This window comes from Scophthalmus maximus, chromosome 17 (assembly GCF_022379125.1).
Source record: "Scophthalmus maximus strain ysfricsl-2021 chromosome 17, ASM2237912v1, whole genome shotgun sequence".
NCBI classification, from domain to species: domain Eukaryota; kingdom Metazoa; phylum Chordata; class Actinopteri; order Pleuronectiformes; family Scophthalmidae; genus Scophthalmus; species Scophthalmus maximus.
In genome coordinates, this window is record NC_061531.1 from 17402488 (window position 1) to 17544024 (window position 141537).

The window sequence follows — 141537 nt, forward strand, 5'->3', positions numbered from 1 at the left end:
GTCCTGCCTCATCTGGCGCCCTGTATAGCACCTCACTATACCTCTCTGGCTGACAGACGACGCTTTGTTAACCACATTTGTTGTAAAAGCTCCCGTGAACTGGCTTTTTTTCTTTCTTTTAATCACAGAATTTATATTTTCTTGGGTGATGCAATCACAAGAGGACCCTCTGAGATCCAATCGCTCAGACCACATGCTTATATTTTAGCATGCTTTATGTATTGTAGGTTGTGTTCTGGGCTTCCCCTGGCTGCAAGGCCAATTTCTTTTTCACAAGGACAATAAAGTTTATGCTGAACTTATATTATCCATTACCTCTTACTACACCGTGCCAGAAAGTAGAATTAGGATGAACAAAACTCCAACTCCGGTCATTGCAAGTGAAAAGGTTGGTCATTTTTAGACGAGGTCAAACAGACATGACGGGTAAAGAGTCAGGTTTCTAATCCGAATGACATTTGCCTCAGTTCTGTGACATATTTCAAGATATATTACCAATTTCTTTCGTAAAAGAAGCTCCGTCGACGGATCAAACTGTAACGGCGATATAGGCGACGCGATCGCGCCCTCGTTGGCGGCGGTGAATATTAAGCACTGCTCTTCCCTTCCTCGGCTGGCCGACAGTGACATGCCCTTTATTAAGGCTCTCGTCCCCGTCGAGCTGCTCGCCGGTGAATCGGTGACCGACGGAAAGGGCATCTCACTGGTGTGTCACCGTGCGTATAGTGGCTGCAACAAAGATGAGAATTTGAACCCCCGAGTGTTCGAGTGAACCACCCATCTACATTGCACTCATAATTATCCGGCTGATATGGAACAGCGGGCAAGTTTTAGAACAGCTGTTTCTTTTTCCGGCTCGAACGTATGAGCAAAAAACAACTGACACGTCCGCTTCAGCCTGGTTTCGTGAGGATGCGGCTGATGAGAGAGACTAGCGAGACTAATGGCCCTATGGTTCACGTCTTTGCCAATTGCAAACCAACGCAGGTTTCTATTCTCCGTGTTGTTGGAGTGGCACTCGTGCCCGTCACTGTGTTGGTCTTTACACGAGCTGCGGTCAGGTGGCGCTGGAAAGTGGACCAGTAGAAACCCGGAACGCACGTACAATCATCTCTACCCACACAGACGTTTGTGAAGCTGTTTCCTCTAGACGTGTTCATTCTGTTTTAGAATGACCAGGTCCGTCCTTCTGGTTCGCAATCTGCCCAGGTACAAGCGCACCTGGCCTCAAAAGGGAGAAGGAGTTTTGCCCAAAACACATCTACGATTGAATAATAACAATAATAATAATAATACATTTTATTTCTGTAGCGCTTTTTAAGATACTCAAAGACACTTTACAGTTAAAGCAACACACTAAAAAGAGATTTTTTTAAAAAATTAAGTAACAGACATACACTAAAATCACACAGTTTTAAAGAGGTGTTTTCTGATGTCGGATTTAAACGGTGAGTTCAAAGATTCAACGGTTTTTATTTGTCACGTACTCATACAGGATGCGCAGTGAAATATTTTTGTGACATGTGCTGTACTTCTGTGCTCAAATTCAAAAAATACCATATAAAATATAAAATGCAGTGCAATGGAATAGAATAAAATAGAATATAACACAAATAACAAAATACAATGAAGTTTTAGCAGAAGTTATAGTTAGGTTATGGTTAATTTACATTATGGCTAATTTACATGTGCAATAGTTATGAAATGAAAAATATTATAAATAGATATAAGGTTAAAACTATGTCGACAGGCAGATATGGTTATGGTTCAAGTGTTCAGAGTGCAGAGTTCAGGGCTGTTCCTCATCCTCTCTGTGCGTGTCTTGTGGCAGCGCAGGCGCCTGCCTGACCTGAGGGTCACAAAAAGTTTGTTGCCGGGGTGATGGGGATCCTTAATAATCCTTCTGGCTCTGTTGGTACAGCGTGTGGTGTATGTATGTGGTGTTAGGAGGGGGCCGGGTTGCGGAGGGCTTTGTATGTGAGCAGAAGGACATTGAAGTGAGTTCCTTCCTGGGACAGGGAGCCAGTGGAGTTTCTGGAGGACAGTCGTGACGACTGCGTCGAAACCCATTTTGACGCTACACAAGCAAGAGGGGACGTGGCATTTGCGTCGGGGGCTTTAGACCCACGCGTGCTCAGCGCATATTGTTGAAACACAAGCCCGAGGATCAAACTAACGTCCTTCCAAAGAAAAAAAAAGTCTCGCGGGAACGTGCAGCGCTGCTCGCTCCCTTTGCACGGCAGGACGTCGAGCTTAATGCCAACATTAGGTTCAACCTGCTCCCAGTGACAACGCTGACATGAGCAGGTATGTTTGACTGTGAGTAGCAATGTTTTAAGACCACGTGTTTTAGTGCATCTCGTCCAGACACGGCCACGTCTCTGCAACCCACGATAAACTCTCCGAATTTTTCTCCTCCACCGTCCACAGATAGAAGGCGGCATATTTTTCCGTGGCAAATCGCCTCCCGAGATATCGATCAGTCTGCGGACTCCAATTTTAAAAGTCATATATATATTTTTGGGCCAAAACTCTCCATCTTTTTTTTATTTTATTTTTTTAATCTTATCACCAGGCCTCCTCCTCTTATCGCACAGCTCGTTGGCAAACCTCGTGTGTGTGTGTGTGTGTGTGTGTGTGTGTGTGTGTGTAGGCAGCATCCATCTGAAAAGCACACGTAGGAAAAACACACCTTCTAAAATATCAATAACTTCTCCCATTAGTCAATCTCTCCCTGTTCCGCTTCTCAGACACAGGTCCCAGATGTAAACTCGGTCACACAGACAAATACAGATGAAGATGCACACACACACACACACACACACAGACAAACTATCCGAAACACACACACACACACACACACACACACACACACACACACACAGACAAACTATCCGAAACACACACAAACATTTTAATTAGCGGCACTTTAGTGCAGAGAGCACTAAACCGTGGGCTAATTAATCTCCGCAGTCTGTGTTTTCACTGTCGAACCACCTCGGGGACGCGGCCCGGGCCGGACTCCACTTTGTCGAGTTTATCTGCTGGGGAAACAGGAAACAATAAAGTTGACCGTCTTAAAGAGGTCACGGGGGAAAGGTCGTCAGACTAATTTGCTGTTGGAGGCATTTTTTTTGGGTTGCATATGACGGTCAATGCCAACAGTCTTTGTCAGCTTCCTGTGTGTGTGTGTGTGTGTGTGTGTGTGTGTGTGTGTGTGTGTGTGTGTGTGTGTGTGTGTGTGTGTGTGTTAATACATCTCGGTCACATCCTGCTTCTCATTACGAATCCTCTCATGACTGTATTTAATTTGTGGCTCTGCTCTCTGGCCGTTTGTCAGCAGCTGGGCCAAGTACTTGCTCTCCATCACTCCTCCAGTGTGTCTCATGTCTATCACTCTCTCTCTCTCTCTCGCTCTCTCTCGCTCGCCATTTCACAAACCCCCCATCTGCAAATTGCAGTAATTTGCCGAAGATGCCCCCTGTGGCATCTGACGTCATCCTCTGGCCGTTCGAGGGATGAGATGACTGGGCCTCTCCACTCGGAGCGGCAGAGAAGAGAAGAGGAGAGAAGAGAAGGGGAGAAAGTCAAGAAGGCAGAGACGTGAGCGTGAACCCTCGAAGGTTCTTCAAATCCCGCCGGACGTCTTGGCGGCAAAAGGGCAAACGGCTGATCAGACGCCCTGAAATGGAGGCTGGACACCCTGCAGTAATAAACCTGCCTCGGAGTGGGAGTCGTGTTCGGCGAGATGTACACGTGTGTGTGTGTGTGTGTGTGTGTGTGTGTGTGTGTGTGTGTGTGTGTGTGTGTGTGTGTGTGTGTGTGTCAGCAGCGTGTGGTTGCCTGCTTTAATTTGACGGACGTGCCGGCTGATTGGGGGGTTGGGAGGGGGGCATGCTGGGGCAGTGCAATGGAGATGATGCCATCACACACACACACACACACACACATTAGCACCACAACACTAATCCTCTGTAGAGTCGGTCTGAGCTGTGGGGGCACGGCCGGCCTGGTGCTCCCGCTGTGGGCGCTGACCTCATTTCAACTGCTCATTTCCTGCCCTGGGCAACATCTTCTGGGACTCCTGTGTCCAACCCCCCCCCCCCCCCCCAGCCCCAAAAATAAAATGTTGATATCTTTATTTCCTGCTTTAAGAAATAGACAACTGAAAATATTCCTTTTGACTATCAAATACTCACTTCCTCGTGGGCTTAAGAGCTGGCTATGAAAGTGTTCATCTCTGCAGAGGTGGACTAGTAGCTGGGATCCACAGTTACAAACTATTCCTGCAACAACAAAACGCAAGCTCAGTTTGTTTCGACCACCCGCCGTCACGTGTTTGCTTCCGAAACATACAGAGACCTGGTGATTCGGGGATTTATTAGCAAAGCAGTGACTGTCAACGTCACTGGTTCCCAATCCTTTTCGCCTCGCCGCCCTTTGTAGCCGCAGACGCCGTCCACCCATGACCCCTAGGTCACCGGCTGCATGAGCCGTGAGGAGTTTAAGCACAGTGATGTTTGCTCAGGTATTTCTTTTTTTTGAAGCGTGATGAAGAAAAGAGCAAAGATTTGATAAAAGGCCAGACTAATATTTTTTTTTATTTTTTTTGCCATTTCTTTCCATGGACATGTAAACGTCCTTTGCCCCGACCTCATTGTGAACCCAGTCCACATCTACTGTACAACTCCCTTCCTCCAAAACAAGCCGCAGGGCGTTTTTGAAACTGGAAATACATATTTTTGTATGATTATTAATCCGCCAATTCTTCGCCCCAACACACCCTCCGTTGCTCCGTTTCGTGCCTCGGCTTGTTCTCCTCTCCTCATCTGTCGCGGTTGTCTGGCGAGGGATGCAACCGCAGTCAAGTCGTCAGGCAACACTTGGCAGTTTGCGCAGGTATGAAGCTTTTAGCTGCTGCCCCGAGCGGGGTTTGTTTTTTGGGGACTTACAGTCAGACGGCGGGGGCCTGTCCGCTCTCACCTGCAGCTCCTGACAGGGAGGCCTGCCGCGTCAAGAGAAACTGCCGACTTTGAGTTTTTTTTGCAGCAGCAGCTCCAGAGGACCGGGGACCAAGTGGACAGCGAAATTGCTCTCCTGTCAATGAAAGAGCTCGCACGACGCCTCATCTGTCGCACTGAGTCGCCCCCAAGTTCCCTGAAATGGTCTGGAGTGAAACAGCAGGAAAAAAAGAGAACACCTACATCGGTACCCGGGGCTCTGCTGCATTGCAGTTCCAATTTTGTTGTTCAGCAGCGAGGTCTGCGAGCGGTGCACATCACCCTGACAGACGGACTCGTTCCTCAGGGCCGCGGTGCCGTCTGACCTGCAGGGGGCGACGCCGCAGCACAGAGACGACGTTAACGCGGGAGATTGGGCGCCATTATTTACGGACGTGTGTGGTAAAAAGGGAAAAGCACACGGGTGGGAAGTTGAAGGAAACTAGAAAAAAACGGTCAAGCTGCTGTTTTTTTTATTTATTTTAGACTTCTCAGTGAAAGTACAACAAAATAGCCCTAACATTTCATCACTTTAAACTCCTCCCACAAAAGGAGCATCTTTAAAACGGTGGCACGGCCGTTGAACTCCAGTGGATCAAACGGACGACGGCGGGGAGCAGATGAGGAAGAGAGCACTGTTCAAATGAGCAAAGCAACATCGGGGAGGCCTTTTGCTTCTTCTTCAAATGCACTTGTGGTTGTAACGCTCGCACGCAACCTTCACAGCATCTCCGCGTCACCAAAGTCTCATTTCCCGGCTGCTCGTGTTTGGTCGGACTCCTCGGTCACCCAATCCCTTTGCAGCGCGGCTGTACAAACAAGTCTTCCCGTGGCAACAGGAAGCGGCTTCCGTCGGTGCAGCTCGGACAATTTAGTCCTCGTGTCCGCTCGGCGAATAAAAGCATCGGGCTCCGTCCGTCGACGTCCCGCTGCAGCGCCGCTCTCCCCTCCGCCGCCTCGCCGCCGTCCCGTCCTCTCGTTCCGTCCGAGCCGTTTCAGGAAACCAATTCCTCCGTCAACAGACGGCCACTTTTCCACTATCACAGCTTCCTTCCTCGCGTCCGGGGGAGTTAGTCCAATTTGCAATCTCTTTTTTTTTTTTTTTTTTTTAAACAACACAAATATGTAAACAGCTCAGAAAATATGCACACGGGCAACGAAAGAAGACAAAATCCCAAAGCATTTTGTTTTCACGGCGCAGTGTTTCTTTTTTTCCCCCCTCACTCCTCTGCAGTGCAAATATTAAAATATGAGGGGAAGAAAACAACAACAAAAAACAACAATAAATAGACTTCCTCTGGTATATATTTCTGTGTTTATATATATATATATATATACACACATATATATATATACATATGTATAAATATATATATATACATATGTATATACACATATATATATATACGTGTATACATACATATATATATATATATGTATACATGTATATATTCATAGTTGTGGGTCCTCTACATCAGCACACAGCTCTTGGCCCGGTCCTTCCTTGTGGCCGGGGCCTGGTCCATTTGCTCAGTCCGACCGGGCAGCGGCGGCAGCGGCAGCTGCGAGACGCGCTTCAGGCCCCTACGGGAGCTGCTGCGCTTGAGCTGCGGCTTGTGCGTCCGCCGCACCGACGCCAGCGTGGTGATGTGGAACACGTCGCGGACGCTGTTCTCCGATACCTTGGAGGTGCACTCCACGTAGGCCACCGCGCCCATCTGTCGAGCTATCGTGCTTCCCTGCAACACAGAGACGGACAAATGGAGAGTTTAGTACGGCGAGCGGGTAATAACGTTTCCTCGTGTTTTCTCTTCTTTGTGTGATTTTTGTATACGCTGCTTATTCTCCCGTAGAACTTCTGACCGTGTCTTTTCCCTATCATCCTCAGACTGTTGGCGGTTGTGTTGGACACGAGCAGCCCGGCGTAGTGGGACTTAATACTCTAATGCGTATTAACCATGGGACCTCGCGGTTCATCTTCAATTTCCAAGAGGCGTTACCACCGGACCGCAGACCAAAAATGCCCCCGGACGCAATTGGATAAACCCACAACCACCGAGAGCAACAAATCATGTGACGTCTGTCGATGATGCACAAAGTCTGTGAACGAGTGTTTCTGTTTGTATGGCAGAAATTTAAAAATATCGGGAACAGCGGCAGCCATCTTGGTCGTTTACGAAGAGTCGCTTCTCCGCCCGTCGTGGTATAAAACTCCGCCCATTATCAGATAATCTGTTGTGATTGGACCGGCTAGATTTCTGCCAGAGGGAAATCACTTTCCAACGGAGGGGATCCAGACGTAGTCTGGCGGAGCAAAATGAAATGAGCTCCCAGATCCTGTCTGGGTCCCGCAGGGCTACGACACCAGCGGCTCCTCACGAAAGAAACAGAAATGTCAAAATATGCAACCCCCATCCTTCACGCCACTACCGAAATATATCTCGACAGTGGTGAGACTAAAAATGTCGCCCCCGAAAAAGAGGAGGCACCGGTCCCACGGGGATAAAAAAAAAAAATGCTGATCTGAACCGCAGGCCTGAATGTCAATGATCCGAACATGTCCGGAGACAAATGAGGCGCCCGTCCAAATCCGAGGGAATGAATAATTCAGACGCTTGCGACGACGGTCTGTGGAAACAGAGTGGGAGCGGAGCCGCCCGGAGCCCCGTGGGTCAGTGTTGACGCGGTCTGGGCGGCCATTTCGAGAGAAGGGGCTAAAGCGGAGATCCTCCGGCATTAGAGCGCACCCCTGAGTGACAGTTACAATATCCACGCTTTAATTGAGACCGTGAGATCAGATCAGAAACAGAATGTAATATTTGAATCCCTCAGTGCGGCCTCACTCACAAGAGCACATTCAACGCACGAACAGTCAGATCTTTTCATCCACAAGTGCATGAGGTTTGACTTGGCGTCACGGCTGTGCACCGAGGCCCCCGCGTGCACGGGAAGCGACGACGTCCTCATTAGCTGGAACGCTCGGCCGAGGCGGAAGATCCGCCGCGATAAAGCAGAAAAAGGCTCGATCGGATCTCGGGGCGGATTAGAGCGATGGGAAGCGTCGGGGAGTTCACCCAGTGGTCACTTCTCTCTCTCTCTCTCTCTCTCTCTCTCTCTCTCTCTCTCGCCCGGCAACTCCTGGAATTCAATTTGAAGATCGACAACAGGGACAACGACACACGCTATTGGAATCGGAGCACCAGAGGGTTGATTGTGCACGACTAGTGTGTTGCACACATTTCTCCTGCAGGGCGTGTTAAAGAGGAAGGAGCCAAATTCAATGGCGTAACCTGACGGCTGTTTTACATCAGCGCTGTGCTCTGCCACCTCATCTTTTGTGTACGTCTCTTATTTACATGTTATTCGGCTGCTGATCTTGCGGAGGCCTGCGTGCGCTGGGCCTCCGGCGAGCTTCTCAGACTGCAGCGGGGGAATAAAGGGCTCCTTTGTTCCGGGGGGCTTTTGTTTTGCGGCGTTGGAAAAAAAGCCCCAGCACTTTTTTTTTTGTATGTCCAACACGGGAGAGCACAGAATGAACACGCTTGGAAAGCTGATTAAAAATTCACAGATTTACAGAGCAGTTTATCATCCCCTCCCTCTTCTCTCCCCCCCCCTTGGCTTAGAGGTCACGGCGGCATGCGATAAAAGGGCTCACCCATTCATCAATGTCCGCTCTGTCCTATTCTGCCCTGCATTCTGAAAACCCCCTTAAATCTGCATGAATATTTCATTTCAGGGGATAAAAATGTGTCCCTAAACTCCCCTAACCACACCGTGCCTCCTCCTCCGCGGCCCCTGGCCATAAGAAGGCGTGCAGCCCCTTGTCAGCAACTTCCAGTCAAAATGCAGACCCCAGCAACGTGTCCCCCCCGGGGGGGTTTCACACAGCTCTTATTCTGCGGCGGTTTGATTGCGTTGCATGAGCCTTCTCTCGCACTTCCTCCCATTGTGGGAGAAGAAAAAAAAAAATCACATATTATCGCTGGATTGCAATTTCATTTCTGCATGTCTTGTTGTTTTCCAATCCGTCTCTCTTGCCAGGGAACCTTCCAAGTCCCTCTATCATAATCATAATCTGTCCACACTCCCTCCCTCCCCCTCCTCAGATATCCATCACGAGCTGATGCTGGTCACCTGTTCGTGTGTGACGGGGATGAGCCGCTGCTTGGAGAGTTCCCTCAGCGTGTTGACGTCCGTCCTCATGTCCAGCTTGCAGCCCACCAGCACCACTTTGGCATTGGGACAGAACTCTTGCGTCTCGCCCTGCCACTGTGGAGACACGGATGGAGCGAGGAAGACACAGAAATACGTCACTGGTTTTGCCAAATGTGAAAACTGGAGGCAGATTAAAGCTCGGATGTTTGATAAAAGACATTTTTTCCCGCTAATGGGTAAAAAGGTAAATTAAACTTTTGAATGTAAACAGCTTCTTATTAGAGCTGCAACAGTTGGTCGGTTAATCGATTAGTAATCGACCAATAAATGAGTTGCCCACTATTTCGCTAATCGATTAATCAAGTATTTTTAATGGAAAAAACCAAAAGTCAACAAAAAATCATCTTGTGATTGGGGAAGCACGGCCGACATTTTTCACCATTTTATGACATTTTATGGACAAAACAACTAATCGATTAATCGAGAAATTAATCGACAGATTAACGATAATTAAAATAATAGTTTGTTGCAGCCCTCCTTCTTAGTCTATACTCTTCTACACTATATTTTGGAAAAATACAGAATAATATTTGTATTGTTCCACGGTAAATTGAATATGTTTTGACTTTTGATCGGAAAAAACGTTCAACTTAAAGATGTCACCTCCAGCAATAAAATACAATGAATAATTACAGAATAAAATCCCTTATTCAGAAAGAAAATGTTGAGACTAATCAAAAGAAATGGAAACTTTCGAGTATATTTACAGTAGAAAAATAATTTTCATACATTTTTATAACAATTACAAACATTATTGTGTCTATATATTGTCAGAAAGTAGTGAAACATGCACTGATGCAAATGACGAATCAAAAGTAAAAGCATTCCTAATAAACGTGTTCTCTTCATAATGCACAGTGCACCGTTTTGTTGTAGAAAAATTGAAGCCTAGGGATCATGACAGATTTATTCACGCAGGCTCGGTTCAGGGTTTCTTCACCAACCAAACAATGTGTGATATTTCCCCTCAAACAAACAAATCTATTTCGAAGTTCTGCACAGTTGCGGTTGAGCCGCCTGCCTTCTGAAATCACCCCGAGATTAAATGTCACTTCTGAAACTCGGCTGAACCAACAACGCAGGAAGTCTCTTCTTCTTCATCTCGCCCGCGACGCAAATACACGACGGCCCTGACATACTCCACATGCCGTGTGCAGGATGTCACGGCGTCCATTCATCTTTGACCTTTCGGGGGCCGACCCCTATTCTGCCTATAACACCCAATCAAAGGCTTTGATTGTTTAACCCTCACTCCTCCCGCAGCTGTCGTCCAGAGACCCGCGGCGACCCGCTCGTCTCTGGAGGTCAAGAGTCTAATTTGGGACGGCGATTGTGCAACAGGTTTTCCGTGCGCCCCTGGGTTTCAGAGATTACCAGGGCGACAGCTAGGGGTCAGAGGTCATGGCAACGGGATTCATGGGAAAACCAAAAGCTTGACGGCGGCTCTGCTTCCCCCTGTTGACAGAGTGCACTGGGGCTTGTGAGATATTTGTGGGCTGGGAGAAAAGAAAAGAAAAAAGAAAAAGGTGGCTGGGGGTTAGATCTACAAAGTCTGCACGGGCATTTTAGCAGCTCCCCTCAGACCACTAAACACGTCAACGGGCCAGACGTGGGAACCGAGCGAGCGCGGTTCAAAAGCGAGCGCGTAAACACATGGCCGCAGGATGAGGGAGCTAGGCAAAGGCGCAGGCCTGTTTTACATGACACACATGCCAGTTAAGTGGGGTGTCTCTACATGTGCAGTCGGTATTTCACAGTGTGTGTGTGTGTGTGTGTGTGTGTGTGGCACAAAACGTCCTGCCACTGGCTGTAAAAAAGAGACAACACGTCCCGCCCAGCCAGCGCTGCACTTAGCCGCCACTCAATCGCAATTCTTGGAATTGCAGCATCTGAACCGTACAAATTTCAACCGTCACCATCTGGGGAACGGCTCTGCAGAATACTCAAGATTTACATATTTACATAGCTCTTTAAAAGGCTGTGCAACAGCTCTTTTGATACGACTAGTGGGGCTAATTTGCGTGTCCGATATCCCCCTCTCGCACCCGCCCCCGGCTCCAGAGCCTCTCTTCTCGTTCTTCAAGTCTGACCCCTCCATTCCGTCGGGGGGGGGGGGGGGGGGGGGGGGGGGGGGGGGGGGGGGGGGGGGGGGGGGGGGGGGCGCGCGGGTCAAGTATCCACGGATATTTTTGATGAGATAAAGGAACGGGAGGCTCCAACCTTCCGTGTTGATTCGCTTCACGGTTAAGAGCCATGAAACCACGCAATCTAGCCGGCAAAGGGAAATCTGAGCGGATACAAGATGCTGATCGGGGGGAAAATTGACTTTTGCTTGGGTCTCCAGTGTCCCCGCACGGATATTAAATGCTGAGACAAGGTGTTGAGATGAAAAAAAAAAAAAAGTTTTTTTTTTGAGAGAAAAAAAACCCCACTGACCTTCTTTATGACACTGTCCAAAGTCTCTGGGCGGCTGATGTCGAAACAGACGAGAACCGCGTCGGAGTCGGGATACGCCAGCGGCCTCACGTTGTCGTAATAAGAGGAACCTGAGGACACACAAACAAAACATACGGCATGAGGTCATCAGGCAGTGTTTTTTATCCTGATTTAACCCCCCTCCTTCATCTCGAGCACGTGGCAATTAGAAAGATACTGAAGGGATCAAAACGCCGGACAAACCCCACATTAACGCAGGAGCTGCGACATACACGACATGCTGCAGACCTGAATGGGCCTCGATTCCAACACTCGTCTTTAAGTATCTTTGTCTCATGACCTTCCAGACCACCACGACCTCCCTTTAATCGCAGTGCTTCGCGAGGAATGTCGAGGGGGTAACTCGCACAAGTAGACACACACACAACACACAACACACAACACACACACACACACACACACACACACACACACACACACACACACACACACACACACACACACACACACACACACACACACACACTCAGGAGTGAATGAAGGAGGGTCGAGGACCCGGGCGACTTGGCCACACAATCCGTAATCATCTCAAGACGACACAATAGGTCTTCTCGTTCTTCAAGTCTGACCCCTCCATTCCGACTCGAGAGGCAGAGTGGCGCCTCTGCACTTTCACAAGCCGCTCGCCATGACACGACTCCTGCTCTCTCACAGCTCTCATTAGGAGGCTTGTAAAACTATCGGGGCTCTCCGGGAAATGTGGCTGTGGCTGTGGGACGTCCTCCCTCCCTGCCACCTCTCCTGGCAAGTGCCGCTGACCTGAACTCTTTTTTTTTCTTTCTTTTTTTTGATAGCAACAGGAACCTGAGTGCATATAAATGATGTTATGATGATTACAGATTATGGTTGTACAAGCTGTTGCCGTGCCTCATACCTGACCTGACACACAACAGGCAGTCGGCCCGTTGAAGCTCCGCGTGCCTTTGTCTGGCAGGGTAAATGGAGTCTGCACAATGGTGCTACAGCCTGTTCTTGGCACCGCTACGTTCTCTTTGTTAACGGTGGAACGAGGCTACGACAATAGCTGCATGCGGCCCGCAGCCGCCCGACATTCGGCTGGCTGTCCTGCAGTGACCTGCCCTCCCTCTCATGTCACAGCGTCACTTTTTTGTGACGCCGCATGAGCCCAGACTGTGTTGCTTATATTTAGTTTCTCAGCGAAGTGACTGGATGTCAAGTTTTTTTTATGTTTTTGAAATATGCATTGTTTGTACGCCATCTTCGTTCCTACTTTTATTGGGGCACTGATGCATAGACTATATGAAATAGACATGGTAACCGGGTGCGGAGAGTAGTCTCTGGAATAAAAGACGGCGACTTCACTGGTTGCAAAAAGAAATCCATTTTTGTAGAAGTCTATGAGAAAATGACTCTACTTCTCATTTGATTCCTAAACAGCATTAAACATTTTCCAGATGAGTTTATGGTTCAATCTCTAGCTTCAAGTCTTCGTCAATACAGCATGATGTTCATTTAGTAAACGATGGTCTTATTTAGAGTAAAATAGACGATAAAGTATGGTCTGCATTGCAGCGTGACTGACGGCTGGTAATGTCCAATCGGTGCGTGGTTGCAGGTGTAGGTGGGCGCGCTGTGGACGGGCTCCCAGCCAGACCCGCCCCGCGGTCCTACATCTGGTTCCATAAAGACCAAGATGGCGCTGGTCCAAATGCTAAACTCCAGGCTTCAAAACGGCGGCTCGGTGACCTCACGGTGGGTTGACACCTGCATTTTGGCGCCTCGTGTTTTTTTGAAATAGGATCACAAATCTAATGTTTTAGATCCTTCCAATTTTTTTTGCGGCCCCGTGTGCATCACACGACCTGAGAGTTCGACTGTGACAAAATACAAGTAAAACAGGAGCTGACTGATCAAATGTTTGCTCTCCAGCAGCTCTAGCAGTCAGAAACCCCAATAGCTGAAACCTTTAAACTTTGAAAAAGCCTAAAGGTCGATAGAAAATGATTTGACAATATTGTTCCTCCACCTTAAAGTCCCCCTCTTCATCTTATTAACACGAGATTGCTCCAATTTTGTACCGGTGCGAAAAGAAGGACGCGCACACACACAAACACACACACACACACACACACACACACACACACACACACACACACACACACACACACACACACACACACACACACACACACACTTGAACACCCCCGTGCACACACTCATATACCGACGCACTTCCAAAAAAGGCCCAATCTCACGGATGCCAAGTCCAACCGTCCGCAGAGCACTCCACTGTACGACGGCGGGCTCTGATTGGTAGCGGTCACACATGAGGAGCTGTGACTGCTGAAGTTGGGTCTTTAGTATGTATCACAGTGCGGCAGGCCTGTACCGAGGTGAGAGCTGCAGAAGAAAAGAGACCGAGCATGTGGGGGCGGAGAGGGGACGGTAGGAGAAGAAAAAAAAGAGAAGATTTAATGACTTTGACGCCGGAGCGAGGGCAAGGTGCAGGAGCATGTGAGGATGAGAGTGGCAAGCGGGGGAATGAACACAGAATCCAGATGAAGGGCGAGACAGAGAGACGATGAGGGGAAAAGTTGAGACTATGGCGCTTGTTTGACTTAAGAAGTAATTAGTGGCTCGAAACGAGGCCGTCGGGATTAGTTTGTCAATCCCGAAGATCACAATGATTGGCGGGTCACGGGCACGACAGACCTCGTCACAGCGCGGCGACGCGGAGCTCCTCCGGCGCCGCGGAGGCCTCCTCAGCACTTTTTTGCAAAGTCAGGACAAAAGTCCTCTGAGGGAAAGGAGAGGAGGAAAACGTGCCGCTGTGTTTAAAACAAGCCGGGCAGGAACAAATAAAAGCCAATCACCATAACAATCAAAAACATGAGGAGGAGGAGGAGGAGGAGGAGGAGGAGGAAGAGGAGGAAGAGGAAGAGGAGGACAAGAAAAGATAAAAGCCAATGTAGCTGTGGGGGAGTGGAGGGTGCGCAGTGGATGTTTAGGAAGGTAACGAAAGCGCTGGACTCGGCAGGACAGATCAAATAAAGAGGTATGAGAGCTTTGGCTCGGCTATCGGTCGGGCTGGCCTGCGCCCATTCACCGTGAGGTGGAACAAAAGGTCAATTGAATTTCAGACAGAGGCAGGATGAGATGGATGGCGCAGGAGGGGTGAGGGTGAGGGGGTGCGGGAGGGGGGCTCAACCTGGCAGGAACCACGAAGTAAAACCATCGCGCCTGGCAAAGAGCGGGGGACCCTGCCGCGACCCCGCGCCAAGGACGGCCATAAAACACCCCCCTGCACAAATCCTCCGGTGGTAGGCACTACTGGCAATCTCTCACGGTGAAAAGTGGATTTCCGTCTTTTTTATTTTCCACGGGGCTACTTAGCGCTTTAAGCCGCCGCAGCGCCACACAGGAGGCTCCGCCAAAGGCAGAGGTGACAGAGGGGGGGGGGACTACTGCCAGACACGTCCCAGAGGACGTCGAGGGCGGACGGAGACGTAGCGGAAACGCTAATGTGCAGTAATAAGGCTCCAGGGTTTGTGTGATTTCTGCCTCCTGTCCCCCGACACCCCCCCCCCCCCCCCGTAGGGACGAACTGTCAGCTCTCTATCTGCTCAGCCAAACCCTCCTCTGAGTGTTTCCACTGTCCGAGGTAACAGTGGAATTAACTGAAACAATACAACGCAAATGGAAAGCCTGGAACTGGTGTTTCCTAAGTAATTAGTGTCATAACAGAAATTAAAAAATTGGCTGAATACATCGGTAGAGAGGCTGAACTATGTCTTTCAAAAAAATAGTGGAGGTTCTCGGAGGGGCCCTCTCACCCCATCAATTTCTTTCAAAAGAAAGATGAGCCAGGAGCTTTTCAAAAAGAAAAGACAGGGCCCAGGATTCGGTGCTCCACCCCGGGGTGCAAGTTCCACAGAGGAGCTTCTTCAGGAAGTCTGTGAAAAGCGAGTGTGCATCAGCATCTATAACAAAGCCTCCCAGTTAGTTCAGTGCATTAATCTGTGCCATCACATCGGGAGTCGTCCGTTTCGCCCTGTGTTTCTTTTGCGAAGGAAACCATTACGAGCGAGAGGAAAAGAATTGGTCTTCTTGCCCCGAGGCTCTCTGAAGTCTTCATGCACATATGGCAAAGAATCAGTAGCAACTAACAGCCTCATTAGGTCGCGTACAGACACTGAGAAACAGCAACGCACACAAACAACGGCAGGGTTTGAGGGAGGGGGGGGGAATTTGTTTCCTGAAATTTCACAAAAACACCAAGTAAGTAAAAGCGATCAGTGACATTGCCTCAACTTTAGTAACATGACACATTCAGCGCCGCACACGCCGTCTTTTTAGTCTTTTCTTCTCCTGTTTTTTCCCTTGCGATCCACTTTCAAAGGGAAAAGGCAAAACATTTCAAGTGACGGTGGTCGAGTATCGTAGCAACCTGCGGGGATGCAAATGGCTTCATTGTGAGGCCCTGAAAGGAAAGTGAGGAGGGAAGCGGGCAGGCGAGCAGGGGAGATCGCGGAGGCTAATGGCCCAGGGTGCTCCGGCGATTAGAGGCGTTTGAAAGGAGAGAACGGGAGGGTTGGCCGGCCCCTCCATCTTTTTCAGAGGGTTCAGCAGACGTGCAGTTGTTGTTGTTGAAGTTCATGTCTGTGTCTGTCCGGACTTTTTTTTATCGTTCCTCGTCAAGTCAGGGTTCGAGTCAAGGTAATCAAAGACTGCTGCCAAGACACCCTGTGACGCAGGGCGCCTCTCTGCTGCTGCTGCACAAGGCCGCGCATGTTTGGTTATGTGACTGTCATGGTGCGTTCACAACAAATATGTTAGGGTTAGGGTGAGGGAACATAGGGTTGAGGGAACACAGGGGTTAGGGAACACAGGGTTGAAGGAACTTAGGGCTGAGGGAACGTAGGGTTGAGGGAACACAGGGTTGAAGGAACTTAGGGCTGAGGGAACACAGGGTTGAGGGAACACAGGGTTGAGGGAACACAGGGTTGAAGGAACATAGGGTTGAGGGAACACAGGGGTTAGGGAACATAGGGTTGAAGGAACTTAGGGTTGAGGGAACACAGGGTTGAGGGAACATAGGGTTGAGGGAACACAGGGGTTAGGGAACATAGGGTTGAAGGAACTTAGGGTTGAGGGAACACAGGGTTGAGGGAACATAGGGTTGAAGGAACATAGGGTTGAGGGAACATAGGGTTGAAGGAACTTAGGGCTGAGGGAACACAGGGTTGAGGGAACATAGGGTTGAGGGAACACAGGGGTTAGGGAACATAGGGTTGAAGGAACTTAGGGTTGAGGGAACACAGGGTTGAGGGAACATAGGGTTGAAGGAACTTAGGGTTGAGGGAACTTAGGGTTGAGGGAACATAGGGTTGAAGGAACTTAGGGTTGAGGGAACTTAGGGTTGAGGGAACATAGGGTTGAGGGAACTTAGGGTTGAGGGACAGAGGGCTGAGGGAACATAGGGTTGAAGGAACTTAGGGTTGAGGGAACATAGGGTTGAGGGAACACAGGGTTGAGGGAACATAGGGTTGAGGGAACACAGGGTTGAAGGAACTTAGAGTTGAGGGAACACAGGGTTGAGGGAACATAGGGTTGAGGGAACATAGGGTTGAAGGAACTTAGGGTTGAGGGAACACCGAGTATAGGGAATGTAGGGTTGAGGGAACACAGGGCTGAGGGAACACAGGGTTGAGGGAACATAGACACAAATTTTGCATCACTCGCACCCTGCAACGTGAATGAAGACACAAAATTAGCATCAGTGTAAGTATTTGAACTCAAATATGATATTCGCTTGAAGCGATCTTGCGATAGCACATTGGCGTTGGGATCCTCCCGACGCCAGCGACCGATAGAGAACGGGAGAATATTCTCGAGTTGTGTTTACTGGCGTAAAACCGTTAAACTCACGAGACTAACACAACGCAGCAGTCCCGCGTGAAGAATCCAGAAGAGTCCACCACAGAGTTTGTCCCACAAAAAATGGAGATTGTCATAAAATTAGAGTTGCAACTTCAACTAAAACTAATAATTAATCATAACAAACTTTCCTTCTGTTCTAGGAGAACACTGGTTTCCATTTATTCATGCGTGGTGTGAAAATCAATTAGCAGACCCCTTGAAGCTTCGTGTAATCCATCACAGCGATGAATAAGTGTGCATTCGTTTTGCACCGGCATTACACCGTCGCCGCCTGATAATGCGGTGCAAGTGCATATTGATTTGCAATACCTCATTACAATAATGTGACAAATATTCATGCAGACTTTAATTTCCACTGCGATGGAACGCACGACTCGACGGGAAACCAACTTGACGCGTGTCAGGCGGATTAAAAAAACAAACTGGATATGTCGGGATGGCTGAACAGCTGCTTCAACTTCTAACGTTTTCAATTTTTAATCTGCTTTGTGCGAATGCTCCTACTTAATGGGACCTCTGCATAAAAAAATGAATACAAAACCATATGATACGGAATTTTTTCTCACTTGATGGGGAGTTAGAAATCGTACATCTCCATTAGGTCTGGGTCCGCTTCCTATTTAATCCGGCATAATTTACCAGGCATATGTTCCAACATACAGATGGACTGAGAGGAACTGAGAACTTCTCAAACACAAATATGTTTATCCAGATTTGTGGAACTCATCAAAGGTCAATAAGGAGTATATTTCACTTGGGGTTTTTTTCTACCAAGACAGTGAAAACCCTCAGGGACCAGAGGCAGTGCAGAAGATATCACTGCCTCATAACACAAAGATGACATTCTTGGCCTCACAGGATCAATATTGATTCCCACATCAATACTAATGTAAAACTACAGTTCCTTTTTCAGATTGGCAATTTTTTTTATGACTTTATTTTTTCTTCCGAGAGAAAATCGGCGAATAAAGTAATATCTCATCTAATCCTAAATGTGTCCCGTTAAAACGTTTCCAATGCTTCTTTCGGTTCTTCCAAATTCACCACCGACGATATGGGGTCTGAACCGGCGAGGTAGATATTGCACTGTTGGCTGGATTTTGTGCAATTTGCAGCAGCTGAGGTCACACAGAGAGACACTTTACAGCTTGATGGAATGAATTTGAGAGAGAAGAAATCTGCAAAAAGGCATAAAAAGGCTGTAATGAAGAACCACAGCTGCAATCAAGACTGGACCTTATATGACGAGTGTATACACACAGGTGCACTTGCCCAGATAAGGCCGTTGATCTGTAGTAGAGATGGCTGTGTCAACTTTTCAAAGGCATTAGAGCTCAGTTGGGGACAGTGGAGGCGACACCGGGTTAAATGGCCATTAACCCTCCACGTCTGCAGCCTCCACACAAGGGATATCGATCAAAGCCCCCTGCACCTTCCCCCCTCCAGAGGATGTGCAGCCTTTTGAAAAGGCGCGTTCGAGCACCGTCCGCGGATTCCGCTCGGAGCCCCGCCGCCGGCGAGCTGATGCCCCGCGTCGGTCGTCCAAATCGGAAGGGTTGAGAAGCAAAGGGGGGGGGGGGGGGGGGGGGGGCGCCGGCGGCGCATATACAGGGGACAGAGAGCGGCGGCGTTGCTGTGCGTCCCCTGCAGGCCCCCGGGGGGGGGGGGACGCAGATGAAGGTTCTCCTCCTATTATAATCACACACTCCCATTCCACTGGAGAATCAGCTATGCATTTCATCTCCCGTCGTTTGATCTCTCTGCGCGTCTGAGGCTCGGGCGTCGCGCTGTGCTCTGCCTTTAAAGATCACTCGCGCTCCTTTTGTCGTGCACTTCCTCTCGTCGATTCACATTTCCCCCCGCCCCGTCTTGTGATGTTCCCCCTTCACGCACCGTTGACGAACGACTTCAGATTTTTGGCGCGGCAGTCGGCATTTGGCGGTGACACCCAATGTCGATTCCTCGGAAATTTGTCCATGTGTCAGATGTTGTGTAACACAAACACTCCCTCGGGAAGTTTTTGGTTTGTGTGAGGAAGCCGGGGGGAGCTGTGAACGACACAGGGAGAACATGCGGAACCTGTTTTTATTTTAATCAGCGCCTGTGTTTCCTCAAGCCCAGAGCCGCCGAGTCTACACTCGAAGCGGCGGCAGCACCAGCGGCAGACTGTTTGGACAAGATCCACCAAGTAACACGGTTAAAGAAAAGCAGACGGGAGCTGGTTAAAGGACACCAGATGCCGGGCCGAGGATTATTTGTTCTTTGCGCAACCTCTTTCACCTCTCAGACCAATCAGTGTCGGACCCCCGGCTGGTTTCCGATACTCCGCAGCGCAGTCTGCAAGTCTTTCCTCCGCTCTATTTGTTTATGTCTGGTTGCTCAACTTGAACATGTTAAAACATAAAAGATCTCGCAGGGGGGGAAGAAAGGAGGCAAGTTGGAATATCCGGTGTCTCTCCTTGAAAAGCTGGAGTGTTGGACAAAGGCCTTCCGGACGCCGTGTGCGTCATAAAAGGGGTTTACCCGGGATAAAATCAAATTACACGGTCAAACCCAAGTAAGGCATCGCACTTGGTTTTTATAGCTGCTGTCAGCACAAACATTTTATTATGTGTAATCGTTTGTGTATCTACGTGACCATACGTAATCAAACACTGCAAACAATTGCAGCATCATCCAACAATTGAAAATAAGAAGAACAACCAGATACATGGAATTTGAAAATAAGAATTTTGGGAAAATGTAAACGTGGACGCATATCTTTTCTGCAATGTTTATCTTGCAAGATCAAAGTTTTCACATCAGCGTCAGGATAAAGTCTGTGAAAGGCACATAGTGGCCGATTTTAATCGCCCTACAGATAAATCGATCGAAGTCATTAAAAAACAGCGTTCATCTCTGATATTCAGCGAGGAAACATTTTGAAATATGAAGAATTCCATGCCGAGATTGACATGTTTGTTAAAGCAACAGCACGTCCTGATTGAGAAGTCGGGGCTCATGAGAAATATTCAGTAAAACTGCTATTAAAACCGTAGCCGTACCACCGCAATTCCGCTTGACGAAGGATGCCAATTCTTCTTTATTTGTTTAAAGTGCCATTTGAACTGACTTGGAGAACTCGCCAAACTGTTTGAAATGTACTGCCAACGTTTCACACCCACTCTCACTCGCAGACCAAGAAGTCCACAGTCAATTCTGCTCCGAAAAACCTCCAACAGCTGGAAGACTGTCATCGCCTCGCACGCAGACAATATCAAAATGTTACCTCTCTGTATTCCCTTTCACGTCTACGACAGCAGAGATCACATCATTTCTACTCCTGCAACATAATTCAATCTTTTTCTTCCTCCTTTTCGAAAAGCTCGCAGTGCATCTCCTCCATCCGACGCTGAGGCACATGAAATAAAAACTTGTGAGTGGAAAGGGACAGCCTCCGTCTTCTTCGGCAACCTCCACTTCCTCCAGTGCATAGCCATCCAAACGTATCCGTATCACGATGCCATCAATCCCCCCCAGTCAACTCTGCGACCCCCCGGGGAGCCGCCGGGGAGTCGGGGCACCGCCTCAAGTGCAATTTCACTTCCACAAAAGCGGCAGCGGCGAAAGAAATAGAGCGCAAGTGGATCTTGTTTATAAATAAAGTCATCCATAAATGATGAGATCTGTCGAGTGTGTGTGTGTGTGTGTGTGTGTGTGTGTGTGTGTGTGTGTGTGTGTGTGTGTGTGTGTGTGTGTGTGTGAGGTGCAGGTGGGGGGGGCGGGGGGGGGGGGGTGAAAGATGGAGGTGAAAGTCGGCCTCTCTGCCCGGATCCCCTTACGCTCGGTTGGGTTGCAGACGGATGCAGGGAGCGGGGGCTTTTGCTCCCGTGGAGGTGGGGGGCCGCAAAGGGACCTTTTGCGACGCAGCTTTGGGAGCCGCAGAACCAAAGTCAGCGCGGCTGGTTTGAAGCGGGCCGATCAAAGCCGGCACCGCGTCGGATTCCGTTGCACTCATCCATACTAACACACCTGAAAACACGCGACCATTCCCGTAAACAGGAAGCAGATTGTCTACTCTAGTCGATTGCTCGGTTACAGAAGATACTAGGAACGAGGAACAACAATGGCGGAATGTAAGACAAAGGGAAATCTTCGAAACTGTAACTGACACTGAGTGTTTACAACGCTTTGCCCTCACCACCAATAAGGACCAATCAGGAAGTGACCTGCGTCGCCGCGTCCAGAACGTCTCCGTATTCGCCCGTCCACATACTACAATGCAGACCCGCAGTTTTTCAAGCTTCAACAGGGTCGGCAGCGTTTCCAAACTTCTCTTTGAAAAAAACTCGTGTGGACGGCAGGCGCCAACATCGCAGCGGTGAAACATTACATTACTTCCCCTAGTAATGCAATAATACGTTTTCTTTTTAGCAACTACATTACAGTTTGTGGCTTGGCTGAAAATTGGGTCCCTTCTGTCGGATATTAGACTTTAATTCAAATTGGATTTCAACCAGCATGAATATCTAACTGTCAGGTCAGCTAGAGGTCCCTTCTACAGACACGCTTTTATCGGAGAGCCTTTCCTGATTTTAACTTGATTTTACATTTATAACAAGGACTCCTTTGATTTAATTGCTGCCTTGTTGAAGTTCTTGACTATCTGGATTTTGAACGTGATCCATAATTTAAACATAAAAGGGGCTGGATGCTCTGATTTAAAAAAAAAAGAATTTATCTTGTGAGTTTAAATTAAATTGAATAAACTGTAAAATATAAACTGTATATGTATATAATATGCCAGTATCAAACTGGTGTTTGTTAGCCTTTGCCATTCATTTATTATAAAAGCTTATATTTCAAGTTACAACCCTCCCGCCCCGGTTCACGGTGTCAAGTCCATGTGCCCTTGAAGAAACTCCATTCACGATCAATAACTTCCTGTTTTGTCAAAGGATTCTTTAAGCATCGTGCCACAGATCGCGTTACTTCAGGTCAACGGAGACAAAGGTTGAATAATTAAAGGCGGCTCCCTCCGTCCTCCCCGGAACACAATGGACCAAAAAGGGCACCGCATTAAATCCCTCGCAGGACTGTGTCACATCGCCGTGTGTATATGTAGATGAGTGTTTTGTGCGCGTCCGCTTCCCCCGAGGACCGGAGTGGGTCAGGTCCCGAGGGTGCCCCCGACAAACACAAAGCCTTGGAGGGTTGTGTGTTGTGGTGGTGGTGGTGGGCGGGGGGTCGGGAAAGACACAGATGCACACTTCTCCTTCTGTCGGCTCCTTCTGTCCCACTTTTCAATCCACCGGACACTTGCTGCTCTTCTAACATGTCCCACATGCTTCAACCCGCCCCCCCCCCAATCTCTTTGCCCATTGGTGGAGGCAGCTGCTGAGCTTTCCTGCCTCATTGTGCCAGGGCCCCCACCCTCGTCACCCCCCCCCCCCCCATTAGGCCTCTGGTCAGCTGGGAAACAATAGGTAGGGGTCACGGGGTCATAACTGTTGGAATTCCCATACACGAAACCCATTCAATCACACACATGCCCACACACGTATATATCCACGCACTCTTGCATATTAATCACCTGACGAGCTTTTATATCACTACAGGGTATATTTTAGTTTAAAACATAAATGAAATATGATTATAATAAAAATGTGTGTACGTGTAATTGTGTTGCAGCGATATCTACTGAGGTTAGCATGCTAACCCGTGTGGCCCCGACCCCTCCTGTCTCTCACTTTGTAGCTCAAGAGGAGACGGTAAAATCACATTTAACCTAGTGCTGCAACTCACGATTATTTTCATTATGGATTAATCTGTCGATTATGTTCTCGATCGATCGATTAGTTGTTTGGTCCATAAAATGTCACAAAATGGTGCAAAAAAATGCCAATCGTGTTTCCCCAAACCCCAAGATGATGTTTCGTTTTGTCCACACACCAAATGATATTTAGTTTACTGTCACAGAGGAGCAAAGAAACCAGAACATATTCACAATTAAGAAGCTGAAATCAGAGAATTTTTTTTTTTTTTTTGGAAGTTGAAACAATTAAGCGATTATCAAAATAGTTGGCGACTAAATTAATAAACTGTTGCAGGTCTACTTTAATCTATTTATATGTGTTGATACAAAAAATTATAACAGGTACAGTTTAGAAGATTAAACACTGAAAGGAAATAATTGGTGTCATTGTCATCAAGTGAATATTGGTAACAATTTCAGTATTTTGTGCATCCGTGCTATTCATTTTGCCCCTTTTGTATTTCTGCCGTCGCTAATGCTCGCAAACAAAACAGTTCAAATCTTCACCTTATCTTTTTTATTCTCCATCAGTCGTCACAACGGTTCAACTCTCCCGTTAGCAGAGCGACGCGGCGAAGGCTTAAGAGACTCGGCTTGTAATCTGAGCGAGAGCGAGCTCATCAAAAGGCTCACGTCCTCTTTTCTTTTACCAAGTGCCACAAAGTGGGCTTTTAATTCTGCCCGTCGGACGCTCAGTCCCCTAATATTCCGATGGTACATCAACTAAGTTAAAAGCCACACAGAGCCCTATCGGCAGCGTGCAGCGCTGTCGGCAGCGGACGGGCCGTTTAAGCAGATTATACACTTTTGCCTGGTACTCAGCGTTAAGCCGACAGTACAGTTACTGTGCACGTGGCGAAGGAATGTGCGGCGGCTCTCCCTCAGCTCATAGCCCCGTATCCATGGTTTCGCTTGAGGGCTCTCTCCTGGTAGAGACAAGAGGTCGCGAGCACTCGGGGAGCGGTGTCCTCCGAGGCCTCCCGGAGTCGCTCGTTTCACTGTTCACAGGCGGGGCGGACGTTTGGGTCCACTCGCCTGGGCTCGGGACGTTTAGTTTCCATGTAAAAACAGGCAGAACGAGGGGGTCTAGGGGAATAGGTGTGTGTTCTTCTAGTGTGTGTGTGTGTGTGTGTGTGTGTGTGTGTGTGTGTGTGTGTGTGTGTGTGTGTGTGTGTTTCCCCGTGTCACCGAGGAAAGCGGATACTCCGCGGTAATTACAGCCTGTGTGTTCCTGTCACTGTGGCTGGCTGTGGCATTCAGGCGGCTCCTCTGCCCACCCTCCTGCTTAGCCCCTGAATGCCAGTGACCTTAACGCGGCGCTCCAGCAGCCTCCTCGACTAATGGCTTATCAGAGATGGGAAAAGAAAGGAGGGGAGAATAAAGAGATTGCACAAAGAAAACTGGCAAGTTATGTTGTGTTATGCCCTCGTGTTTTCCTTCGCTTCTCCATCCTCGGCGTCATGCGGAGCAGCCGCTTCCCTCCTCAGCCTTGCTGTTGACCCCTCGGTGTGATAGTCTGAGAACAGGATTCACAGAGTGCCGCGCTCCGGGGACGGGAGGTGGAGCACAGCTGCTCCCCTGCTCGAGAAGCTGCTCCCCTGCTTCCAGCCCGGCGGCCGCAGTGCGACCGCGGGCTCGCCCTCCAGAGTCTCCGTGGTGTCGCGCGAGCCCTCTCCGAGAGTCGGGGCGCGGTCGAGTGCGGCGCCGCGCGTGACAACATCACCATTCGGAGAGTTTGGAGCCCGGAGAACGTTTGCGACGAGGGATTTGTTCATGTAATGTAATAAAAAGAGGTATGCATGCATCTGTATTTATGCAGGTATCATTTCAGTTATGTGCATTCGCGTGTTACAATGAAGCAATAATGTTCGCAATGCTGTAAAATACATTTTCAGCTATTGTTTCATGGAAAACATGGACGTTAAAGGCTCTGAACGGCCCCAATGGTCATTACATTCACACCTACAATATTAATTTCTGTATTTTTGCTTTTTTATTTAACCTAATTTCATCGTGAACAGCTCAGAAGTCTCTAAAAATCCTGACTGGGTGCAATTTACAACCCGGTGACACGCAAACCCTCAACTTAACTAACACAGCGTTTGCTGTTTAATTTTCTAGTATGCAAAACATCTTTGCGGGGCTAACGGATGTCTGTAATCTCTGGGATTATCAGGTTTCGGGGGCAGAGAGGCCACAGGCTCGTCTAAAATCTGACGCCAAACGGTGAGAGGAGGCCGGGTGATATGTTTTTTGTGATTCTGCTGCCAAAGAATAGAGACCTGGCACAAAGACCTGGCACAGAAGTTCATTTCCACCGCTCGCAAAAATCCAACATGGGAGCCACAAGTCGATGAGTATTACTGCTGCTCTTCTCCCCAGTGCAGCCACCAACAGTGAAAGGGGAAACATCCATTATTAGTTTTTTTTAAAACACAAAGACACACAAATACAAAATGTTAGTCCTGATTTGCCTTTTAATGCGTCTGTATGACTACATCTTCTTACATCAGACTACGTCTGCAGTCAAGTGACTCTGTGATGCTGCATTTAGCTCACAGCAGTGCTGTGAGCTAAATGCCAGCGTCGGCATGGTAACGTGCTGGGTTGTCTTTGGGGTTTTTTGTTCGACTGTTGCTCGGACGAAAAACAATTAATCTGAGACGACGTCACTTTGGGTTCTGGGAAATTGTAATTGGCAGTCCACAATTTTCGAACATCTCCTCGACAAATATATAAATTGGATGGACTGGTAGGTCCAGTAAGAGAGGACTTTCATCATTTCTTCAGAGGATGTTTGTCTGATTACTGGGGCAGTAAAATACGCTCTGCAAACTGTGCTTGCCAAGATGTCTTGTTGCAAGATAATTTCCCTTGCATTAAGTCCTTCTCTCCTCAAATCCAGTGTTTATTTCTTCTATTTTAGCTTTCCTTTTTCTTTCCTTCTGCGGTGTGTTATACGTTTGCTCATTACCCGAAGCCGGCATACAGGCCTCCCCCCTCCCAGCGAAGCGGAGGGGCGCCTTCCAGCCTGCTGTGCATCATCAAAACAGGTTTAGGTTTAGTCAGTTATTGCCCCGGGGCAGGAAAGGCAAAGAGCAAGAGCTCGACTCGGCGCAGACTTTCAGGCTTGCGAACAGCAGGTGCGAGCATGTCGTCATGGATGCCTCCAGGAGGCCGACGAGGATAAACAAACTTTACATTTACAGTCTGCGGAATCGGACTCTGCAGCTCTGCCTCTCCGGCGGGTTTTGAAGCCACCTGAGCAGCATGTACTTCTCGAAATTGGAAACTGTTCAGAGGAAGGGGAAGCGAAGGAAGGAGAGGAGAACGCACGTTTTGTTTTGTTCTGTTTTGGTTTGACCGCTGAGCATTACAGCAGCGGCCCAGAGACATCATCTCGGAGAACAAACAGCGAGGGCCGAGAGCAGCCGACGCCATCTCCCGTGGTCAACGTGCTCACCACCCGGATCAAATCAGGTCTCCCCGAGCATCCTCCCCCTGGCTCTCTGGCTCCGGCGAGCAGTGTAGGGTTTGAGGGGCAGAGAAGGGAGGCGCTGGTCTGTTGATTTTATTTCTGCCCTGTGCAGCAGTTGTAGTTCACTCACTCTCTATTAAAGATTAATCAAGCGGAACGCGTTGAGTAACGGAAAAGCCCAGGGAGCTCGGCGTGTTGTCACAGGCCTCTGGATGCCCTACCGGTCCAGCGCGCCGAGAATGCGGCGTTTACAGAGCACACGGACGGCAGGAATGTCGGAAAGTGTGTGCGAGTGTGTGAGAGAGCAGGGAAAGCGGCGGGCACCGCGTGAGTGCTGGCGCTGGGGGCGGTGTTACACACTCGTTGCCATCCCTCGCGTCAAAAACCATCTGACAGTGGAAACGCGAGACGTCTTTGTCGCGGGGGAATGTGTCACGAAAAACACGGAGGGCGTCTGGAACAGGGGACGAGTAGAAAGAGGAAGAGGCTCTGCAATTCATGCGAGTGGTAATGGTGTTTGGGAATCTCTTAAGAGTGATAACCCGTGACATCTTTCTCTAACTGGTTGTGCACCAAAAAGGAATTGGGCCTCAAACTCTCGAGTTCACGAAAGAGCTTCTACGTTTATTGTTTCCAGCAGCCGGTGTAAGTCTGGTTAGTCTGTTTGCCGGAAAAGATTCCCGCGGATTGCCCCTTGACAGCGCGCTCCGCAGCGTGAAAGAGATCCCCCCATTTGCGTCTGACAAACAGGCCGGGAGGCGTTAGAGAGGCAGCAGAGAAGAGCAACAGACAGACGAGTGAAAGTAGGAACTTTGGGGAAACCCCGGTTTGGACTTGACTCGGATTTGAAAGAAACAGCACTCGCGCCTCATGGTGGGTCCGAGGCCGGGGGTTTCCCAGGCACCGCTGCCGAATTGGGAAGAGGGCTCGGGAGCATCCAGTGCCTCAGACTGGCCGACTACCAGTGGGCCCCTTGAGCGACTGACCCTATGGCCCGGCTCTCAGACAGGTTTTCACTGAGCCATTGGTCAACGTCAGCAACTGACATTTTGAGTTGAGACACGGTGGTTCTCGATTTGTGGACCTCCGTACTTCCGCAGTAATGGCAACGTGCACCCCGCAAAAGTACCCGGGGAGTTTCCTGGACGGCCGTCATCTCGTCTACGGAAAGGGGAGGGACCACCCTCGGATTTGGAGAGTGGCGGCCGAGGCAGAAAGGTGCCATCAACTCCACATCTCATAAAACAGAGGGTGAGAATGGCAATAACATCATGCGGCCGTCATTTCTGATGCGCGCACAGCGACCATTTTGATTTGGGACAATACTACCCTGTCCAAACTCTGTGCACACAGTGTACAACGTTAAGTTTGATGAGATTAGAGACGCAGCAACAGATAAATGCAAAAACAGGCCGTACCATCAATCACTGCGCGGTGTCTCATTTGTATTTGTACGACATCTATGCTGATGCATACAGTGGTTCCGCTCATTAGAATTCTATTCTATCACTTTCTAATTGGCTTAATTCTCCAGATGGCGTGTGGACTGAACGCGGGGGCAGAATACAAAGTGTGGCCCTAAGTTGCCCTCTGAGTTCCCTGAAGCCATAACAACTCGGCGCCCCTGTTTGATTTAATGCCTCTTGAAAATGCTCATGCGTTCAATGAAGGCAAACGCAAAGATGCACAATTCAATTTCGGCGATGAGCTCGAGTACACGAACACCTCACCCCTGCTCTCACCCCTTTCTGCCCCGCAAGGAGAAAGAAAGAACCTTCCGGAAGAACTTGGAACTCTACAGTGAACGCTGGGAGCATTTTTTTTTTTTTTTTGAATGGCAGTGTTCACATCTCTCACCACGCCAGAGATGTGAACGTGAACCAGGCGAGACGCCAGCAGTTTAAATAGCCTCGCCTCGGACATAAGCGATCAATAACGCTTTGTGAACGGAGCCCGACCGCAGCAGGAAGACTTTCAGCAGCAATTAAAAAAGGGAGAGAATTCTATGTGTGAGGATGCTGGAAAAAAACAACTGCCGTATATACATCTGGGGTGGAATGGCTCGTAAGCTTGGGAAGAGCCAGGGGAAGGATGGACCGATGCAAATGAAACTCGGAGACGACCTGTAATCCGAGCCACCGGGAAGTGGCACATTGAACGTCATTCGCACGTCGTCTTGAAAAATAGCAAGAGGCCGCCGGCAGCTCGGTGTCGCACTTGCGGCAGGTCACGCAGGGGCTTCACAGTCGGCTTTGTCGAGGGGCACAACGAGGAGATACGAAGAGAGGGAAAGCTCGGTTCTGGCATCACTTCTCATTTGGCACGCAGCGACTATTCCGGCTCTCTTTCGTCGACCCCCCCCCAACCTCAAAAGGTCAGCGCTGTCAAGACGGTGCACGAGCGGCCGGCAGAGGAAATTCACTGGCCAAAATTTCACCGAGGCTTTGAACACACGTCCACTTTCCCATCTGCGAGTAACCCCCCCCCCCCCCCCTCGACTGCAGTGATTCCACAGAAACGCACTGATTTCATTCTAAAAACGTCTCTGAACTGGTGCTGCTGCTACCAGGGTACATGAGAGAAAGAAAAAAATAAAAAATAACAAGGGCTGAAAAATGAGAGGGGATAAAAAAAAAAAAAGGAATCTGATTCCAAAAAGAGGAACGTGCTGATTTCTTCAGATGAAAGCTGAGAGTGCGAGCCAATTATTTCTCTTGTTGAGAGGAAACATGAACATCTGTGAATCAGTGGATAACGCCACACACACCACACAAGGACCTCTGAACACACACACAGTAGCACACACACGCTTACCAAACACACACACACACACACACACACACACACACACACACACACACTTGCCCTGCGGGTTGGGTGACGTCATGTTTGTTTGTGGGGTGGGGTGGGCGGCTCCTGGGCTGGAGATTAAAGGGCCAACACCGCCAAAGGTGGTTTAGGGGTTTTAAAGACGGACAGAAGCTCACAACGTTCCCACAGCGTCATTAGGGGCCGTTTGAGACGAGAGATAAGGAACGGCCCCCGAGGACCCCGACCCCCTGACTGACAGGCTGGAGCCGAAGGAAAAAACAACATTCTTTCACTGGCCAACATTAAAAAGAAGAAAAAAAAATACTCCCATCGTCTCATTTCCGGAAGATAGTTTTTTTTTAGCTTTGGGAATGTTTACGGCAAAAGGAGGAGTTTCCCACGGGAGGATCCCGTGTTCTCTGGCGCGCCCCGTGTCATCGGTCAGAGATCTGGAACGAGCCTCTGGGATGCAGAGTCTCTCAGAGAGAAGCACATCCATCCATCCATCCACGCCGACGAGACTGGGAGGAAAGAGGAGCGGGAATTCTCCCACTGGCGCGTCTCGCTGCGTGTTCGCCCATGACGCCAAAAGGTCATTGACCAAGTACGGATGATTTGTTTTTTCGGAGAAAGTCCTCGCCCGCTGGTGCAACACTCCGGACGTGGATTCTTCTCTGAGGATGTTTTCACACTGTGGTCACCAGTTGTTATTCAGAGGGTAGAAGCATAATTGAATTTGACGGGGGTTTTTTTCAAAGCATCAAGAATTTAATCGTTGGTGGGAAAAGCCCCCGCGGATCAACATTTTACAAAAGCACAAGTCGCTGAACAAAGCTCCCAAGTCGAAACCCTGACGAATGAATTTCTCTCTGGGTTCTGAGGTGTAGCGGTGCGGCGGGCCAGCTGTATATACGCTCTATATACATTAATAATGATTTAATGAAATTGTCAGAAGGAAACAACGTAATATCAGAACTGACGACGAAGCAGCGGAGGGTTGGAATCTGGAGGAAACGTGTCTCACATCTGGGCCCAGTGCATTTGTCCTCCTCGGATCAAAACACTTAAACAGTGATGGGGCAATTACTGTTCCCCTCGGGGACACATCCTGTCCGAACTATCCACCCATGCACGCCCCCCCCCCCCCCCCCACCCACAGTGGCCTGACCCTGTGGCCAGAGCATGGGAAGTGGAAGCAGCCACACACAGTGGACAGACGGCACAGGGTGGAATGCGAGCGCCGGAGACGGAGAGACGAGGCTGGCATCGAAGTTTTTTTGAAGCAAAGAACAATAATCGTAAAAGGGCAGATGCATATACATAAAAAAAAAAAACAGAGACATCCACTCGACCTGAAGCCGACTAGGTCAAAGAGAAGACTGCTGGGAAAGTTGGGCAAGAGGGGGAGTTGGAGTGGCGGGATTATGAATATGAAATGTGTCTTACCTGACGTGTCCCACATGTTCAGCTCGATCCGCTGCTTGTCTATCTCGAAGCTGGCGGTGTAGTTCTCGAACACGGTGGGGACGTAGTTCTGGGGGGGGGGGGGGGGGGGAAATGAGGGGACTTTACTTTTTCAGTTATCCAATTAGGAGAGGGTCAGGGAATAATCCTGTGTTTACCACAAACCCCACGACTGGAGCAGCTGTCAAACAGAATCTATACTGCCACACACGTCCTGCAAATGCATTCATGGTGGATGCTATGGAAATATACAGCACACAATACACCTAGAAGTTTTATGACGCAATACAAGGATTATTATTAATAGTAGTAGTATTATCATTGTGATTTCCTCTGGGCAGGTCAGGTGTATTTACAAGTAACCTGCTGAACAAGTGCTGAAGTTGACACTCACTCGTGCACAAAAAACTACATCTCCCCTAATAAAAACACCGAATACATCCAGACTTTCTCTTTCTTTTCTTTTCTTTTTTTGATTCGCCACCCACCTCTGGGTAGCAGTCCTTGGCGAAGACGTGCAGCAGCGCCGTCTTGCCACACTGCGTGTCGCCCACCACCACGATCTTGCAGCGGCTGCCCAGACTGTCCATGGCTCGTCCGTCGGAGGTGTGATGTTGCTGTCGTTGACGCGCGGACGGACTGCGCGCAGCATCCGACACGAGACGCGGCAGGAAACGAGGGAGAGGAGCGGAGGAGAGAGGAGAGGAGAGGAGGAGAGAGGAGAGGAGAGGAGGAGAGAGAGCGGGGTGCAGAAAAAGGAAAATGAAAAAAAGAATTGGGCCGAATACATGCGCCGGATTCCGCCGGTGCGCTTTGGTCCCGCTCCCTCCTCCTGTCCGACGCGCAGGCAGCGCAGAGTCCCGTGTGCCAGGACGCGTCGCGCGCACTGAGTCCTCCCTGGAAACTCCGCTACTTTCGTTACTGGCCACGCCTTCCCCTGATCACTCACCTCTGAGTCACATCATCCAGACAAGTTTAATATATGAGCTGCTCTTGTGAGAAATATATATAGATATATATATATATATAGATATATATATATATATATATCTATATATATAATTTATTTTTTTAATGGGTGTGGAGGAAAAATGTAGTGACCTCTGTTGTTTTTTGTTTCTCTCATATGGCATTATTGTAATATGACAATAATGTTAATGGAGGGGTTAAACAAGTCGAGCTCCTGTTCATGTCAGAATGTGGCTCGATTAAGATTTCTTGTCAGGTTTTATATTTGCCTTCTTCTCTATGATATCACTATAACACTTATTATCACAAGTCAAATTTTAAATATCAAGAAGCTGTTGACACGTGAGAGATACTGATCTCAAGGTATATGTGATTCTTAAGTCTTGCTTGTGCTTTCTCCCCCCCCCCCCCCCCCCCCCCCCCCCGCCTTAATATTTCTATTAATATTATTTCTATAGAGACGACAAAAACATACAGTTCAACATGGAGCAGTTTCAAATGAAGTGAGACGAGTTGCAGCAGTACAGAAGCTACTTGGTAAATTACTTGCAGCACACAAACCTTTTCACACTTTTTTTTTTTTTACTGTGAAATATCGGTTTTCAAATATCGGTTATCGGTCTCCCGGAGAAAGACATATCTGTCAACGCCTATGTCATATATTAGGAATCCTCTACATAGCTTACATTTCTATTCAGAGGCGTGAAAGTGAAAGATTTTCAGTGAAAATGTTGGTAGATTATATTTATTCATGGTTATTAATTTTGGTACAGTAGTTTGAGTGAGAATCACTTTAATCTTTCTTGTTTCTCTCCATCACTGTTTGGGAAGCGGCATAAACACTTAACGCCTCCTGATCTAGTGCCAACGTGACTTGTTAATGGAGACACAATAAATGCAACGAGCCCAGATAAAGACAGTCCATGAAATTATGTCGTCAGACTGTGTGTTTGTGTGTGTGTGTGTGTGTGTGTGTGTGTGTGTGTGTGTGTTTTTAATGGGTCTTGAATTTTGCTGATGCCACTGTGAAGAGCAGAACTAAGGCATAATGCTTTTGTGAATGAGATCATTTCCAGGAACAGGGCAACACTGTCGAGTCATGTTTATCCCCTGAAGACCGACACTGCCTCCTTCTGGACACACGCGGTACTACATCACATTAAATGCATTTATTCTTTTCAGGAACATGAAGGCGACGTTTTAATATTGAGAATAATGTAAGCTCATTTTGTGACAATGACATTCAAACTTATTGCGGTGTTGTACAATATAGTGCTGGCTTCACATTCACAAAACATCCCTTCATTTCCAGCTTCTATCTCAAGAGATAATATAACATTTGGTATAGGATCTGATGAAATGTGATCCTGTACTGGCAAAAATTATTCATTCACAAGAATGACATCCTGAAATCATCTCCCAAATAAGCCTTTTTCTTGAATGAGATTAAATCGTATTTCAAATGTTAAGGAGCAAAAGCCCATAAGTTATATAATATTATTAAATATATATATACATACAAACATATATAAATATATTACATATATATATATATATATATATATATATATATATATATACAAACATATATAAATATATTACATATATATATTATACACACATAGATAAGAAGAAGGATTCAGTGTGTATAAAACTGGTGGAGGTTTTAAAGGAAATAAAACAAAGTGACAAATCCTAATACCAGAAGCATCACACACATCATCATATGAATATGAATATGCATGATATCATTTGTCAGGATGTATATGTGTGCGTCAGTCCTCCTTTATTATTATTTTGTGTGCGTTGTTACTGTGTGGGAGCAACTTGTTGCTGCAGAGTTTAAAGTTGCACAAACAAAATCACATCCACCCCCACTGTACCGAGGTGGTGAAGCACAAGCTTCAGAGGCTGATGTCGTAAATAAAAAAAAAATTTGTCTGGATGTCAGTTGGGTGATTAAGGAAAAAATATAGTTTGAGATTCTGGGGGAACTAACCCTTCAGTCAGTAAATGCTTTGTCTTGGCGTCAGACGAACAGCAGGTGGCAGTATTTATTCATATTATACATTTTGAACTCAGGAGGAACTCCAGGTCTGCATAGGAAACCACTCAAGTTCCTCCTTTTTTTTCCTTTAATACATTTTGTTATAGTAAAAATTAATCTAATTGAATACCCATGAGACACCACTCTGCCTGCATCGTCTTCCTCTGGTGTTGAAGTTGTATATTGCACTTCACACGTCACCGAGACACACGAGCTGCACACACTCTCCGAATGTTTCACAAAAGCACTTTTTATATAAATGCACCAACACTTACGGTAGATGGTGGGCGGGTTACACTCACTCACTCCCATGCTGACTACTCAACACAGTCGGCTGCACCTGCCAGCAGGTGGGTGTAGTGCTCTGTGTTCCACCGCCTGCGGATCGGTTTGGTTGTTGCTGAGAGAGGGCTTTGCTGGATGTGCTGCTGCTCCTGCTGCTGCACCAGAAAACTCATTACACCCGATGCCTGAAGTAGAGCAGAGATGACAGCGCCAGATCACTCAACAGGAGGGCAAATGAAAATGGAATAAACAAAAACAAATGAAGAACAAGATTGAATTGGTTAAGAGCCAGTGTGCGGTGATTTCCAAGGTCTTGTGCAGGGCGGAAAGAGATGTCTCGTACAGGCATTAACAAACAAAAAACAACTGAACTATGTTTAACATTTCAAACTAAAGAGATTATTTCCAGTGCATTATATTTGTAGTAAAGTTGTCAAAGGAGCAACTGCAGACAACCCAGAGGCAAACCAGGGCCCAAGGGCGGGGTGGGGGGGGCCCCTGCAAAGACTCGATTTAGTATTTTCTAAGTAATTAGTGTCATAATATAAATTAAAACTGAAAGACTGAACTATGTATTTAAAAAAAATAGTGGAGGTTATTGGTCCCAGAAGATGAAAGAAAGAGAGGAAAAACAAACCATGGGAAAAATAATGGTGGTTAGCTATTAGCAAACTCCTACTACGACAGCTAGCTAGCAGCTACCTGGCTTAGAGCGACACAGCTGCGATTTGCTAGCTAGCTAACTGTAACTTTTACCACATGAATACAGCGGGAGTTAGCTAGCTAGTTACTATTATAACACACACAGTATCATAAATGAATATGAATCACAGCTGCGGGGGGGGGGGGGCCGCGGAGACTATTTATGTACAGGGGCCCAGAATTTGGTGCTACACCCCTGGTGTTCAGCGGGAAAACCGTGGCTGAACAGAGCAATAAAACATCCACAACTTGACACTCTCGGTAACAAACAGGTTACTCGGTCACTAGGCCACTAAACCTCAGGGGATACATAGTTCCTAAAACTGTGGTGACAATTCGTGATGGCATCATGTGTGTGTGGTGGGTTTTCGCACAATTTGTCAATTTCTTCCCCCTTTTTCTCAGGATCTGCCGGCTGGTTCTGCAAATGTGTGTGTATGTAGCTCGGACACACACACACACACACACACACACACACACACACACACACACACACACACACACACACACACACACACACACACACACACACACATTCTCAGAGAGACGAGCTGCGCACACACACAGTGTGTGACACAGAACAGGCTACTTTATCCAGGCCGAATTACAGCAAACCGAGCAACATCACGAGCTCAGCATAACCCAGTTAGACAGCAGAGGAGAGTCTCCAGACGATTTACCAGGTGTCCAAAGCTCTTTTTCTGCATCCTATAAACTCCCTGTCCTTTTAAACGCAGCCATTTGCCCCGTGATTGGATGTGTTTCTTCAATCCCCGAAACGTTCATCCCACTGGCCTCAGACTCCAACCTCGGGTCCCAGTCATTTTCCCGACTGCACATCAGCCTCGTCAGAGCTAATGACAAGAAGAGCCGCTCCACAGGCAGCCACAGCTCGCTGATGTACATCGAGAGTGGCTCAGGGCAGTCGATTGGTTGGTTGGTTGGGGGGGAGAGAACAGTTTGCCTTGTAACATTTTTGCCTCGTGTCCAAAGCGGCCGATCAATAACGCCTGCATCCTACATCATTAAGCCCCTGTGGCATATTGATTGGGACGTTCTGGCCTCGGAATTGCTGATGAGTGGCACTTTACGGCCACAAGGTGTCTCACCGCTCTGCCCGTTGTGGTCCCCATCGCTGAGTGGACACTGGGCTCGGTCTCTCCGCTTGGTCATTGTGTGACACACGTGAGACACTATGATCACAAAAAAAAAAAGGAAAAAGGTGTGCTTGGCTTGTGCTCCATGTCACACAAGCCTTCAAGGTGTCATGAGTGGCCCCTGCATCCCGCCCCGTGGCCCATGGTTGAAGGCCAGGTATTTTATTTCTTTTTAATCAAAAGCTGGCATGGCCTCAAAACGCACACAAGCTCATTTTTTTTCTGAGCTGTCTTTTTGCAGGGAAGTTACAAACAATGAACCGTGCGCAGGCCCAAGGTTCCTGCGGACCCTAATGTAGAATGGGGCAGCGTAAACAGACGTTTCCTCTGGCTTCTGCTGTTCCAACCCTCAGTGTCAAGCGTGCAGCAGTAAACAGCCCAAAGTGAGCAAACGCTTCCTGAAAGAACCGTCATTTATTGCCTCGGTACACTTTATAGTTCATTGCGGGCAGAGGTGCACTGTTCTCTGTTCATATTGGCATGTTTTGTCTCAGCTCTCAGGGTTGTAGCACCAAATTCTGGGGCCCTTAACATAAGCAGTCTCTGTGGGGCCCCCCGCAGCTATGATGCTTATTAATTCATAATACTGTGTGTGTGTGTGTTCTAATAGTAACTAGCTTGCTAACTCCTACTGTATTCAGGTAGTAAAAGTTACAGTTAGCTAGCTAGCTGGCTAGCAATAGCAGCTGTGTCGAGCTCAGCTAGGTAGCTGCTAGCTAGCTGTCGAAGTAGGAGTTTGCTAACAGCTAGCCACCTTTTTTTTTTTTGCCAAATAGCCAACAGTTTCTTTTTCTCCCCATGGTTTGTTTTTCCTTTTCTTTTCTCTTCCGGGACCCAGACTATACTTTCTTGAGGTCCCTGGGTTCGTCTGCCCCCCCCCCCCCCCCCCTTGCTACGCCCATGTCTCCTATAATGGTCTTTACCTATAGCTTTATTTGAACCCTTTTTACATTCTGCAAGTCATTTATTTCCTTTTCCGCGATGGTCACTAGCAGTAATCAACAAATTGTCCCTGACAAGAGCTGGTTTTTCAGCGTCATTCGCCTTTTTGTCCATAATGGACTTTTTTTTTTTTGCAAATCACCTCTCCATCTGCTCACATAACCTCATCTTGTAGCCCCACATATATATATATATACATAAAGACCCACAGGGCCAATAGCACCCACCCGCCCCCAATCCCTGAGTCCCCCCCCCGCCCTCGGCTCTCCGGGTTTTGCAGCGCGCCACTGTCTCGTCCCACTCACTCCCTGTCAGAGCGCGTTGACAGCCACCGACCGGAGCACTGATCAGCCGTGCAAGACTGCTGGAGAGAGAAGAAGGAGAAGAAGAAGAAGAAGAAGAAGCTCCTCCGACTCTCGCGCGCTGTTTCATTCGCGAAAGGCAAGTGAACCCAGACGACAGTCGCGACCTCCCCGGCCTCGGACGCGCAAGAAGCGGAAGATCCAAAAACGAAAAAAGTCGATTTTTTCCCCCTTCTTCTTCTAGACTCATCAGTGTCCCACCGCTGCCCGCACCATGTCTGGAGAGGACGCACCTGCCCAGGAGCAAAACGCCGTGGACCAGAAGCAGGAGACCAAGCCGGCGGAGGAGCCCAAACCCGAGCCGCCCAAGACGGAGTCCGCTCCGGACGCCGCCGAGGCAGCGGCGACCCCCGCGGCGGCGGCGGCCACCGCCGAGGGCAAGGCGGCCGAGGAGGAGGAGGAGGCGTTCGCCTACCGCGCGCTGGTGCTCACCGGCTACGGCGGCTACGACAAAGTCAAGCTGCAGGTGAAGAAGGGCAGGCCGGCGCTCAAGGCCGACGACGTGCTGGTGCGGGTCAAGGCGTGCGGGCTCAACTTCGCCGACCTGATGGCGCGACAGGGGCTGTACGACCGGCTGCCGTCCCCGCCGTTCACCCCGGGCATGGAGTGCTCCGGGCTGGTGGAGGCTGTCGGGGAGGAGGTGACGGACAGAAAGGTAAGCACTCGAAAGTCAGGTCGTTGCCTTTTTGTTTTAGTTTTATTCGGTGTTTAAAATGGAGATGAGAGTCGGTCTGGATGCTTCTTTTTCTGTTGGTCCTGAGCATCTGGACATGGGCGTGTCGGGCTCTGCTCGGCGCACATTGTCACAAAGTGTCTCGTGATTTAATAAAGTCAATGATACCAAGTCTGTATTTATATTTCAAAGAGCTTATAACAAAAGCCGTGTTGTAGTCAATGATGGGTGGTGGGCGGTGGCCGCTCATCCATGCATCCACTCGTGCGCAAAAAGGAGACAGCACTTGTTTTATCGAAATGTGAAGCAGTGGTGGTGCGTTTCTGTCTTCTGTGGGAGGCCAAAGTGTGGAGGAGAAGATGATGACACGAGTTGAGCACAATGGAAACCAGAAGCAGGCGTCGCCCCTCTGTCGTCCCCCGGTTTTCAATATGTGTGCTGCCCTGCATGTGCGCACGAATCAGCAACCTCGCGTCTATCTGCCACGACACAAAGTGGAATCTGTGGTTTGGGGGGGGGGGGGGGGATCCAAAGTCGAACTGATGATGATGATGATGATGAATGCATCATGCAAAATCTATGGGATGCTTTTTTCCACCCCGGCTGCACCCACACTGTGCGCTCCGATGTGCGCCACGGCGCGGAGAGCTGCGTCAAGCGAACCGGAGGCAGCAGCCACCCGACGACACCGGAAATCAGACGGGCTCGCTTTCAAAATGAAAGTCTAATTGTTTCCCCTTTTTTCCGAGACCAAATAGACCCAAATGAAAATAGGAACTCGCAGGATGCATACACAGCACATACAGACTACCCACCTCGCCCAGTCTAGACCTACGGCCCTATAAGGATGGCATCTCCGTTCCTATATCTCTATCCATTACTTCTTTGCTTTGCAAAAAAAATCTTTTCTTAGGATACTTTATTGTGGAGACTATGTCAGAGGTTGTGAGTGTAGTTGACTTCACACCGGTGGCGAGAACCGGTGTGTCACAGACGCCTTTTGTTAACCGGGAGCGACGGTGGCGCACAGACGCACCGCGTGAAAAGGGCGAGGCGCGACGCGACAGTCGGCGTGGTTTGAGAGAAAAAGGTGATCCCTCGCCCTCTTTGTCAACACTGTCACCTCTGATGTGTTCAGAAAAATCTTCACCGCCATACAATATATATATGTATGTCATAATAAAAAAGTTCAAACTCTGTCAGACACTGAAGCCAAGTCAACGAAATGGCGTTGAGAGGTGTGTGATTGCTGCTTTCTTCTTTACTCTGAGTGATGAGTCACAGGTCTATATGTCTGTCTGCTGGCTGCATGGCATCACCACGGCAACGCCTTTTGCCTGATAATGAAGCTGCAAAGCTGCCTCCATGTTACACACATCAGCCGGCGTTGACTCACTTGCAGCGGCACCACATTCTTCTTCTCACATCAGCCACTTGATATCTGTGGCTAACCACACACACACACACACTCACTCACACACACACACACACACACTCACACTCACACACTCACACTCTGATCACATGTGTGGTGCAAGTGCTCCGTCAGTGCCTCTGGCTGGGAGTGGCACATATGTCAGCCCGGTGGTGGTGTAGATCCATACAGAGGAATGGGGGAATCTATGCAGACTAATGGGAATGTGATTGGCGACGGGTCAGCCGGTTGGCGGCCAGACATCACAGAAGGTTAAGACCCCCATGTGTTTCTAAAAGACTTCACTGCGTCTTTCCACATAGTCGGTAACGTAGATTGGATTTAAAAGGTCATGCACAAGCACACACACACACACACACACACACACACACACACACACACACACACACACACACACACACACACACACACACACACACACACACACACACACACACACACACACACACACACACACACACACACACACACACACACACACACACAGCTTGTGTCATCAAGGCCCCACTTCCACATCCCCTCGCTCGCAGCACTTCTAGCTTATAAAATTAAGAGCCAATCTCCCTAATGGATGGCGATCTGTGAGATCTTTTGGCAGCAAACTCAGAGGGAATGTGCTGACCCTGGTGGCTCTGGACTTTTTTTTTTTTAGAAGGGGGGGGGGGCAAATCACAAATCACTTGCTGCAGCTTTCATCAGTCTGCCTGTCAATCTCTGTTTCCCTCACACTCACACACACACACACACACACAGAGACACACACACACACACACACATACGTTCACACTCAGAAAACGCAGACAAAGGCAAAAATGGGTGTGTCTGAATGTTTGCTCTCCGTACAGTGCAGACAAAGCTGTGGATTCATGCCACTTAATTAGATAACGCAAGCTAAACACCCGTGGCCGAGTATAAAGTGTGTTTGATTTACATTGTATCTTTCTGACATTTTGAGACAGTACTGACATGTACAAAAAAAAATATGAAAAGGCTCAATATGTCGGCAAAAGGGTCTGCGAAGTTAAAAGGCCCTAAGTCCGAGGTAAAGGGAGCTCACTGACAGAAAAGTCCGGAAACGCCTCGTCAGTCGTCCGGACGATGCTTCCGTACCATCATGACGATGGTACGGAAGTGCATAAGCCACGCCTATGGCGAGTGCAGACAGGGCTTCATTGGGAGGTAGAGGCCTTAAAGAGACAGGAGCTAAAACCAAGTGTTTCAGAGAGGAATGGACAGTTTGAGGAAACTGATGTGTTTTCTGAGAATTAGAAACATAAACCCGAATTAAAATAATGAATACGAGCATATGTCTCCTTTAAATGTCAGTGCCTGCTTCCTCACACTGATTTTAAGCTGTGTTTGAGAGGCTTTATTCAAATTAAGAGCAGTATTCAAGGAAAAAACTAATTTATGTCTTGTAAGATATGAAAAAATATCAGGGTTGAAACAATTACCAGCCCCAGCAATACGTTTTCTTTCCCTAGAACTAAAATGCCTTTCCATCTGGTGCTGTAATATTATAAAGATGCAAATTCTGCACACATTGTCGTTCCCTCGTCTCCCAGACTCGTCTATTGCTTTGATGCCTCGCTTGGCTCCAAATGTTTTTACATGGGATTTATTATCCATTGCCCCCGTGTTGTGTTTCAATTACTTGCTGCTGAACGAGCGTCCCCCCTTGGAAGGACAATAAAATGGAATGAAGTAACTAACTACAGTCGACTTACCCGAAGTGACCCGACGAGGGGAGCGCGGGTGAAAAGTCTAAGAGAGGAAATATCACAAAATCGCACTCGAGCTCCCGTTACAGCGAACATCAGCACTTTTCTCTCAAGACCTGCTTTTTTTCCCCTTTTTTTTTCTTCATTTTTCACTCACTTCCTCCAAGAGTTTTTTTTGGTAGGATCTGACCCATATGTTCTCAATTACCTTCCTTCTGGCCCACATTGTCAGTCTGGTATTTCCTCCATCCCTCCCCTCCATCCATCTCTCTCTCTCTCTTTCCTTCCTTCATTTAATCTCTTGATCCCCCCCCCATCCATTGTGCCGTCAGTGAATCCCTCTATCATTCTGTGCTTCTACCCTTTTAATACCGATCCATCCATCCTCCTCTTCCCTCCTTTTATACCAATCTATCCTTCAGGGAATGCAAAAAACCCTTTCCTCCCCGTCCCCGCTCGTCTCGTCCTGCTGACTCGCCATGATCTCATCATTTTGATTTTGCTTTCATTCTCTACATGGCGTTGACCGATGGGTTCAGGAAGAAGATCAGATGTTTCTACTTAGTTTTTCATCGGGGGGGTTTTCATAAATAGTGGAAATGTCTGTGATTGAAAGCGTAGCGTGGCATAAAGGCTTCGAATGCAAGATGGAGAATAATGGCATTTTGTCAGCAGGATATGATGATTTGCAAAAAAAAGCAGCATGCTGTCAGGGATGTTGCTGTTTGTGAGCAGGGCGTGGCTCTTTATCTCCCCCTCATGCAAACGCAAATAACACCTACACTATCTGATACCGGGGAAGATATCACGTTGCCTCTAAATTACATTCCCAGGAGCCACGAGGGTCGTGTGTGGGTGTATCATTTAACCGTCACCTCATGCCTCAACCTGACTCAGGACTCGCATTTTGCTCGTGCTTTCACTTTTTCCCATTAATGTCTTTTTTTTTTTGCTGAGATCATCAAAGCTCCGTGCCACAAAAGCGGCTGACTTGGAGGCTCGCATACTTTACCCCCCCCCCCGAAAAAAACTGAATCACCATCTGATTAACTCCATTATTATACAGTTAACTGGAAGTGTCTTTGTTCCTGCGCGCCCCCCCCCCCCTGCACCCGTGACCCCGACTGTGACTGCATTAGACCGAGTGGCATGAAGGCTGAACAAAAAAAAAAGGAAATGCAATAAAAGCCTGTTTGTGTGTGTGTGTGTGTGTGTGTCAAGTGTCACACTGTGAAGATGTTGCAACAATAAGTGTCGTTAGGCCTGAATGTTCCTCACCAGCTCTACGTGTGACTGACAGAAACTCGCATGCTTTTACGTGGGCACAAGAAGAATAGCTGCAGACGCATCTGAACGCGATGTGTGACTCACGGCCTGTGTTGTTTCCTGTAAAAACTCCCCCTCGCTTATCGATTTGGGCCACACTCTACCTCCCCCCAATTAAACCAGCGAGGCCGATGAGTTTGAAGAGTAAAAGTAAAAAAGGGGAAGACGGAGATGGGAGAGAGAGCGAGTCAGCGTGAATAACAAAAAGGGAGGGGCGACGCGAAGTAGCCCAACGGTGAAAAAGTGAAAGCATAGTTTGAAAATAACCCAAATGACTCGGCATCAGAGGGAAGAGATGCGGGTCTGAAAGAGAAAGAGAGAGAGAGAGGGAGATCTCTCTAATTGGAGTGGATAGACAGCTAGGCGCATGGCTCCCTCCAGACCATTAGAGAGGCCCCGGGTGGAGAGGGTTCGTTCCCAGGAGGAGAGCGAGCTTGTCTCATGCTCAGCCATGGGGAAGAATCTGGCAGGGGGCTCTGATGAGTGGAGAGAAGCCAAAGGGGAGAAGATGAGCCCCCATTGTCCTGTCGCGCTGATGAGGAAGAGGGGATGTACACGGCGACACTCCCGGCGACGAAAAAAAGAGGATGGTAAAGACGGACAGGGACGGCGCAGGGTGAAGACACGGGGATGAAAGGTGGTGGTGGGCGAGACGCAGACGCAGACAGGATGAGACGGCGGACTGGAGAAAGGGGGAAGGAAGACGCTCTTAAGTTGTGAGAGGAAAAGGAGTCAGGAAGTGAAAGAGAAAGAGGGGAAGAGAAAAAAGTGAGGAGAATGGAAACGGAGGTAGAGAGAGAGAGAGCTGCGTCGAGAGAGAGGTGGATAAGGAGGGGGGGGTTGAGAAAACAGGAAGAAAGTTATAAAGCTGCCGTCGTCGCCGTTTCCTGTGTCCCTCGAGCGGGCTCCTCCTTATTGGCTAGCGAAGAGAGAACCGGTCCTCCCGGACAGAGACGGTTGTGAATCGGAGGAACCTGCTTTTGATAATAAAAAGTGACAAGATGGCGATCGGGACACGCAGCAGGTTAAGTGACGCCCGTGATTCTGAATGAATGCAATGGCAAAATCTGAAATGACAATCACACATTTTGTCACGTAAAGAAAGATTCTGATAGTCCCACTATTTGGCCAAACTTCAGCTGAGGGAAAAATACCATGTATAGTTTAACAACAACACCGCTCTCCTTGTTCGAGTTCAATCTTTAAGAGCAACCTCTCGGAGGTTTTGTCGGACGAGGTGTTCTGCATGTTGGCCGCCGTGCTGAGAGCAAAACAATAAACCACGTCCTCACTATCCCTGCTACACTATTCCTGTGTCGTTTGGATACGTCGGTTCCACCGTATCCAAACGAAAGCGCGAGGCCGCAGACGACAGGGGATGCTCCAGATCTACAGTTCGTCAGGCTCTCGTGGTGGAAACCTCCCGGAGAGCTGAACTGTCAGTGGAGCCACTGGAGTCATTAATTGAGGATGTTTTAGAATGTCTTGGTTTGATAAAACCATGCTGTCACTGTTCTGTTTTGTGGAGTTTAGCCTCGGCTTGGTAATGACAGAACAGAACATCTCACTGCTTTGTGCATCGGAGCAGCGGTTCCCCTTTCGTATCCTCATTCAGACGAACTCATGCACGTCTTCATCGGCACCACTTCAATTATTTTCTTAAAATTAGAGCTGCGACACATTCATCGATTAGTCATCCACTACTAAATTAATCGCCAACTATATTGTGATAATCGATTGATCGGTTCAAGTCGTTTCTATGGGGAAAAAGACAAAATTCTCTGATTTCAGCTTCTTAAATGTGAATATTTTCAGGTTTCTTTGCTCCTCTATGACAGTACACTAAATATCTTTGGGTGTGTGGACAAAAACAAAACATCATGTTGGGAGTTTTGGGAAAAGACCATCGCCATTTTTCACCATTACATGGACCAAACAACGAATCGGTAGCATCAGCACACTGGTTTTAATGTGTAAATGTTTTTGCTGACTCGATTATTAAAAATTTCATCTAAATCAAAACTCAGATTTGATCAGATTATTTGAACTAAACGCGGCATTAATCGCACACTGTTCTCATTCACTGTAGAACAGGGAGCGGATCGAGAGCCCTCTGCTTCACCTTCCTTTGTTTTTCATCCTGTGTCTTTTCTGTTCCAGGTGGGCGATAAGGTGATGGTGCTGAACCGCTTCGGCCTCTGGCAGGAGGTGGCGGTGGTGCCGGCGAGCCACACCTTCCTCATCCCGGAGGGCATGGGCTTCGAGGAGGCCGCCGCCCTCCCCGTCAACTACATCACCGCCTACATGATGCTGTTCGACTTCGGCAACCTGCGGCCCAACCAGAGCGTCCTCGTCCACGCCGCTGCAGGTGCTGACACTCAGAGACTACTCATGCACAAAATAAACCCTCTTTATGTTGCGTCAGTCTCAGGTCGGGGAATCGATGGCTCGCTCTCCGTGAAAGGTCATTAATTTCAACGAGGGCTTAATTCAATATGAATTGATTAATAATTAATTTGCAATCTAAAAGAAGCTTTGTTTTCCTGTTTGCTTGAGTAGCTGTGAATAACTCAAGTGGTCAGATACTCAAAGTTCTAATATACAAGTAGGTTCGGGCCAACTGCTCTGCACTAAATAGTGCACAGTCGATCTGCTCAAGCAGTTCTATATTCGTGCTGGGCGATAAAACGATAAAGATAATTATCGCAAAATAGCTCTTCCTCGATAGAAATATAAGACACGGTCGATAGAACTTTGATAGAACTCATTCCATCCATGTTTTGACAGACAACTCGAACAGCCAATGAGAATGAGAACAGCGTTGTGCCGAACCAATCATGTGGCTGGAATAGAGTTATAGCTGGAATAGAGTTATAGCCACGTCAAGTTAGGTTGACACACATGGCAGGGAGCGTAGTAGAAGCAGCCAGCAGCAGCTCACGCGTTAATGTTTGGGCTTCTGCGGTCGTGCAAAGAGTAAATGAAGACAGGAAAAGTAAACTCGAGCGACGGTGTAACGGAAAAAGACCTACATTTGTCATGTTCAACTTCTGACACCTCACCACTTTTAAGCTTGACAGAAATAGTGATTTGATTTATATCGTGCGATATATATCGATATCTTGATAATATTTTTTTCCCATATCGCCCAGATCTATTCTATAGAGAACAATTTTGGGAGTCATCTGCAAAACCTCAGTAATAAGTGATGGCATCGAGGAAACACGCCGACATATTTACCACACGTCTTCCTTTCTCTACGCATCCTGTTTATAAACTTCATTTTTATGTTAAAAAAAAAGATTGCTGTTGGAAAAGGATGTTGACACTGTTTGTATGAGATATGGCTGTACAGTACTAACACTGTAGCACCTGCCACCTGGGCTGTGAGGTCAAAGTTCACAGTGAGTGGGTGGGGACTGAAGATGGGGACTGAGGGAGTTAAAGCACCTGTTTCGGGGCGGGATGCACGGAGGAGGCCGAGAGCATTTAGATTTCTCCGTGTTTACATAATGAGGCCAGCTGGAGTGAAAAATCAGTGAATTAGGCGAAGAAGGGAGAAAAAAAAACATTGGTCTCTCTCCGGGTTTCTCTCTCTCTCTGCAGCTCTCGCTTTTCCTCTGGTTCCCACTCTCTTTGTGCAGAGAGTCGGAAAAAGGAATCATTTGGGAGAGAGTGTGTGTGTGTGTGTGTGGGAGAAGATGGCGAAGGGACGAGAGCGTATAATGAAACCTGAGCCTGTTTTGTTCTTTGGGAGACAAAAAAAAAAAAGAGTAAAAAATGACTCTGGGAAACTGCAAACCCAGGTGGATGTATCGTTTTGGCATTAACACAATAACGCAGAAGAATCCATGAATTTGTGAGATTAAAATTATTTGTTTCCCCCGGAGCTGAATGACAGACTTAATTAGTCGGGGGAATTTTTTTTGGTCGCAGAGGAATCCCACATGTTTGCATATACACAATATCATTCAGATGATGTCACCCATCCTTGTGTGCACGTACACACACACACACAACACACACACACACACACACACACACACACACACACACACACACACACACACACACACACACACACACACACACACACACACACACACACACACACACACACACACACACACACACACACACACACACACACACACACACACACACACACACACACACACACACAAATCACCCGAGGTTTTCTGTGCAGCGCACGTTTTGCTATAGGAGAGGAATGCATGGTGAAGTGTGGTGTAAGAACACTATTCCCCCGCCTGGTTTTGGTTCGAGGCGGCGTCTCTGGTTTCGTCGGGCACAGTCTTGGCTCGCCAGCTGTCCGGACATCAGGATTGCAAAAAAGCACATTACACTGAGGCTGCGACAAAGAGCATTTGCTTAAAACAGTCTGCTCGCCTGCACACTCTGTCGTCCGTCGCATGTGTGAATGATTATCGTGCTGCCGCACAGCTCCGCTGAGACCTTAATGCTCTGTAATGGCAGCGTATATGATGATAGTGGCTTTTGTTCCAGCGAGTGAGATATACTCATTTTTTCTCTGCGCACTGTGTGTGTGTGTGTGTGTGTGTGTGTGGGTGTGGGTGGGTGTGTGTGTGTGTGTGTGTGTGTGCGTGTGTGTGTGTGCGTGTAGGGCAGGGGGGTGGGGGGTGGAGAGACCCACCCTGAGTCTGTCGGAAATAGTTCCTGATGTTCTGTGATTAGAGATATCAAAGGTATCCGCTGTGACAGATCCAGGGAGAGAAAGTGAGATTGTGATTGTGTGATTGTGTCATGTGAATGTGTGTGTGTGTGTGTCAGTCTGATATCTTTTAATATTTTGAAAGGAAATTTCAGCCAGGGTTTCATATCACACACTGGAGCTTTTCAGCAATATTGTAACAAGCCACGCAGTGTTGAATCTGTCAAGTCAACTATAGCTGATCAACTGAAAATTATCTTTAACAATTCTGATTATCCATTTTTTTTCCAGAATTGCAAATATGAGGTTTTAGTATTTCATTGAGCATATTTACTCTTTGGACTGCAGGTGAGACAAAGCAAACAATTTTAAGTCTTCGCCTGACACTTGATTGTAATAGACAGTGTCAATATCAGTATTTTAAGGTGCATTCATATTCATATATATATATATGAACTATTTAAGTAGGGATGATCCAGTATCGGGTATCTGGTCCGATACCGTGCCTGTGTACTTGTACAGTCACTTTAATCATAATACTACAGTACCAGATACCACTTTACAGCAACATAGCCTCTTTCAGTCCTGTTAGCAGAACTGTGGTGCGATAGGAGATCGCGACGTGATTGGCTGTACAGTAGCTTGGTATTTCCGTTTCCTGTGACGGCGGCAGATATTAAAACATGGCGGGAAAGCGAGAGAAGAGGTAGGTACCTGCGTTGACGTTATTAATATTTTAGTGATGAATTGTTTTTTTGTTTTTTAAGCCAACCGAGCTGTCGACGATGCTAACACACAACACAAGCTATACAGGAAATGAAAGCCGCGACTCCACCGGCATCTTTCTACGGTCAACCCGTCCGTCACTGAACCAGCAGACGAACAACAACAACAACAACAACAACAAAGTTCACTTCAAACAACGACACACATAAATCACGTCTTACCTTTGCGGTTTTATGACGATACGTTGTATTTTAGTCCAATAACTCCGCTAAAGTCGGCTACTCCAATGCCCCGGTGTCACATCGAAATCATTCCTGACAGTTTCCGTTCATTTTTACCTGCTTTCAGGTCCGGCCCCCCTTTTTTTTTCTTCTTCAAACCTTTATTGAACAAACAATTCTTATATATATATATATGTATATAAATGAATGACATGGTATATGATGTTAACTTATTACTTGTAACTTCCCAGGTCTTGAAATATTTTATTTATGTTGTGTTCCATCACGAGTGGAAGTGATATCTTTATATAGATACCACGATTATTCCTATATAGACCTTGTAGTTGCAAAGATATAGTCTATTCATATTAGGCATTTCATTTTCAACCAGGGGCAAGTATTCACATCAGTACTCTGTAGCATTCCTTTATCTAAGTAAATAATAAAAATTATGTTCCTAATTTCAGAGATTTATAGGCATGATTTAATCGTTGGCTTAAAATGATGCAAGTTAGTTGGTTGGTCCTGTCAATCATCTTGTGACTGGTCAGATTTCTCAGGGGATCTTATCATGAAAATTGAAAAAACAGTCTATATCGAAAGATATCATAATAAATGTCAAATTAATTATTTCTTTCAAGTTTAGAGACAGATTTTTGATCCCGAGTGAAAGTTTAGGAAACGGCTGAAGACAGTTAACTGGGGTTTTAAATTGATATAATCATTATATCAATGTGTATTGAACTTTTGTCGTATTGCTTCTCAAGAAAATTATATTGCCACTATTTTATCGTCCGGACTCTTTTCAAACATCGTTTATTCTGCAATAATGTTGCAGAATAACGATGTGGAACAACACCACTGTTGCCTCAGAACAAATTCCTTGATTCACTTGTTGTTGCTGTTTTGTAATATCTCAATGATGAAATTAGTAAATTAAAAGGTAGTGTGCTACTGCTCAACCCCGCCCGCAGCTCGGTGAACTCCACATTTCACCACGTAAACAGTACTAGTCTGCGGTTTAATGGCTTCATTTCCCAACTGGCAATTTCATAAGAGGACTTATATCCGTATACACACAGATGTAACTTTGTTTTTCCAGACGTGTCTGCGCAACACTGCATTCCTGCTGGACCAGTTTATGTCAGGCAAAGATAATGATAGTGAGCTTTATTTTCTTTACATGAGATTACCTGCATCAAAGATGCTGCACTGGTACAGAACACGAAGGCTCAACCAGTGCAATTTTTATTGTCGGCCCATATGAGATCAACAGCTTCTTAACGCTGCAGCCATTGACTGTGTGTTTGAGTAGCAATTTGTTGTCATCAGTAAAAATAACCAGCTGTCTTTTAGATCCTTCTATCACCATATATATCATGTAGATGCTGGCGTTTCTATGAAGATATGCTGAATAGTTCCTAATAATTCATTTTTCTATATAAAACTCAATAAAGCTCAATTCAATTTTATTCAAACAGCCCAACAACACAAATGTGTCGAAGGGTTTTCACTCTCCGTCCCTTAAAAAACCTTTAACTTTTAGAAACCTGGAAGAGCAACAGATATTCATAAGGTACAGTATGCACACAGCGCCTTTTGAATATTAAAAGAATATTGGGAAAGTTTGGGAAACACAAGCTCGATAGCATTCTTCTGTCTGAACGTAACTGTGGTGACATTGGCCCGTGATAGGTGCTTTGACTCTATGCTTGTGTGTGTGTGTGTGTGTGTGTGTGTGTGTGTGTGTGTGTGTGTGTGTGTGTGTGTGTGTGTGTGTGTGTGTGTGTGTGTGTGTGTGTGTGTGTGTGTGTGTGTGTGTGTGTGTGTGTGTGTGTGTGTGTGTGTGTGTGTGTGTATGTGTGAGTAAACCCTGGTGAATAGTCCTCAGCTGCCTTTCTCGTGGCTCTAAACAATAGCTTGTTGTACTTCCTCCCATCGTGCCTCTTCTCTTCTCCACCACACATCTGCATCCTCCGCTCTCCTCCCTCTCCTCCTCCTCCCCTCCGGCCCTCCGTAACCTCCGCTCGCTCTGCACGACCTCGCCACATCCGCGCTGGACTCCTCGTCGCTGGGGAACGTGCGCACGTTTCCCCTTGTGTTTTCCCCCGAGGGCCTGGGCCTGGGCGGGGGGAAGTTCAGCGACATTTGGATGTATCTCGTGGGTCTTTTGACCGTGCCCCCGGGCCAACAGCTTTTCCTCTGACCTCCCCCTGAACTGGCCCTAGTGTTTATGAACCCTGGCCGGCCACCTCGCCACCACGCCCACACTACGCATTCCTGCATACATATGGGGCCCAAGCGATGACGTCCACCGCTGTTTTATTTATGAGATCCCGAGCGACTGCAGGCCAACGCCAAGTGTCACGCATTGTGTTGCAGACACGGAATGCATAATATGAATTGTGGTGGTGCAGCAGGAGCCTGTGTCCTCCATCTGTCCTATGGCCCCAGTCACCTCCACCTGCTCGTCAAGACATTTTGGCACCGATGCCGAGTTGTGGTTTGGTTCCAAACTGGAGCTTCTCACACTGTAAGGTGCTTTTTGTCTACTGGATAACACATGTCATCAATCATCTCCCCTCGTAGAGTTCAGCAGCAGTGTGTTTGAGGTTTGTGTGTCAGATTCCACACGTCCTCCGTTATTAAACCTTTTATTTTCTCCAACCAGCCAATTCTGGAGGCTTCCATACTTTCTTTTTTGCAGCTGCTTCTTGTTTGAGCATCTGCGCATGGGACTGAGTTTCACCAGGTTGAACTCAGCCGCTGCACGTGGGCGCGATACGACCTTGAGGGTGATGGGTGACAGCAGCAGCCCCGTGCAGCGGAGGGGGGGTCAAGTCCTCGCTAATGCTAATCTGCGGTGTTGAGCCGCTGATTATGCAAAAAGAAAAAAAGGGAAGTTTTACTTTTCTTCTCTCCGATATCCTCTGTGTCCTTCAACTTCGGAACAAGCGACTCCCCCTGGATGATTACATTCTTTTAAAGATTTATTACACGGCACGCCAAACTAAGAATGCAACACAAAGTGCTTCACAGATTAAAAAGCAAAAAACACAATACACAGCCGCGCACAAAGCAAAGCAACGTGGAACCGAGGAAAAGCTATAGTGTTAAGTTGGAAATGAGGAAACACCAGAGGCAGGTAAACAAAGACGGATAAGAAGATGGAGATAAAATAATAAAATATTAAAAGATGTGAAAAAGAGAAAGACCAAATAAAAAAAAAAGCTTGGAGTAAATATAGAACCTAAAGTAGTCTAAGATGTATAAACAAATAGTATTCAATTGGAAGCCTCACTAAAAAGGTATAGGTCCTGACTTTACCTTAAAAAATATCCTCTTTGAAAGTCATAGTTGCCAAATTCATCCAAAGCAGACCACAGGTACTGGCGCCAAATATAGATTTTTTCAAGCTTTGCGATGTTGATTCTTGCTTAAATAATCATTGGTTATTTGACGTTTCTCCTTCTGTTTTTACACTAAGCTTGTGACTTTTATATATAACTGCTTATCTTCTGTAGCTACCTCTTTTTGTCACGCGGCATTGTCCACGGCGGGACGTGAACTTCCTGAACCTTGGAATGCTCGAAATTCCTCCTCCCGCTTTCTAACTCTGTCCGACAGTGAGGGTACATTACATTTCTGCCTTTCTGTCGTATCCGTTGAAGTATACTGTAAATGTTTAACGCGAGTGTGGAACAGGTGGCTGGTGATTCAGAATGTAGATCTTCATGACTGCTGTCAGACCTGTAGGCAGGGCCCCGGGCGTTACGAGCCTCCGGTGCACGGCTGATTGCAGATGGGCCTTAAAAAATTTGAAGCCCAAAAACTAAAATAAATGGTTATTGCCAAAAAAAGCTGTGAGAAAAGGAAGATTTCTATGTTTCTTATTTCTCCCAGGACTCGCTTTCTAGATTATTTTTCTCAGCTGACAGAACCCCCTTGATATCAAAGCAGGAGCTCAACTGCAGTTACATCTATCACTCCCCCCCCCCCCCCCCCCCCCCCCCCCCCCCCCCCCCCCCCCGCAGACTGTCTGCTCGGGAGGTCTTACCCTGGTTCAGAGAATGCTAATTCAGTTTGACCACCGAGCGGGAGTCTGGGGGGCCTGTGTGGTTGAACCGTCTCTGTGTTCCCGGGGCCTGGCATCGCCGGCGGCAGATCAGCTGCGCTGATACGAGAGGGAAACCAGGGCAACCTCCAACCCGACCCGCCAATCACGTTGCTCGCTCGCGCTCTCATCGAATGACCCCATCTGACCCCCCCACCAGCCTAACCACCGCACACAGTCACAGGTGTGCGTGTGTGTGTGTGTGTGTGTGTGTGTGTGTGTGTGTGTGTGTGTGTGTGTGTGTGTGTGTGTGTGTGTGTGTGTGTGTGTGTGTGTGTGTGTGTGTGTGTGTGTGGGGCACCAGCTCGTGTTTCCTTCTGTGGATTACTTTTTGTGCAGATGAATTTGACATGTTTCTCAGTTTGACATGTTTGACAGTTTGACATGACATGTTTCTCAGTTTGTGTGAGTTACGAGTGTGAGGATCCCAGCGACCCCCTTCACACACACACACACACACACACTCACAAAAGGATGTGTTTTTTTTCCATTGCACTCGCTCAGTACTTAACTATAAATGGGTTTCCTCCTCGCTGCACACAGACAGGGAGAAATTCACCGTCAGAGCGAGCACACAGTCACATACAACAGTCGTCCCCAGGAAAAACACCAAGGTTACATAATGCAGAGCAGCACCTCCCGAGTACACGTTCACAAACACCCAAACCCGCATCGCCTATCGCTGTCGGGAACTCATATTTGAACTCTGCCACAGAGCTTTGCCGAGAGAGCGGCAATAAAAACGTTCATTTATTCTGCTCAGCTTGTTGACTTTGTTTTACTGCCACAGCGAGTTTTGAGTAAAAAACTAAACAAAACAAGAGAGAGAGACGCTTTCATGGGTCCACATTTGTATTTCATACTTCTGTCAGCCGCAAAGGCTAATGATAGGGTTGAGGCAGAGACGAGAGTCCTTCAGGAAATGTGGAAACAAATGCAGAAAGGAAATCGCGCAAAACGAAAAACAAAACACTGAGCTCAGAGACTATACAGGGGGAGGGTGGTCGTCTCTTCGGTGACCCCCCCCCCCCCCGCTTACACCTGAGATCGCAGCTCGGCCCACGCAGTTGACAAAGGCTGTAATCTTTGTTTAGACCCAAAAAAAACATGCGTCATTTGAGGTCAAGGAGCATGTAGCCTGAGAGACGTGTGTGTTAAGGAAGACGACATTTAGGAATCTGACAAAAAAAACATGGCCGATGTGGCCCGTCCTCTCCTGCGTGAACCGCGGGCGTGGAGCACCAACAGGGGCCTCAGTGTCCGCCTGGATTCCACTGTGTTTTGAGGAGAATTCCTCCTCGCTGCTGCTGCTGCCGCCGCTCTCACAGTCACGGCGTGGAAGCCCAGTGCACGTTTGCGCCAGAATGTGAGTGCGTCGAGGATTCAGGGGGAAAAGGACACAACCACTGTGTGTCCTGTTTCTCCCGATAGAGGGAGAGAGAGGAAAAACAAAATAGATTGGACGGTGGCTGCCTTTTCTTTTTTTCTTCTCCTTTTGACCTATCCCAATTTACGAGTGTCAACAATTCAACTGAATGTCGAGGAGAACAAATGCAATTATGGCCGTGAGCGACTGCGGTTTAAGTGCTTGCCGGTGGTCTCGAGTCGGACGCTGCCTCCACCAGGACAGATGATTCTAAGAGAGGCAGATAAAGATGGAGAAAATACAATAATATTTTTAATCTCTGCCTGTGCATACTTGTGAAGATTAGCGGGACACCATGCCGCAGCCGTTCGGAACTGTTCGAGGCTCCTGTCTCTTTTGCACTTTTGCGATCTGTGTATGTATGTATAGACGGGGGTATGTGTGTGTGTGTGTGTGTGTGTGTGTGTGTGTTGGGGCGTGGTAAGGGGTTCTTGGTGCGGCTTAGCGGTCTCGTGATGGGAGATCAGGAGTTTGTTCTCAGGGGATTCAGAGACAGGTACCTTCCTGTCCTTCTTCCTCTCTGGGCTCAATTTCTCTTTGGAAAACACAAAAACCCCAAAGTATCCGATCACACACGGGGCATTCGTTCCGTTCCACACGAACAAATGAAGGTTTGAAATGAACAGTTTCTTTCAGGAAAAGAAAAGAGAGCAAGATGATAAGAATACAGGCTGATTCTGTTCTCCCGTCGCTCGCTGAGGCCGAGGAGTAAACACAGAAGACGACTCACTGTGTTTATGACAGCGGCGTTGGTTAAATATTAATATGCGAGCGCCTGGAGCGATGGATGCATCATCCTGTTTGGACATCATCTTCACACCTGAATCCGATGGGATGGTGACGGAGACGTTTACATCTTGTAAAATGGTGTGATGTACACAAAACTCTCTGATTTTTTTACTATAAATTATTCCTGAATATGCAAAAGACATGACACGTAGTCAGAGGTGGCAACGTTTGGTGGCTACTGAGACGGAGCGAAGACTAACGACGAGCTCGTGGTTGCCGTCAGCTGACTCTACATGTTGAAACAAAATGGCTCCCTCTGCTCAGTCATTGTTGGCAATTTTGCCGCGGTTTCCCTGGCAACACACAAACCCCGTCGTTTCTTCTCTCACTGAGGACGAGGAGAGGCGGTGATGATGTTGTAAACGCGGCCGCGGACGACGCTCACATCCGAGCGTCAACGGCCTCGATTCTGTGTTTTCCTCAGTTCTCCCGTCGGCGACGGTTCATCTCGCTCGGACTCTCAGGCGAAGGAACACAAATCAGGAAGTGATCGTTGGCCTTTTAGCGCTGAAATGGAGGAGGGTGAATTCAAAGCGTTTCTTACACTCAGCACTCAGAAAGGTCATTTTAAATGGATGTAAAAATCCTCTGCAAATTAACCTTTTCCCGCGAACGTTCACAGACACCGAGCGACTCCTGGTCAGAGATTAATAAAGAGGATGATGATTTTGAATCGGCCTTTATCTTATCATGAGATCTGGGCCCCTTGTGTCTTGGCACCGGGTCAGTGCCGGGCTTTGTGCGATAATGCAGCCTCAGAGAGAAAAACTGCCAGGGTGTCGCACAGAGGAAATTGTGCTATTCAGCTATTTCACTCGCTTCACATCATTTTTTACGATGGGGGAGATGGAACATGGGAGGGGAGCAGAGGTGCATCGCTGTCATCTAATGAACTGTTGTGTTCTGAACGTACAAGAAGATGAAAAGGGAAATGATGCCCCTGAAATTAGGATGTTCTGTACATGAGTCATAAAATGATTAAAGTAATCAAATCAATTACTGACCCAGTTACACAACACACGCTATAGAGGGAGTATAAGCAATTTGTAGCCCGCTGTAAAAACGTCATGTCTGATTTTGATAAATTCAGAACTGGATGCAGAAAAAAAACATATTCATCTTTGGTCTAATCAACAGTGCAACGGCCTTCTGTGTTCTGATGATCTTACTGGGCGTAGGCCTGGACGATATGGCCTATAAATAATATCAAGATATATTTTTGTAATACCGCGATACAAGATATATATCGCAGCATTTTTAAAACTCCTCTAAAGCACTTCATAAATGCACAATTGAACCCCCTTGATGCATAAAACCACACCACCAGTATGATGGTTCTATTAGTCCCTGCAACCTATGTCTGTATTAAAACATTCTTTAATCTTAATTATATTCATTAATGGTTTCTATTGGGAACATTTCAAGTCTTATGCCGGCGCCTTTACAACATTTTGCGTGACAATTTGTAGTCGAGGTGTTCGCGATGTAGTCATTTAATACATCCCGTGTGCAACAAGACGCGAAACATCGAATATGGAATCCTGGAATATAGCCCCAGTTATGCCGTTGAAATGGATGTTTTTCGAACGTGCTGCCGCGCACTGCTTTATTCTCATGGTATCGGTATCGGATGTGTTCTCAGCTCGATCGTGGCATAAAAATGACCTTTACCGACGCCGTTCACCTCAAGTCCTCGAGTCGGGCCTCCATTTCAAACAAGCCTCTGCTTATCAGTAACCAACATTACGTTCTTGCTCTGGCTGCCTTAGCAAACACTGGCCGAGGGCATTCGCCACAATGTGTGCACACACTTCCAGGACACAGCGGACACGGCCGCAGATACTTCTCGAAAGCACACAAGTCTCGCAGCGTTCCCGTCTTTAGAAGTTAAGTCGGACAACGTGGCAGGACATTCTTGTTTTCGACCGGCATTGTTACAAAGGAGCTAATGCTGTAAATGTGATTTGCAAAAGAATGAAGGCCAGTTCTCCTTTCCGGACAAAAACAGATACCTCAGCGACATTTCATTTGTCCTGTGGAATGTCAGGCAGGTTGTTTTGAACATTTGAGTCACAATGGCTGCTTTTCTCGAGAGTTGGATTAGTGTGTGTGTGTGTGTGCCTATTCTCCCCAAGGCCAGCTGGGGTAATACGATTGTGTCCAATGAACTCTTTGCATGCCCCTGAGCAAAACACATCCACGCTGTTATCAACTAAATCACATTTTACCCACCGTAGAAAATGTACGTGGGCCGGGAATTCTGGGAATGATTTTTTGTCCATGTGTCTTTGTAGTGTGATCGTAATTGACCCCACACCCTGTCTCCCCTTCAGGTGGTGTTGGTATCGCAGCCACCCAGCTCTGCAAGACGGTGAAGGACGTGACCGTGTTCGGCACCGCGTCGGCCAGCAAGCACGAGACCATCGGCGAGGGCGGAGTCACGCATCCCATCGACTACCGCACCAAGGACTACGTGGAGGAAGTCCGCAAGATCAGCCCGAAAGGTGGGACGCTCGACCACAGTGTGCTCCAAATGGAGAGTTTGGAAATAATGTTTACAACTTGGCACAACTGTGTTTTTTAGTGGGGATTTACAGTAATTCAGCGAGATTGTCTCACGAGACAAATAGTCCCAGATCGATATGTATACCCACTGGCACAAAGCAATACTTTGTGCCAGTGGCAGCATTTGTCGAACGGTGCTGACAGTGAGATGATGCGTTTTCATTCACTTTGTGTTTTTTTTTTCTTCCCTCCCCTCGTGACACAACTGGCCGCCGTGTACACGAGACGACATGATGTAGGGAGTCGTTTTCCCAAAGCCAAGCAAACTCATTGCACCAGGCAGTGAGGTCACCGTCGATAGTGCAGTGTTAATCTGCAGAATTTTTATCTAGATGTGGCCCTGGACTCGCTAAGAGGGAACAAATAAATGCTGCTTTTCAGCAAAATGGAAAAAACAAGAACCCGGCCAGTTCCTGTTTCTTCTTCTGCCTACTGCTGAGTTCCTTGCAGGACGGAGACTCTTGTTATGCTGCAGGCTCATTTCGCAGTGCGCTCTCCAGCCCCAACCCTGCTCTTTGTAGCACGGAGAGAGAGATGGACAGAGAGACGGATCGGAAGAGAGGCGAGAACTGACACTTTCGACAGAGTGTATCTAATTAGAGGCCTGCAGTCCTGTTCGCTCCACCTTTCTCCCTCCCCTCCCTCCTGTCTCCGGCTCACCCAGCAATTCATCTGTGCTCTTGGTCGAGGCAGGAGTCCCGCTGTGAGGGCCCCCCCCCCCCCCGGAAATCAATAGATCCAGGGTTTACCAGAGCAGGCAAGGGGGTAGCCCAATTTGAGGAGCCCCTCCTCTGGCACAAGGGAGCGTCATTAAAGGGCCGAACGCAGCCCAGACATGAATCAAAAAAGCTTAATAGTTTGGTCGCCATCTGCTCCGACTAGGTTGGTTTGTTATTCTGTCCACGACGACGGTGATGGGGAGACATTTTATCCTCCTTGTCTTATCAGCAACAAGAATGAAAAAGCTCTTGGCATACGTACGGGTTCCTCTTCATGTAAACATGGCACAAGTTGGCTACTCTCACTACTCCCAGTGAACTCCAGTGGCATGTGGAGGAGGAGGAGTGTGTGTGTTGGGGGGGGGGGGGGCTGCTGAAGAGACTTGGCACTTGGCTGCATCTCTCTGAATTCACACCATTAAAATAACTGTCCCCTCTCTTTCCTCTCTCTCTCTCTCTCTCTCTCTCTCCTGCTCCAGGCCTGGACATTATCCTGGACCCTCTCGGAGGATCGGACACCCATAAGGCCTACAACCTGCTGAAGCCCATGGGCAAACTTATTACCTATGGTAAGTCAAAAGAAAAACTGATGCAGGACGGCTCATCCATGGGCAAGAATTGCACACGGCACAACAAATTTGGTTAGAAGGTCCGGTCCTGGAAGAACGCTTCCATGTGTCACCGAACCCCCACAGTTTCCCAGAAGCATTTTTAATTCGCCAAAGTCAAATAATAATAAAAAAAAATAATCTATAGCCAACTTCCATGAGTAAACTTCTTCTCACTGTCCCCAGACTGATCCTCTCCAGGGTTTTAGATGTTTTTAAGTTATACCAGAATATCTTATGTAAAGGCCTAATGCCAAACATGCAGTTTATTAAGCTTGTTAGCGGGCGGCTGCGTGGCGTAAGCGAGAAGCACGGACGTTGCCGTTTAAGTTAGCCGGACACAAACGAGCATCTATTGACTAATATGCCCATAAACAGACGAGAGTTCTTTACTGGAACTGTCTGGCTAACGTGTTACGATCGCTACTATGTTCTTTACTCATTTCGGACTGAAACAATCACAAATGTTCTCTGCAGCTGGAGAACATTGAGCAGTATGCAGCGCTATAGAGCGTATAGTGGGTTTCCACAGCTGCTTCCTTGTGGGCAGCGTGACCTCTGTGGAGGTTCCGCGTCCCCAGTGTGCTGTGTGTGTGTCATCCCGTGGGAAGGCCCTTTTTACGCTCTCGCTCTGTTGCGGTGCCAATCTGTAGACCGGCGTGCATGCGACAGTGGGCAGGGTCGGCATCCGTGGAGAACAGGGCTCTGCCTTTGCATGTTGCACAAAAAAAAAAGAAGCCAATACCCGGCACGGTGCCCCCCTCGCCCATTCACCCTCTCTCACCCGGCGGCCGCATCCCCAGCCCGTCCAGTCCCCCCTTCCCCTCGCCATGCACTGGCTGCTTCTCATCCAGCTTACCAGAAGTATGCATGGCGGAACAATGGGCGATTCTATGCACACGGAACCTGGAATGTGTCTGAATGTGGCCGGCCCGGGTCCCTCTCCTCTCTCAGAGCGAGCTTTGTGCCCCCTTATTCCCCCGAGAGAGAGAGGGACAGGAAGGTGACGTGGTGACAGTCAGAGCTGGAGCACTGCAGAGGGTGAAAGGTGAAGCTGACAGTATGGGAACTGAGGTGCAACTAAAAAGACGGGGCACCTGACAGGAGTTCATTTTCATTTGACATGCATACTCAAAGGATTTATCAAATCTATTGCTTTCATCAAGAGGTGGGACATCACCTGCGCCCGAGCCGATATCTTCAAATTGGCTTTACTCCAAAAATGTAGACATAAGACTACAAATCTTCACATTTAAGATACGAGAACAAGGAAATGTTGTGCACATTTGTGCACTTGACAGGCAGCTGATTTTTTCCGACCCTAACCCTTTCCCCTTGACCCTTCCACCGTCCTTCTCCCCTGTCAGGCACCTCGAACATGCTGGCGGGCCAGAAGAAGAACCTGCTCGCCGTGGCCAAGAACTGGTACCACCAGTTCTCCATCCACACGCTCAGCCTGATCCAGGGCAACAAGTCGGTGTGCGGCTTCCACCTGGGCTACCTGGACGGCGAGATGGAGCTCATCACGCAGGTCATGAACACCGTGCTGGACCTCTACAAGCAGGGCAAGGTCAAGCCCCGCATCGACTCCACCTGGCACCTCGAGCAGGTCGGTCCACCCCCCCCATTTTGTACCATTGTGTCCGATTAACTGAAACTAATGCACGTCGCTTTATCTCATATACTATTTGAATTTTTCTTAGTTGAATTTGATGATATACCATCGAAGGAAGCAGCCCCTGTATTCGAATTTCAGATCCATTTATGCCTGATTGTTTGTGTAACTAAAAACATGCCTCAGTTTCGATCACCAGATGATTCATTGTGAGCTTTTTACGCCATGTGCTTCCAACCCGGTCAACCCCAGTGTACGTGTCCAGTGGGTCCGTGTGTGTGCGTGACAGTGGTGGTGGTCTAGGATCTGCAGGAAGAGCTGGGCGTGGCCCCCCGGCTTCAATGAGACTCACATTCAACCGGCGGACGCTCGACCACTGTGCCTCCCCTTTCTATCGTAACTCTCTCGGCCAGACAGAGTCAGATTTGTTGCTGTCTAAAAAAAAAAATGAACGCTCGCGAGCAGACATGAATAGAGAGAGTGTGAAAAAAGAAAAAGAGTGTCTGGGAGTTCTGACATCTTCTGTTGGTCAGTATTTTGGCCTTTGTGTGTGTGTGACTGCAGCCGGAGAGACACCACGCCGTCTTTCTCCGCCATCTGACGCTCATTCTCTGCCCCTCTCCCCATCTGCCCCTCTGCTCTCCACATCAGACTCTTTCTCTTCTCTCTCTCTCCGTCTTTAGGTTACTGACTCCCTGTCTGTCTCTCTGTGTTCTCTCCGCTTCTCCCGCCTCACAGTGCATCTTTTCTTTTTTCTCTTTTTTGCTTTTTCTCCTCTCTCTGTTGTTGCTATGGTGACGTCCTTTTAGTCTTTGTGTGTGTGTGTGTGTGTGTGTGTGTGTGTGTGTGTGCGTGCGTGTGTGTGCGTCTGTCTCAGGGAGGGGCCCTGATGTATGAAAAAAAAAAGAAGGAGTGTGGAAAAAACAGAGGAGAGAAGAACGTATACCTCGAGTCTGGCTTTTGTGAATGGCATCAAACAGTGATGCAAATACCACGAGCTGACGCCGTCCATCGCAGCCTCTCTTCCATTTTCACCTTTTGTTTTTGGCACAGTTAATAACAAATTTGCATCATCCCTCCCTCCTGTGGTTTCTCTCCTTATCTCGTACATCTGGTGACCTCGAGAGGATCAACAGTCGCGTCTGTGGCTTCAAACAAATATAGAACAACTCCAAGTCCGAGATGCCCGGGAGCCGGAGAGGCTGGCGGACGGATCTTAAGTGAGCGGAGAGGGTGGGGTGTGGGCGGAGTCGCCTAGAGGAACCTCGGTTTTCGCCGCTGTGACTTTCATTCACATTGAAGATGATTCTTATGATTCCCGGACTCGCCCCTCCCTCCCTCCCTCGGCGTGTTCCTCATCTGAAGGACACCAGTTGCTCCCTCGCTCTCCCCTTAAGCCCCCACCCCCTGCACTTTGAACACCACCCCCCTCCCCTCTCTCTTTCCCTTGTGTCGTCAGGGCCACGTTTTCAGCCAGGCTTTACGTTGCTAGGAGATTGGTCCCGTTGCCGTGGCACTGGTCGTTAGGTGGTCTGCCTTGCCTCGCACGAACAGGGGCGATCGGAGGGAGGGAGGGAGGGCGAAGTGATGGAGACAGGAACAGACAGCGGACAGAGCTCGGCGGTCAGGAGGAGGGTGGGGCCGATTGTCTGACTACGACTCTCCGACAGTCAGTGGGAATCAACCCTTCTTCTTCTTCTGGAGGATCTGACGCCACAAGTGAAACGATCCTGTTGAATTCAGCCAGTTCGGTGTCTAGACGAGTTTTCTGCTAGACAGTTACAACTGTAACTCGAAAAATAAAAGTGTGGCTGTGGTCAAAGATCTTCTGTGATAAACGCTTGATTAGCCACTTCCGATTGTTAACCCAGTGTGTGATGGGGATTCAGCTGTGATGGAGCACGGTCTTCCAGCGGCGGTTTATTGATTAACTCATCCGCAATAGTCTTCCTCCTCCTCCTCGTCCACCACCAGACAACGAGTTAATCCAAATGTGTAAATGTCATTTTATTGGGTTTATTAATGAGTTTGCCCAATGGGAAGAAAAAAATGTAATCAATAAGAATTGAGCACATAAATCGTGATGTAAGCAGGGAAATCAGAGTCATTCTTAAAAACCAAGCTCCTAACATTTACCCAGACACAAGACCAGGATTGAACCAGGGCCTCAGAACCAACATGGCTCCTGTCATCCATCCTCCTTCCCCTCTGTTTCTTGGCTTTGTGCTGCTGCAACAATCTAATTTCCTCTCAGAGATTATTAAAGTGTCGTCCGAACAGATGTGATCTCACACTGCCTTGGAAGATTTGTCTCTATGTTTGTTGGTATCAAAACAGAAGATACCGCAGCTCATGGTGCTGTGGAAATGTGTTGTTGGAGGAGAAACTGTGATTTTCCTCAATGACCGGTTCTATTTTTAAAAACATCCCTGCCCTCCTTTGACCTTTCCGCTCTTTCCTCCTTCCTCACTTATATAACCTGTCCCCCTCCCTCTCGTCTCTCCTCCAGGTGGGCGACGCCATGAGGAAGATGCAGGAGAGGAACAACATCGGCAAAGTGATCCTCACCACGGAGCCGATGCCCGAGGAGGAGAAGAAGGAGGAGCCCAAGAAGGAGGACAAGAAGGACGACAAGAAGAAGGACGACAAGAAGAAGGAGGACAAGAAGAAGGACGACGGCAAGAAGGAGGAGAAGAAGGACGACAAGAAGAAGGAGGAGCCCAAGAAGGAGGAGAAGAAGGAGGAGGAGAAGAAGGAGGAGGTCAAGAAGGAAGAGAAGTGAGAGGGAATGGGATGGATGGATAGTCAAGCAGACCAGCAGGGAGGGTGTGTCCTGGGAGCGAGGGGGTGTGGGTGGGGGGGCGGACGGAGATGGAGATGGGTGGGACGTCGGGGGTGGAGCAGCAGTGAGAAGGGGAAGGAGTCAGAGGCGTAGATTACAAAATTTTCACACCTTTCATCTCTTCTGCTCCACCCTCTCGAGTCCACAATGGCGGTGATTACTCAGGCCTGGCTCCGCCCACGCCCCCTCGCGCACACACACATTAAACAGAAGAAAAAAAGAAAGAAAAAATCTAACCACTCTCCCCAGCTCGTGAGCTCGGAAACGTTTGTCCCCACCTCGACCAGGTCGAGGAAAGAGCCGCGACGCTTCAAAGATTCTTATTTTTTCTCCCCTATTCGGAATGACAGGGACGAGGAAGCCGTGGAGGGACCGTGGGTAGGGTCCAGGCTTTGGGGGGCGGGGGGTGAATTACCGTTTCCTTGACAGCCGTTAATCCCCGCCTGCCCGCTCGCTTTCCGGCCCCACCCTCCATCCCCCCTCCCCCGTGCCTCCCCGCCACCTCAACTCCCACTGTGCTAAATTGTTCTGCTCTGACTTCCACCTGCCACCTCCTGTCCTCTCCTCTCCATCCCCCCGAACCCCACCCCACCCTCACTGTGCTGAGTCCCCCTCCTCCCTCCCCACTCCCACCTCACCCCCCGCACCACCAACCCACGGGCCGGACCCACAGACAGCCAGGCAAACACGAAAGAACCACGCCCACCCACTCGTCGATCCCTCCGGTGTCCGACGCCTCGAGTTATGTCACTGAGGATGAGTCAGAGATGATTGTGATTGGCTCCTCCTCCTCCTCCTCCTCCTCCTCCTCATGTAGACTTTAGCATCACGGTTTCGATCATGACTGCTCAGACGACCGTGTTAAAGCTGCAACAAGGCCTGAAATTGTGTTTTTTTTGTTTTTTTGTTTTTTTGTTTGTGGAAACAGCTCCTGCGGTCCCAGCAAATTCCCAGTGAAGTTAATATAGTGGCTGCAGCTTTTTTACACTCGCCTGAATATGAATTTCCCCACATAATGAGTCTTTCTGTGCAGCGTTGAATAGGGAGGCAGAAATCATCGCTCAGCTTCCTCCTCCTCCTCCTCCTCCTTAGTTACAGATTTCCTTTTTTTTCTCTAGCGGACCAAAAACTGTTGGCAAGAAGCGCCCGCTGCCAATTAAGAGAGAATTTGTTTCGTACGAGCCACAGACACACACACATTGATTGATTGCACACACACACACACACACACACTCTGAATGTTGATGAAAGGGCCACTGTCACGCAGTGAGACAGCGAAGCGTCTGAAAACGAGCAAAGTTAAAGAAGGTGAACACGGGTTTCCTCTTTCTTTCCGTGGCATTCCGCTCCTTTTCACGGCGGCCGCTCGCCCGTCGATCAGCCGGACCTGCGAGAGGGAGAATTCAATTGGAGCTGGCGTCCACGCTTCGCCTCCCCTCCTTCTCGACTCTGCTCTCTCCACCCTCCTCTCTCTCCATTTCCCCTCTCCATGGTCGGCATAGCAACAGGCGTCAGGCTCGTCAGAGACGGCACTGTGGTCTGTTTTCTCTGACTCCCTCTCTCCCTGCGTTCCCCCTCTCTTCTTTGTTTCTGCCTCCCTAACTCTACTCGCCATGTTTCAGGTGTGAAGCGTAGTAGCCATCCATGCGATGAAACGAGGAGGGGGTGGAGATAGTTAGTGTTGCCCCCCACCACCAAAAAAATGTAATCTACTCTTGACAGTGTGCAGGCTCAGACGGCACATCGCTCCCTCTGACGGCCAGCGTGAATATATTTGTGTCTGGCTGCGGTCGTGTTAGAAGTTGAGAGGTGTAATCCTCGAGCGTCTCATCACAAATCCCACTTGGGGTCGGACTCTAAATCTTTTCCCGTGGGCGGATGTCAGCTCTTAAAACCCCTTAGACACGTATCTCCCCGCCTGCCCGTCCGTCTGCCTGTCTGCCTGCGAGCCCGGCCTCGGCGTCGGTGAGACTCAGATGGTGACTATAGTGACTTTGTAAAAAAAAAAAAGGAAAAACAAAAGAAAAAAATTGTCGTGTTCGCATGAGGGGACTCCCTCACGTGCCGTGTGTGGCGTGCCATTGTGTGTGAAGGTGTGTGTGCGTGCGTGTGTGCGTGTGTGTCCTCAGGTCGTTTAAAAGCAGCCACCCTCCCCTCCCCTCCCCGCCCACCTTCGCCCCGCCCTTCTTCCTCCCCCTCCTCCTCTTGTCGCCCCCCCCTGTCTGATAAGAGGCCTGTGTTTTTACGAGGACAGTTGGTATTAGTATTTTTGTTTGCACTCTGCTCGCTGATCTTAATGCACTTACGGGGCATGGCGGTCCCACTCCAGCCCCACACTGTGGCTTTTGATTCTGCTCCACGTCCGCCGCTCCCGCCCCCCATCATCCACTCTTCCCCCACACACACACACACACACAGAAACACACACACACACATTTTCAGCTTGCCAGTCCCTGTCCAGGTCCAACTTCTCCTGGGTGGCAGCTAAAAAAAAAAAAAATCAAAAGCATTCATCCCATCCTGGACCTGTGGGAAGTAAAGTGTGGAGTGGACCCACCGGGGGGGGAGGGCTGGAGTGTGACCGTCCACGCTGGTGTCGTTGGGGGAGTGACCTGTGTCCCGTCGGCCTCCGGTTAGTGTTCTGTTCTAATCTGCTGGGCGTGAACCTGTGGACGGTGCTTCTGTTTCCGAGTGCCATGTGAGAAACAAACGCTTCAAAAAAAAGAGGATGTTTTACCTAATATGTGATTTTAATTTACCTTTATATATATATATATAATTTTTTTTTTTTTTCTCGTTCTGTTCGTTTATTTGTTTCGTTTATCCAAGGGTTTAAAAAGAAGTTCAAAGCGCTCATGCTCTTTCTATGTGGGGGGGGGACCTTGCCAAAACCTGCACTCCTTTCAAATGTGACGACGCCTTTTTTCTCTCTCTCTGTTGGTCTGAACCACGTGTGCCAAATTATTGTATCTGTACTCCTCTGTCAATGCTTTCGATATTAACAGTGCATATATATAAAAAAAAAAAAATGTATGAAGGAAAATTATCTGGTTTTTTTTCCATGCATTTCCGTCAAAACCCTTTTAGAAGAAAAAGAGGGGGGAAAAAAACGACAAAAGAGTTGTCAGTGTGTCAGATTTGTGTTCCCGAACGCTCAACGGTGCTGACGAGAGTTCTCCGCTGCAGTTTACAAAGAAGGTTCAACACAATTTGTAGCTTGTTGATCGATTGACGGGCGTCTCTCTCGGGCGTAGGCCTGCACTGTGCCTCCCTCCCTCCCTCCCTCCCTCCTGCACACAGCTAACCTCCACCCGAGGCGCCTCCCTCCACTGTGCTTTCACCAGCTCGGTTCCGTCCCTCGCCACGCGTTTGCAGCCACGGCACCGGTGACAAAGTCCGTGAGAAGAAGACAAAAGGTGCATTCAAGGTGCCAAAAAAATGACACATGGATTCACAAAGAATTGCTAAAAAGGCCCATCCCCAAATCCCCCCAAATGACTCCTTGGTTTGTTTTCCAAAAGTGGCTCGTGTAGCAGAGCGAGGGAGCAGATGTTTTTATCACACAGATGTGCAGGCGATGCCAATTCTGTAACGCAGCTGCACCAGAAGAAAATCCCAGCGTAGAGCCTGTACCGGGGCCGATCACGGCTCCAGACGCGACATGTCCGCTCTGCAGCTGATCTCAGTTCACGCAAGGAATTATGACCTTTTCTTTCTTTCTTTCTTTCTTTCCTGGGCTGCATCCACAGAGCTTCTTGGCCGGTGCGACAGTCGCGGCAGCAGCCAGGCCCCCAAAAGAGCCCATCTCTCCGTATCAACCCCCATCGATGTCCATTGGAGTTCGCAGCGAATGGAACTCTACTTCTGACATCTGGAATTTTTCGAAATTGCATGCGTTCATCGGCATGTGGGAAACAGATTACCAGGTTCCTTTTGAGCTGGGATGCCTTTGAGATGAACTCAATCAGTGGGAGGCGGGTGTTTCTAATGTCTGGGCCTTCTGGGACTTCGACTCAAACACGAGAGCCTTTTCCACCGCGTCGAAAAGCCACATTGTACAGTAGTATGTCGTCTTCCCGGTCGCTCCAGACACTTGGCAACTCAAGAGATACACGGGAGGGGGGGGGGGGGGGGGGGGGAAACAGCGTTTCAAAGTAGAAAAATGAACTCAAGTGGTAATTTCTGAACATTAGCAGTTTTAGATTTGATCTCACCATGTGACGCTCGCAGTGTAAAGGTCCGCAACATGCACCAAGACTTCCGTTTGTCTTGGACTAGTACACCTGAGGTCCCTCGCGGGCGCTCAGCGTTCAGCTCCGAGGTTTCCTCCTCAGTCGTGTTGCAGTTAGTCCCAACCACCGCCACCGCCACGTCGTCCCGTCTCACCGCACACACACACACACACACACTCTCCCACACACCCACTTTCGCTTCACAGCATCCGCGGCCGACGTCGAGCTTTGGCGCCGCGAGGCCAAAGGGGAGAAGCTCCGTCAGTGGAGCCACACTGTGTTCACTCGTCCACGCTGAGAAAAACAACGATCCACACACATCTGCCTGCAGCGTTTGTTTCCTTGGCCATTAAGTCATCACGAAGAGTTTTTGCAATGGAGCAACAATGCGGAGGCGCTGAGTGAAGTTCAACCTGGCTGGGCTTTGTTATGTGCAGTACTAGGATCAGTGTTTAGTGTGTGTGTGTGTGTGTGTGTGTGTGTGACAGCTCGCCGTCTCTCTCCACTTCAGATTAGCAGCCATGTTGAGGGCCGACGTCAGGGAGGAGACGAAGAGCGACCCACCCTCCCTCCTGTGCCACCTGGCTGCCCTCGTGTCCTCCGTCACGGCCCGCTGGCTGGTTACTGTGCGTTTCGAGACGTGCACCTCGACCTATCTCTGGGAAACGCTTTCGGAAAAAGAACTCGCCTCACGTCCCCTCCCCGCCGCACGCCGCCTCCCCCGTTGACAGATTTCACGTCGCCGCTGGTCGTTTTCTACGGGGGCACACGGCGCCCTACAGGTTGACCTCTGAGCCAGCACTCGTCCTCCCGCTCTGACCTTCCTATTGCGTTTGTTGGGTTTTCTCGGTTATGTTTTCCTTCTGTTCGTGGTTGCAAACGCTCTCTTCTCTCACCGCCACTTTGTTTTTGAAACCCTTTGAATTGATGCTGCTTCTGTGCTTGACTCTGGGTTTACTGCGTGGTGCCATGTTGTCCACATGGCCTCTAGAGCTTGTAACGCTTCAGTGTGTAATGTTACCATATGCCTTACATGTTTTCCAGGACTAATAAAAAAAAGCATAACAAAAACATCAGGAGATGTGCTTCTTTTATATCTAAATATATATATATGCACAAAAAACTGGAGAACGAGAGGGAAGCGTTTTTAAAAGTCATAAATATTACTCCCTGAATATTCATAAAACCACTAATGGTACATCTGTACAGTATACTATGCACACTACAGTACAAAAAACATTTTTTTTACAAAAGGAGCGTGTTCGTTCATGTAAAAAATGTTCAGGAATGTTACTTAAATAACAATAGACACTGAGACATCACTTAAATTTAGAAAATTGCATAAGTCAACAGTGAGGCACGTTATAGAATTTTTAAACAAAAATACAAAATAGCTGCAATGAGAGGTATAACTCTATTATCTTTAAAAGTGTAGAAAACTTCATAACAGCATCTCCAATGCTGTTTATTAAAATTATTATTATTGAGATTTGGAATCCGGCTCCTCTTCAATCCCATGGGAGGTCAAGACCTGAGACAAGCGGGTCAGGTAGGTGGGGTCGGGGTAACCGTTCCTGCGAGAGAACAAAAAGAAGAAGATCTCAGATGCGTGGTCATCTGCCCTCTCCGCTGCTCCGTTCCACATTTCCCCCGCCGGTCTCAGACACTCACCCTGATTCGCCCCCCTGCAGGCTGGTCTTGTGCGGGATGCGGTCCCAGGTGACCCTGGCCCCCGCCTCTTTGCCCGTCACCGTGAAGGTGAGTCCCCGCCGGAAGGCCTTCTCCAGCCTGGGCAGCAGCTTGACCGCCTTCTCGCAGTCGGGGAGGAAGGCGTCGAACACGCCGCCGTGAAACGGGCTCCCGGGAGATGGGTGATCCTTCTGGTGTGGGATAGGGAGCAAAGGCCGCGGTCAAACGCAAAGCATCATGGATATTATGATGCAAAAGAGACGGGCGCAAAGCCCGATTATTATTAAAGCGCTGTGTGATGGCGGCGCCCTGCTGCGGCCTGTTTAAGAAATTTGACAATAAAAATAGAGCCCGACCGATATGGATTTTTGGGGGCGAATGCCGATATCGATACATCGGCTGATATCTATATACAATTTTTAATCTGTCAATGATTCCTCAGATGCCGTTATCAAACCCAAACCTTTATGACAAAGCAATGAAATTGAGGCTTAGTATTTTAGTTTTACCATAAACTTCATCATTGATAACTGTAAGTTAAAAAGAAAACACAAATACAAACAAAACAAACTGATTTATTTTTACGTAAAATGTAAACATAAATCCTCATTTTTTTTCTGCACTGTTTATTCTGTACAACAAAAGAGTTCATATCAGTAAACATAAGCGCCGACGTGATGCGCCGATATTATTATCTATGTATGATTCTAAGATGTCGTTATCAAACCTTTATGACAAAGAAATGTAATTGAGGCTTGATATTTTAGTTTAACCTTAAACTTTATCATGAAAATGACAATGACAACCAAATAAATAGTACTTGAATTAATATGGAAATTTTAAAGGCTCATATCAGTTGGCCGATAATATTGGTCGGGGCTCTAAACATATCGGCCGATACAGACACGTCTGCGAGAGGCTAATATCGCTCCGGCCCTACTCCCCGAGGTTTGCTGAGTTTGGCCACAGCCCCGCGGGGGGCGGACTACGACACAGTGTAAAAGTTAAATGTGTATTTCCTCGCATAGATCTGAAATGTTTAGCCTGAAAAAAAGAATGTAAAGCAGCGAAAAAACACACGAGAGACACCTGCACATTTGATTGGTGAACAACAAACGACAGCGTCGACGGAGCGGTTTCAAAGAGCGCCACTCACCCCCTGGATGCCTTCGGGAATGCAGTACGTGACCTTGAGGGCGGCTTCCTCCTTGTGGAGCTTGAAGTGGCTCATTTCGCCGCGGATGCCGCGCGGCGCCCGGTCGTCGGGCACGTGACACACCCTGCAGTGGACGTGCACCGTGTCCAGACATTTCGAGCACATGCTCGCCCCGCACTTGGTCGTCACCGCCGACGCGCCGTCGTCCCCGCACACGCAGATGTAGCCCAGGTCCCTCGGACCCGACCTGGATTCCCCCGCCGGGGCCTGGACCTCCGCTCTTCTTTGCGGCGCACCGTCCTTTTGGGTGGCTCTCTCTTTTTTGGGAGCCGCCGCGGCTCCATCGGTGTGGACGGTCGACGAGCCCACGCCGTTGCCGCGCGTCGCGCTCCCCGCCGCCGGGGGGATGAAGAGTGTCTCCAGCCCGTCTGTGCTCCTGCTTTTCACTTTCTCCTTGAGGACGGGGTTTTTCCTCGGCGGCGGCGGCGGCGGATCGACGGGTCCGTTCACGGGCTCCGCCTCGCACGAGTCCCGCTCATGGTGCGCTGCCCGTTCCGGGTCACCGCCGTCGACCTCCTCGGCGCGGCCCGCCTGGCTTCCGGCCGTCGCCTGAGAGCTGCTGTTGCCGCGCGGCAAACTTCTGTGCTCCTCGTTCACTTGCAACGACGCGGACAGACTCCCGCCGGTGGCGGACGAGGGAGAGAAGTCCTGCTGTTGAGGCGTTTGGGCCAATTCCGTAGAAAATACCTCCCGCAGTGTGGCGCCGACCCGCGAACACAGCTGTTCCGGACCCAGCAGGAGTAATCTCTTTTTCAGAATCAGGATGCTAATCTTCTTATAGCGGTTGCACACGTCCGCACAACACGCCTTGAGGGTTTCGTCTTTCGGACCGGTGACGCCGAGCTCTGACAGGAGCAGCACCTGCACGGAGAAGTCGGCGCCGACCGACTCCACCAGCGTCTGTAGACCCAGGTGACACGAACTGACCTTGGACTGGTTGGTCCCACTCAAGGAGACGGTCAGATGGTCGCCGCCCTCCCGCCGGCTTTCTTTCAGCTGGACGTCGTCGGCGGTCAGGTCTTTCACGCGGCTGCTGTAGGCGTCTTTAATGTGCTGCCACATTATTATGGAAACTGTAATCTCTGCGTTGGAGACGTCCCGCCTGTCGCTCCCCGTTTGCATGCTGACGCTGGAAGACCTGGCTCTCGATGTGGACCTGCCGGAGTCGTCGTGGCTCTTCCGACTCGTCGCCTGAGCCTTCTGCTGGGGGGTTCCCGAAAAGCTACTGGCCCGCCTCAGGGTGGACCCCGACTCTGCGGGCGGACGCGCGGGGCTTCCCGGCGAACTGGGCGCAGCGGTGCTGAGGCTGGGCGTCAAATTCTTGGGTGCGGCGTCCAAACAATTCGAGTTCAAGGAGACTTTGTTCTGCGTGGCGGAGGCAGGCGAATGCACAACTCCGCCTTTGAACAAGATGTCCCCTCCGGTGATTTGGGATTCTGCCCTGGGGACCCTGTCTCTGGGAAGCCCTGTTGTTTCTGAGAGCACGTCGTGCCCCAACATTGGCCCAGCGCGCGCTTGCCTGCTCGGAGACGAGGGCCCAGGGCGCAGGGTGAAGTCGGTCGGTCGAGCGCCTAGCGCGGCCAGCCCCAAATCCTTAAACCGAGCTTCCAGTTCCCACCTTCTGGCTCCCTCAGCAGCTCTCCTCTCGTCATCCTCCGACCTCAGCAGCTGATCCCGCCCATCGCTCAGGCGGCCCTCGGCGGGGGACGCGGTGACGGCGCTCGCCGCGTCGGCAGGGGCTAAGGAGCTCGGGTCATACGCTGGGTAACTGAAGAGGCTGGCCACGTCGTCCTTGGTAGCCCTCACCTTGTCGTGGTCCAGGAGGAGGAATCGCTTGGCTTCGGACACGTCGCCGATGCTCCCGACGATGTAAATATTTGTGTCGTCTTCGTTCAGAAGAAGCTTGGGGAGTCTGGCGTTCAAGCCCTCTATCGCCCCCCGTTGCAGCCCTCCGCCGGGGGACAGGACGCCCTTGGCGAGCTGAGCCCGACAGATCTTGGTCTCGTTCTCCTGGTAAAACCTACTCAGCGCCTTGCGCGCCGACTCCAGGCGCCCCTGCTCCGCCCTCCTGCACTCCATCACTCCTGCTGCGACCTGCAGGAACAGCGTGGTCAGCCCCTGGCTCGTCACGTCCACCACCTCCACGTCGTACAGGCCGAGGACGTACTGGTACTCCCTCGAGCGGTGTTTCCGCACATACTGGAACATGTCTGCGTCCACGATCAGGGAGAAGTTCTCGTCCGGTGCGGCGGGAGGCTGCGCACCTGCGCCCGCGGCCTGGCCGGCGTCTGCACCGCCATAGCCACTAGGCGTCGGGTCGCCGCGCGAGCTCGGGTTGTGCTCGTCAGGCGGTTTGGCACCGGGAGCCGCCTCGCTCTGTGCCCGTGGCCTGTTAGGTTTCCCGCTGTGAACAACGAGAGACTTCCTGTCGGTCTGAGCCGACGTGGAGCCGGTGCGGTCGAGTCGACCTGGCGAGTGTCCGTCCGCTGAGTGCGGGCCGAGCAACTGAGCCAAGGCGGCCTGGACTTTGGAGTACTCGCCGAGCAACGTGCAGATTTCCTCGGCGTCGTAGTTGATCTGGACGTCCGGGTGGCTCCCGTGGAGGCTCTCCACCGTCAACATGCCCCCGGGGAGCTGGCTGCAGTTGACAGACGCTGTCAAACTCAGGATGACCTGTGATCGCGGAGGGAGACAAGGACCACAAACACAAATTTGAATGCGATATGCAATGTGTGTTTATCTGTGGATTTCGCGGAACATTCCGGTCAAACATACCTGGTCTGGGTCCAGGCTCTCGTGATGCTCGGTGGCGACGAGTTCGTACGTCTTCCCGTCCAGGTCCAGAGTGTGCGGGCTCTGTCGAACGACCCTCTGTGCCGCTGCAGTGAGAGGGGTCACCAGAGGGAAATCAATCTCCGTCTGTGAGGCATCCTGACTAAGCGCTTTAACTCCATTGGCCACTCCATTGACGGTGCACGCCAACATTCCAGCTCAGTGTAAATCACCGGTGACAGCCAACACACTGCAATACCTGACTACTGCTTTGGAAATGAACGCACGCACACACACACACGCGCACACACACACACACACACACACACACACACACACACAACCTGACCCCCCGCCCCCCTTGCACTGACCTTCGCTCTCCTCGAAGGTGATGAGGGCAGAGGCGGGCGTCGCCCTGACGACGGTGACGGACTCCACTTCCCCTCCTCCGTTCCTGGCCCTCAGGAAGTAGATGAGCAGCTTGTCTTTCAGCCTGTCGTCCTCCACGTCGGTGGGCAGGCCGCTCACTCTCACCGCCCTGCCCCGCTCTGCCATCTGCTGGGAGGGAGAAGAAGAAAAGAAACACCGCTGTGAGGGAGAATCTCTCAGAGAGTGAGCGCAAAGGAAGCAACACACACACACACAAGCTTATGAGCATGTGGGAATTGTGAGTGTGAACATCACCGTGATGATGACAAAAAGGTAAAGCACAATGCCGCATCAAAGAAGCTGTAATATTAAGAAGCAAAGACCCCACCCTTGCAAACAGGGAGGAAGACGTACTGTGACACCCTCTGCTGGGGGTTTCTGAGACACTACATCTACACAATATTTCCATTACAGCAATTTTACAATTCCAATTCTGAGCAAACCTGAAATTTAAGGATGTGTCTCCTCCAGTCCGTCTGAAGCTGATTATTCAAAAACAATGAAATATAGGCTGATATGTGATATTAACGCTCTAACTGCCCAGATATTTACCGGGGGCTGCAACTAACGATTATTTCCACTGTCGATTAATCTGTCGATTTTTTTCCCCCATTCAATCGATTAGTTGAATATTGGACACAGCTTCCTGCGGATAGAAAACATCTTCAAGATAATCAGATAAATATTTTTCATATGAGCATTAGGGCTGCAACTAACGATTATTTTCATTATTGATTATTTTGTTGATTATTTCCTTGATTAATCCAGTAGTTGATTGGTCTATAAAATGTCATAAAATGTTGAAAAATGTCGATCGTGTTCCCCAAAGCTCCAAGAGGATTTTTTGTTATGTTCACACACCAAAGATATTTTGTTCACTGTCACAGAGGAGCAAAGAAACCATAAAATATTCACATTTAAGAAGCTGAAATCAGAGAATTTAGATCCCCCCACCCCCCTTAAAACCACTTGAACCGATTAATCGATTATCAAAATAGTTGCCGATTAATTTAGTAGTCAATTATTGATCGATTAACTGTAACTCTGTATTGTATATAAATAAAAACACATGGCCCTATTTGGGTGTAAATCCCCTGGTGCAGCTCACAACTGGTTGAAATATGAAATATGAAAATGGTGAGTAATGGGCACAGATTCTGTCAGAAGAGGAAGTGAACGCCCCTTCTCCTTGTTGTCATGTCGATGGCAACACGTTGACAAAGAACAACCTGCTTCAAAAGCAAACGCTGCTTCTTCTTCTTCTTCTTCTTTGTCGTTGACCGATCTTTAAGTTGCTCGTTTCAATCAATCAATCAATCAATGCATATTTGTAAGTGTAACGTTTGAGTCGATCGTGTTGAAAATTCTAAACTCCGAAATCTGCAGCAAAACCTGCGACGTATGCGAAATATGTTGAAGGTGTCCTTCTACAAAGAAATGTAAGAATGTAAGAGGACGAGGTGAGAGAGAGAGAGACAAGGAAGTGGAAAAATCACACGCAAATACTTTGACAATCTGCTCATCGATCGAACGATCCACTGATTGTGTGTCTGTTATTATCAAAAATACACACACACACACACACACACACACACACACACACACACACACACACACACACACACACATTTGTAACCATTACTGACCTTGGGGAGAAATGTTTCTCTCTCTCTCACTCCAGAGAGACCGTCGCGCGTTACGGGAGAAAAGTGAAACTACAAAAGCTGCTGCGCGATTCCTCGTCACACCGCGAGGGGGCGACAGAAGCACTGTACTGTACAACCAGAGAATTTTACATTTGTATGTTTGTTTTTTTTATACTTGAAAAAATATTCTACTTTTACTCTTTTACTTTTACTTCTACACCACAGTTTTATTTGACCACTTTAATTGGTGTGAATGAAACATATGTTATTCTACATTTGTCAATCTTTAACATTCAAACATTCAGCTCACCAGGACATTGCGGCTTGTATTCAACTTTTTCATATTCTGTCATACTTTATTCTTTAGACTCAATTACTAATTCCCACTCATGCACTCTTGCTCTTGAGTTATCGTATTATTCGCATGAGCTGTTTCATTCTGAAAAGTCTGTACCAGAAAATCAAATCTTTGGCAAAAATTCCCCCTCACCTTCAGCTGCAGCTGATCCCTGGCTCCATAGGTTCCTTTCTCCTTCTGGAGCAGATGGACGAGGCCCTCACTTTATGTCTAAGACCGAGAGTTCCTCAAGAAATTGTGTTTTGTATTTGTCCAAATGTTGTCAAGTATCTCAGTGTCCCGCCTCCGTGCCTGCTACAATTCAAATGAGATTCTGAGAGTGAGATCCACTACCTGTTACGTGCGCGCGCGTGTGTGCCTTTGATCATTGCATCAACGGGGATGACATCACATGTGGTCCCTGTATCATAATGGAATGTTTTTATTCTTTATTTTTTTTTTAATTATTATTATTGGCGCATTCACAGCATATTTATTTATTATTCTCCCCAAAAATGTCAGCCTGTTCTTTTTTTACCCTCTTCTCCTTTTCAACCAATAACTTAAATCAGACATCAAAACGTTCAGCTCAACCAGGACATTATATCATATTATATATTATATTCATGTTTTTTTTCAAAATAATAACTCATACATAGAAGATATGGAATAGATCCGGTTGCGAATTTCACGTGAGGTCCACCCAGACTGTGAAAACGCTAGGTGGCAGTGATGCCTGCTCACATCGGGCGCGTGCCACAAAGATCGCGGCCGTAGAAGAAGAAGAGGTCCCACCTCCTGTCCAATTACCTTGCTTCACCGAGTGCGCATGCGCAGTTATCTCATGTGCGGTACGTCGTGCCCGGTGGAGGTCACAGACATCTGAGAGGAAACTAAGGTGAGTAACGGCCGCTGGTGAAAAATATGTATTTGTGTTATTAAATGTTTGTGTAGCAAACGTTGCAAAAGCGAATACAGACGTTGGTCGTGCGTGTTATGTGTAGATATCGTTATATCACGACGTGTTTGTGGGAATGTCCCATCTGCGAGAGGGTGACATGCGCAGCCCCGGCGTGTTACATGAACTCGAGCCCACACGAGCTGTTTTCTGTTCGGTTTCATTCACCTCGTGTTTATATTTGTATCATATTTGAATGAGTCATATTCTCGCCACAACGCTCGGGTTATGAAAAATGCAGCTTCACTGTGACGCGCTGCTCGTAGCGCGCAGCTAGCCGGTGAGCTAATGCTAGCTGGTAAGCAGCTAGCATTAGCTAGACACCCCCTTAGCCCTTTGGCAGATCCACCAGTCTCCAAGGCCCAAGGCAGCTGTTATTGGAACAGAAGGGATTAAACGTGGCTCTTCCCTCCGACACAACAGCTTAAATGGTTTAAACACGTGTGTAGGAGTAATGTTTTATAGCACCATAATCTCCTCTCCTCCATCGCCTTCTAGTTTGCTGTCATGGCGAAGCTGTTCGAGTCGATCGGGAAGTTGGGGCTGGCCCTCGCCATCGGTGGCGGTGTGGTGAACTCTGCCCTCTTCAACGGTGAGTGCTGCGCAGTTGGGACACCGTGCACATCAAACTGAGAAAAGTGGTTCGACGTTTGTTGTCACATTTAATCATTTGTGTATCTGATTTGATGATTAAGCAAATTGCATTGTATGACTTGCTGCCTTTTCTTTGTCATACCAAAGTAAACTGAGCATCTTTGGGGTTTGGAGTGTTGACACATTGACAGATGACATTTTTTCTCGATACAGCACCATTTAGCTTTTCAACAATGTAATTCTTAGGATTTTAAAAGTCCTGGAGCTACAAATCATTTAAAAAAACAAAATATGTGCTGCACATATAATTATCCTTGTTTTCCGCCCCTCAGTTGACGCAGGGCACCGGGCGGTCATATTCGACAGGTTCAGAGGAGTGCAAGAAATTGTTGTCGGTGAAGGGACCCACTTCCTCATCCCCTGGGTGCAGAAACCCATTGTCTTCGATTGCCGTTCCCGTCCACGCAACGTGCCTGTCATCACCGGCAGCAAAGGTACAGTAGTAAACCACTAAACTGTTCCTCTTCACATTGTGAGTCTGTCAAAAATCTGTAGGCTGTTTGAGGATAGAATTATCCTTTTTTTACATTTTTTTTAATTTAATGTGAAGAAAACTATACACTGGTTATTTTGGGCTAATGTGAGCAGTGTGAGTAACGTTTTTGAACCATTCACTCCACAGATCTGCAGAATGTAAACATCACATTGCGTATCCTCTTCCGGCCGGTGGCCAGCCAGCTGCCACGCATCTTCACCAGTATTGGCGAGGACTACGATGAGAGGGTGCTGCCGTCCATCACCACAGAGGTCTTAAAGGCTGTAGTGGTAAGTGTGTTGTCTAAAAGAGAATAACAAATAAACAGAATTATGCCTGGGGTTTTTCTTCTTTGCGTCCGAATGACCAGATGAAACTGACTCTTTCTCACAGGCTCGGTTTGATGCAGGAGAGCTCATCACCCAGAGAGAGCTTGTGTCCCGGCAGGTCAGCGAGGACCTTACAGAGAGAGCCAACACCTTTGGCCTCATTTTGGATGACGTTTCACTGGTATGAAGCCGCTGACAAATGTTTGCTAAGATATCCATTTTCATAGATTTGGTTGTATTTTTAACAATAACGATTGTTGTTGTGATCTTTCAGACACACTTGACCTTTGGCAAAGAATTCACAGAGGCTGTTGAGATGAAGCAGGTGGCTCAGCAGGAGGCGGAGAGGGCCCGTTTTGTTGTAGAAAAGGTATTAATCATCCCTGCACTACATATGGATTGTAGAACTTTTTATACAGTCTCTATTGGCTGGGGGGGTGAATATGAAAGGTTGAGTCAAGAGTAATCTTCTTATCCTTTTAGGCAGAGCAACAGAAGCAGGCTGCCATCATCTCTGCAGAGGGAGACTCCCAAGCTGCCTTGCTGATCGCCAACTCCCTAATGGCGGCCGGCGACGGTCTGGTGGAGCTGCGTAAGCTGGAGGCAGCCGAGGACATCGCCTTCCAGCTCTCCCGCTCCCGCAACATCACTTACCTGCCCCCGGGACAGAGCACGCTGCTCCAGTTGCCCCAGTGATTAGCATCTCGCCCCAACATGTCCACACCACCACCACTCGTGATGTCTCCACCTGTTACCCGAGCCTTGGAAGGGGTGGTTGGAGGATTCACACACATTCACTCTTTCTCTAACCAACTCTGGACTGGGCTCTGCTGACAGTAGCATTGTAGGAGACAAAGTGAGAGGACTGAGATGGACACATTTACGAAGTCCACCCATGTGTAAAGAAGTGGAGAGGGGTTAACTGCTAAATCTGTGTTAGCCCCTTATATATTATACATACTACTTTGTTTGGAGAAGCATTGACAATGCAGTAAACTCGCTAAAGATGTGTCCTTTGCTTCATTGTTTCCGATTCAGAGCACTAGATGTGTAGAAAACAACCGTGATTATTTACATGGAGAGTAAACAGTGATAAAAAGATGAAAAGCTCTGTTATTGTTGTGCCACAGTGTTCCAAACTGTTCGTTTAAATATATTCAAATCCGTAATGAAAGGCTGTACTTTGCGTTCAAGTACTAAGACATAACTGACTGGAAATGGTTTGTTCTTCTGAATCAAAATTCTGACATGCATCTGCCTTGTCGCAAGTTTTTTGTCTTTCCAACCCCAGTCAATTGGAATGTGCCTGTCAGAAAGTAGATAACGATGATGACAACAAGCCCCATGTTTCACAAATGGCTCATCTTCATAAATAAATTGTCTTTCTACCTCCCAGTGGTCGAGCTCTGACTTGTACATTGAGTGTAATCATAATTGTCACCACACGGGTGTGCCTCATCATTGCATCCTTTTTGATTAAAATGGCAGAGAAGCCACCGGTTTGCACCTTAACAACTGCTTCATTACATCGCAAAGAGGGTTACAATTTTATTTGTCACTGGCAGCTTTGATGACGGAGTGAAAGTCTTGTGGATATAAGAAGGGGGAAATGGTTTGGAAGAATAAAACCATTTAAATGTTTTCAGATATCTAATTCAAGTCAAGTCTTAAATTTAATGAGCACTTACCTCAAAGTTTCCACAGAAACAAAAGGAGAAATATATCAAAATATTCACGACAGATTAATCTTTTAATGTAAGATTCTGTATTATATTTATTACTTAAGATTTTACTTAATTAATAAATTACATGATTGACAGGAAATGATTGTCAACATTTTCCGTAGTTGAATAATTGTTAAAAGTTTAGCTGGTACCAGCTTCTGAAATCTGAATATTTGCTACTTAAGTGGTTTAATCATATTTAGGGTTTTCACTGTTGGTCAAATATGCGATTTAAATTTTTTTACATTTTATAACCTAAACTACAATGATGTAATACTAATAATGAAAATAATTTTTGGATAAAGTATTAAAACCCAAGGTTTTGTGTTTTTTACATGGCACAAACAGAAAAAAAAGGAATTTGACAAAACACAATTTTACAACAAAAAGACCACAAATATAAACTAAAACAGTTGGAACAAAAATGTTGACACAGGGACCAGGACTACAAGATGCAGCGAGGAGCAATCATCATTATTGAAACTTTATTTCAAACCTGCGATGAATCAAATTATTTTCACTCAATTATTATATTTAGTAAACTTTTGAAAAAGTTACTCTCTATCTCTCCCAGATATGAATCCAGCTTTGAATGTGATAGCCCACTAGAAGAAGAAGATGAAACCTTGTTTCTACATATAGTTAAATTGTTAAAAGTTTAACTGGTACCAGCTTCTGAAATCTGAATATTTGCTACTTAAGTGGTTTAATCATATTTAGGGTTTTCACTGTTGGTCAAATATGCGATTTAAATTTTTTTACATTTTATAACCTAAACTACAATGATGTAATACTAATAATGAAAATAATTTTTGGATAAAGTATTAAAACCCAAGGTTTTGTGTTTTTTACATGGCACAAACAGAAAAAAAAGGAATTTGACAAAACACAATTTTACAACAAATGACCACAAATATAAACTAAAACAGTTGGAACAAAAATGTTGACACAGGGACCAGGACTACAAGATGCAGCGAGGAGCAATCATCATTATTGAAACTTTATTTCAAACTTGCGATGAATCAAATTATTTTCACTCAATTATTATATTTAGTAAACTTTTGAAAAAGTTACTCTCTATCTCTCCCAGATATGAATCCAGCTTTGAATGTGATAGCCCACTAGAAGAAGAAGATGAAACCTTGTTTCTACATATAAGGACTGATGTTTTTTTTATTTTGTATTATTATAATTTTTTTTCAACTATAAAGCAAATGTCAATTTTCATAATTTCAAAATTATGATATTAAAAGGTGAGTTTATGGTTACAAAATATTTAATTAAAAACAGGATTTTTCCTCTGAAAGGATAAATCGTCCTTGCAGACTGAAACTCATAAATATTTAATCAATCGATGATTGAGACTATATAACCATCACTGCTCTCAGTAGAACACACACACACACACCCTTATATATATATATATATATATATATATAACCCTTATATATATATTTATACAGATATGTGACCTGAAAACCGTATTATTGTTGGAATGCTGATTTTAATTGTCTGTGATTTGTATGGTTTGGTGAAAGCACTTTGTGAGGCAACTTCGTAAAGATGCTATATAAATAAAATTATTATTATTATTATTATTATTACCTTATTCCTGTCCAGCGTGCGCGCGCGCGCGCCGCTCGGAGAGGTTTGAACGGGAGACCCAGACACGCCGTCGCGCGCGCGCTCCCGCCCAGACAAGCGGCCCTGGATGAGCGCGGGACGGCGGCGGCGGCGCGCGCGCGAGAGAGAGAGCGAGACAGAGAGAGAACGAGCGAGCGAGAGAGAGAGAGAGAGAGAGAGAGACAGCGCTCTGCCGGGCCACGTAGCGGGGCGCAGGTACCTCCGCAGCCCGCAGCGCACAAAAGTAACCTCCCGCAAATCTGAACGCAAACATGCCGCTGTCATCGGCAAACGCACACCCGCGAATGTAAACGGCGAGAGGGAGAAGTGCGCGTGCAACCCCCGAATCTGTGCAACTCTGATTGCACGAGCGCCAGGAAGGAGGAGGGAGGGAGGTCGCTCTGGACGGAGGTAAGGCAGCCGAAACCCGACAACCAAATGCGGCTTTAGAACTTAAAAAATAAGCCCCTGCGTGTGTGTGTGTGTGTGTGTGACAGGCATGGCAGGCGCCGGGGGAAAGCACACACACACACACACACACACACACACACACACACACACGCGCGCGCACACACACACACACACAAACACACACACACGGGTCGCCCGGTGCTACCGGTGAGAAATGTCCGGCACCGCGGAGCCGCAGCAGTGACTTTGTGACAGAGGCGAGTCGAGTGGGTTTTGTCGAGATGAACCGTCGCCGGGGCCGTTGTCGTTGTGGTGTTTTCATCTCGAGAGACGCGTCGATAACGAAGCGGCACGTCGGCATTTTCTCGCCCGCCCGCCGCCCCCCCACCCCTCGCGCGGGTCCGGCCACTGTCACACGGGCGAACCGAAGTGTTGATACGCTGCAGCGACCCGACGCTGCTGCTAGCTTGAAGCTAACTAGCCCCCAAATCTGGGGCCGGCGTTGAGGGGGGGGGTCCACAAAAAAGAGGGAAAAAGTGAAAGTCCTTCTATCTGTTGTCGACTCGTGCATGTCCAGCAAATACTTTAGCCTTTAGCTGGTGCGGCTCGTGCAACGTAACACGGTCGCTCTGTAATGGCTGCACAAGTGAGCTAATGTAGCCAGGTTAGCTTGTCATGTGTGTGTGTGAGTGAGTGCAGGTTAATACCTATGGAATATTGCTAGCTAGCTAAGTAGCCCAAGTTGGCCGGGCCTGCGCAGTGCTACTGCTGTTCGGGGTGTGTGTGTGTGTATGTGTGTGTCTCTGTGTGTGTGTGTGTGTGTGTTGTTACCCTGTCGTTACTCTTGTCTCTGCTTCACAACGTCAACTGCGAAGCTACTGTGTTGTAGCCGAACGTTGTGTGTGTGTGTGTGTTTGTGTGCGTGTGTGTGACCTCGTCGGCCCGAAATAGGAGGCTTGTCGTATCCCAGTGTTGTTGTGGTAGTACAGTCATTTTGAATGTGTCTGTTGGTGACTGATCACAGTTGTAAACATGTCACCCGTCTGCTGTCATGCTTGACAACTGTGTCCCCTCTTGTCAGGTGTGGTGGTGGTGGTGGTGGTGATGATGAGAGTGAAGGAGCATCTTGTTGCAGGTGATAATCCTCCCGCTCTCACCCAAGACACCTCAGACCCCCATCAGAACAAAGACACAATGACAGGCAACCTGCTCCATGACCAGATTATGGGGCTGTGGGGCGTCCGAATGCTGCACCCCATGCCGTGCAGCCTCACACACAGTGAGCCGGTTAAGGTCTTATGAGTTTGGACAGAGTGAAGGAATGTGAACCCTCACACGGTCGGTCGGCTGCAAGCTGCACAGAAAAAAAGGGGGGGGGGGAAGCTTATTAAAGTCTAGACTTTAGAAAGGGGAGCATGGATTTGTTTTCCACTGCTGCATTAATAGGAGGTAAACTTAAAACGTGACACATTTTAAAATTTAAGACACATTTTGGCCGCTTCAGACGTCTCATCTGCTTTTTACCGTCACGCGTGGACGACTCAACGCCGTTTAGTGCTGTCAGGCTCCCATCCTGTGTCATTCAAATTTCATAACCACAGTGGAGTGTATCCGGTATATGAGGCTTTGTGGTTTACTCTATACAAAAATTAGTTTTTTGTTGAATAGACTTTGATTTTCTTCTCTCTCTTTTTTTGGCAGAGTGGTAGTAATGCTATGGATTACTGTCAGAGAGACTATTCCTTTTTTTAGGCGTCAGGGTGCAAAGTTCATCTTTGAACATTATCCAAAAACGATCTGACAAGGCGACTGTGTGTTGACTAATAACCAGTGATATCGAGAAGTGTGTACTCGACTTGATTCCCACATCAAAGGTTTTGAACGATATCGCTTTGAGTGAATCTCTGAAATGACTCTGATAATGATGAGCGAGTGGAAGGATATTTCTCAATACGGGGTTACTGTGCGTGTTGTGCATGAATTCACGGCCCCGTAAACGTTTGTCTTAAACATGCGTGAGTTGATTGAAAGAGAATGGAGAACAAGCTGATCACATCTTGAGTCGAGTTCAGGCAGCGGTTTCTCATGCAATTTATATTCCTCTGTCATCCAGGAGCAGGATAATCTACGAGGCTTTGTGTCTCAGACAGCCATGTGAGCCGCAAGTTGCTCTGTGAGTGCAGAGCAACTCACACCCACCCCCCTGTGATCTTAATGCTCTCGAGCTGCCGCCGTCCAATTCTCAGAACGGATCGGAGTCGGCATGCACAGGAAGACAGGTGTGTCTCTCTCACGAACGCATTGATAGTCAAATTCTGCACAAATAGCTTTCACTTGTGCAAACTGGTCGAGCAGATAAATGTGATTGATTGATTATGTTTTGGTTGGCAAACGTGATTTTAAGCTCCACTTACGTCTGCCAGGCTACACTCATGAAGTGACGAGACGAACAAAAGAAAATCAGTTGATTAAAACTGTAGTTCTTATTGACATAATCCATCTTTGAAAAAAATGATGTGCATCACAACATTCAGAGCGGAAAATACTCATAAGTCTCCTTTTTAGCTTTCAAAAGTATGTCTGTTGTTTTTTTATTGCATATTATTATTTTGAGGAGGTGCAGCTTCTTGTCCTGTTTGAATTTGATCTCTTAATGCTAAAGAAGTTGCAAGGACTGTCAAAAAAAATTGCAAAACAATAAATTTAAGTGTCAAATACTGCTCTGGAAAATGTCAGAGAAAGAAAGATGGGTTTTTTGGGGGTTGTGTGTGGATGAACCAAATATAACTTATAATGAGAAATATTTATGATCACAGTTGTCATAATAATCAGGGTTATCATTTTTGCATAACTCTACACTCATCACGTCATATTTGATCCCCTCCCTTTGCACACGCATGCTCCCTTTTTTCTAGCTTCATGTTAATCCCACCTGTGAATTTAAAGATTAGAAGAAAAAAAACATCTCAGCGGGTCCGGTGGCCGGCGTTTGAATATCAAAGTCTCTCCTGGCCTATTTGTGTTTTTATTTGAATGCAACAGAGCGTCAGTTTGTCAGAAGAAGAGGTGTTTACACAAGATGTTTGTGTCAACGCACAAGAGGATGTTTGCTGCCTCCAAGAAAGGAAATACAGGGTTTTTTGTTTCATGCTTAGGGAGGTTTTCTAGTGAACCAACCGCCCCTCGTGCACACTCATAACAGGGTGCAGGGTGTAAGGTCGTTTGAGGTCATCCAACTGTTGGCCAGGTGACACCCCCCAAGCATGGACGTACGCAAAGCTCAGGAACTAAACAAACACTATATAAAAGCAAGTCCTCCCCATGAGGATAGATTTATTTTTATTTTTAATACAGTTGTTTTCGTCTTTTACCTTGCATCAACACAAGGGCATGTTACTGTAGGTTCCACATTGTGCAGTGCTCCGGCCTCATTGAAAGGTTGAAATACAGTTTCCTGTGGTTGTATCTGCAATACAAGCTCCTGAGCTGCGGTTTACACGATGCTAACAGTCAATGGGAGGTTGGTGCATGTTGTTTAAAAATAAAGACAATCTTGTGTAGAGCTGCAACAGTTATTAATCGATAAGTAATCAACTCCTAAATTAATCGCCAACTATTTTGATAATCGATTAATCGGTTCAAGTAGTTTTTACGAAAAAAAAAGGCAAAATTCTCTGATTTTAGCTTCTTAAATGTGAATATTTTCTGGTTTCTTTGCTCCTCTGTGACAGTGAACAAAATATCTTTGGTGTGTGGACGTAACAAAAAATCCTCTTGGAGCTTTGGGGAACACGATCGACATTTTTCACCATTTTATGACATTTTATAGACCAAACAACTACTGGATTAATCAAGAAAAGAATCAACAAAATATTCAATAATGAAAATAATCGTTAGTTGCAGCCCTAATGCTCATATGAAAAATATTTATCTGATTATCTTGAAGATGTTTTCTATCCGCAGGAAGTTATGTCCAATATTTGGTCCATAAAATGGTGAAAAATGTCTCTTCTATGTCATAGAAGAGCAAAGAAACCAGTAAATTCAAATTTAAGAAGCTAAAATCAGAGAACTTTTAACTACTTGAACCGATTAAGCGATTGTCAAAATACATTAGAGATTAATTTAGCAGTCCATTACTAATCGATTAATAGATTAACTGTTGCAGCTCTTTCTTACATTAACTTAATTATTCACAAAGCAACCGTCTCTGCATCATATATCTTTTAGTGAGGTGGTGTTTCGCTTGTGGTCTGGAAATATTTTGGCTGCTCGCTTCTTTGAAGTCAAATCTGCTCGTATTCATTTGTAAAGGCTGTGGTTTCAACTCCTACACACAACACTGAAACATCTGTGGGTAGATGTGGCGCTCGATGATGAAAACCTGACAGTACGGCTGTAGTTTCAGCTCACACACACACACACACACACACACACACACACACACACGAGACGTGACACGAGAAAGCGGAAGCGAACCTCTTCGTATCTCATATATATATGTGTATATATTTCCCCCTTCTCTTTCTTCTCTGTCTCCTCTCGCAGGTAATGTTCTGTAAATGGCTCTTCAGGCGAGACACAGAGGTCGTCGCAGCAGTTCCATGTCCGGCATTCAGCTCGTCTTTACCTGCTCGGCTATTTGAAGACACCGGCGCCCGGCAGAGCGGAGAGCGGCCTCGTGGAAACGGTGAATCTGGACCGTGCCCACATCTTGCATCAAAGACACTGAGTCTTTGATTTTTTCAGTCTGATTTTTTTTTTTAAGCCTATGAAACAAAACTTTGAGCAGATTGTATGTCTTACCAACTGCATTCCCTTCCAGCATGGATGCTCTCTTTGAATCAGGTTGACTGTTTCTCACCTCATCCCCTCCTTCCTGTCTCTTTAGCAGAGGGAAGGTGGGGGATTGGTGTGGCGTCCCCTGCCTCTCCTTGTAGAACACGCCAGTCTTAACAAGGTACCACAGTGGTCAATCTTTTCCATTTCTCTTTGTGGCCCTATACCAACACCCATCCGCTCTATCCCTCTTCATGAAATCCTGCCAGAGCCTCAAGGACGAGGTTTCCGTCCCCAGCCTTGGCGGGATGTCACAGGAGGAAGGACGCAGGGCGCCGGTGAACCAGTCCTACTTCCACTCCCCTAATCCGGATCTGGACCTGACGGGCAAGCTTTACAAGAGAGAGGTCGGTGGCAAACCTTACTCTGTGTTGGTGGACAATAAGATGGCGGCCAAGGCATCTGCGGCAGATCAGAACATTGGTCACGTGACTCCACAGCAGCATCAGCAGTATTTCAGAGAGGGGGGAGCCGGTCAGGAGGTGGAGACGCAGGGGCCCCAGGCCGGCAACAACGGCACCTCCGACGACACCGAAGAAGATGACGACGAGGATGAGGAAGAGGAGGGTGAGGATGAGGACGCTGAGGAGGAGGAGGAAGAGGGCTTCAAGCGTGAGCAGATCATTGTGGAGGTCAACCTGAACAACCAGACTCTTCATGTGTCCAAGGGGGACAGCAAAACTGGAACCACAGCAGATGACTCAGATAGAGCTGGCAGCGACGATGAGGAGGAAGATGAGGAGGAGGAAGAGGAGGAGGACAGCCCTGATGAAGAAGAAGAAGAGGAGGAAGACGACGAGGAAGATGAGATTGAAAGCCGAAGAACAAGGTCAAAAAGGGCCCGTCGGAGTGTGAGCAGCACGGCGGCTCCCAGCCAGCCGCGGAGGAAGAGCCTCCGAACGGCTCTGAGCATCGCCCCCTCTGCCGGCGGAATGACCACCAGGGGGCGACGGAAGCGCATGGAGCCCGCGAAGAGCATGCGCCGGTCGGCCAGGTCCGCGCTGTCGTCCGCGGGCTCCACGGCGGCGGCGGGGGGGAAGGCCGACGCGGAGGAGAAGGAGATGCTGGCGTGCGAAAAGTGCCCGCGCGTGTTCAACACCCGCTGGTACCTGGAGAAGCACATGAACATCACACACAGGCGAATGCAGATCTGTGACAAGTGCGGCAAAAAGTTTGTCCTGGAGAGTGAGCTGGCCTTACACCAGCAGACTGACTGCGAGAAGAACATCCAGGTAAACCAACAAGCAAACCTCTCGCGTCTCAAACCTCTACTCTACAGTTACCCCTGCAAATAGTTAATTTCTATGGTTTATCATACTGTACTAAGGGGTTTCAACATCTAGATAGAATAAGATGCAAATAGTGTCCTAGCTATTTTTTTTCTGTATTTATTATAGATTTTAATCTAGATGTTTTAATGTGACGTTAACGAGGATTAGTTTTTGCTCACACATACAGAGTTTAGTGTTAAAAATATTTTTCAGAGCAACATGTAGAATTTCATCAGCCCAATATGGTTTCAGTTCCTTCAAACTGAAAAAGGTGATTCGGCATATTAATACCCAGGGGTAATGTGATTTGTTTAGTGTTGCCTGCTTCCTCCAGCTGGTGAAAAGATACAAAAAAAAAAAAAAAAAGTATTTAGTTGAGATTCATGAAGGTTAGGGTTAGAAAACACACTTTCCCGTCCTAGTAGACATCACTCACATTGAATCATTACTGTTGTACAAGTGGCAACCCACCGTGAAGTCACCCATTGGTTTTGCAAACTGCGGTTTTGTTTATTTGACCAGCGCCATCTTGGTGCATAAAGTGACTTTAAAAATGAATAGGAAAAACCAATCAGTAAAGAACCAATTGTTGCTCAGTTTAAATTATTTTTCTAGATTAGACTGATTTCTGCAGCTGAACGTCTGAGTGATCAAAGTGCCAGTGAGTCTTCCAACAGGCCCATCGATGTGAACTCAGCTGTTTCCCTGGTGCTTTATGGAAGTGAAAAAAATTAGAAACTGTTGGGGGAAAAAAGAAATCACATGATGTGTTGGCCAGCGTTTGCCAGGAGGCATGTGGGAGATTCTAAAACAAATTGGAAGATCTGACGAGACGGTGATTAAACTGTTTTGGCCACCACATAAACTCTCTTTAGTGTTGAAGCCTATTGGTCCTGAAGTCTGTAAGACAATTGGCTTCACTGAACTGGATTCATTTTCCTGCAAGACAGAAAGAAATTGCCCCAAAACTCTTCTGTAGTGGCCACGTCCAGAATTTATTTTTTATTTTTAGAAAATAAAAAGCTTTTACAGTTTAATCTACACAATTTATATCTCTAATAGCTCCCAAAGGTGCCGAATATGAATATTAATTTAAAGGGAGTGAATAATTCTGCAATATTAAATAAATAATAATAATTGTTAAAGTTTCTTTCTTTTACATCCACTGTCATTCAGTTTCACTGGAAAAAACAAACATGAGAAGGTCTAAACTTATGTGAAGGCCTCTCATACTTATCATAGTAAAGCATCTGCAGGTGTTGAAGTAATCATTTAAAAAAAAACCTTTTAATTTAGTTTCTTCAATAAAAGCTTCTTGAAGTGTAAAATTTAATTTTCTAATTTCTTGGAATATTTTTCTTTCCAGCTCATCTAGGCACTGGAGGCTATTATATTCTTTTTTTTGTGCAGATTTGATCTGTGACCTCATAATAAATGTTTGTACTTAACAAATACTTGTAGGCCTTATAATTCCTGCTGTTTCCCCTCATTCTTTGATGGTGGAGCTGTAAAAAAAAAAAAAAAACATTTTATGTGGTATTAAAATCTTGAAGGGGCAGATTAAAATCCTGATATCATTTAACCAGGAATCATATCAAAAAGCCAAATTTACATTAATAAAGTCCACATTATTTCCCCTTTGTTCCTTTTCCCCCTCACATCATCTAAGCTGTTTGCTCTGTTGACCGTCATCACATGATCCCAGAGCGATTTTTTTTCAAAGCATATTAAATCCATTCTGAGATTTGCCCAGCAGAGGGCGCTGCAGTATCAGGAAACGATTTCCGCTAAATAGGAACAATGTAATGGGCCTTCAGGTTTTCTTGCTCTTGCTCATGATACCTATCAACAACAATAACCTTTATCTCCTCTTTTCTACTTTTTATCTGTGTTTTGTTTTTTTAGTGCGTCTCCTGCAACAAATCCTTTAAGAAGCTGTGGTCTCTGCACGAGCACATCAAGATCGTGCACGGCTACGCAGAGAAGAAGTTCTCGTGTGAAATCTGTGAGAAGAAGTTCTACACCATGGCTCACGTCCGTAAGCACATGGTTGGTAAGTTGGGAGCCTTCACAGAACAGTACGACGGAACCATAACAACATGATATTTTAGATTTCTTTTTAGATTTTTTGTGTGTGTATAATCCAGCATTTTTTTTTCACCAGGTACATTTTCTTTAATTTAAGATGTTGCTTGAAATCCTTGAAAATGCTTGAATTTTAAAGTTGTATTTTCAAGGTTTGAAAAGTGCTTGTATAATGGATAAAGGGCTTGAAAATGCTTAAATTATATCAGATTTTTTGACCTGACACATTTTAAACCATATAACTTATAATTTCTTATCCTTCTGTCATTATGAAACATGATTTTAGTTGTTTATAGCGTAATACTATCTATTGAAACATATGTCTTCGTAGAAATGCTTGAACTTGACTTTGGAAAAGGTGTATGAACCCTATAGTTGTTAAATAATCTTCATTCATGAACAGCTATCGGAAATGAAACTTTGATATTACGTGATCAGGTCTTTTCTGCTGTGTCAGTGTTGTTTTCCTCTTTGTCATCTTCCCCCTCCCAGCTCACACTAAGGACATGCCATTCACTTGTGAGACCTGCGGGAAGTCGTTTAAACGCAGCATGTCTTTAAAAGTTCACTCCCTCCAGCACTCTGGAGAGAAACCCTTCCGTTGTGAGGTAAGATGCGCAGGAATGTCACTTTCTGTGTTCGCATTAATACAGACTGGGCTGAAAATGTGACCATTCACGTTCACTGGGTATGTGAGGGATGGTGTAAACAGGAAGCGGATTATATGTGCTGTCCAGTTACTGCAGAGTTGCTTACATACAGATAATACTATGACAAAAAAAAAAACAAGGATGACAAGTTAGACAAGTTTTTTTTTTTTCTTGGACTGACGATGAGGTGGAACTAGGACTTAAAGTAAGTGTTTATGACATATCTCGTCTTCACCACTGGTATTGGAGTCTAGACTGCTGAGAACCAATCAGGAGGCGATAGCGAGTGAAGGCGTCATCGTTTCCAAAACCTCTGTTTTTGCCCGTCCAGATCTACAACGCTCGGCCCATTTGAGTTATAAAAAGAGGCTGAAATCGAACCATGCCAAATATTAGCAAACCACGCATACAGTGTTCGCCAATTACCTGGAACATGAGGTAAATGTTAGAACTAAACGTCTCTGTGTTTTCTTTTTTGGGCTCACCGTGCGACGAAGATTTCCGAGCTCATTTCTGCTCAAGGGACCCGCCAGCAGTTGCTAATCATAACCCCGTCCTGACTCATTAATTCAGAGGGAGCTGACAGATGGGCTGCGTTACTCCCACCCGAGGCCCCTTTAACGTCCAACCACTTGAATGGACTGCACACATGGAGCACGTGTGTTTGGGTGGAGCCGCTCTAATTAAATGCTTGAAGTCGTCCTACACTACAACGTGTCATTACACGCTTATTAGATGTTCGTGTTATGTATAGGCCATTCTTCTCTGTGCGCCCTTCGATGGTACGACCTTTATTTAGTCAGCTTGTACCATTGGAAGTGTAAATATGTCATGTCAGTAATAGACCTGAACGAGAAAGACTCATAATTCAAAGACACACATTGTGGTCACATTCACACAAATAATCTGGCTATTGTTGGCTTGTTGCTGCAGTAACCTCACACACACACCCACACACACACACACACGTATCCTGGGCCGGACGAGACCCCCTCATGTGCAAAGTGGTTTAATCATGTTGCTAAATCCAGAATAAATTGTTCCGCACTTTGAATGCCTCACCTGACGTGTCCCTGTGAGACGGTTTCTTTTCTGCATGTAAAATAGTCTAATGAAAAGTTGTCACATGATAGCAGTGTACACACGACTACATATACTATTACATATTATATTATATATATGACATAATAGGTAGGGCTGCAACTAACAATTATTTTGCATATCAATTAAACTGTTGATTTTTTTTTTTGATTAATCAATTAGTTGTTTGGTCCATAAAATGTCATAAAAAGGTGAAAAATGTTGATTGTGTTTCCCCAAACTCCAAGATGATGTTTATGTTTTTGTCCCCACACCAAAGATATTACGTTTACTGTCACAGAGGAAGCAAAGAAACCAGAAAAATTTTCACATTTAAGAAGCTGAAATCAGAGAATTTTGCCTTTTTTCCATAAAAACTACTTGACCGATAAATCGATTATCAAAATAGTTGACGATTAATTTAGTAGTCACAACAAAACTTTAACATACTTTCTGAATGTTCAAAATAAACTGGGATATACAGTCCTGCACATATACACATCTCTTAAACACTGAATGTTGGTTCGAATGTGAAAAGTCTTTAGCCTAATTCAAAGGTTCCATTGTTGTGTGTGTGCGTGTTCTTGTGCTCCTGCTGGTGAACTGACCGATTTCCTCTGAATGTCTCCGCCGTAGAACTGCGACGAGCGGTTCCAGTACAAGTACCAGCTGCGCTCGCACATGAGCATCCACATCGGACACAAGCAGTTCATGTGCCAGTGGTGCGGCAAGGACTTCAACATGAAACAGTATTTTGACGAGCACATGAAAACACACACAGGTGAGGAAACACACCAGGGTTCCGAACGAGTTGTTTCTCTTTTGGACCGTTGTTGTCTTCAGAATTGAGGACCCACTTTCCACCTTTAAGGCCCATTCAGACGGCAGACGCCTGAACAAACCAGGAAGTCTGGAAGAACCCGGGTTTAGGCTGTGAGAAGTTCCAGAGATGTCTGTTTCCAGTAGCGCAGCATCACTCGGGGCGGAGTCTCCTGTGAGACTGATGCAGCCTGTGTACAGGGATTCACACTGCGAGCATGCACTGGTTTCACCAGTTTGAGTGTTGGTATTTATGGCGATTTCTTTTTTCATGTTACGGCCTTTTAAAGATGTGCAGCAAACCTTCCAACAAGTCTACACAAGAGAGTGGGATAACAGAAAGTGAGGGAATGAGAAAAACTTGAAGAAAGTAGCTCAAATTAGAAAAAGACTATTTTGGTGACGAGCGTCCTACCCGTATGCCGTTTTCAGTCTTCCCTTCAATCTTCGCTAATCTCCTTTCTGTATTTACAAGAAGAGGCCTCTGCTGCTTTCGAAAAGACCTGTTTCATACAAGCCTGCCGCTGGAGGTCCACAGTTCTTCGGAATAGAAATAAAGATATGGATTTTTAAAAAGTGCCCTGAGGGGGTTTTCGTCACTTGTTTAGTTGAGTCTCTAAACTACTTCTTTTTTTTTTTTAAAGGAAGAAAGAAAATCGTGTCTAGTAAATCTAAATCAAGACAGTCTGCAATTCTGAATGTTTGAGAGATGATGAAAACAACCCGTGTCCATGAGATCTGCCCGTCAGCCAGCTTGTCTCCGTGCACTCCCTTAAAAAAGCAAAGACATGGGATGTTGCAAGGATGAACATTACAGTGGTAAGAGCAGGGAGCCGCTGCCCAGTTTTCTTGTAATGAGAGGGACGTTTCCCATCAAAGAGCAGCCCTGTGTACAGTACATCGCGGCTTCTAATGACTACCCAGACACATGGTGATTTTACATCCCTCTGATTTTCTGGCCCCGGCCTTTGCGTTTTCTATTTCGAAGACCGAGCTGAGGCAGCGTCGAAGCCTCGCGCTGCATCCTTCACTGGTTTTTCTCTCGAGCCGTGCCTGTCGTGGGTGGACACGCCGCTCTCAGTCTGCCCTCGCGGTTCTATTCGCGAGGTGTAATTACCCTACCCTCTCCTCTGCCTGCCGCTAGAACCCAATTTAGTCTCCAGCAGCAGCAACAGGAGGAGACACACCCAGTCGTGGCCTGTAATAGGGCAGCACACATGTTAAACACCCCAAAGGTTTTTTGGTTCCACTGCACGCACAGATGGTTTACCATGAATTCTTGGAAGTGGCCGTACGACTTTCAGCACATTAACACGTCACCTTTTGATATTCAGTTTGTATCGGAACAGGGCACTTGGAGAGCCCTTCAGCAGCCTGTTAATAGACGGCTGTGTGGGAGGTAGCAGGAACATTCGGTGGCTCCACAGAGGGAGGTTAATGAGAGCGGCATTCCACCGCAGCTCCTGTTGTTCACTCTCTCACATCTCCTCTCCTCAAAGTGTGAATGGTAATGGCTTCCTGTGGAGTGGGTGGGTTGACAGCAGAGAAGACACTCCATTCAAGATGGCAACTGATTTACATTTTTAAGAGGAGAGATGTGCCGCTCACTACAGAAGGAAAATGTTTCAAAAGTTTACTTTGTCATTTGGAGAGCTTGATTTTTCGAAACAGATTTGACAGCAAAAGATCTGACACCTACTCGTCGTATTCTTTTTTTCTGTATAGCTGCAAATCTCAGTGCCTGTCTCCCTCACTCACTGGTCTCCCTTTCCTGTGCAGGAGAGAAGCCGTTCATTTGTGAGATCTGCGGAAAGAGCTTCACCAGCCGGCCCAACATGAAGCGTCACCGCCGCACGCACACAGGCGAGAAGCCGTACCCCTGCGAGGTGTGCGGCCAGCGCTTCCGCTTCTCCAACATGCTCAAAGCGCACAAGGAGAAGTGTTTCCGGGTCACCAGCCCCGTGGTTCTGCAGACCAGCGGCCCGCCCGTGCCTGTCCGCATCTTCAACACCTTCTCCTCCTCTTCCTCCACCGGCCCCGGCCCCTCGGCCGGCAACCCGGCCACCACCTCAGCTCCCCTGGGCCTCGGCGGGACGGGAGGGCCCCTGCCTCCTCGGGCCCCCGTGGGACACGCGTTCTCCCACGTGCAGCTCCACTCGTCCCCTTCTCACCACCACCCCCACCCCTCGACGACAACCCAGCAGCACCTCTCCAATGCCGCGCCCCAACACGCCCCGCCTCACCCCCACCACCACCTGGCCGTGCCCCCGGTCGCCCACCTTCCCCCGCCCCCGGCCCTTCTCAAGAGTGAGCCCCTGAACCACTGTGGGCACGAAGACAGCGGCTACCTGCACCACATGGCCCATCCCGACAAGGGTCCCGGAGCCCCGCAGCACCACTGAACTGTCTCTCTCGTCTCATAGTCCAGCCTCATTCCCTGAATACAACTGTATTTCTTCTCAAACCCATTTAAAAACTTAAACTAAACACACACCTGCGTATGTGTGAAAGACTGATACACATTATTTAAGTCCCCAACTTAAAAAACTCTGGTCAACTGACAAAGATTTTAGAACCTCTAGGTTTTGGCGGAACATTTTCTAAGGTAAACTACACAAAAGGAATTCTGTGTGTGAGTTCTCCATCTGTACATTGATCTCATTTTTCAACTTAAGCTGCTGACAAGTTGGCTTTTTTGCGCAAGGTCCCACCCACAGCAATACTCGAACCTGCCCACCCGAGTTGTGACTGCAGAGCCTTGGGGGCATCACACACGTGTGTTTTTATGAATGTTGTAACTGTTTCTACCTGAGTCCTTCTCTCCCCCGAAGTCAAAAAGGCTGAGGCCTTTTCTGTCACAGGGCTGCGGAAGAAAGCGCAAGATGCAGTGCCATAGGTCGGGGATGGGGGATGGGGGAAGGGGGGGAAAGGGGATTTGGGGGGGGCATTTGTAAAGGACGTTGAAAACTTGTGTTTTGTAAATGCGTAGTTGAATCTATGACATAGTCTGAGATTCATATCAAGGATAAATGGTGCTTTCCATTCCAGTACGTAAGATATTTCTTAATTATTTTTTTTTTGCTTTTCCAGTTGATTTCTTTTGTTTTTGTTTTTTGTTTTTTTGAGTGTAATATTACATATTCACATGTATTGTGTCATAGAAGACCACGTCTTGCCAGCCGGGCTTTTCTACAATGGAATTCTTTTTTTTTTTTTCTTCTTTTTTTTTCGAAACGTGAAACTTAATTGTATGCAGGACACGCGCTTTATAGCCTCACGCTTACTCGAAGCACACGCAAAACACACACACAGAGACCACGCGGTCACTGATTTACTAAACTGTGATCAGTGCAACCTCTTTCAGATAACGGATGAACTGTCAATATACTGCCACTGTGAGGGGCCGGACACACGGGCCCCATCAGGATCTACACCCCCTCCTCCTCCCTTCGCTGCTGACGAAACGATACGGGTTACCATGTCAAAGGTCATTCGACACACACACACACACACACACACACACACACACACACACACACACACACACACACACACCTGGGACCTTTTTCTCATCACAGGTCTTAACAGACAATTATGCATATTCCTTCTCTCAGCCTATATTCCATGGTTCGGTGTAGGGCGCTGTAATGTAAAGCTTCGGGGGTTTTTTTTGACTTTCATCATACTGACATTCTTGGATCCACACCAGGCACGAAGCGTCTGAAAAAAAACCTGTTGAATGTTGCCTATACGCAGAATGACGGCTCATTGAGTCATTTGGGTTATATATATATATATATATATATATATATATATATATATATATATATATATATAATTTTTTATTATGTTCTCTTTGATTAATTTACTCAGTTTTGAAAGCTAACGAATGGATCCGTAGTGTAGAGATAAACTGTTGTTAGCACATGATAGGAAACGTCAGGACAAAAAAGACGACTTGGATACTCGGAATTCTCGCGTAGATAAAGCAGATACGTGCGATCGAGTCGGCGCGAGACTTTACATTTTAGTTAATGTAATGGCCAATGGTGCGAATGTTGTTTGACGGTGTGTTGAGGAGGAACGTTGTGGACTAAGGAGGAGGGGGGAGTGTGTGTGTAAGTGTGCATGTGTTGTGTCCGTGTGGTAATGTCCCCGGTGCTCTTGTACCAAAAGCTGCGTCTCACACAGTGTGCCGTATACGACGTTTCAGTATTTGGGGGAAACAAGAGATGGACAATAGCAGTAAATTTAACATCTTTCTACTAGAGCCCGACCGATATGGATTTTGGGGGCCGATATCGATATAAGGGGGGGGGGGGGGGGCAAGATTCCCGATACAGATGTCGATATCAGACCGTTATGACAAAGAAATGTAATCGAGGCTTGAATATTTTAGTTTAACCGTAAGCTGGATCATGAATAAGTATAAATTAAAAAAATATTACAAATACAACCAAATAAATAGAACTCGAATTACGAAAAATAAACATTTATTTCACCTAAAATGTAAAAACATGAACGTTTACATTTAAAGGCTCATATCAGTTGGCCAACATATCGGCCGGGCTCTACTTTCCACCACTCGCACAGTATTCAGTCTGAAGTGGTTAAGCTCAGTAGGTTTGGATGAAACCCCCCCCCCTTTGTTTTTATTTTAAATTTTTTTTTTTTTGATTTGAGACCTGCAACTATCCTGCCATTTCTTCGGGTCTTTAAGAAAGCTCCGCGTTATCCGATTACCATGCTGTCCCATTTGGTTTTCACTGCAGTGCTTTCAGCATTTTTTGCAGTATGAATCTTTTTGACTTCAAATTTTTATTTTCCTTTTTCCGTGAGCCTTTTTTTCATTTGTGTGTATTCTCTGCACTTTACTGCTGCGTGGGCGAGGGCGCAGGGAAGGGGGGAGGGACTGACGATGCATTGTGGAAACCCGAGTTGCAGTTTGTGGCTGCACGGCGGGAAAAGGGTGGAGGTGATTTACTTTTTTCGAGTTGATGTTTTTTAGGCAAAGGAAAAGGAGGAGAATCCACGGGGCGGAGGCGGCTAGTGTGGAAGGGACCAGAGCAAAAAAGAACAGGACATTTCTTTTAAGATATGTGCTTAAATTTTTATTTCCAGACCTCTACGGACCTTCCCTCAAATTGGAAAGCGATGTTCCTCGAGGCTTTGGCGACTTCCCACAAGCCGCTCCGAGCTACGTCTCAATCACACACTCTTTTTTTTTTTTTATTGTCCATTATATTTCTCTCCGTCTACGTCTCTCCAGATTTTAACAAACGATTCTCCTCCAACTTTTTCTTTTGTTATATAGAATGCACTTTCTACTAAAAAGAATTATTGGCTAGTTAAGTAAAAAAAATAAATAACATTGTATATTCTTCTTTAAAGATGTTTTTAAAAAAAATCAATATACTTTTTTTTTCCCAGCCCTCTTTGTATTTTTAACCACTTAATGTAGCATTGCGTATTTTATTATTGTATCTGGTACAAAATGTGCAGCTTTATAATGTCCTGGTTTGTCTTTCTTTTCTTTTTTTTCTATGTTACCTGGAGATTGAGGAGAAGTGGGGGGAAAAAGTTGGGCCTTTTTTTGATAATATACATTTAACTGACTGCTAACTTTGAGAAGTAAAAACGAGTAGCCATGATTATCACATACGTGTGTGTGGTGTCTTCTTCAAAGTAACTGAATGTGAACTCGTGTTCCCGGTTGGTTCAGGTAACTTTCACGTTGAGCTTCACTGAAAAGGCTTGAATTCCAACAGGCTCCTGCAACTGATCTACGGTCACTGGGTTCTTGGCGTCGACGCCTGTAAACCAACAATGTCTGCTGGCAACACGCGAGCCAAGTCTCAGGTCCTCTTCTTTGTCACCACTTCCTTTTTATTTCAGCGCGACCCCACTCTCCCCCCTCCCTTCACCTCCGTCTACAATAACATTTATTTTAGTCTTTTTTTAAAAATGGAGTGCATTTGTTTTTGCAAATCAGGCGAGAGTTCCTTGCACCACAGGCAGTGTGACCTCGGTACATCAGGGACCTCGGGGCAGGAGTTCAGCTTCAATCTCTTCATCTAAACTAGAGCTGCAACAGTCAATCGATCAGTAATCCACTACTAAATTAATCAAACTATTTTTGATAATCGATTAATCTGTTCAAGTAGTTTTTTCAAAATTCTCTGATTTCAGCTAATTCAATGTGAATATTTTCTGGTTCCTTTGCTCCTCTGTGACAGAGAACTGAATATCTTTGGTGTGTGGACAAAACAAAACATCGTCTTTGGCGTTTTGGGAAACGCGGTCGACATTTTTCACCATTTAATGGAACAAACAACTACCAATTACAAAATTCCGACCAAGAGCAAGAAGAGATAAAGAGAAAAGGATTATATACGTTCATCTGCTTCCTAGAATACCTCCTAAAACGTCCCCCCTCAGGTGGGTTTTTAAAGTGGCTCACCGGTGAGTCACATAATCCCACCAGGTACAGTGGAGCCGAGCAGGGGAAAGTGCGAGTGACTCACTAGTGACGGTGAGTGGGTGGTCAGGTGTAGCAGCGAGGCTCACTTCACTTCGCGAGCAGAGGAGATAATAACACGGCGGCGGTACATCTCCGTTCTCCCCGTGAAAGTATAGTCAGCCGCCCCAGATGTTAGTCATTAGGGCCTTGTGGCGTCGGCGAAGGAGGGAGGCCACGTCTGTCAGCAGGCAGACGAGCAGAGGAGGGCTGCGACGTCGTGTTGTTCGGGCTCTGAGAGTTGCCGTGCGGCTCATTAATCGGTGCGTTTGCAGGGTTTATATCTTGAGACCATTGTCTTGCGGAGAGACAGGCAGCAGCTAACATACTGTACGCTCCCACGCCGCCATGATGATGTCTTACTATAGTTAATAAATAGAGATGCCACATTTTTTTGAATTTGATGTAGGTCATTCATTTTTGATTTATCGATGTTATTCCAATCGGCTGCTCGAATGTGATGCAGTTTCAACCTTAGTCCTTGGTCTCCCTTACAAAAGAGGTCAGAGGTCACAGCTTTCCTCATGGTCACACTGACGCAGGCCCTTTTATTTTTACCTTTAGCTTAGATAAATGTGACAATAAGAAATATAAACTTTAGTCTTTTAACTCTGTGTGAAGTAGCAGGAAATTACACCGACTGCCCTGCACTGTTTTCCACAGACACCAGGCGTCTAAACTGGGTTTAAAAATAATCTGACCTTGGGTTTTTTTTCTCGGAGCTGTCGCTACAGGAAATATTTATTCTCTCTCTCGCTTCAGTGCCTCACGTTTTTGGCAAATGATCCACTGGTATAAGTGCACGAGCAGCCCACACCGGCATCACAATCATGTTTATTGCCAAGTAGGAAGTAGGTTCACAGAGGAATTTGCTTTTGTGTGTGTGTGTGTGTGTGTGTGTGTGTGTGTGTGTGTGTGTGTGTGTGTGTGTGTGTGTGTGTGTGTGTGTGTGTGTGTGTGTGTGTGTGTGTGTGTGTGTGTGTGTGTGTGTGTGTGTGTGTGAGAGAGACGCATAAATGTCCATGGGGAAAAATTTTGACAAAGGCTAAATTGTGAGATTGTATCGAATGTGAATATTTTTTCTGGTTTCTTTGCCCCTCTGTGACGTTGAACTGAATCTCTTTGGTGTTTGGATAAAAACACGACATCATGTTGGAGTTTTGGGGAAACACAATCTGCATTTGTCACCATTTAACGGACCAAACAACTAATCGATTGATCAATAATCGACAGATTAATCGATAATGAAAATAATCGCCAGCCGCAGCCCTAGTTCATTCGACCAACGTATTCAAAACATCCCTGAGGGAATCAGAATATTTACTTTCCTGCAGTTTCTTCTTCTCCCTCCCACAAAGCTCCATGTCCTCTTCTTCTTTCTTCTTCTTCGATGGTGTGAACGCGAACGCGCTCGGGGTAGGCTGCTATTAAATGGGCGGAGCTGCCGGGCGCGCTCACGTCACGCAGCGGCTCCCGGTGGCGCCACATAAAAGCGCGCGTCCCCCCGGCCGACCGGCGGACCTCAGCCTGAACCTCACCGACACACCGGATCGGACCGCACCGACGACCGGAGACCGGAACCAGCGCCGGTGATACATATATATTTATATATATATTTAATCTTATGTCTTTCTTCTTTTTTACATCCAAAAGCTTTGATCCATCGTGCGCGGGCGCGCTGCCAACTGTTATTGATATTGTTGTTGAGAGAAACTAGGTCAGTTTTGCAATATGTAAATGAATGCTTTCCAGGAAACGGGATAATTCAGAGTCAATATTTTTTTTTTGCTTCTTTGAAATGTGAATTTCAACATGCCGCCAGCTGCATGTTCTAGCAGGAGGCATCGGCAGATACAGTAAGGATGTAGGGTTTGGAGAAAATGAATTGAAATGTCGAATTTTTTTTTTAAGGGACCCCCTTTGAAAACGAGATGGTTCGTGTCAAGGGGCTTTATCCTTCCAATAAATGTTCACTGTTATTTCCCCACACAATGACATTCCTGAGTAATCCTGCTTCGGGCTCACTAATCTACTTTCTTCCAGGATTAATAACTTTCTCAGTTGACCAAGGTTTGATAGGGTTTCATGAAGTCTTGATGCTGCCTCATGAATGCAAAATTGTGTTGTCTTCCCCCTCCATGTATAGGAAATAAAAAAAAACTCCAGCACAGACTCGACTGGATCAGACAAACACATGAGACGGGCGGATACCCACTGCTGACGTCAACTAGGACAAAACACTCAAACAGGTATGCAGACAGTTATTCGACCGAGACCCTCTGGCTTGTTCCTGTGAAATAGTTTGTCTGCCCGCTTGCAGGAGCATGCACACACCCACTTGTGTCAATGACAGGCACGATCCGGCCATAATCATCATTTCATTTCCTATAGTTTTCCCTCCTGGGTTAACCCACCTTTTCCTCCTCCTCCTCCTCCTCCTCCTCATTTCTTCTGAGGTCCATGAGGTTGGAGGTTGCTGCCTCCCCCTGGGCTGAAAACCGCTGCTGGTTGGCTGCTTTGCTCTCTATAATAAGTCATATTTTTTTCTCCTTTTATGTCCATTTCTAAATCTGTATTTGCCCTTCATCCATCCTCCACCTTTCCAGCCCTCCACCACCCCCCCACTGTGGCCCGCCTGTCGTGGGATGCTGCAGTCAGAGGGGGAGTCGATGCCCTAACCCAGTAGGAGGTGTGGCATAGTTCAAATCATGGGGGACTCCGTCTTCAACTGCTGTTCTTTCCCACCCCGTCCCCCAGGAGAGGAGGAAGCCCCCCGCCGGGCCCGACGCGCGCACACCATGGCCTCGAACATCTCCTCCGACAAGCGCTTCCTCATCTTCTTCGACTTCGACGAGACCATCGTGGACGAGACCAGCGACGACATGGTGGTGCAGGCGGCGCCGGGGCAGCACCTGCCCGGCTGGCTGAAGGACACCTACCAGCCGGGCCGCTACAACGAGTACATGCAGCGCGTGCTCGCCTACCTGGCGGAGCAGGGCGTCACCGAGAGCGACATCCGCAGCATCATGGAGAAGATCCCGTCCACGCCGGGCATGAGCACGCTCTTCCAGTTCCTGCGCGTGCGGCCGCCGCAGGACTTCGAGGTGGTGCTGCTGTCCGACGCCAACACCTTCTTCATCGAGTCGTGGCTGCGGCGCACCGGGGCGCGCCAGCTCTTCCACCGCGTCTTCACCAACCCGGCCACGTTCAACAAGGACGGCCGGCTGGTGATGAGGCCCTTCCACTCGCACGACTGCCCGCGCTGCCCGGACAACATGTGCAAGCAGGCGGTGCTGCGGGACTACGTGGCCCGCAGGACGCAGGAGCGCGGCCGGCCCTACCAGCGGCTCTTCTACGTGGGCGACGGCGCCAACGACTTCTGCCCGGCGCTCGCCCTCGGCCCGCGCGACGTGGTGTTCCCGCGCCGGGACTTCCCCATGCACCGGCTCATCACGGAGACGCACGAGGCCATGCCGGGCGAGTTCAAGGCGGTCACGGTGCCGTGGGCGAGCGCGGAGGAGGTGGTGCAGCGGCTGAGGAAGCTGGTGGCCGAGTAGAGAGGGGCCGCGGGGCGACCGAGGGGCCACCGAGGTGACGTCTAATATGTGACGTCAGCCTCTCGCGTTGTGGGCCAGAGGTCACTCAGTTCACACCATCAGCTGGTTAATGATCACAGAACCTGCCACTGTCCCATCAACTGAGGGAATCGATAACCAATCCAGTGCTTTGTGCTTCAAATTGTATTTAGAGCTTTAAAGTTTGAGTGCATAATAATAATAATAATAATGGGTTAACATTTAAATTAATTATTTATGGATTATTATACTTAAACTAATCACCTTAATAATAATATTTATCATGGGTGTCAACCAAGTGACTGGTTGCTCTTGCAGTACAATTATAGGTTTGTTTTCTTACTAACGGCACTTTTTGACAAGGAAATCTTAAATTGTATAGTGTCAATCGGTGAACACGCAGGAACACTGTTACCTGACGGCCATGTCAGTGGCCTGTATACAAAGTGACCAAACAAGAAAAAGCGTTTTGTCTATACATCTAACCGTATATGTCTAATTTCAGAAATGTATGACTGTGTGTGTTTTTGTTTATGTTGTTTATTATCAGTCTGTTGTGTCTTCGCTGTGTAGGCGAGGCCTACTGAACAGAAATATTATCACCAGCAGGAATAAAGCCATCAACTGAAACTCAGCTTCTGTCTGATTTTATCATCAAACGACCTCATGGTCTCATTCATAAACAATAACACTAATATCACTCCTGTGCTCCTGCTGAGGAAGACCACATCTGATATTCAAATTAAGTCTTAAGAAAACCACATTTGTTTCACAGCTATCCTGCATATCACAAATATGTGGTTTAAAGTCCTGAAACAGACAATGATCAAACAAGCTTTTGAGATAAAAAGCTGGGTTGATAAAAGAACTTAAAGAGGTATGTTCATAGGTATAGAAGTTATAGTGCAAAATTATATAGATAATAAAGAGTTAAATTAAATCTAAGTCCATTATCATATAACAGATGCATAGATTTTATTTGCTAAGGGTTATAACTGACTTTTCTGAATTTAAAGTAATTTCTGATGGGCAAGTTTCTGTTTCTGAAAATACACCTTATCATATAAACCCCCATCAAATTACATCAGTATTTAATATATATAAAAACACCTTACTAAATAATGCTAAATAAATAATTATATATATATTTATAGTATTATTTAGTAAGGTGTTTTTTTCTGAAGTCACCACACACAAAAACACAAAACTATTGAGATCAACTATTGTCCATGAGTACTTAGCGCCACGCCATGGTCATAATGCGTAACTACACCTATATCTATATCTTTGATATGTGCTGTGAAAGTGTGAAGAAATAAATACACTGCATATGTGGCATGTAGAAAATTCGAGGCACCCTACTGAGTCCATAAGGTTGCCAAAATTTTGCACAAGCCACATTATAATTTATTTTTATTATAATATGAAGCTCATGAAATAAAACCGTTTTTTCAGGATTTGAAGAAAGATTCTTGTATTTTTATGTTATCACAAAAAAATCAACAAAACATTTTGCTTACCTCACAAATGAACACGACTGTGTCGAACAGTCTACCTGTGGTGTAATGTGCAGTGTGTAGTGCCTCTGTCGGCCACTGGGGGGGATATTGAGTCTTAACGATGAATTGCCACCGCCTTAACCTCTGTAGAAGAAGAAAACCGGAAGTAGTTCACCCATACGCATGGCGCTATTTCGGAAATTATTTATCGTTTGAATACATCTCCAGCTTCTAACTTGTTTTTGTGGAAATAATATTTACTTTCCCATCACACGAGGACACAGGTAAGAACGTCTCGCAGGATTCAAGCCGTAGCTCTGCGCAGTTTCGTTTGCTAATCGACAACAACAACGTAACTGAAACGTCGTCCGCCGGTCATTCATTTCTCTGCATGTTAGCATGCTAGCATGCTAGCGTCAGCCGAGCTAATGACACCGTCGAAGCAGACAGAAGAGCAGTTTATTTGTTATCGCAAAAGTACAAACTCAAATCAACGTTTAGTCTGAGACGTTCTGCCCAAAGGAATCTCCATCTTCTGAACGAGATACTCACCCAGCTGTGCTTATTTAGCTCCGGGAAGAGTCGGTGCTAGCTCCGGAGGGAGAGTAGCTACTAACATGGCGACATTATTAATTTCTTTTAAGGACATATGAATATGACGGAAGTTGTTTCTACGTATTGACTCACTCTGCAGGACTTCACGCGTTTGGTTAGTTACAAAATCGACACATTCTAACTTTTTCTAATCTCACTTTTATTTGGAAAGTGCTGCCACTGACTTTGTTTTTGTACTTGTATTTATTGTTCTGATGTATGTGAGGGGAGGAAGCCATACATCATATCATGGTACTAAGTATAATGACAATGAAAACAATTCTATTCTATTCTATGTTTGAAGCATAAATAAACAACTTCGCACAAGGTGACGGTAAAATAGTTCAATTTAATTTATGCAAGTGGCAATTCTCACAACATGACAGAGGATAAGTCAGGGCTGATTATAAGATTATTGAAAAAAGATGTTGTTGCAAGTGTTGGTTCCTTAGCTTTGTCTGTAACCGTGTGTGAAACCCTCTAACACAAACACAAATCCTCTCTCCCAGGTCTCTAGAAGATGGAGGCTGATCTGTACGATGAGTTCGGAAACTACATCGGTCCCGAGTTGGACTCTGACGATGACGACGACGACCTGGATGCGGAGGACAGGGATGTCGACGAGGTAACCCCCTGTCATTCAGTGTGAACGGCTGTTACCACCAGGTAGTAGTTCATGCAGTTATGTGCACAATGGTATGATAATAATAAAACCGTCCTTATCTCAGGGTGATGACGATGATGACGACGAACCCGCCGATGCGGATGACGACGTCCCGGGCATGGAGGTGGTCCTGCACGAGGACAAGAAGTACTATCCAACGGCGGAGGAGGTTTACGGGCCTGAGGTGGAAACTATCGTCCAGGAGGAAGATACGCAACCTCTCACAGGTTAGAGTCAAAAAACAAAAGTACAACCTGTATTAGCAAGTGAAAAATATTTTTGTAATGTACAACTTAATAATTGTTGTATTTCCTCTCCCGTCTCCAGAGCCCATCATCAAGCCCGTGAAGAACAAGCAGTTCACCCTGATGGAGCAGGAGTTACCCGCCACTGTTTATGATATGGAGTGAGTATAATCTGAAGTGTTTTGCAAGTGTTGCAAATGTTTGCTGTGTGTTGTTTTTCAAACTGTGACGTTCTTTCTCTCTTGTGTCAGATTCCTTGCAGATCTGATGGATGGTCCTGAGCTGATCCGTAATGTCACCCTCTGTGGTCACCTGCATCACGGCAAGGTGAGATCCCGCCTCACGGCTTCTTCTGGATCAGTTTCTCTTTTTTTATCATGGTGTCTGTAGTCAGCGCTCCTCTGCACATCTTTCCAAGATTAAAACATTTCAGCTGCGCAGGAATGTATTGAACCATATGCTGAGAACATGGCTGCACTTGATATTAATCTGTGACTCATAGGAATCTAAATGGATTTGTTTTTTTTCCCACCCAGACCTGTTTTGTGGACTGCCTGATCGAACAAACACACCCAGAGATCCGGAAGAGAGATGATGTGGATGTGAGTGTTGTTTCTTTTAGTTTTAATAAAGTTTCCTTGAATCAAACGTTCATTCTGTAAATGACAGAAGAATCTAACCTGTGGGTTTTTTGTTTCTGTTTTTTTCCAGCTCCGATACACAGACATCCTCTTTACAGAACAGGAGGTAAGAGTTTTGATTGAAGTAGCATCCTACAACACACTGGGTCACCACATCTTAGAATCCCAAGGGATTGTAATTGTGGAAATATTATCCAGGACAGAGTTTGCAGGACTTTGTCGCCAGAAATGATGATTTCAAGAAACCTAAGACCAATACACTTATGTTTCCCTTTCTGTCTTGGGCTTTTTCCACAGAGAGGAGTCGGTATCAAGAGCACCCCCGTCACAATGGTCCTGCCCGACTCCAGAGGCAAATCTTACCTCTTTAACATCATGGACACACCAGGTATTGTGCTTTGACTGGATGCTGATGCTTTGTTTGCTGAACTCATGTATTGGTTTGAAAATTAAGTAAAACCTTGTGTTTCTCTCAAAGGCCATGTGAACTTCTCTGACGAGGTCACGTCCAGCATCCGGATCTCAGACGGCATAGTCCTCTTCATAGATGCCGCAGAAGGAGTAAGAGACTTTATTTTAAACGTTCTCCCATTCTTGTGTTCTCTTTGCACACAAGCTGATTCCCTCAGCCTTCCATACAACCTCAACCTGTGTGTATCTTTGTATCTCAGGTGATGCTGAACACGGAGAGATTGATCAAGCACGCCGTTCAGGAGCGCATGGCCATCACCATCTGCATCAACAAGGTGGACCGGCTCATCGTAGAGCTCAAACTGCCTCCGACAGACGCTTATTACAAACTGCGCCACATTGTGGACGAGGTCAATGGTTTGCTCAGGTAATACTGATAACCCCCATATGCCCAATGTGTGTACAGTATAACGGCTACAAGGGAAACTTTGTGCTGATTTCAGTAGTTGGCATAAAGGAGTAGTAGAGTTCTTTGTGTGCCACATGTACAAGACTCTACTGTTGTTGACTTTGTCCTGTTCCTTGTCTCTTAGCACGTACTCCACAGACGAGAACCTGGTGGTGTCTCCGCTCCTCGGGAACGTCTGCTTTGCCAGCTCTCAGTACAGCATCTGCTTCACCCTGGGCTCCTTTGCAAAGATCTACTCTGACACCTACGGTGAGACGATGACTCTTCTACGGCACATCAGCTTCGACAAAGAGACTGGCCACTCGTGCCCATATGCGCTTATCGCTGTGTTAATCCACTTTGTTTGTGTTTACAGGCGACATCAACTACAACGAGTTCTCCAAGAGGCTCTGGGGAGACATTTATTTCAATGCCAAAACGTGAGTCACTCATTTGGATTTTCAACGTGACGCAGCCGATGCTGAGTCGGCGTCTTTATCCCCATCGTCTAACACATCTTCTCCTCTCATTTTCAGTCGCAAATTCTCAAAGAAAGCTCCCACCAGTAACGCCCCGCGCAGCTTTGTGGAATTTGTTCTGGAGCCCCTCTACAAGATCCTTTCACAGGTTGGACACACATTTTTTAACAGACACCAACTGCTAACTCTGAGCCCCATGAGAGTTTGGTCTAGTCGCAGATCTCCCGTGTCCCGCTCCTCACCCAAATCCTCTTTGTGTCCAGGTGGTCGGGGACGTGGACACTTCTCTCCCCCGGGTTCTGGACGAGCTGGGGATCCACCTGAGCAAAGAGGAGCTGAAGCTGAACATCAGACCGTTGCTGAGGCTCGTCTGCAACCGCTTCTTTGGAGAATTCACTGGTATGGCATCGTTTGTTTTTATCTGTTTATCTGTTATCTATCTTTTTCTGTTTTAATATTTGAATGGTTTTATAATTGTGTTTATAATTGTGTTAAAACCATTATAAAAGGTGTAATTCATCCTTTTTTTTCTTTGTAAATTAAATAATAATAATGACCGAACTGCACGGACACACAGAAGCAACTGTATCCGTCTCACCTATCTACTGACGATTGTGATTTTAATCTGGAGATAAAAGGTCACGCTACCGTAAACGTGATGAATCGTTTTGCAAATGGTACCGTGGATGATGTCCTCCCTCCCTCCAGGCTTTGTGGACATGTGTGTGCATCACATCCCCTCGCCACAAGAGGGCGCCAAGGCCAAGATAGAGCACACCTACACAGGAGGTCTGGACTCGGACCTGGGGGAGGCCATGACGGAGTGCGACCCCGACGTGAGTACGAACGGAGGAAAGAAACGCGAGTGTTCTGTTTAATGTCAGCAGTCTGTTTCCAGAGGAAGAGTCTTACAAATGAAGCCAACAGGCTGTTTTAATCCTCTTTAAATTAACAAATTGATAAACGATCCAATTTAGGACAAAGCAGGACATTGATCACAGTCTTTCCAAGTTCCCCTTAAAAGTCTCGCTTCCTTTTTTGCCAAAGCCCTCTTACGTTTCTTTAGGTAGAAAGTTCCGTTCCAGCGGTAAGACTTTCCTGTCCTCATTTCCCATTGGCTCTCTCTCTAATCCCTCTCTCCTCTCGTCTCTCGTCCCCCAGGGCCCTTTGATGTGCCATACCACTAAGATGTACAGCACAGAGGACGGGGTTCAGTTCCACGCATTTGGCCGGGTGCTGAGTGGGACCATCCAGGCGGGACAGCCCCTCAAGGTTTTAGGAGAGAACTACACGCTGGAAGACGAGGAGGACTCGCAGATCTGCACCGTGGGCCGCCTGTGGATTTCCGTCGCCAGGTAACCATCCAGAGTTTTGGGTTTGTGAAGTTAAGTCAGAAATCAGCAGTTGTTTGAATCAGTTTTTTTTGATGTTCTGTCCATATTCGTAGATACCAGATCGAAGTAAATCGAGTTCCCGCTGGCAACTGGGTTCTCATCGAAGGTTGTGACCAGCCGATCGTCAAAACCGCCACAATCACGGAGCCCAGAGGCAACGAAGAAGTGAGACATATATTTTTAAAAAAGCAAAACCCAACAAGATCTTAAAAATTAGCAGCAGGGTGATATATATATATATTTTTTATATATATTTTGCTCTCTGTCAGGCTCAGATTTTCAGGCCGTTGAAGTTCAACACGGCGTCCGTTATCAAGATCGCAGTGGAGCCCGTCAACCCGTCGGAGCTTCCTAAGATGTTGGACGGGCTGAGGAAGGTCAACAAGAGCTATCCGTCCCTCACCACCAAGGTACGACAGTGAGGAGTGAAATTTAGTCCCGGCTTTGCTACAACACACAAGCTGTGATCTTGTCAATAATTATTGACAATGCTAGAGTAATTGATTGTATCCGTCTTTCAGGTTGAGGAGTCTGGGGAACATGTGATCTTGGGCACAGGAGAACTCTACCTGGACTGCGTCATGCACGACCTGCGCAAGATGTACTCTGAGATCGACATCAAAGTAATATTTCTATTTTGATTCACGTTATGTAACTCAAAACTGTACATTTCAGTGTCATATCAGCAACTCATTTTGTTAGTAGAACTTAGTAGAACTTAGTGAAACCTAAACATTAGATTATATCATGGGCAATTCCACCATAAAGACAAGAAACCCTCAATTTTGAAATTGTGCCATGAAATATTTAATATACAATATTTGCATTATATGGTTATTATATATAAAACACTTTGGTCATCTTTGTCCACAGGTTGCCGACCCAGTGGTGACCTTCTGTGAGACAGTCGTGGAGACATCATCTCTCAAGTGCTTTGCGGAAACGCCCAACAAAAAGTGTGTATTACATAAACATAATATTTCTTTTAGATCTTATACACAAACACACAGACACACACACACAAACACACAATGATGTCAGTGCAACTCAGAGAAAGATGGATTATTATTATTAAATTTAAAAAAAGGTCAAATCCTTTTTAGTTAATTTTTTCTCTGATGTTGAGAATGTTGGTTTTGGCCGTTGAACTTCTTGTCTTGTTAACTTTGAGACTGCGTCAGACTCGGTCCTTCCCCCTCCGGCTGCAGAGCGTCTGAGTGTGTGTTATTGACGGCCGTGTGATTGTGATTGACAGGAACAAGATCACCATGATTGCGGAGCCGCTGGAGAAAGGGCTGGCCGAGGACATCGAGAACGAAGTGGTGCAGATCACGTGGAACAGGTACAATACGGACAATATAAAACCACCGCACACGCACACGTTTTTAAGTGTCTTAATTAATTGGAGGTGACGTGATGTCAGATGTGCCTATAGATACTCTCCCATTTCCCCCTCTGGATATTATACTACTCTTATTAATGTCTTAATATCTCATAGCCCCTTTCTGACTGATCATTTATTCTCATTTATCCCTCCGTGAGCAGGGATAAACGAGCGGACGCGCAAGAGCGATGATTGGTTCTTTTAATTAAATGTTGTCAAGGAAGAAGGTATGGAGGAATGAATGTAGAAAGGCCCTCAACATTTGAGAAGTGGAGGGTAATAAACCTTTTAAATCCATATGTGCGGTACCCTATTTTCTCAAGTTAATCATGCATAGAGCAAATGATGGGCGTTCTCTTTGTGCCGACAGTTTTAATTTTTAAGTTGGACAACCGTCAAACTCAGTCTGGTGGTCTTTTTAAAACTGTCACAACTGCAGAACACTGACAATAAACTGCAAACCCATTCAGACTGAGCATGAACATGTTTTCCTACTTCACTTGAACACAGCATTAGAAACTTAACTATTGAAATATATAAAATATAAATATATGCACAGGGTCTGTTTAATTTGTACGTTGAGGTAAAGCGAAGGACATTCTGTACATTTCCACAAGTATGTGCCTATAAAAAAACTCCTCAGTATTGATTAGTTCTCGCAGTAATTGAATCATGCACTAAAAGCATGCATGAATATTCCCTCGAAGAGCACGCACGCGTGTGTGTGTGTTCTGCTCGAGAGCAGCTTCCCGTCGGCGCTCGTCTGCGACGCCATCTGGACCCGGCGGTGCTGGCGTCGCAGAGTTAGCGATGCCAGAGGAGCGACACACTTCACACGCCATTAAACTAAACCTTCGCCCTCCTCCTCCTCCTCATTCCATTAACCCCTGTGCCCCCTCTGATCGACCAATCTCCTTAATGTTCCATCTGACACCGTGTGTAGAACCTTCCTTTTATTTTTAAACGGCTCACCGTTTCTGTTTCCTCACGGCAGGAAGAAGCTGGGGGAGTTCTTCCAGACAAAGTACGACTGGGATCTGCTTGCTGCCCGGTCCATCTGGGCCTTCGGACCTGACACGACCGGACCCAACATCCTGGTGGATGACACGCTGCCGTCCGAGGTAAGTTGTGTAGCGACACCGGGCTGCTGAAGTCGTCTGGTTCAGGTCTGGTTTATTTGATCCAAGGGAAAAAATACAGATTAATCAAATGTCACATAAATTTGCAACAGTTTTAACTTTTCATTTATGTTATAAAACATCAGAAGAAATTGGAAGAATAGTCCAGTATAACAGCACAGACATCTTGAAACAGACCCAACAGTTTAAAAAAAAACAATATTTCGGTTCATAGATGATAAAGAAGCAGCCAATCCCCTCACATGCGAAGCTGCATCCAATAAACCGTTTGGCAGTTTTGCTCAATGAAAATTGTTGCGCTTTTAATTTTCTGTCTCTAGAGCCACACAACTAAGATGACAGCATTACATTATTGATATTGATATTATATAAGCACCAAACTTGGCCGCTTTTACATCAACAGGAAAATATTTGGGTTTAAGATGCCACAAAGAAAAAAGATAAATGTTGAGAAAGCATTAACCTGAGGAAGATGTATTTACTTTTTTTTATTTACAGTTGTTTTTTGGAGAAAATGTTTACAAAAAGCTACAAAGGCCACAGCACATCCCCTTAAAAAACCCTCTTTTGAAGAGGAACCCATGTTTTTGTAGCTACCTCTGCTTTTTTAACTCTTTTAATTAAACTTTTTATTCCCTCTGTAGGTTGACAAGGCGCTGCTCGGCTCCGTCAAAGACAGCATCGTTCAGGGCTTCCAGTGGGGAACCAGGGAGGGACCTCTGTGTGACGAGCGTAAGTTTTTAACCGGAAAAACTTTTCTTATTCTTTTCACTGCCACTGATCCACGGATTTCCTCTTTCGCCAGAAGGTTCTGGCATCGTCAAAATACCTTGAGCATTTTTCCCCCCCTTCGTCGGTGTTGTGTTTCCATAACTCAAGTCTTTCTGCCGCCCGCAGCCATCAGGAACGTAAAGTTCAAGATCCTGGACGCGGTCATCGCTCAGGAGCCGCTCCACCGAGGAGGAGGCCAGGTCATCCCCACAGCCAGGAGGGTGGTGTACTCCGCCTTCCTCATGGTGAGATCATTCCCTCCTCTCAGCTACCTTTAGCTCCTCCCCTTCATGTTCCATTATCTTGATTACAGCTCTGGGTTTTGCTGACGTGCGTTTTCTTCTTTTTTTTAAATTGTAGTCAAGAACTATTGTGTTTTAACGATTTGGCCTCCTTCACTGTTCTAATCATAAATCCATGAGTATTAAGCTTCACATGGGACACTCACATTGTTTCCTACAGGCTTCTTCCATCCCTTCTAATGCACCCTTGTGTCCCTTGTGTTTCAGGCCACACCGAGGTTGATGGAGCCATATTACTTTGTGGAGGTTCAGGCTCCGGCAGATTGTGTGTCTGCTGTCTACACAGTGCTCGCTAGAAGGAGGTTGGTCCGCGCTCGTCCTTATCCTAATGTGTACTATCAAGAAATGTTCAAACTTGGACTTCCCAACTCTTTTTGATAATCAGTTGATGGTTTGATTCAATTCTTAAAGCAAAAAACGCCAACGATTCATGAGTTCTGGCTCCTCAAATGTGAATATTTCCGTTTCTGATGGTGCGTTACCACCAAACGCGAACAAAAGATTTTGTGCGACGAGATTACATTCAAAGTTGATGCAAGTAGATGCAAATTTCCCGTCATTCACAGCAGGCGGCGCGAATAACGCTAAAATTCGTTTCACTCACTTGAGTTAAAATATAATAATTCGGACGAATTCGCGTGGCACGGTGTTGCAAAAGCCAATCAGTGTTCAGAACAGACTCGTGCGAGTAACACAACGCAAAAAATGTACTTAATGTTGGGTGAACGCAGCATTAGACATCTGAGATATTCAAAATTAAGATATTTGGGTTTTGGACAATTTGAAAATGCCAGGATGAATTTTGGGAAACATATTTTTCACTGATTGCATTGTATTTTTAAAAAACCCATTTAATTGTAATCAAGAAAATAATTTGATTAACGTATAATGAAAATATTCATGAGTTGTATCCTTGCTGCAGACAGGATGTTAAGTTTCCTTTAAATATCGTAAGATTCAGTAATCTAAGGTTTGTTTGTTTGTTTGTTTGTTTGGTTTTTAAAATTCCGTCCCCCTGTTTTTGTCGTCTTTCAGAGGTCACGTGACGCAGGACGCGCCCATTCCCGGTTCCCCTCTCTACACCATCAAAGCCTTCATCCCGGCTATCGACTCCTTCGGCTTTGAGACTGACCTCCGCACGCACACGCAGGGACAGGCCTTCGCTCTGTCCGTGTTCCACCACTGGCAGGTAGGAGGATGTGAAGACACAGACACCAAACAAATAAAAATCCAGGTTTAAATGCACTGAAGACTCAGAAATGTATCTGCCACAGGGAGAAAAAACTGAATTCTTGTTTCTTGGATATTAGGTGACAAAACAAGAGGAAGTACCTGAGAGGAATCAGATTTTGTTTTGTGTCTAAAAACTCCCGTCACTTTCACACGCTGAACATAAAACCGCGCAGAGCGAACAAACAACCTTTGTGCAAGTCCTGTCTGCCGTTCTGACTAAACTGCTTGTGATGTGGAGTAGAGCGGCGTGTGGAGTCATTAAGTTTATAACGTGTCTGACATGTGTTAGTGTTGGCACTTTGCAGAGCTGCGTCGGTAAAAAATCAACTCCCTCTCTGTGTAGATTTAATACATAGTCCTTTCATCTCGAAGGAAAATAATGATTTTACAGATGTAAGTTTTAATGTTTTATCCTCATAACTCTTGTTTTATCTTCTTTAGGTGAAAATGCAAGAAACTAGACATGGATTATTTTTTTATTTAGTAAGAGTGAACATATAGGAAGAAAAAAACATTAATTTCATTTGGCAAAACCACAAGATATTTTTCCAGCAAGGTTGTTATGGTCTAAAAAATTCCATCCATTCTCTGTCGTTGTATTTATGGGTCATGGGATTAGATTAATTTATTTATTTTAATCTCAAATCATGAGTTTTTCAAAGCACGGCAGTTTCTCAGATTTCCCTCGGGATGATTACGATTTTTTTTTTTACAAAGCACAACAAGCCATTTCATTGTGACTTCCGTCATTATGAAATGATTTTTTTCCCATGTGGCCCAAGCCAATAGGTTGTTGGGCGGAAAAACATTTGCCCCCCCCCCCCCCCCCCCCCCCCCCCCCCCCCCCCCACCACAGATTACTTTTCTTCGGCCTGTACCTGGTTCAATCAGATGCTCTGAGTCGAGAGTCGTCTCCTCCGGTCTGGACAGAAACGACTTGAGCTAGTAGCAACATATCAACTCAAACGCCCTGGGGAATTAGTCCCCGACATAATGGTCGTTTGCCCCATTAAACCCAAGGAGGCGGTGTTGTCTCCCTCATTAGTTTGATTATTTACTGCCAGTACCGGGCAGTGTTGTGTTTCTGGTCCCGTCTGTTGATTGGGCCTCAGCCATCCGTCTCCATTGATCATCTTTTCCCTTTCCCTCCTGTTTCTATGTTTCCCCTGAGGCTGGGAATGTCTTATTCAATCCACTCTACCCTACTTATTCCCAACAACCCCTCTGTTACTCTTAATTCTTACCCTTAGTATCGTGTGACAAAGAGATCTTTGTTGTGAAGGTTGTGATCTTTACAGAGTTGTTTTTAAAAAAGCCCGTTAAACTCTTTTAACGTCTTCTAACCGAAACCTGCTAACGTTGCACTGAACGTGTGACAGCGCTCGCGAACGTTGCCTTGTTCCATCATGATGACGGACGCAGGTCCTGACTCGGGAGAACGGCGACAGACTTGCAGCTTTATCAGATATTTAGCGACAACTACGAGACGTGTCCCCTCAGCTTGTTGAAGCTGCGGCCTATCGCTCATTTTTCTCTGGTTTGACGCGCTTGTATTTCCGTTCAGATCGTTCCCGGTGACCCCCTGGATAAGAGCATCGTGATCCGGCCTCTGGAGCCTCAGCCTGCCCCCCACCTCGCCAGAGAGTTTATGATCAAGACCCGAAGACGCAAGGTGAGAAGTGTCCACTTGTTGATTCCTCTGTTTTCTCTTTTTTTTTCTTTGTGCTTAAATTTCACTAGTTAATTTCGTTGTTTCGCAGGGTCTGAGCGAAGACGTGAGTATCAGCAAGTTCTTCGACGACCCCATGTTGCTGGAGTTGGCCAAACAGGACGTGGTGCTCAACTACCCCATGTGAGGCCGTGACGCCGACCGGGCAGCAGACACGGAAATCCCTCAACTCGTCACAACTGTGAATCCAGTTTTTTCCCCACACAGGATGTTCGAGGTATAACACAAGAGCCAATGAGCGTTTTTCGTAGATTCAGGCTACTGTATCTCCAAAGACCTCGTCTCAGATTTTCCTAAAGAAACTCAAACAATCATCCATCTGAAAAGATCAATAACAAGAGAAGATCACCAGGATCAATCGTTTGATTGATGAAAACCATGGGACTCTGTGGAGTTGTTGCTCTTCCCTATGGAGAGCGACTGTAATCCGTCTAGTTTGCTGCAACTCAACTTCGTCTTGTATTTTTATTTTTTACTTGTATAAATGACTGTTTTTGTAGAATAAGATAACTCGGAAACTCAGAAATTGGCTGTTATTGATCTGATGTATGTCTGAATAAAACATGTAATTCAAAGACTCTTTTTTTTGACAATCCTCCCAATTAATTTGGAAACCTGGTGTAGTTGTGGTTAAGATGTGATGTGATGTGTGAGCGTCAGTGTGTCGGACTGTGAGTCGGAGCTCTGACTGTCGGTTCGTCTGAGTGATCAGTTTGTCTGTTCGGGACGCCGCGCGGGCGGTGACTGATGGACGGGCGGCGCGATAGTCAGAGGCATGCGACGAAGTCGAGGTCACACGGCTGAGCGAAAAGGAAGAAGGCGAGGAACGTTGGCAGATATATCAAAGAGGACAGATGTTGATGAGGCAAAAAGAAAGATTGAGTTTTGACAATCTTGAGTGAGATGCAAATGAAATGTTTTCTCTTCCTTCGTCATCTGTCAGTCAGGAATTAACTTGTAAGTGTCACGTTTGTAGGTTGTCTTTCATTTACAGCTGCGAAACATACCACTGCGTTGTCCTAAAACTTTTGAAAACGTTTAATCCCCGTGGTGGGCGCGTCCCTCTCCCAGACATTGAGTGCGCGGGTTCATAATCTCTCTCTCTTCCACCTCGAGACGCATTGACGTGGCGAGTCTTGTCGCACCTCCAGAAGGACGTTAGTGTCGGACCGACTCCGTCCTTCATCCCTCAACACCACCACCATCAGTCCTGGAGGTGGGGGAGATGGAGAAGGTAAGAGCGCCGACACGAGCTAAGTTGATATTTGAACTGAATGTCAATCGTGTCCAGTGAGACAAGGGGATTGTTTTGTTTTTTTCTCCATTTCAGCTGATGGGGGGGGGATTCTGTGCCCTTTCCAGATTCACGCAGGAAGAAGAAATGACGAGATGGAGGGATTGCTGCTGAAGAGCTACTGTACGTACAGTAGGTATGTTATTGACATGCAGATGTTTTTCCGGGTTTTGTTATCCTCTCTCTTTGCACCCTGCACATGGTCCCGTCATCGCCCCCTCCCCTCCGCGTTGGCGTGAGCCCTGGACCGTGCCTGTGGCCCCGGGGGCGCCGCGACGGATGGCAGCAGTTCTTGCCGGTCTGAACGCACAGCCCGGGCCCCCGGAGCACTTCCTACAATCTGTGGTCCTGGTGCTAAATATAGACGGGAGCGAGACTCTGTCCTGGTTCAGGGCTGATAAGGGGGGAGACCCTCCCCCTCCTCCTGCAAGCAAGTCAGACCCTTTGCCTTTTCCTCTCCATCTGCTCTCATCTCACCTCATCAGTCACCTTTTTTTTATTTTTTACCTGCAGTGACTCTGTCTTCTGCTCTTACCTCTTCCTTCATCCTGTCCACACAAACACACACACACACACACACACACACACACACACACCTCTCTGTGGCTCGTCATGTGTCTGACTCAATCACACCCGTCTGTTCCTGCTAACGTCACGGGGGCCGATCTCTCTCTCTCTCTCTCTCTCTCTCTCTCTCTCTCTCTCTCTCTCTCTCTCTCTCTCTCTCTCTCTCTCTCTCTCTCTCTCTCTCTCTCTCTCTCTCTCTCTCTCTCTCTCTCTCTCCCTCCTTCCAAAAGACATCCAGCCCCAAAGTGAGTGAGGGGCGCCAACGGGCACGGCAGAGACCAGTGAGGCGGTTTTTACATCGACGGTTCTGCTTACGGCGCACAAGTGGCCACGTCATATCAACAACAAAAACAAATCGCGGATGTATCTGCGGGGCACGACGGAGATGATTAAGGGTTGAGTCAGCCTCCAGCCACAGGGCCACGCAGAGAGACGGGAACGATGAGAAGTGAAGGGAAAACGACCACGGAGACACAACACTGGGCATGAAACAACTCAAAAGAGAGGAAGCCTGACGTGTTGTGTCTTGATCCTCTCTCTTGTCCATTGTCTTCTTTCAATTTGAGTCTCGAGACATGTTTGGATTAATACTCTCCCAATCTTGACATCTCTTCCTGTCCTACAGAAACACAGGAGGGGGCTCCATCACCGTCCAGCATGTCACTGACTGGCAAGGTCAAAGCATTTTTAAAAAAACCAAAAAAAACAAACGCCCAGAACCACAGGCCTGTGTGACTCCTGCACCCAAGTGCACCGGAAGGAGCCACCGTGCTGAATCACGAGCCAACGACGGAGCGATCGCAGGGTCAAGAGGTCAACGAGTCCCAGGCCGACGGAGGCTGAGCAGGCATGGGTCGGGGTAGAGTGTTTACGCTGTTTAGAATAATCAAGCTACACAAACTCAAAGGAACTCTAGCCACTTTCAATTTGCCAAAGATGAGCCACGTCCCCCCCCCCCCGTGCTCGAGGCCTTAGTTCCAGCATCCTGAGACCACGCGTGCATCATCGCTCCCACCGACTTGTCTGACTCTCGAGTGTGGAACCCGCAGACGTCATCCGCCGACGGAACATGGTTTGTAGCCCCGTCGTAAGAAATCGGTCGTTTCTTTCTTTCGCGGGTCGCCGGCAGTTTTGTGTCAATTCACTTTCCAATCCGAGAGGCCGAACTATAAACTCGACAGATGTGCTCATTGTTCAGGCGCCGCAACAACTGAGGGGCCCAGTGGTGATGATGATGATGATGATGATGATGATGATGATGCATCTTTTCGGGGGCCAGCACAAACACAACACTCCTCTGTTATGACTTTACATTTTCATCTTCTTTCATTTATTAAAAATCTGTGTTCTGTCACTTTTCACTGCACAGAAAGCACTTGCAATTGAATCTGTGTAAAAAAACCGAACTTGCTTAGTATCTTCTTTTAAAAGCCTCTTGACTGTTTTATCATCCTTTTTTTCATTTGGACCTGCAGCTCAACATTATTTTTGAATTCATTGTCAAACAAGTGGTCACCACATATCGGACGCACGATACTATACTATAATATTAAAATGGTTATTTCATTGTGATGCGTAACACCGACAGAGCAGGTTCCACCAGGAATACAGTGGGTACATGTAGGGCTGCAACTAACAATTATTTTTAATTATCGAATAATCTGTCGATTATTTTCTCTACTAATCGATGAGCTGTTTGATTCATAAAATGTCATAAAATTGTGAAAAATGTCCATCGTGTTTCCCAGAACCCCCAAGATGATGATTTGTTTCGTCCACAGTTTTGTTTTGTTGTTGTTTTTGTTGTTGTTGTTTTTGATTTGTTCAGTCACTGTCACAGAGGAGCAAAGAAACCAGAAAAAATATTCACAGGTAAGAAGCTGAAATCAGAGAATTTTGAAGAAAAAAAATTTCCTCCATAAAAACTACTTGAACCTATTAATCGATTATGAAAATTAATCAGCGGTCGATTATTGATCGATTAACTGTTGCAGCTCTCAGTACATGTAACAGTGATTTCTTAAAGGCTCCGCAGCAGAAACACAGAGGGAAATGTTTCATTGATTTAAATTTGGCTGAATTGTCCTTTTTCTTCCTCCTTCTTCTCTTTAGGTGCTGATGATGTTTATGGACCCGCGATGCGCGCGCGCGCGCGCGTGTGTTTGTGACCTGTCGGGCGCGCGCACTGTCAAAGGACGCTCACGCGCAGCATCGCTCCGCTGCGAAGAGGAACGGGGTCGCCGAGCTTCGAGTCGGGGAAGAAACCCAGCTGTCAATCACTCACTCAGCTCGACCCTCGGTGTCAGCGAACGCACGCGGCGGCGGCGGCGGCACATCGCGGGATTTCCCTGGTCCCGGTATTCAACACAACACAACACAACACGAGACGACGACGACGACGACGACACCACCGCTGGATGAAACCTCTCCGGTGATCAACAGATCGGCAACTCCGCTTCCCTCTTGCGAAGGATGCGGGAGGCGACAGGCGACGGCAGCGGAGCCAACTGGCACATGTGAGCGGCGGCGGCGGACGTTATTACTAGCGACTCCTCGGGCCGATGCGAACACACACACACACACACACACACACACACAGCAGAGGCTGAAGAGTCTGTTTGTCGGCCAAGAAAACATGAGCAGAGCTTTTGTCTCGCGTCGCTGTGACGGAATGGGCCCGCGGGGATCTTGGCACCGGTTTTACGCAGCAGCAGCAACACATAGTATCCGTCGACGTCGCTCCACCGGAGACTAGAACACAGAGGCGGCGGACATGGACAAAGAGCTGGTCACACCACCACCACCACCACCACCATCATCATCTTCTTCTTCTTCTTCTTCTTCTCGGCGGTGATGCTGTTTGAGAGACTCCGGGATCCTGGAACGCGTCGGTGACCGAGACCAAGTGACCGCCGGCTCCTCCCGAGAAGCGGAGCAGCATCGTTCGTTGACGGCGGGGGAATTCAAGTTTGGACCTCACCTCAAGTCCAGAACGACCTTCCCCTCCCAAGAAAGACACCCCCCCCCCCCCCCCACAAGGATCCTCTTATATCTTAAAGCATCTTCACAGACTCGCATAGCGGTAAGAGTCCATCTTTGTATTTATGAATGTGATATTAATTTCCATATTAGGATTATTTCCATAGGAAGCCCCTCGTGGTGAGAGTAGTAAATGTCGCCGTGGGGTCCCGCTGACGCACCGTTTGGCACCATAACGCACAGACACGACGGTTGCTTTCGTTTCTTGTCTTGTGTTTTTATATATGCACCGATTTCTCCACCGATTTATTCACCGATTTTCTCCACCGGTGACACTTTTGTGGTCTTGGGTTTCAGGGGGTCAGGCTGTGAACAACAAGAGATCAAACCTCTCTTGTCTCTCCCTCTGATCAAACCAGCTGCGACCGGAGCGCGTTTTCATTGACATAATCCATATTCATCACGCGCCGGGGGGTTTAAAAAAAACAACGAATTCAACATTAGTCCGCGTGCCACAAGTCTTTTGTCCACAAATGATTTTTCAGCAGGAACATGGAGTGTAGACGGGCGGTGCAGGGGGATTCTCCTCTTGGGCTGGGTTTCTTTAAAATCCTGCAGGAGCTGGTGTTCAAATTACTGGAAGCAGTTGTAACCACTTCATTGGCTGAACTCTTGAGATTAATTAAACGGTGAATATGTTTCACAAGCTCTCTGGCTTGTTTGCGGTGTTGAAGAGATGAATTATTCATGCCGGGACGAGGGAGGTAGCAGCGGTGTACAGTTCTTCCAGGATATTTCCTACGAAATGGAACAAAAATCTATTCGTCTATTTGTCATAAGAATATAGCAAAAGATCTGATTACCTAAACAGTCGTGTGATATTATTTTATGTGCACAATGTAGCTGAGTCAATGTGTTCCTCATATTATCATAACTGTGTGTGTGAAAAAACCCCGTGGGATTTGATTTGTCTTTGACAGTCCTGGTGCTTCTTCACCTGTCTCACAACAGAATGTGCTAATTATTGCTTTGACAGCTCACACACACACACACACACACACACACACACACACACACACACACACACACACACACACACACACACACACACACACACACACACAAGCACATGCACGCACAACCACCCATCCACCCTGATTCAGTGATTATCTCATCGTTTCTGAAGCTGATATATATCAAAAAGGAAACACCCACCACCACTCACTCCACAGCGCAGTTATACTGGGGAGCGGGCGGGCGGCACCTGACATTATATTCCCCATCCCCAACAGGAGAAAGCGCTTTCATTTGTGCCTTTTGAAATATTCCACATTGGGGTTTTTTTTTCTTCTTCTTCCTGTGGGGAGCATTTGTCAACGCCACACCGGCAAGCGGCTCAAATATGAGCCACCATAATGAGTTTTTTTCTCCTCCCTGTGCTGCTTGGGGGGGAAAATCCTCTCTATATGATGTTAAGTCAAGTCATTGTGATGGTTTTTTATTGGGGGGGATATTGCCAATTGGAAAAAAAGCTTTAGTGCTATAGTGAGTGCTTCTGAATTCTTTGGTGAGATGCCAGTTTGAAGCACATCTTCTTCCATCCGCCCTTCGTTCCTTCTTTACTTCCATGCTGCCAGATTTCCAAAACCTTCTAGTGAACATTTTCTGTAGCTATGTGAGAGGCAGTCCGTCCTCCTGCATCAGCCCCCCATAACTATTATTTCACTCCCTGTGGAGTTGGAGTTGAGACTTGCACCAATCGTGGGATGAGGAGGAGGAGGAGGATGAGGAGGAGGAGGATGAGGAGGAGGAGGATGAGGAGGAGGAGGAGGAGGAGGAGGCGGAGGAGGAGGAGGCGGAGGAGGAGGCGGAGGAGGAGGCGGAGTCGACCCCTGTGCTCTCCGGCACCGGGAGAGAGATGAGGAGCAGATTCTGTATGGCAGCCGAGGGGGAAATGCCCCATCGCTCGAGCTCGTGTCACAATGCACAATGTTCCTGTCCCCCCCCCCCCACATAAACACACACACACACTTTTTTCATTATCTGGTTTATTATATAAAAAAAAAAACTCCTGACTTGTCAGATGTAGAAGTGATGAATTGTGCCTTGGTGTTTATAAAATGATCAGTAGAAAAATATGAGTTATGTTCCTCTATAGCCCTTTTTATTTGGCTGCTACAGTTGATTTATAACATATTCAATAGAACGTATAAAAGAAAAAGATATTCTATTGGTAGGGAGCCGACAAGAGTCCATCCACGAAAAGAAGAAGAGAATGACAAAACGGAGAATACGAAGCCAATCAACTGTGTCTTCATTTCTACATGATCAAAGCAGGGAATTTATGAAATATTCAGATAATTTCAGTAAAAGTAGCAATACTGCAATATGAAAATACTCTTTTAAAATCTATAAAATAATCTCAAATCTAGTATGAAATTAGTAGTTACTCCTCATTCAGAAAAAATGACCCCAGAGTTTATTGTGCTGTCACATATTTTACTATTAGCGGATATTATGAATTAATACCCGTAGTAAAAGTAGCATTTTATTATCATTAGATGATTGAGGTGGAGCTTAGATGCATAAATTCTATTATGATGGGTTGTTAAATCTGTTGGCACTTAACATTTAATAAATCCATCATGTGTTTTGGACTTGTGGAGTAGAAAGAACAATATTCTCTAATCTGTGGTACAGTTATTAAATGAAAAATGCAAGCACGCTCAATTACAAATATCTTGAATACATGTTTGATTGTTTCTTCCTGAGGCACAGAGCTTCAACGCGCTTTTCGGAAATGCTCTACTGTCGTTTTCGTAGTGACTTATGATACATGGAAAAAAATCAATCTTGCCATATATCGTACAATTTATTATTCTGTTCCCCCCCCAGTTTACAGATAACAGCTATAGAACAAAACTCCTGGTGGTAGAAATCAGTCACCTGAAGAGGCTGAAGGATTTCTTGCAAAACCTGCCAATGTAACATTCCGGGAATTACCCAGTTTGGATCCATAAAGTCCATCTATCATCTTTCCATCTATCTATCTTTCCATCTATCCATCTCTCTATCTATCTATCTCTCCACCTTTCCATCTTTCCATCTATCCATCTCTCTATCTATCTATCTATTTATCCATCTCTCTATCTATCTATCTCTCCATCTTTCCATCTATCCATCTTTCTATCTATCCGTCTATCAACGTGAAAGCTGCGACATTCATGTTCGTTCTTGAATCATTAAATTGCCTCATTTCCATCATAAGAAGATTCAAAACTGGAATGTCACGCGTATCAAATCCTCCTTTATAACGTTACTTAAATGTGTTTTGTGTTAATCGCTCGCAACCTAATCGGGCGTCGATCATAATTGAAAACTGTCATGTCTGCGTGGTGATGCGTTGCTTTACAGGCAGCAACATGATAATACATTTTTGGAATATCTCTAAATTCACTTCCTGTTTGCATCACACCCACTTGTGCGGCAAACAGTCAACATGTTTGTGATGTTGGATGACGGGAGACCGTCTTGCCACCGCGGTCTTTCCCTCAGCGGCTTTGTGCGACATTAGAAATATCAAGGTGTTTATGTCTATATCTTGTTGAGCAGACGCGAGCGGCACTGCCAGCCTTAATCCTGGGAGTGCAGCACACCGAGGGGGGGGGACGGGGGGGACGGGGGGGACGGGGACTGTGTCTTAACGCCTGCCAACTCGTCTGGATTCCCTCCGCTTGACACCGCGTCGCCCTGCTCTGCACTTATTTCCTCGGTTGCCAGTTCCTGTGAACGACACAGTGGAAGGAGCCTTGTTGCTCTCGTCGGTAATTACCGAGCGATTAGAATTGTTAGAGGTCACCGGGTGGTCGAATGGCAGATGCAGAGAGACGATAATGATAATAATAATACATTTTAATTTATAGAGCACTTTTCATTGCTAAAAGCAATCTCAAAGTGACGCTTGTGTTTCCCAAAAACTCCAACATGATGTTTTCTTTTTGTCCACACGCCAAAGATATTCAGTTTGTCATCGCCGTACCTTCACTTCTGTACATCGGCTCCTTACGTGAAAGGGAGAACTTTTCCGTTTGCGCCGGCGGGGGCGAGTTGACAGTACAGTGTGGAGGTAATTTATGGGTCTGGGATGACGTGTGTGTGTGGGGGGGGGGGCGGCTATTTGTGGAATGAGTGAACGGTAGAGTAATTCCATCTAGAAGACTGAATAAATGTAGAGGAAATATTTGGAGAGGCTGCAGATGAGACGTGCCTGCTCGGCTGTACGATGACTGCGTGACCTTCACGCGTTTCCCTAATTTCGTCAGATGTCCGTAGTGTTGAACGGGCGTCGGCAGAGCATGTGCTCGACCTTGGTTTCGTAAAAAACAAAACAAAACAAAAAAAACGGCTGATGTTTCAGCGGAGACTCCAAATAATAAGCGCCGGCCGGTGAGCGTGGTCGTGCCGCGTCGTGTCGCGTCGTGCCGCGTCGCGTCGTGCCGCGTCGCGTCGCGTCGTGTCGCGTTGTCGTCGTGACTCAGGATGACTCCTCGTGAAAAACGAGCCCTGCAGTCGGCCCTGACCCCTTGGCCAAAAAAGACAGAGCAGGCAACGTGTTTCCAGCTGCGTCGCTGCACGTGCACCGCTGTGACGCCGCCGCCGCCGCACATCTCCGAGTCCTTCATTGGAAAAAAGAGGGACAAAGAAGAATAATAACGGAGGAGGAATATGTGAGATTGTCTGACAATTGGAATCCCGACCGCCGCGATGCATGTGGAACGGCCGCGGCGTTCACAAGGCCAAGGTGACTGCGATGTGACTGCGACGCAGTGCAACTCAAGTTCACTGCAGTTATTTACCATACATGCTGCTTCTTTTTTTTGTTTTCAAATAGCTGATTTAACTGCAGGGTCTGTCAGCAGGAAATGAATCGCCAAGAGTTTTGATAATTGATGAATCATTTCAGCCCGAGAATATTTCCTGTTTCCTGGTTCACACAGTGAATTCTGGTGTTTCGAACTGTTGCTCAGCTGAAACAAGCAACTTGAAAACGCCTCTCGCGGGCTCTGAGAGAGTGTGATGGATGTTTTTCTGACATTTTATTGACTAAACAAAGAAATAGATTAACAAAAAAATTTACAGGCGCCTTAATGGATAATGAGAAACAGTTGTTAGTTGCCCTAATTTACCGTTCAGTCATTTAATCAAGTTTACCTTGATACATTTTTATGTATAGTATATTTGATATACTCGATACTATATTTGAAATTGAACCTTTTGTCATGTCATGTGAAATTATCATATTGGGGTTTCGATCAAATTATAATTTTCATTCCACAGTGATGAGATCTTTGCATTTACACCTGAAAGTGATGCCCGTAAATTTCCTTATTTTTCTGACCTGCAGACGAAAAGTATGAATAATTTCACATGATATGAAACAAACAAAAGCAGTAAATCCTCATGTACACACCGGGGGAGGAGGGGGACCCTCTCCCTCCCTCCCACGTCGCCGAGTGTGGATGTGAGGATGAAGTCCGATGTCACATCGGCCTAGCCTCCACTCGTGAAGAGATACGGGCAGTCTAGCAAATGAAAACAGTCGTGAGGCTCCTTCCCACCGGGAATGTCACTGTAACAGACCGGGATCGGCTCAGACGTACATACTGTGGGCACACACACACACACACACACTCACACACTCACACACTCACACTGACACACACACACAGATGCACTGGGCCCTGCCCGTATACACACGGAGATGTTTACGCTCCAGTCCGTCGTCGCTGAACATGCATATTCAAAGTGATACGTCGGACCCTGCGTGAGTCCGTGCACGCTGACACATTTACATACGAGCCGGGCCGTCGTGGCCCAGGCGGTGATTCGGGGTGACAGGTCTCATGCCACTTCCCTTGGGGTCACTGGGGGGAGGGGGGGCGGAGCCACAACGTGACAGGCCCGAGAGATGCCTCTCATTCACTGTCACTGTCCAATGACACGACGGAGGGGAGGCGGGGCGGGGGGCGACATGTGACTCATACCTGTTGTTTCCCCCTTTTTGTCCACGGCCGCTGTCAGAGCTGGTTAACTCCTGACTGGGATCGGGTCAAATGATCAGTGCGTTGTTCGTTTGCTGTCTCACGTTTAGAGCTGGTCAATTATGTATTCACATAAATGATTTTTGCTATTGAAAACGTAGGTTTGTTTAAACGTCACCGGTGTCAACGAACCTGCAACAGTTTTACCGCGAGACGACATTTGTATGATTAACTCGTTATCCCTTTGGGAGTCGTGTCAGGTTTTTATAATTCAGCTGAGTTGAATTTTGTATCGTTTTCCTTTCCTCGATGTTTATGGATTTATGGATTGTGCCTTAAAAGCTCACGCGGGACAACCTGGTACCAACTTGTAGGACCAGGAAGAGGCAACAGCATAGTTTTCATCATTGCTCTTCATTGTTATCTGTTTTGCAGAGATACAATCTCACACCAGTGAAGGAACCATATATCAGAATAAGTCGTTTTCAACTTTTAAAACAGTCCGACACGATCGACACTTTGGCCTCGGTTGCGCTGATTCAGGTGCGTTTAAAGTTTTGAACCAGAATCGATCTCGGCACTACCTTGATGAATTATAGTGTGAAAGTCTCCTGCGTTTTGTCACCGTAACAGCCGTTAAAACAGAACCTCACACACGAAGTAGACAACTAGAGACAACGTCTAGTTGTCAAAAGTATCTTTAAACGGTGAGAATAACATGTTGTTTTCCTTTTTCCGTCAGTGATAATTTTTGAAATGTGGTTCCGTGTTCGAGCTCAATATGCTGCAGTTGTAGTAGCTCAGTTTTGACAGCGCCGCTAACCCCATTAAAATTTGAACAGTTTCTTGGGAGAGTTTGAATGTCATAAAAGTTTAAACAGTTTTTCTTTCACAGACGTTTCCCGGCCTGGTAAGAAAAACCTCCCGGGGGAGGGGGGGGCACTTACTTACTGTACATGGCACAGAATACAGTTACTGGTATAATCAGCGTTCACGAAGCCACAGTGCTCCGCCTCAGGACATTAACATCTGAAGGAGGGACGCAGAGATTTCACCAAACACACAAAGTCATAATCTGAACACACACTCGCAAATGACCGGCAGAGCCACGCTGACACCGCGGAGAAAACACATCGGGATCCATAAGGGGCTGATTTGCTGCACATGGCAGGAAGGGCAATGCGCCGATTTCCGGCCACGACCCGCTCGCGCCCGATTGGGGGGGGGGGGGGGGGGCACGTCCCCCTGGCTCTTTGTCCCTGGAGGAGCTAAGCGGAGCAGCCAGGTTCACAGACCGTGGCCGACACCCTGTCACTGCCTCGCCTGGCACACTCCGCCACACACACACACACACACACACACACACACACACTCCACCACACACACACACACACACACACACAAACACACACACACTCCACCACACACACACACACACACACACACACACGTCGCCCCACACACACACACACACACACACACGCACACGCACACTCCACCACACACATACACACACACGCACACACACACGCACACTCCACCACACACACACACACACACACACACACACGTCGCCCCACACACACACACACACACACACACACACACGCACACTCCACCACACACACACACACACAAACACACACACACTCCGCCACACACACACACACACACACACACACACTCCGCCACACACACACACACACACACACACGTCGCCCCACACACACACACACACACACTAACTCCGCCAGGAAAGCTGGACCACACAGCGGCGAGAAAACACCCAAGTCACTGAGGACACGGTGGATTGCGTGATGTCCGAAATGTATTTCGGGAAAGGAGACATTTGGGGGGGGCATATTTATATATATTTTTTATTTTCCCCGTGTGTAGTAATGATTCATCATAACAATAACCAAATTCACATTACTCCCATTTCGTCAGTGCTGTGTCAGCCCCCCATCCCCCCATCCCCCCTCCTCCTCCTCCTTCTCCCGTACTCGTAAAAGGTCACGACCTCCGTTACTGGGACACCCGGCTGATTATTTAAAGACGCAGAGATTTTTTGTGAAGCTGCGAGTTGCACGATTCGTGGTATCTATCAAAGCGTTTTTTTTACTTGGCGGGGTGTCGACATTAATTCGTCTCGACACGTACAGGAAACCCCCAGCAGCTCTCAGTCTCTCTCTCTCTCTCTCTTTGTGTGTTTTGAAACTCGATGTTTATTCTCTTGTGAATCAGCACAGTGGTGGCGGCTCTTTTAACGTCTCAGAGAAATAATTTCATCTGCGAAGGGGGGGGGGGTTACACACTCACGAGGAGCTGGAAGGAGACGAGCTCGAGCTCGAACCGGGTTTATTTTTAGCCGCGGTTCCATATACAACGTGTTCCTCCTGACTCTGGGAAGCTGCGGGGTCATTCTCCGTGTTTACACTGTCTCGTATGGAAACATCGGGCCTTTGACTCCCGACCGGGGCTTCGTTGGAGCCGCAGGAATCACCGAGAGTCTGGAGGAAGTTTATCTTCATTTGTAAAAGAAATCCATTAATCCATATAAAACTCTTAATGTGTGAATCGGTCATAATGAGATCTGGTTTTATGACGTACTCACAGGTCTATTAGCGGTTTACATCTCGGCTTTAAGAATGTTGGTTTTATTTCACACCGACCGGAGCGTTTTAAATCATATTTACTGACTTTATAACTTGTGAGTTGATAAAAAATGCATTGATATTTTTAGAGGTGGACCAAGCGGAAGGAAATATAATCAGGCAACTGTGTGAAAATCAATATATTGTTTTTAAAGTTTTTCATGCAAAAATGCCAAATATTGACTTCACATATGTGAGGACTCTTGATATATGTGAAAGGAAATTTGTAAGATTTGCGTTTTGATCATATAGTCGGATTAAACTGAACAATGTGAAGATGCCACTTTGGCGTCTATTCGTTCCTAATATATCATTTTCACTTTTTATTCTTTATTTTGTATCAATAGCATTTAAAAAAAAATAAAAAGATAATGGACAGATACATTGAGAAAGACGACCGTCTTTGAGCCTGACAAAAAAATCTTGATCATGCTTTTCTCACTTGAACTAATTTAAACACATTTTCTTTCGCTGCCACGACTTTTCAGAGCCCAACGCGACATCGGTAAATTATGACGTATAATAATTTGCGATGCTACGAAGCAGAGAAACGCACAGACAATCCACGCAGAACAACACTGACCGTGGATGAAATCTGTTTTGCCATGAAAAATTATTGTTAGTTTTCGACCAAGTTGCCTTTTTTTTAGGACAAGTTCATGAGATATTGAACGCTTGTTTCGATTTTTCTCCATAAAAAAAAATTCTCCTGCCCGATTTTACTAATTAACATTCATTGTGATTAATTCACACGCTTTGATATCACGAGGTTCAATGACGCTCCATCACCAGTAGACTGAGGAATGTCTCGCACATGCGACCTGTCGGCCTCCTCTTCCTCAAAAAACCCCAAAGCACGACCCCTTTTTTCGTCTTCCCCTGTTACATCACCAACATGTGATGTGTCTCCCAGGACGGTCCTGTCCTGTCCTTCCCTCTCTCTGTCTCTTCTCCCCGAGTCATGTTTAAACAAAGTAACATTCATACATGAGTGGGTTTCCATGGCCACAAGGCCTCGGGATTATCTGAGCCGTAGCCCACCATGGTGTGATGGATGGGGGGAGGCGGGGGGCACACAGATGCTCTCGTGCTACTAGTGTAGCCTTACAGGCTAACACTTTGAGACTTGTATGTCTAAAACAAAGGAAAAGAGGAGGGGGGGGGGGTCACTTGACTGAAGTGCTCAGGGCCTAACTTTAAATAGCTCCGTGCTCTTCTTCCTCTCTTCTCTGTTCATGATTGGACGCGGGGCCTCGGCTGCTGCACGGGACCGTACGTCTTGTCAGATGCAGGCGAGGTGTCGAGGGAGGAAGAAGAAGCCTTTGAGACAGACCGTTTACATGAAGATTAACTCGGATGACGAACGTGTTTGTTCTGAGAATGGTAATGACTTAGCGTGTGTGCCCGCCCGCCCGCCGGCCGGAAGGGGAGAGCAGAGGCAGCAGCTTCGTCTTCTGCTGGCACACGGGGACCATTGTGTTTTTCTGGATCTCGTCATTCGCTCCTCCCGCCTCCAGCTCGGTGTGGGAGCACGGGAGGGGAGTCGCAGCCCCCCGGCTCCTCCGCTCGAAGTCAACGAACCCGTCTCAACTCGAGCACTGGAATCCAGGAGGGTTTTTTTCTACTCGTCTCAGTCCACATTCGCTTGGTCCTAAAGCCGCAGTCTGTCGATTTTTTTTGTGGTCCTGGTTGATTGGACAACACCCGTGGTCACCATGGTAACAGAAACGTGGCTTAACGTTACAGCAAAGTAACGGGTGTGTTGAGCTTTACAATGCAGCTAAACACACAGATGGGATGGATAGATAGATGGATAGATAGATAGATGGATGGATAGATGGATAGATAGATAGATGGATAGATAGATAGATGGATAGATAGATAGATAGATGGATAGATAGATGGATAGATAGATAGATAGATGGATAGATAGATAGATGGATGGATAGATGGATAGATAGATAGATGGATAGATAGATAGATGGATAGATAGATAGATAGATGGATAGATAGATGGATAGATGGATGGATAGATGGATAGATAGATGGATAGATAGATGGATAGATAGATGGATAGATAGATAGATAGATAGATGGATAGATAGATAGATAGATAGATGGATAGATAGATAGATAGAACAATAGATAGATGGATAGATGTATAGATGGATGGATAGATAGATAGATGGATGGATGGATAGATGGATAGATAGATAGATAGATGGATAGATAGATAGATGGATGGATGGATGGATAGATAGATAGATATATAGATAGATAGATCTGGCGGTCGACGTGACACGTGTTGTGTTGTTTTTTCTCTTCAGACACATTTCTGTTAACCGCGCTAGCGACAGCGACATCGACCCCCCGTGTTGCTTGTGGCCACTTCAGGATAAAAGCGCTGAACGCCTTTAATGTGGATCAGCAGCAGCGGGAGGATGTGCCGTCTGCGTTAGCACCGGCGGTAATTCAAATACAGCTCTGACACACTGTAAAGACAACAGCGAGATAACGAGGCTTCCGCCCGACGCATGCTCGTCTCCTATTATAATAGAAGCCATACAGCACACGTATACAGCACACGGCCCCGAACACAAAGAGCCTTCACTCTGTGCGTGTATAAGCGCAGCACTGTGTGGCCTGTGGTGTGATGTAGTGAGACTTCATCAGGGCGGCTGCTGCACAACACTGTGCTCTGACAGGCGACGCTGAAGGATAAACGTGTGGTTTACATGTTTTGGCGAAGACGTCTCTTGCTGTAGCGTTCTACAGAGATCCTCAAGTAGCTGCTCGCAAAAGAAATCTGATTCTGTAAACGTTGCGTGGCCTTATGTGTCAGCGCGTGGTCGTCCCTGCGATTGTTAGACATGTTCCTGGTTCATGTTCGGCTCGTCAGGTGGGACTATACCGATGACAGGCTTCTTTCGTTTTCCGGGTTTTGGATCACGATACGAGTTTGTCCAAAAATCCAAATTTCGCTCAAGCTGTCGGCTGACACGACAAAAGCACGATCGGAGGATTAAAGTTGCATTGGAAGGAACGTAACCGCGGGCGCGAACATATTGCAGAGCTCCTTTCTGTCCTCCAGTCACTCGGCATGTTTCTCTCTCTCGTGTCGTTTCCTTTCCTCCCCTTCGCCACAAACTCTCTAAGCGCTTTGTAGGGAAAAAATTGGATTGCTCAGTTCCGTTTACAGTCGCTCGCCATCTGCTGAATTTGGCTTTGACCGTGAATCAATTCTTAACGTTGGCAGCCTTCGCATCGACTTGCCTCCTCGTCTTCTTCTTTTTTTCCCGGCGAGTTTGTGATCCGCGGGCACAAAACGGAACAACGGTACGAGGCCGCCGCTCGCGGGGATGATGACATTAGCCTGAAAAACACCATAGGCCGCGGACACCTGTCACGAACTGAGAGCGACGGACAAAAAGAGAAAAAGGGAAAAGAGGAGAAGGAGCGGCAGACGTTTCAACTGTCAGGGTCTGAGGAGGGGAGGCTGTTACCTGTGACACTTACACCGGCTCAGCTCTGCTCAGGCGTCCGATGCTGTGACAGACGATCCGAACGCAATTCAGCCACTATTCATTTTTTGGAAGATTTACATTACGTGACATTTGGCTGACGCTTTTAGTCCAAAGCGACTTCCAATAACCGGCGTCAGTCCTATCGTCAGAGGCAGGCAGGAAGCATTAAGGGCCTTGACTAAGGGCCCACACTGGATTCCTTTATTTTAGCCCTGACCGGGAATCAAACCCCCGAGCTTCTGTACCAAAGTCGGCGGTGTGACCCGACTGAGTTACACAAGCTATTTCCAGCAGTACAAAGACGACACCATCAAAAACTAAATATTTTTCAAATATGAAAAGGAAAAACGTGACGCGACCGGGGTCTCATTTTGTCATCAGCATAAAGTGGAATTCTTCAAATATTTTTTGTTGCCTGAACCAGAACCCCCCCCAAAAAATCGCAGCTGATCCATGGTCAGATTTCTGCCGTCCGACCGCCACCCGACTCCAGCAGCTTGTGAGCGAAGTGCGAACATGACACATGCCAGGCCACGATATCCTCGGCCCTTTCATATCCGCACGGAACCCAGAGATCATATTTTCGACTCTCTCCCCACAGAGATACGAACGAGTGATTAGCGGCTTTAGAAGAATATGGCGACCATGAACAATGCAGATTTGAATTTGTTTCCTCTTGATTGCACTTTCACTGTCAAGCAACTGCAATGACCAGCTGCTCGTGCTGAATTCCTCCGGCTGGATGAACTCTGGAGGAATTCGTCCTAATAAGGCCTCTGTCGTATGGAAATGGGGGGGGGGGGGGGGGATTATGAATCGCAGGGTAACCGAGCGGAGCAGTCAAATAAACGCTGCTCGCTAAAACTCAAAAGTAAGTGTTTTCCGTTTATTTATGCTTTGTACGGTATTAGTTGGTAGTTTGACGAACCTTGGGCTCCTTCCCGCAGCTGGGATCGCCGAGTCGCGGTGATGGTGTCTGGTGAAAGTGGACGACGTCTGATGAACGCTCGGCACCGGCTGACGTATATTACCCCCCAGATATTAAAGTATAATAGCGTGAGAGATCCTTGTCACGACCGGGGATATAAATGTGAATGATGTCCTGGTGGATCCGTCAGAAAGAAACGGGGTCAGGGTCAGTGACTTGCCAACACACACACACACACACACACATTCCTATGGGTTCGTGATTGGGTTTCCCCCGCACGCGGAAAGGATTCGCCGAAAGTGTCCTTGAGCCTTGTGCTTAACCCCGACCGGCTCCGAGCAAAAGGGTTGACGGCCCCAACTCCCTTCAAGGCAACAAACAAATTGATCTTATGGAAAAGAAAGAGTTTCTACTGAGATCTTTGTGTTGCACAAGTAAATTCTTCTGGATTTGACTCGATTAAATTGACATGCAAACTGACTGACTGACTGTGTGTTACATGTGCAACTGTTGCACAACGACTTAAAGACCTAAATGCACAATCAGTTAATTTGAATGTTTATATTGCACAACAGCTACAAAGCACTGTATATGGTATTTATATCATCTATCTCATTTACCTTCGAGTCTACACGTTAACATTTGACTTCTTTTACTTCGTGGTCAAAGTCAAAGTCCGGATAGTTTGATCGTAGGTTATTTCCAACAAGACAGAATTCTTCTTATGTCATTGTCCATTTAAAAAACAAAAACTTGCAACCTCACTTATTATATTTAAAGCATGAAAATAAATAAATACCTCTCTATATATTATATGGCTCTTTGTACCGTATGATGAGTCCGTTTTTGGTCTTAAAGCGTGGCACCGTTTTCTTAGAATAAACATAAAGAATTAGAATCAGAAGGGTCTTTTTGGAAATTGTAGCTTTGAAACTGTAAAATATTTTCTTCCTCATGTGTTGTATTAACGTGTGAGTGGGGGTAGACGACCAGACGCCACAGGTGGACAAGAATACAGCGCTGACTGAATTATTCATGCCAACGGGGGAGACTCTGTTGCAGATGATCAAGGATTCATGTCGACACTTTAACACGTATGAATCATTAATTCGAATATGTAGTTACAGTGTGAAGGTGCGCGCGCGCGTGTTAACGCACACGCGTTCATGCTAACTTCAGGCCCTGAGCGAAAACAGACGTCCCTGCTCGTTCCTCCGCACGAGCTCAGACGAGATCATCTCCTCGGCTGTTCGGTCGCTGTCATGGCAACGACGTCGCGACTTATCCGGAGTAAACAAGTTAAACCGCGGCTGGCAGTGGCATTTGACCTCTGTGTGCTCTCTCCTTCCCTGGCAGCGTGCGTGCGTGTGTGTGTGTGTTTGGAGCTGCTGCCATTGGACGCTCAGACCCTGATGTTAGCGGTAGCCTCCTCTAAGATTCAGCAGCCCGCCGCCGCAGGGGGCGAAGGCCACATTTCATTAAACAATGCTAATTAATTTCTGCAGGAAGTCGAGCGTGCGTCTAACTGATTGACTCATTGTCACAGACGTCCGCGGCTCACGATGCTCTAAGTGCCAATTTCACGCTGTAGCTCCGGGGGCGGCGGCGGCTGTGGAAGTTAATCCATTAACTTGTTTAAAGTGAAAATGTCAGGTGCGAAAAGAAAGAGACGGCCTTAATGAGACAGCTGCTAATCAGCCAGTCATTCGTGTTGTTGCATTGTTTTATACCCCCGGGGGGGGGGCCTGTCTGCTGATCCGCCCTCCGTTAATGGCCCCAGTTCTATTCCGCCCCGTCGTCGGTGAACTCTGACGGAGTCGAGGGTCGGCCCCCGGACGAGCGCGGCTGGCAGGTCTCCGCTCTGCTCTGGCCCCGAGACAATTAGCTTCACAGTTGTAGAGTCTGATGCTCTTATGTCGCCCCCCCCCCCCCCCCCCCCCCCCCCACCAACTCATCTCGTTCCCTCTGTCCCGCTTCACCTCGCTTAACCCATTTGTCTTCTCCGCCCGGCGTCTCTCTCCTCTCAGGGTTAAATCCAGCAGAGCACGGTCGCTCTAATCAGCTCCTGTACGCATCAGCATCGCCGGGGGGGGAAACGGCCCCCCGGAGCACACGGAGACCATCTCATCAATAAGTAGTGAAGAGCTTTGTGTGTCTGTCTCTGTGTGTGTGTGTGTGTGTGTGTGTGTGAGTGAGTGTAGTAATTGACCCCCGTGCCGAAGTCTGTAAATCGTTTTGCTCTGTCGAGGGGGGGAACTCATTCCTTTCTCTGCTTGTTAGCAGCTTGTTTCACCCCAGCGATGCGTTTCACTGGAAGAACACTAAATCCTGTTTGTACAGGAGCAGGATTTTGTGTGTGTGTGTGTGTGTGTGTGTGTGTGTGTGTGTGTGTGTGTGTGTGTGTGTGTGTGTGTGTGTGTGTGTGTGTGTGTGTGTGTGTGTGTGTGTGTGTGTGTGTGTGTGTGTGTGTGTGTGTGTGTGTGTGCGCGTGCGTGTGTGTGTGCATGCACTGAGCTACTGTACACCTGCACAAACACTTTTATTTTAACTCAACATATTTAAATTCCAAGTCATGGCTAAGATAAAATGAAAAAGCATCATTTAACCCTCAATAGAAAAACCGGGATTTGCCCCCGAACCCCCTAAAAGGCGTGAATTAGTCCTTTTTTTCTCATGGCCCCTCGGTTTGGAGTGCCCCTCCAAAATAAGAGCTGCAAGTAGTAGATGCTATTGAGCCAGCTTTTGAGCCGTGGTCGGGTTTTTTTAACAGATGGTTTCTGGCGCAGGCGTCCCAGTGTGCTGTTTACGCGCGTGACCTCTAGGGAGTGAACCATTATTCACATCCAGAGGCATGCGGGGAATGTGATGTGCAGAGAGCCGGCGTCCTGCGCTCACGGTGCTTGATTGATGCTGATGATGAGGAGGAGGAGGAGGAGGAGGAGGACGTGGAGGGGGAGGGGGGGTGGGGAGAGAGCAGTAGTCGTGATCCTAGTGTAACGCTGTCGCCGTGTGTCGGGATTTGTGGGGGCGGGCGTAAGGCCCCACGGGGAGGAAGGTGGGGGATGGTGAGGATCCGGGGGGATACTATTGAGCTGCGCTCCCCCCCCCCCTCCTCCTCACCACCACCCCCTTACCCTTTCAAATATTATAATACCTCTACACTGGGAGACTTCTGAGCAGCTCCATTTATTCCGCGCTCAGTGCCAGACTGTGAACGGGGACGTTGCATGAGAGCTCTGTCTCCTGCCACGGGCGGAATCAGGGCGCTCCATTCATTCTCTCTCTCTCATTTTGTCTCATTAGTCTGTGGGCACCATGCGTGTTTAGCTTCCTTGTGTGTGTGTGTGTCTGTGTGTGTGTCTGTGTGTGTGTGTGTGTCTGTGTGTGTGTCTCTGTGTGTGTGTCTCTGTGTGTGTGTCTCTGTGTGTGTGTCTCTGTGTTTGTGTGTGTGTGTGTGTGTGTGTGTCTCTGTGTGTGTGTGTGTGTGTGTCTGTGTGTGTGTCTGTCTGTTTGTTTCTATAGAGTGTGAGAATTGATTGCTGCGCTTGCGGGGGTTTCGTTCTGTAACGTATGTGTGCATCAGGCGGCAGGTCAGCATCTGTATCCGTGGTTTATTTCACTCTCTTCATTCGCAGACGTAGGAGGCGTCATATCAGGGAAGGAGGGAAGGAAGGAAGGAAGGAAGGTGGTGGGGGGGTTGGACTACTCTTTCCAAATTCAGTCAAAATGTTCCCGCCCTCAGGTCAGTTGTGAAATCAAACACACGCTATTTGTTGTTGTTGTTACTCTCATGAATGATCGACCTCCCAATATTTTCGAGGCTGCTCCGGAATCCTGGATCCGGATGCGTGTTTTTTCGGGGGGGGGGGGTTGTTCCGCGTCATACAGGCGTTGAATCGCAACATGCACAGTGTGCGCTTGAAACGTCCACCATCAGCGCTTTGCTCGGAGTCACCTCTCATCAGCAGCACTCCGCTCTTTGTGTCCGTCCGTCTTTCAGACGGCAGAATGGCCCCCACAGTGTCGACCGAGGCAGAAAGCTGCAGCTGCTGCTGCACACACTGAGCTGAGGGACATCGCACGCACACACACACACACACACACACACACACACACACACGAGAGAGAGAGAGAGAGGGAGGGGTGTAGAGAGCTGCTCCTCCCTGTTTGTCTGATGTTTTGCTTTGCTTTAATAGCAGGACTGATGCCATTTAAATCTCTCGCTTCAATTCACTCAATGCAAATCCAGCTGCGTAAGTGGGTTATAGCCAGCGTCCTCCACTGACACGCGGGCGAGGACAGTGAACGCAGCACGGCTCAACCTCTCGCGGCTTAATGTCAGATAGTCCCACTGATACGTTAACCAAAAACACGAGAGAGCCAGTCCTCCGCCAGAGATGATGCCGCTGTTTGAAGATTGCGGATTTTTACAAACAGCAAAAATGACTCTGAGGGCGGCGGCCGAATGACTGGCTGATTAGCAGCTGTCTCATTAAGGCCGTCTCTTTCTTTTCGCACCTGACATTTTCACTTTAAACAAGTTAATGGATTAGCATTTAGCATTAGTGCCCGTTCGCATTCCGGAATTTCTGTTACGCGTCTTTGGAACATTACACGTTGTGGTGTAAAAAAGTAACTAAATACTAATAATTATAATGATAATAATAAATAATAATACTTTCTACTCTATTTTAATTTCTTCCTGCAGGAGATGCAGATTAAATCTTTTTATGCAAAACATATTGACATATATATATATATATATATATATATATATATATATATATATATATATATATATATATATATATATATGTACACACACTCAAATGGACCATTCGACATTATTTGGTGCTTTTTTTTGTCTACAGTTCTGTACTATAAGCCAAATTTATTTGCGATTTTAGTGTTTTTATGTCACGTTTTGCCACTTTTTAAAATCTTAAATCCTGAATAGTTCCTCAACTACTGAACTACTGTTGTCGCGTAGCATAATTTTTCACACGTCGTAGACATTCGTAACTCAGTCGTATCAGCTTTCTTGTGGTATGAAGCGATTACAATGCACACACACACACACACACACACACACGCACACACATTTAAACACAAAGCATATTTAACACCACCTTCAACTGTCATTCCCTATTTCACAGCGTAATCATTGCTGACAATGATTTTCGGAAACATATTTTGAATGAATCCTTCTTCTCCTTCATGCGTCTGTCCTCTGCGCGGCGTCTCGGCTCCTGGGGTTTTAAAGATTTGCTGCTGTAGACGAAGTCGTTGCTAATCCCACATGTGCTGCACGGGGCCGCATGACGGAGACTCATCAAGGTGAAGGTGTCGTAGGATTTTATTAGTGTGGTGATAGGGTGTTAGAAGACAGAATGAGAGGGAGTGGTACACGCACACATGCACACACGCACACACGCACACAAACACACACACGCACACACTGTGCATCCAGGTGTGTGATATTCAGCGGCAGCAGTCGCCTCGGGAGCAGATCTGTCTGACAAGCGAACGCACAATGTAATGAAAGATTTGCCACTTCCCTGGAGAATGTGAATAATATGAATAAGAATAACGCACACGTGTACAGTAGTTTGCAAACACACACACACACACACACACACACGCATTCAGAGGATTACACAAACATAAACACACATATTCTGTGGTCTACACAAATGTAAATACACACACACACACACACACACACTCACACACACACTCACACACACTTCCTCTGCCCTCCAAACCTGTCACCGGAGGCAAAAGGGCTCTGCACACAGACACACACACACACACACACACACACACACACACATGCACACGCGTCGAATACGCTCCATCCGTGCCTGAAGACACAACAAGAAACATCTAATTCTAAGTCGCTCTCAGTCTGACTCACACAGGCAAACACACACACACACACACACACACACACACACACACACACACACACACACACACACACACACACTCCCAGGAGCGCTTTGCCTTACCGATGCCTTTTAACAGGGGAAAGATTTCACCTCAAATTCATCCTATACTGTATTGCAGGCTCACTCATGCACTTAAATCAATATTTACACACCTTCGTTCACACACACACACACACACACACGCCTCCTCTAAATGACCTTGCTCCCTCAGCTCCTTCCTCCCTCGTCCTCCTCTTCCTCCGTCCTCCTCTAATGAGTTCTTGCAGGTGAGCTGCCGCCCGAGGAGACGATATAGGTGTGTGCGCTCCCTCGCGCGTGTCGGCCTTGTCTCGGGCACGGCACGATTACGCACGTACGATAACGTACACATGCTCCCAGAGATGCCCGGGCGGACCCGTCCACCTCCTCGGGTCGCCTCGTTTTCCTCCTCTCTAATTAGAGATGAGAATCTTGACGCTGATGAGTTTCAAGAGTTTTCTTCTTTTTTTTTTATGGCCAATGCCTTGGATGAAGTCTCAGCTGAAGTACATGTGATTAGAGACGCATGAATCTCTCCACAAGGTCCGTCCGCAGTTTCACCAGCTCAAAGAACATATCTGCTGTTTTCCACGGCAACGGGGTTAAAAGAAAAAAACTGTCAAATAAATGTAATGTTCAAAGCGATGGTGATCAAGGAGAAGACACTTTGTCTGTGCAAAGGAAGAAATATGATATTAATATTGAATGGGAGACTATGCAACTAAGCTAAACCCCTTTGATCAGACTTGAATAGAACTGAGACAGTTAAATCGACTAATCGATTAGAAATCGACTATTAAATTAATCGCCAACTATTTTGATATTCGATTAATCGGTTCGAGTAGTTTTTATTAAAAACGAATGGATTCATCGAGAAAACAATCGACAGACTAATAATGATAATCACTCAAAAACATTATTATAGAACAGTCAAAATGTTGCCGAAAATATTGTTTCACTGTTCAGATACAAGCAGGCGAATCTTAGAAATAAAACGATGATAGAATCGACTTACGTACGGACAAAGTTCTCTTTTCTTTTCACCGTAAATCACCAAAAACAGTAACATGCTCAGCACATTCAGCCGGTTCCCGCAGCTCGTCTCTGTACACAGTATATAAAAAAAGTCACGTTACTGTAAGTGAAACCCGTTTGTCACGAGTAGACTCGCCCCAGATTAAAATAATTAATTTTAGAGTCGATAGACACAAACGTGTGTTACAATAGGTGTTATCAACAGCTGCGTACCGAGAGACAGAGCCGCTTCATCTGCAGCCGAGAGTTTCGACCATCGATCTGCACACACACGAACACACGCACACACACACACGCACGCACGCACACACACACACACACACACACACACACACACGCGTGCGCGCACGCACGCACGCACGCGCACACACACACACACACACGCACGCACGCACACGCGCGCGCAGGCCTGACAGTGGAGATTACAGTGAGGTGCTGGTGGTGGGATTTCCGGGGCTCTCTCTTTCTAATCTGGTTTTTCTTTTGGAACAAAACGTCTTTGGGAAAGCACAGTATAAACCTAAATGTGTGTTATAGATCTTACGGGGTTTATTATTCCGTGCCTGCGTCGTCTAAGACCTCGCCACGGAGCCGTGAGCTGCTCGATGTTCCGCTCCTATGTCGGCGTTAACGTGCCGCGGGGGCCAAGACGGCACGCGCTCTGTTCATGTCCGTCGTGAACGTCGAGCTGAACGACGGGGGCCTGCTGGTCTGTGGTCAAGCGCTCCGCCATTGACCTGCACTCCTTCCTGTGCCGCACTGGAGCATCCACCATCATTATTTAAGCTGCGTTTGCGTATAGTGTGTGTGTGTGTGTGTGTGTGTGTGTGTGTGAACTGACTCTGACTTGTGTGTTTGGAGCTGACGCCCAAAAATGCTGTAGTGAGCACCGGGCGTGTCATGGCCCATACGAGGCTTTTATTAGTTTTTTGGTTTTTACATACCATTCGTCTTTCACCTTGCGTGTCGTGTGGTCGCGAGAAGTTGGTCCGATGCTCGTTTTTTTTTGGGAACGCGGAAACAAATATCTGCCCTAGCAGAACAGATCCTCTCAGGTGGATCGATGCCCCCCGCCACCTAGGACCAGGATCTGTAACTCCGTCCGTTGTGCTCTCGTTCGACGACGCGTGCGATTGTGAGGATTATTCTCCGACAGCGCTGCGCGTCGAGGGGGGTGTAGCTCAGC

At 47.1% G+C, this 141537-nt stretch overlaps 8 protein-coding genes and 1 long non-coding RNA gene across 21 annotated transcripts in view; 6 read left to right on the top strand and 3 right to left on the bottom strand.

The window, feature by feature from the left end:
- Positions 1 to 6328: 6328 nt before the first annotated feature.
- On the bottom strand, positions 6329 to 48507 carry rnd2 (Rho family GTPase 2). The gene is made up of 7 exons (XM_035614205.2): positions 48419 to 48507; positions 34451 to 34645; positions 31648 to 31798; positions 31142 to 31229; positions 11652 to 11761; positions 9135 to 9269; positions 6329 to 6739 (listed from the first exon to the last, which is right to left on the bottom strand). Exons 3-7 carry the CDS (start codon positions 31747 to 31749, stop codon positions 6470 to 6472), a joined length of 705 nt encoding a protein of 234 aa, XP_035470098.2. The 5' UTR covers positions 31750 to 31798; positions 34451 to 34645; positions 48419 to 48507; the 3' UTR covers positions 6329 to 6469.
- On the top strand, positions 37561 to 68401 carry vat1 (vesicle amine transport 1). The gene is made up of 7 exons (XM_035614196.2): positions 37561 to 37702; positions 37808 to 38278; positions 44939 to 45146; positions 57081 to 57251; positions 58511 to 58600; positions 60007 to 60248; positions 62764 to 68401. The coding sequence occupies exons 2-7, from the start codon at positions 37838 to 37840 to the stop codon at positions 63034 to 63036; spliced, it is 1425 nt and encodes a 474-aa protein (XP_035470089.1). The 5' UTR covers positions 37561 to 37702; positions 37808 to 37837; the 3' UTR covers positions 63037 to 68401.
- Positions 68402 to 68707: 306 nt separating this feature from the next.
- si:busm1-163l24.3 lies at positions 68708 to 75719 on the bottom strand. Of its 4 annotated transcripts, none has more exons than XM_035614176.2 (7): positions 75571 to 75691; positions 75081 to 75208; positions 73377 to 73560; positions 73009 to 73112; positions 70174 to 72906; positions 69000 to 69208; positions 68708 to 68902 (listed from the first exon to the last, which is right to left on the bottom strand). In XM_035614176.2, exons 3-7 carry the CDS (start codon positions 73558 to 73560, stop codon positions 68809 to 68811), a joined length of 3324 nt encoding a protein of 1107 aa, XP_035470069.2. In that variant the 5' UTR covers positions 75081 to 75208; positions 75571 to 75691; the 3' UTR covers positions 68708 to 68808. The 4 variants fall into 4 exon arrangements, with proteins under 4 accessions (XP_035470069.2, XP_035470071.2, XP_035470068.2 ...); XM_035614178.2 differs by having other exon boundaries at positions 73377 to 73563; XM_035614175.2 differs by lacking the exon at positions 75081 to 75208 and having other exon boundaries at positions 75571 to 75719.
- A 448-nt stretch (positions 75720 to 76167) lies between these two features.
- Positions 76168 to 79228, top strand: phb (prohibitin). The gene is made up of 7 exons (XM_035614202.2): positions 76168 to 76315; positions 76874 to 76967; positions 77302 to 77463; positions 77652 to 77794; positions 77898 to 78014; positions 78108 to 78203; positions 78317 to 79228. Exons 2-7 carry the CDS (start codon positions 76883 to 76885, stop codon positions 78527 to 78529), a joined length of 816 nt encoding a protein of 271 aa, XP_035470095.1. The 5' UTR covers positions 76168 to 76315; positions 76874 to 76882; the 3' UTR covers positions 78530 to 79228.
- A 2087-nt stretch (positions 79229 to 81315) lies between these two features.
- On the top strand, positions 81316 to 97996 carry znf652 (zinc finger protein 652). 8 transcript variants are annotated; one of them, XM_047328135.1, is made up of 8 exons: positions 81317 to 81591; positions 86140 to 86281; positions 86483 to 86551; positions 86640 to 87662; positions 89607 to 89754; positions 90279 to 90394; positions 92153 to 92297; positions 94115 to 97996. In XM_047328135.1, the coding sequence occupies exons 4-8, from the start codon at positions 86679 to 86681 to the stop codon at positions 94735 to 94737; spliced, it is 2016 nt and encodes a 671-aa protein (XP_047184091.1). In that variant the 5' UTR covers positions 81317 to 81591; positions 86140 to 86281; positions 86483 to 86551; positions 86640 to 86678; the 3' UTR covers positions 94738 to 97996. The 8 variants fall into 8 exon arrangements, with proteins under 8 accessions (XP_047184092.1, XP_047184093.1, XP_047184091.1 ...); XM_047328132.1 differs by lacking the exon at positions 81317 to 81591 and adding exons at positions 81731 to 82255; positions 82673 to 82726; positions 83705 to 83870 and having other exon boundaries at positions 86140 to 87662; XM_047328136.1 differs by having other exon boundaries at positions 81316 to 81591; positions 86140 to 86777; positions 86871 to 87662.
- On the bottom strand, positions 91837 to 93311 carry LOC118288284. The gene is made up of 2 exons (XR_004785831.2): positions 92751 to 93311; positions 91837 to 92650 (listed from the first exon to the last, which is right to left on the bottom strand). It is a non-coding gene; the product is annotated as an uncharacterized LOC118288284 (long non-coding RNA).
- Positions 97997 to 99862: 1866 nt separating the features above from the next.
- On the top strand, positions 99863 to 103057 carry phospho1 (phosphoethanolamine/phosphocholine phosphatase 1). Of its 2 annotated transcripts, none has more exons than XM_035614199.2 (3): positions 99863 to 100441; positions 100999 to 101101; positions 101459 to 103057. In XM_035614199.2, the coding sequence occupies exon 3, from the start codon at positions 101561 to 101563 to the stop codon at positions 102407 to 102409; it is 849 nt and encodes a 282-aa protein (XP_035470092.1). In that variant the 5' UTR covers positions 99863 to 100441; positions 100999 to 101101; positions 101459 to 101560; the 3' UTR covers positions 102410 to 103057. The 2 variants fall into 2 exon arrangements, with proteins under 2 accessions (XP_035470092.1, XP_035470093.1); XM_035614200.2 differs by having other exon boundaries at positions 99869 to 100441; positions 101610 to 103057.
- Positions 103058 to 104056: 999 nt separating this feature from the next.
- Positions 104057 to 115935, top strand: eftud2 (elongation factor Tu GTP binding domain containing 2). The gene is made up of 28 exons (XM_035614174.2): positions 104057 to 104210; positions 105030 to 105145; positions 105249 to 105411; positions 105512 to 105590; positions 105681 to 105756; positions 105966 to 106031; positions 106141 to 106176; positions 106368 to 106458; positions 106549 to 106631; positions 106742 to 106908; positions 107075 to 107199; positions 107306 to 107369; positions 107466 to 107556; positions 107672 to 107807; positions 108117 to 108244; positions 108570 to 108763; positions 108856 to 108967; positions 109072 to 109212; positions 109324 to 109425; positions 109676 to 109758; positions 110058 to 110144; positions 111181 to 111307; positions 111970 to 112057; positions 112223 to 112341; positions 112606 to 112700; positions 113434 to 113587; positions 115196 to 115303; positions 115392 to 115935. Exons 2-28 carry the CDS (start codon positions 105041 to 105043, stop codon positions 115485 to 115487), a joined length of 2916 nt encoding a protein of 971 aa, XP_035470067.1. The 5' UTR covers positions 104057 to 104210; positions 105030 to 105040; the 3' UTR covers positions 115488 to 115935.
- Positions 115936 to 119203: 3268 nt separating this feature from the next.
- gjc1 (gap junction protein gamma 1) overlaps positions 119204 to 141537 on the top strand; it is a 37152-nt gene continuing 14818 nt past the window's right edge. The window contains exon 1 of one of the 2 annotated variants that reach the window (XM_035614193.2): positions 119204 to 120303. The gene's annotated coding sequence lies outside the window, so the exon portion shown is untranslated. Of the gene's footprint in view, positions 120304 to 137004; positions 137090 to 141537 lie in introns of those variants that run through there. The other variant, XM_035614192.2, reaches the window with a different exon arrangement.

Excerpts from the sequence above, each read along its gene's own strand:
- rnd2 (XM_035614205.2), bottom strand. The coding sequence starts at position 31,749 with ATGGACAGTCTGGGCAGCCGCTGCAAGATCGTGGTGGTGGGCGACACG. Across the intron at positions 11,762-31,141 it reads GAACATGTGGGACACGTCAG|GTTCCTCTTATTACGACAAC; the intron begins GTAAGACACATT and ends GTGTGTCCTCAG. Across the intron at positions 9,270-11,651 it reads TGGACAGTGTCATAAAGAAG|TGGCAGGGCGAGACGCAAGA; the intron begins GTCAGTGGGGTT and ends GTGTCTCCACAG.
- vat1 (XM_035614196.2), top strand. The coding sequence starts at position 37,838 with ATGTCTGGAGAGGACGCACCTGCCCAGGAGCAAAACGCCGTGGACCAG. Across the intron at positions 45,147-57,080 it reads CCTCGTCCACGCCGCTGCAG|GTGGTGTTGGTATCGCAGCC; the intron begins GTGCTGACACTC and ends TCTCCCCTTCAG. Across the intron at positions 60,249-62,763 it reads CCACCTGGCACCTCGAGCAG|GTGGGCGACGCCATGAGGAA; the intron begins GTCGGTCCACCC and ends TCTCTCCTCCAG.
- si:busm1-163l24.3 (XM_035614175.2), bottom strand. The coding sequence starts at position 73,560 with ATGGCAGAGCGGGGCAGGGCGGTGAGAGTGAGCGGCCTGCCCACCGAC. Across the intron at positions 73,113-73,376 it reads CACCTTCGAGGAGAGCGAAG|CGGCACAGAGGGTCGTTCGA; the intron begins GTCAGTGCAAGG and ends CTCTCACTGCAG. Across the intron at positions 69,209-70,173 it reads TTCCCGAAGGCATCCAGGGG|AAGGATCACCCATCTCCCGG; the intron begins GTGAGTGGCGCT and ends ATCCCACACCAG.
- phb (XM_035614202.2), top strand. The coding sequence starts at position 76,883 with ATGGCGAAGCTGTTCGAGTCGATCGGGAAGTTGGGGCTGGCCCTCGCC. Across the intron at positions 76,968-77,301 it reads GAACTCTGCCCTCTTCAACG|TTGACGCAGGGCACCGGGCG; the intron begins GTGAGTGCTGCG and ends TCCGCCCCTCAG. Across the intron at positions 78,015-78,107 it reads TTTTGGATGACGTTTCACTG|ACACACTTGACCTTTGGCAA; the intron begins GTATGAAGCCGC and ends GTGATCTTTCAG.
- znf652 (XM_047328131.1), top strand. The coding sequence starts at position 86,625 with ATGAAATCCTGCCAGAGCCTCAAGGACGAGGTTTCCGTCCCCAGCCTT. Across the intron at positions 89,755-90,278 it reads CGTCCGTAAGCACATGGTTG|CTCACACTAAGGACATGCCA; the intron begins GTAAGTTGGGAG and ends TCCCCCTCCCAG. Across the intron at positions 90,395-92,152 it reads AGAAACCCTTCCGTTGTGAG|AACTGCGACGAGCGGTTCCA; the intron begins GTAAGATGCGCA and ends TCTCCGCCGTAG.
- phospho1 (XM_035614199.2), top strand. The coding sequence starts at position 101,561 with ATGGGGGACTCCGTCTTCAACTGCTGTTCTTTCCCACCCCGTCCCCCA.
- eftud2 (XM_035614174.2), top strand. The coding sequence starts at position 105,041 with ATGGAGGCTGATCTGTACGATGAGTTCGGAAACTACATCGGTCCCGAG. Across the intron at positions 105,757-105,965 it reads GTCACCTGCATCACGGCAAG|ACCTGTTTTGTGGACTGCCT; the intron begins GTGAGATCCCGC and ends TTTCCCACCCAG. Across the intron at positions 112,701-113,433 it reads ACAGTGCTCGCTAGAAGGAG|AGGTCACGTGACGCAGGACG; the intron begins GTTGGTCCGCGC and ends GTCGTCTTTCAG.